This window comes from Argiope bruennichi, chromosome X1, assembly GCF_947563725.1.
Source record: "Argiope bruennichi chromosome X1, qqArgBrue1.1, whole genome shotgun sequence".
NCBI lineage: Eukaryota > Metazoa > Arthropoda > Arachnida > Araneae > Araneidae > Argiope > Argiope bruennichi.
The window spans coordinates 90,768,531-90,890,426 of NC_079162.1; the positions used below are offsets into that span (position 1 = coordinate 90,768,531).

Sequence of the window (121,896 nt, forward strand, 5' to 3'; positions counted from 1 at the left end):
TCCTCGTCATTTAACCGGGTTCAAAATTATGTAATTGGCGCCGAGTGATTGTGAAGTTGAGAGAAAAAAAAAGAATATTTCAAGCCTTTATAATATTTATGACAATGGATTATAAATTAAAGACTAAAAAGTAGAAAACAATTTAAATTAAAAAAAAACCCTTCTTTATCCACATATCCACATATTAATGTTTTCTTTAAAAAGTTGTTTTCATTATATAATCTGTAATTTTCTGATTGTTCATGAAAGGTCTTTTTAATATCAAAAAGATCATAATAAATTGATGATGTATAATAATCATGAAGGAAATGTAACACTATGATGAACATTAATTAAAATCTAACTGCATTTTGCATCGTATTTGAAAGACTTTCCTTAGGGTAAGGGGTAAGTCTCAGAAAAAAATATTTTAAAATAATCTGGATTCAGAAGTACTTCGGTACAGCATCAATTCTCGCCGGAAGCCCAGTCTAGGGATTCTAAAACTGCTATTACCCAATGGCGCGCATTCAACCGAAGCAAATTAAGCAATACACTAACTAATAAGGCTATTAATTAGCCTAAAGTCTAAATACCTCTTTGAAAGACTTTTTCTTGGTGTCTTGGAGAATATTTGAAAAAAGGACGCTGAAATTATCTGCATTCAGGCCTATTTCGTAACACCATCTATTCTCATCGGTAGCCAAATCTAGGACACTAAATCTACTGTTTCGCCGTGACGTGCATTCAATCGAAGTAAATTAAGCAGTACTTTAGTAAGCAATTTCTTTACTTATATATACTCCAGTTGAGTGTTTCAGTTTCTTTTCTCCCAAAAACTTTCTAATGAAAAATGGTTCCATAATCTCTGTTAATATGCCCTTTGTTGTGTGAAGGGATAGTAAGGCAACAGATGAAAAAAAATGAGGCAAAACCGGTATCATATGAATCGCACTTTCTTTCGGCATTTCTGAATTTCCAGCCTATCGGAGATCTGATGTACAAAACAAAAATATTACGAAGATACTAAGGAAATGCGCCAACTTTATAACTCTTCCATCGATTCCGTTGATTTCATACAGTAGTGCGTTTCTCATAATATTCTCCTTCCTCAAATCAATTAGGTGAGTTTTCGGAGATGATGTGAAACATAACGTTATTATAGATTTGTGTTTACAAAATTTTTACAAATCAAATCATATTTAATACGTGTACTAAAAATTCAATTAATTTAATAGATTGTAAAACTCAATCAATCAACTATTACCAAAATTATTAAAAATGAATCATTCACTCAAAATATGATTGAAGCATCATTTTCAGTCCTGTTATCGATGATGACTAAAAAGAGGAATAATAGTAAATAATTTGTCAAAGAAAAAAATAAAAGAAAATGACACTTGTAATCGAAATTTGTTTAAAACTTGTTTAAAGTTTGAGAATCTCATATTGAAAGACAAGACCATAAACATAAAAAGGCCAAGGAAAAGAAGAAAAGATAACTTTATACACTTCTAAAATAATCCTCGTAGTGATAATTTCTAAGAAACTTTCCAATTATCAAATCAATCTTTAAACTTTTTCAATAAAATTTATAATCTGAGATCGAGCCTTATCTCTATTTACGCTGCTCTTAGGATGGTTGAATTGCAATGCATCTGGTTCATGCTTTTATAAACAACTTCTGAATGGTTCTTTCAGGTTGGACGTTATGTTTCAAGCTGTAGAAAATTCAGCTATCTCCATTAACAGGAAATTAAGACTGTTGACAGAAGTACCACAACGCCTGAGTAAAGCTGTTGTCCATGCTCTGCGACGCGCGTAATCCCAATAACATCTGAATCGTGACAATCCTTTTCAATAAAACCTGCAAGTTCATTCCATTCTTTCGGATTTTTTTGCACTCTTATAACCATCTACACAGCGATTATTAGTCTTGTTTATGTTTGAATAGAAAGCATGGTATTAAAGACTCTGCGAATATGAGCTGTAACATTTAATAAGATAAAACAACTGTATCATTAAATATTTACTATTCTTTACTGATCGTTTTGATAGTAAATCGTCTGTAATATTTCTTGACAGAAATAAATGCTGTTGCTTAACTCCAGATATAAACTACTGAGACAGAGACTGATGTAAAATTGCCTAATAAATGTGATGTAAAAGTTTAAGAAGATAACAGATTTCATACATCATTTGATGCGACCGTGGAATCATTAAAGTGTGGAATTTTTTTCCCACAAGATAAGCTAAATAGTATTCTTTCAGATTCTTAACATCTTTTGACGATACAATTGTATTTTTTTTCTCTTAAAATATTACAGTCTATTGCAATTTATATCCAAAATTCAATATAGTTCATATTGTGCGTATTTTGAAAAACTTGGTAATACAGGAATTTCAATAAAAAATTACAACTTCTTAGCAAAGAAATAATCAGTTACGGTCAACTAACTTCCCTATTTAGCACTTTATTGATACTGATCTCGTAATTTTGAACAGAAGTCAATTTCTCCAGGATTTCATTTGAACCTTTCTTTTTACTTGATATTTCCACACCAAGCCAGCAGGAAATAGTTTAATTCACGACAAATTTGTCTTTTAAACAGGTGAATATTTAGAAGAAACAGATTGATATCTCGTGATTCAGGCTGATAGTCTACCACCAGGCTACCTAGTCCCCTAAAAAAGAAATAAAAGCAGATGGGCCAATGCACTCTTTCCGGCTCTGGAAAACTTGTTTTTGAAAATATTTCTGGTTCAGGAAATTTAAGAGGCTGAAACTATTGATTTCAGCAGCCACCCATTGTCATAATATAAATGACGTGAAACCATAGGAAGATTGGAAATACTGCATTCTTAATTTTTTCAAATTATTTTGCAGTACTCCGAGATATTTAAACACTTGCACATTTTATTCTGACTAAAGCAAGTAATACCGAATTTTGGATTTTAACTAAATTTATCAACTTAATTAGTTTTCATATATACAAGATAAAGTTTCAAAAATTTCACGAATATTATAAAAAATAAAATGACTTGGATACTCTCAAGGAAAAACTTGCAAAGACAATAATGTACATAGCTTAAAGCGAACCCGACTTCGAATCTTATGTATGCACACTTCAATTGCCCGCTACTCAAAAGCTGAATCTAATCTGTTGACTTAACTCTTTCAAATACAATATGAAATATTCCAGAATGACGTAAATAGATGTTCATATGTTTTGTTTCCAGCTAACAAGCGGTTCTCTGTATCTTTGAACAGCTTGGACCTGCCACACAAGGTCAAATTTTTCAAATTATTTCCTCTTACGAAAAACATGATTACTTTTTCCTCTAGTGACAGATAATTCTTACAACCGTTTGAGAAAATTGAATTATTAAATGGAAATCATTTTATTTGAACAAAAAGTTAATTACTTTCCTTCCTGAATGATGTAGTAATTGAAATTTAACGTGGATTTTCGGTCCCAAAATCATCGCATTCAAGATTCATTCTATGCATTAAATACAATAGACAACAGAAAGGGAAAACAATCCCAACATTTGACCTTTTTCTTTCAGCTCTGCATCTAAACACAATACATAACGGGTTCTTAAGAATAATGGATATTTTAATTAGCTGTTTTTGGTTTGGTTTAAATGTATGAAAAGTTAAAAATTTGTGCTGTAATATTTGCTCTATCAGAAAGTTCAAAAGCATGATGTAAAAAAATATGATTAGCAATCATTCATCTATCTTTGGTCAAGTCTTCAACTAAAATGATTACAAATATTTTACGTTTTAATCTTTAAGAATAAAACAGCTGGTGCATGAAAGAAAAATCGATTGTCTCGAAAAGAGAGCGATTCTCTATCTGAAATTTTGGAAAAATGTTGAATGAAATGTTGCTGAGATATGAATCTTTGGAGATTTTGCTTTGATTATATTGGTGAGCTACATAGCATGATAACCATTAAGTTGGGCATGATTTTATATTTAGGGATCAACGTTAAATGTTTATAAATTCATATCAAATTAATTAGTCTTCACAAAGTGATTAGAGTACGAAGCCTTAAAGTGATCCTTTTTTCAAATTGAGTTTTTAATTATTTACTTCAATTTAAATTAAAAAGAGATGCTAATAGATCTTAATAAATTAATAAAAAATGGACACTAAAAATAAAATTCTTTCATTTAACATTTCAATAACTTAATAGCATCATCAGCATTCAATGCAATAAAAATGAAATATTTTGAACAGCTACGGTTCCAATGCTTGCTTTGTTCTAGCATCAAATAAAACAGGTTCACAAATCGCAAGTATTATTTTTTTTTTCATGTCTTTTACAGAATTTTTTCCTTGCTAATATTGTCTATCTTTGTAATCGATAATTCTCTATATCCCTATCTTTTTGTGGGCTCAAAATTAAAGACGTCTTTTTTTATAAATAAAAGGTGCTTTCAAAATATTTTGGAACTAAAATATAAAATAAAAGATTTCATTAGAATTATGAAATTCAAATAGCATAAACAGTTGTAGTAATTTGAATAAAATTTTAATCTTTTTTGCAATATTAAAATTTTTAATATTATCTTTTCTTTTTCCATTCTCCTTTTTCTACTCATATATTAATGGTGTACAAAATGCATATGCAGCCACCGATTTTCTTTGCACTTTTACATAAGAATTTTTTATTTAAATTTAGACTTGAAAAGATATTTTGTAAGTTTTTTTTTCATTTGTGGCCATAAAATTCGGAGTTTCCTAATTATAATGCACACTAGAAAAAAACACAGAAAATCTCGAAGGAACATCCAAAAACAAAATAATGACATTTAAAAGTTCATTTTAAAAACTATGATATGTTTCGCAAGTAAGAGCAATAAGTGAAAGGAACAAATTAAAAAAAAATACACACACATATATATATATATATATATATATATATATATATATATATATATATATATATATATATATATATGCACTTGTTTTGATAAATATATGGAGGATGAAAATAAAACTCAGTGACACTGCTTCACATGGGGGAAATGGGGGAAAAAAACTCTATAAAAATAACTGCAGCTGAAATCCTGAACATACGTCATACTGTTGGTTTAATGGCCATTTTATTTAAAACTAGTGTCCGAAACAATGGATAATTTCTTTCAACTTTTCCTTAAATACATGATTTATAAATATATTGCAGCCAGCTGTTCAAATTATCATCTGCTTCTAATGATACTTTTACAGTGTTCTCCTGCTTTAAAACCCTTTGGTGCATTTGACGGCTAAGACTCGTCATATGACCGTTCTGCGTAAATTATAGTTGACGAATTTAATTTGAACTTTTTAAACTTTTATCTAATTTTATTCGTATTTTATTTAATATTTGTATTTTATTTAATTTTATTCGTATTTTATTTAATATTTGTATTTTGTTTAATCTTATTTGTATTTTATTTGATATTTGTATTTTATTTAATATTTGTATTTTATTTAATATTTGTATTTTATTTAATTTTATTCGAATTTTATTTAATATTTGTATTTTATTTAATTTTATTCGTATTTCATTTAATATTTGTATTTTATTTAATTTTATTCGTATTTTATTTAATATTCGTATTATATTTAATATTTGTATTTTATTTAATATTTGTCTTTTATTTAATTTTATTCGTATTTTTTTAATATTTGTATTTTATTTAATTTTATTCGTATTTATAATAATAAATTTAATAAAACTTCATTCCTTACTAAACTTTTTATATGTTATTCTCGCATTACCAAATTTAATCTATTTTAAAAGCAAAAATTATTTTTAAAAATTCCGTAATTAAGCTGCTAAGAATGATGATCTATTAAATATTTTGCCAAGCGTCGATTTCACATTTCATTCCTTGATTTCCACATACTCGTCTGCAACAAATTTTAATTTTATGCAGTTATTGTTGTCTGTCATTCCTTTGAACAGACATGGAGTCCACACATGAATGTAATAAAATTTGAAATTATTTAAATATCGGTTTGCATTTCTGTATATCACCTGGATGGAATTGTTCCAAAAGTAATTGTTGTAATTTTTTGCAGTCGTGTTAATTTTGTTTTACCATGCCCTTCATATTTTTATCGCTTTCACATACAGAAGGCGAGGTAAATATAAATGTACCTGCCTTTGACAGGTGATCTTTTGTTTTGATGGCTGAGTTCCAAACAACCTTGCGAAGAATCCTAGTTTGTTTGCCAGGAAAAATACGATGGAAACAAATTTCAAATCAAGAATGCTACTATGAAAACGGAACAGTAAACACACACACCAAAAAATAAATAATCATATCTTAAAAACACACTCTATTTTCAAATTGTATTCAACAGAAATTTTTTATCTGTCTATTATTTAAACTTTATCTAACTGCAATGCACAAACAATGGAGGAAAAATGACCGAATAGATACTCGATTCCATTTTCTTATGATGAATGACTTCTATGTTCCAATTAAAGTTTTGTTATTATTATTAAGTATGTATTTACATTCTCAGAAAATGTAAATGTTTTTACCTTTGAAAAAAGAGCAAATGATGGCATTCATATGAAGATTAAACAGTCTAGCTTAGTGATTTAGCAGTAAGATTTAAAATAGTGGTATGTGAGAACAGTTTTCTCAAATATAATAAATAAAAATTGAAATTAACGAATTTATTTTATATTCTAAACAAGTTATAAAAGCAATTCTTGAAATACAATTTTATGAGTGTATTAAAAAGAATATTATTATTTTTTGGGGTTTTTTTTTAGATTTTAATTTATATTCATTATAAAAAATATTATGAATTTTGAGATAAACTTTTTCTTGGATTCACTGTCAGGTACGGAATAGAAGTTAATTAAATTAATCAATTAATTAACATTGCAGTTCTGAAAATATTTTAATAGTACACTGTCATCAAGAATACACCAGGCAGATTACGAAGCGAGTTAAAATGCAATTACAAAATTAGGTTTTATCTACATGAAACAAGTCAAATAAAATTAAAAAAAATGTCTAAAAAATAATATGATTTTTTTTCCTAACTATTTCCATTTTTTTCATGTAATATCAAAATTTAATTACAATTTTAATGAAAAATATACCTTAATATGTTTAGATTTTCTGATATTTTATTTGAATCTAATCAGAAAAATTCAACCGTTTGAATGTTCATTTTGCATTGTGTTCTGAAAGTCCGTTTACTATCTTTAAAGGTAGAAAAGGGCATACAAAAATATATCGTTTTCGCAATTAGACTTGGAGTCCGGAAAGCACAAAGTAGTCGTTACAGAGGGACATTTATCAATAAATCAATTGTTTACTTCGCTGATTAACAGCCCCTTATTGTGATCGCTCGTTGTGTTTCCTTCACAATGTTATATTGCAAAGATTACTTTTTTTACGTGTGCCTAACTTTTGCTTTAAGTCTCTAAACGACCTTTGGAGACATTTGTAGAGTATTTATTTAGGCTTAAGCAGTTTAGGATGCGAAGAATTTATACCTGTCATCTAAATAAGCAACGTATGAGGATTGATACTTTTCAATTATATTAAATATGTTAAATTTATTTCGTTTGTTGCAATAATTTGAGTTAGGAACGAATTCACACACTGATTCGTGAAGATGACGGTAACTTATGGATTGACGTCAGTAGAATCAACGTTTAAGAAATTGTGAGAAGAAATTTGAAATTGTTCTTCAAGAAACAGAAATAATCAAAACGTAACTACCGGGATTAAGTTTCTGACAATTTTCAAAGAACCCAGTGACCTTCGATTCAATTCTTGTCTTTGTGAATTCATCTTCCCCGTCAAATTTTGACCGGAAATACTTAAATTTGGTAAGAAAGAATAGGAGAGAGCCTTAGCTAGTACGTCTGCTGCTTTCATTTAATTCTATTCAGCCATTGACTGCAAGTTAATCACATGATTTTGATGGGGGTTCAGGGTCGGTCAGGTGAAAGTGGAATCGTAGATGAACAATAACACCATTGTCAATCTGTCAACTCTCTCTCAATGTTCATTATTCTTTTATCATTTTTAATCATCGTAAGATCTTGGAATTGACTCCATGGATATCGTGAATATCTATGAAGCCGGTAAAAGATTCGGTACAATGAATATCACGATCTTGTGATTGCAAACTTTTCCTGCTCTAAAGTCGTTTTCTTTTTTTGGAAAAATTAATAAGATTCATAAAATGAAGTACTATTATAAGGAAATGATTGATGATCAGTTTTAATATTTTCACATGTTAAGACTGACATGATTATTAGCAGTGGCGTAGCGAAAGCGAGGATAAGTAGAGGCCGGGTAAAATGTGATTTTTCGCCTCTGTTCATTATCAGTGGTTTAGCAAGTACAAAGGGCGCTTTGGGAATGGTGTTAAATAACTTGGGACTAATTTTAGTCCCAAGTATTTTTCACATTAAAAACTGACATAAACGTATCAATATTTTGTTCTCGTAGACACCACATGAAATGTTATAAAAAACTTAGAACACCTGATTTTGAAGAAATGGAAAGAAGAGTGCTGCAGATAATGTTCTCTAATTTTATTCTACTCAGAGAACTTTATTTATGAGAACTAAAATTATTGGCATTTTATGGTATGCTGTGTTGATATCTTCTGTCTGACATTTAAAATTGCTGAAAATTTTAATTAAATCTAATTTTTTTAATAGCAAATGATTGTGAGGAATGTGTTTTATCCTTCTTCTTTGCTTTGAAGCAAACTAACCAGAATAATAAAATCTAAAACTTTTTTTTTAATTGATGAGTGGTGTTTTTTAAACATTGATTATGTGGTGTGTTTTTCCGTTCATTTTAAAGTAAAAACAAATCTATAAATAACAAATTTAATTCTACTTCATTGTGAAATCAATCGTTTCGTTTGTGAATTTAGAGAATTTTATTTACCTGGATTGAGTTCAACAAAATAATTTTATTATCAATTTCAATAATTCACATTTGCATTCTAATCTGAATTTTTAATAAATGATTTATAAAAAAAATGTTAATTGCCTTTTACATGAAAAAATAAGTAGCATCAACACATTAGATTGTACATTTACATTAAATCAATTCACATCATGTTATACAAGCTGAAAATGCAAATCCAATTAAACTTTGATACTCACTACTTATTTAGCAGGAGGATAACACAATGCAAGATGATAGATTATAAAGGCAATTAAATTGTCATATGGCTTTTAAGTTCTCGAGAATATACTTTATTGAGTCATAGCGCACAAAAAAAGAAGGAGTGTTTTCCTCTCTACTTTTTCGTATACTTGTACGATATGACTTTGACTTAATCTTCGTGATATGATGAAGAAAGTGAAATTAGCATTTAGGGAAAAATCTTACTTTCTTTCGACGAACTTGGCCCAAAATTTGATAAAACTCAACAATTTTGGTACATATATCAAATTTCATATATCTGACTAGTTCCATTTATAAGCCAACGCTTTCATATGCACTCCGATAGATATATAAGAGGAAGAGTAGACCGAAAGATAATGGACATAATTCAAAAAACGCGTTTTTCGAAATCAGGGAAAGTCATCAAAACCTCGAGATAGAATTTATCGATCGTTAACAATTCATTTTTTTTTTTTTATTCTTCATATGAAAAAAAAGAAGAAAACGCTTACTTTTCAAATAATTGCGAAGAATTACTCTCGCCTTGATACAGAACTCGGGATAAATAGAATGACAGAGCCGCCGCAAATAATAATATTTAGGCTCTGTGATCAGTGCATAATAGATTCTATTACGAGCAGCATAGGCCAACCCCTCATACAGAGATACGAACATTCATCGGCGGTGAAGCCAAAAGAGCATCATCTCCATTATTGTGCCCACAGGGAAGCAAGAACATGCTAACATTTACGACAACTTTTCATCCTCAGATCTGAGGTACTCCCCCCCCCCTCCCGGTTGAACTGATGCGTAATTAAAAATATTATTTAAAATGTCCATTTTTTTGTTGTTCAATTTAAAAGAAAACCATGGGGAGCGGTTTCCCAAAACTTTCTCATATATACCCTAATACATGTTATCCCTCACCTCGTTTGAAAATTGTGGGCTTTAGGCAAGGCTGCAAATGCCAAAAACTTTCAGATGTTTATAATAAAAGAATTTGTGAACAGAGCAAAACGAAATGATAACACAAGCGGCATTCACGTTATTCCTACATCCCGCTAGCCAATCCTCGCTCAGAGCGGCAAGAGTAGCTTGAGTGAGCATTTTGAGCTGCCAAGCATACTGAGGAGACTGAAATTTTGGACTCCCCTTTTGAGTAGATTGAAACTAAAATTCAACACAGAATTGCAAATTTAATAAGACCGAATACCAAATTCATACATATATTCAAATACATTGACGAACAGATGGTTTGCACCAAGGATATTCTTTATTCCGATAAAGCTGAAGATGTGGCCAGGGCTTTTCTGCATGCTTTCGGCCCAATTTAATTGTCCCTCCCCCCTCCCTTATTTTTTATTGCACGTCACACGACAACAACAGACAGTTAACCTGTTGACGGATTTAGCTTAAATGTGAATTGGATCTATACTTTATATGCTAAAACAGCGTGTCTAATTTTATCCATCTCGCTTTTTACGTTTTGTTGTTATTGTATTCACTTGTACTCAGACAGACAGACAAACTTCTTGAGAATAGATTTCATTCAAAATTTGATGCAATTCTATAAATTAGGAGTAAAGACCACGCGCCAAATTCGTTGCTTGCAAAGCTTTTTTAAGATATCATATTCACAGAAAAACAGAATTCCAAAATTGTGTTTCTCGGATTCGTAGAGGTCTAAAGCGTGGAGATTCGTCAAAATCTCGAGGTCGAATTTTTTAACAATTATATATAAGAAAGTAAAATGTATGGGCATTTGATATTATAATCGCGTGTTATGAAATGCAAGGGCAATCGTTTTTCAACAGAATTGATTAAATATTTTCCGTGTTCTCTTTGATCTTCTTTTGTTTGCATTTCCCTCTGTTCAAACTGCAGGAAACTTTATTTTTAATAGTCACGATTATTTTTTTTTATGTAATTGCAATGACGTAAATTAATTTCTTCCGGAATAAGAACTGCTTGACAGATAAACTACAGAAAGACAACTATCTCTTTTAGATATCTCGAATCTCTTTAAAACATTTTTAGTGTCAACACGTGCTTCTTTTTTCTTAGAAACTAATATAAATCTTTCTCGAAATAATCATTTGGTTGTCAAAGTCGTAAATATCAGGAAAAAGTTAAGAAAAAGTGATAATTAAAGTTCTTATTTCTCTAATAGGATGTAAAAATGACAAGGCTGATGTTCTGTGCAATAATGCATGAAAGAATAAAAGCAGGCAAGATTTAATTTTCGTGGCATTCATATGGCAAATCCTGTGACCATTAATTTGATAATTTTTTTTTCATACAGTGCAATCATCTAGAATAATATTCTTGCATTCCAAATGAACATATTGAGGAAGAAAACAATTTGTTAAAATGTTTTGTTTTGATTTCGATTAGTACCGATATCCGATAAATAAGTTCATTCAGATGTATGTTCAAAAGCATATATTGATGTTTTAGTTCAATATAGTATGTTTTCCTTTAGATGTACAGATGTTTATTGTTACGATATACTCTGATGATAATATGTTGAATAACAATGAACAGAAGAATAAAAAATAATTAAAATTTTATTCTCGTGGCATTCACATGGTAAATTCTGCAACGAATAATTTCATAATTTCTTCTTTTTCACACAGTACAATCATCTAGAATAACATTCTTGTATGCCTGTCTAATATATTGAGGAAGAACAAATTTAGTTTTGTTTTGATTTCGATTAGTACCAGTTTGCAATCAATAACTTTATTCAGATGTATGTTCAAAAGCCTATATTGATGTTTTAGCTCAATGTATGCTTTCCTTATGAATGTACAGATGTTTATTATTATGATATACTCTGATGATGGTATGTTGAGTAACAATGAATAGAAGAATAAGAAAGAATTAAGATTTTATTCTTGCGGCATTTACATGGTGAATTCTGCGGAGAGTAATTTCATAATTTTTTTTCGTGAGATAAAATCATCAAGAAAAATATTCTTGTATGCCTAACTAACATATGGAGGAACAAATTTACTTTTGTTTCGATTTCGATTAGTACTATTTTGCGATCAATATATTCATTCAGGTGCGTGTTCAAAAGCATATATAGATGTTTTAATTCAATGCATGATTTCTTTATGCATACATAGATGTTTACTCTAATGATATGCCCTGATGATGGTATATATATTAAATAACAATGGTAACATTCGCACGGTAAATCCTGCGACCAGTAATTTCTAAACTTTTTTTAAACATAAGGTACAATTACCTAGAAAAATATTTTTGCTTGGTAGGTTTTTTTTTATTTTTTTTAATGTGTATTAAAATTATCAAGAAAAAAGCTACACATTTAGATGTTATACTTATTTATATTACATTGAAAACATAAATTTTTCATTTATGCTTATATTACAATCTAGAAAAAAAAATAGTCCTGCATGCTAGGCTAATATGCAAGAGAGTATAATAGAACTAAATCGGCCAAAGTTAGATTTCCGTGACATTGAGTATCCTTACATAATTAGTAGGTATGTTCAAAAGCAAGAATTAACACTTTAGTTCAATACATATAAACATATTTTAACAGTTGCGTGACCAAATAGAAGATACTTTTGAAAATTTGATTTATTTCACTACGGGAGGCTATTATGTATAAGGAAGAAGCAACGGGATACATCGCAATACAAGAGCAAAAGAGACCGAAATTTTCCCTTCTATGGTTTTTACAATGAGATTTTTATAGGGATTTCTTTGATTTGTGTCAGTTTAAGATAGGGAAATTTAAGTATCTTTAAAAGAATGTTGAAAGCATTAAGGATTTTTATCCCTTCACTTGGAGCATGAGAACCTGCTAAATTAGCAGTTTTACAGAAGGCGTGCATAATTAATTAAATAAAAAAGTGTAATTGCGTCAGGAATTAAGAGACCATTTTAGAGTGAAATTAACATGAGCTAAATTAAGACTAAAATTTTGGAAATGAATTAATATTTCAATTAGATTTAAAAATATCATTACACACACACATATTACATTCATTTAGGAAACGTTCAAATTAATCCAGTAAGATATTGGAAACATCTTGCAAACCATTCATTTAGTTTCAAATAGTTAAATGTCCAAATATTTTAATCTGCAATGTAATTTGGCATTCTCGCAAGGCATTTTTCAGAATGCCATTGAAAATTTTTCGCAGGTAGCACGGTTAACGACTGTCCAAGAAACTTGATAACCTTTCTGCTGAAAAATGTCTCATCGTAAGCGAGAAAATCAAAGTAAACAGGAAAAAGGGTTTTATTTCCATTCGTCGTTGCAAACATCCTTGAAACCGGATAGAGCAACCACAAGACCACATTTTTTCATTGACGTGTTTTCCAGAAGAGTTTTCGTAATTTTTTTTTGTCAGTAATGTATCATATTTAAAAATAAAATTAATTTTCAAAACAATTTATTTATTTGGAATTCATTTAAATCTCCAGCTGCCACTATTTCCTCTTACCTTTTTGCGGTTGCTATTTATTTACGTTAATATGAAATAATTTAAAAACGCGTTAGGCTAGGTAATCTTTTTTGGGAAAATGTGTGGTGATTCCAGTCCAGTAAAGGTCATTTAGAATTCTGGGATTTCGCAATTTGCGACATTCCTCCCTTCAATCAAATTGTTCTATTTTGATTGAAAATATCAGTGGGGAAAAAAACTGTCGGGATTTTAAATATTTTATTTAATTTGCAAAACAAATGTTGCAAATAAGTTTTTGTTTTTTATTAACTTTCACTCTGTCTTAAGTAACCGCACATTTGAGGTGAATAATTAATTTTTTGAGATTAAATAATGTTCATTTTTTGTTTTTATACACTTTTATTAAGCTTGTCTTGTTTTTTGTTTGTAAAGCTGAAAATTAGTAATCGCTTTTACTCTCACTTCTTCATGTGCTAGAGTTTTGAAAATTTGCAATTTAGCGTTTGCCTGATGATTATACACTATTTTAATACTTTCGGAACTTAATTATCAGTTAATCGATTAGTATAATAAATTTTGATTTCATACCAGTGGTGCCACTTAATAGTGAATTTCAGAAAAAAATATTTTAAAGATACTGTACTAATTATAATAATGCATTACAAATTAAGGACTGACTGTTAGAAAATAATTAAAATATTTAAAAAAATCTTTATTTTTAAACTTGAAATTCATAAAAGCGTACTTTCTAAAAATTGTTTATACACATTTTTTTTCCTCTTAAAAGATATTTAAACCGAGAAAGTTTAAAATATCTTGAACTAGAAAATATATTCCACACTTCAAAATAATTCACCTACTTTTGGTGTCTCTTTAGAAACACAAAACATGCATCAATGACGCTTATTCCGAAAAGTGCTCTCGTGTGAGTTTTATGCATTAAACAAAGCGAATTCTATTCTACAGTTCTTTCGAGTTTTCAGCGAAAACGTGTGTTTCTTTTTCTGTGCTATTTTTAGAATCAAACATTAAATCCCTTTTGACGTAAACTCTGTTGGAGGCACGAGATATAAGCATTTCCACCCCCAAGTGGGGGATGAAAGCAATCTCACCGTGAAAAAGGATTTTAGTTTCCAAATTTTCCGGAAGAAAACTCAAGCTGTTTTCGGTATTTCAAACAAAATCTATTTCAAGTATCTCTTCAGCTGACGAAGAGCTTAAGTTTAAAGCGAAGAATGAATAGGAATGAAAAATGGAGCCTTCAAGTTTCTTTTGGTGTTTTTCATTTCTTTTTTTTTTCTTTCTTCTCCTTTCTTTCTTGCCTCCTTTCTAATCTTTTCATTCAATAAAATAGAAAAAAAATTTGAAGCCTCTTTGAATCGATTACTGAATAAAGTAGTAAAATTTCTTAATCGTTCTAAATAATTAAATAGCAAAAAAAAAAAAAAAAAGCTCCATTGTCCTGATTATTTAACGTGGTTTTTCAGAGAATAGGTCAAGGATGTAAATCCTTGTCCTGGTATTAAACTTTAAGCATGCTTGAAGTTATCTAAAATCAGTTTTATCTTCGAATTTTTCTAAGTTCGAATTAGTTTTATCTTTCGAATTTAAAAAAAAAAAATCTTGTATTCAAATCTTCTTCGTTAGATTCGACATATTCGGAATTATCATAGAATTATTAGTTGTTAATTAAATTTATTTTTAACTCTTTGCGATCAGTGCCGCCGCAGTTGGCGACATTCTCATATTGTCTTAAAAGTCGGCCTGCCATAAAATTTGTGTTCAAATTATAAGAAAAAAAAAGATAGTGTATATTTCAAAAATGGATTATACTGTTTATTTCTTAAATTTTGAACACAAATTTTATGATATGCTGATTTTTCCGACTGCATGAAAACTATGGGTTAAATTACTAGGGTTAAATCGCAAATGTTTTACAGTACTATTCCGAATTTGTGTTATTGTCTTTTACAACTATATACTGTCTGGGCCTTTGGAAAATGTAAAAGAGAAGTAATTCTGTATGTATGAAATAATAAAATTAAAACTGAAATACTAATTATTGACATACATATACATAAATGACGAATCTAAACATTTGTGATATGAACAACTGTTAAAATTTTTAAAAAAAGGATTTTTACTTCGTAGAAGCAAAAACGAAGAATTTTCATTTTTATGATCTAACACTCCACGACTTATTTCAAACCTCTTAATGAATTCGAAATTATCCCCAAATTTATATAAACACTGGAAATTGCTGCTTCATTTATTGAAAGTTGGTGAAAATGTAGAAAAAAAAATGACTAAACATTCTACCTCATGTTAGATTGAAAATTGATGAATCTGTCAAAAAGAAAGGCAGCTGAATTTTTATAATTTGTGTAGCATATGTTTAACATTTGGTCAGCTGTTAGACAGAAAATTGATGAAAATATCGAGAAAAAAAGCACCTGATTTCTTAGCATATGAGTAGCTGACAATTAACCGTTCTATAGTTTGTTTGATTGAAAATTATAATTAAGCGCTCTACAGCTTGGTAGATCGGAAATTTGTAAAAGTGTCTACAATAAAGGCAACTGATTCCTTAGCAAATAAGTAATATAAGAATGACTTCACTCTGTACATTGTGTTAGATGAAAAATGCTCTTTAGAGACATTCTTTACTTCTTCATTGTGTTTGAGTTGTGAGAGATGTAGGAGGAACTGGGCTAGAAAAAAGACCAGAACCCTGACCGAATTTCTAACCAGGCTTGGATGTAACTGACATTGTTGGATCCCAGTTACAGTTTTTAATATCTGCACCTTGGATAGGTTCCAGAAATTAGACGAAATCTTTTTATGAAACAAGTTATGCAATTTACAATTGTAGACAAAAATAATGTCTATACATTGCACTTTTCTCAGGCTATAAATATAGAATAAAAGCAATTTTTATGTTTTAAAGAGTTTTATTTTTATAAGTTTTACTACATTCAGAAATTTAAAAAAAAAGTTTAAAAAAATAATAATAGCAGACCAGGCTTGGACTGGTATTTTTATGCTATTTAAAATTCAGACAAAATTTCTGAAAATGAAAATGTTTTAGGTTATTATTGTTGAAATTTTTTGTTCTTGGTCTACGGCAATCATCGAAAATCAGTCTTTTTCAGATTGATGTATTGCTATGTCCAAAAATCGCTATACTGATATCACAAAAGAATTCAAACACTAAGCTAACAATCAGTCTTTTCTATGTTCTAATTTTAATCAAGAAGTTTTCTTCTAGGATTAAATAAATCAAAATAATCAAAGGTTGTTCTCCCTTCGTCTTTTTCGTATAACCTGACAATATAGTGAGCCTTATATTTAACTTCGTTCAACATTGAGGAAAGTCAAATACGCACTTTTGGTCTTCTTTTTGTAGTCTTATTCGGCCTAAGGTTTGATATAAAATTATACAATTTAATGAGAAGACGACATGCTAAAATTTATCCCTTGTCCTTGGTAGGACATTGAGGTATCGCGTTCACTTATATGTGAATAATACGTTAAAATGAAATTTAAATTATTGACAATATTAGCGTTAATACTTTATCAAAGATTTCATCTACCAGTTCCTCAACCTCATTTTCGTAGTTTTTTTTCCCTGGATTTCAAAAACACTTTACAATAAATTTCAGTCGTTCTTCATGCCTCTAAAAGCGCTGGTTCTATGTTGTTGTTGAACAACTGATGTATGAGGAGTGAATTGAATGATTAATCTGATTATCGATTACTTTAATTATATGATCAATCAAATTTGATTTTCAAGCTTCATTTATTTACCTGATGCTTTACTGCATGTCAAATGTTGTCCATATATCATTTTTATTTCTTGAGCCATCGAGTTTATAAACACACGGATAGACAGATAAATGAACACATTTCATTTTATTTATTTATTTATTTGGAAGAGAGGAGGTGTCAGTGAGATCTAAATCTTGGTGACACATCACACGCTAGAGAGATCGCACTACTTTATCTATGATTGCTTCGCTAACTACAAAGCAAAAATACTGAAACCCTGTAATTATCTTTATGCTATGAAACAAAAAGAATGTTTTAGATGAGGCTTAACGCATCTATAGTATTTTTTTCCTAGCTGATATGCCGCTTGGGTAGCTAGCTTCTCATAATTGTTCTGTAGACTATAACCTGCAGAATGCCTTCCTCAATTTACATATCCTTTCAAAATCTTAGACAAAACATTCTTAAAACAGAAATCGAAGCATGACGTTTCAAAATTTTTAATTCTCTCTTTCATTCTTTTTTGTTTACAAAGCGAGACTAGTGTTTCTAGGAAAGAGGTAGAGAGCTGCTCTATTAAGAAAATGTGATGCGTGTCGTTATTCAATGTATATTCTTTCGAATTCAAATGACTAGAACAGAAAAAAGTACATTTCCTTTAAATAAAGGAATTGTTTCTGAGCTAACTATTTGACTTTTTACAAGAGTTAATTTGCACGCTCCGCAACACATAATGAAAAGCATGCGGATTCAAATTTTGTCCTTTAATTAAGTTCTGTCTGAAACGAAGCCATTCGCGTTGGTAATTTAGTTCTAACGCACCAAACAGCAGAGTGAAGGGCCTTAAGGTCTATTTTAGGCCTGAAAAAAGACTGCAGTGACGTCTGAGAATTCGTAATCTTTTGAGCTACAGGAGAAACTCTTGATAATAAGCAACCCTCAACAGATCCTTAACCTCCTTGTTCTGTTAAAGCAAGATGATGTTATTAATCTTTAATGTCTTCATAAATTCACTGATATAAATATTATAAGGTGTAAATTTATGTATTAAGTAATATATAAATTAAATATGCATTATGAAGATTTTTCTATGCTAGATTTATGTATTACGGTAATAGTGAACGCCGCTTGTAGCGATCATTTTGGCTCCAAGCCAAAGTAAATACTGCATTCAAATGATTAGTACATCCAAAATGCTTTAAAATGATACAATTCCATAAATATACAAGAACAGTAGAAAAACCACACAATATCATTTGTATTAATTAGAAAGCAGAAAAATACAAATACAATATTTACATGTATTAAATTTTTTAAACTTTCTTAAAAAGTTATAGAGAATATTGAGTTGTTAAGCATTGATTGCATAAATATTTCATATGAATAAGGTTAAGCAAAAAATTCAATTCGGTATTGGACTGATTTTCTTAAGATTTGACATGCTTGCAGAGTTTCGTGGACTGATGGTGGTTTCTCTTTTGGCTCTGTTTCATCGTCATTGTCCTCATGCTGTATGCCAAATTCTCTTCGATTCCTTCGAGCAAGACAAATTATTCCTTCTGTAAATGTTTAACTGTCACCCAATTTGCGTCAACGAGGCTTCGTAATTTTCTCCGGAAAGGTCTGCTTATTTTTCAGTGAATCAGGGTTATTCTCTTGTATGGTCCAAATGAAACCTCCATGATGAAAAGCTTGGGCATGGAAGTTAATCACTATAAGAGAATTGTTGATCACTAGACTTAATGAAATTTCTATGTATTTAGATAGGGAGATTCGCTCCTCCCAATTTTGATCAGCCCAACATCCAACGGATTGATGCTCATAAGTATATTCCAAACTCACTAAATATAACAACGAAAGAAGAAACATGTAAAATACGATTTGTGGTAAAACTCCAAGGTCTAATGTTATAGTCGCTTTATTTTAGAACTATCAGAAAATTATTTTTATATATAGGAAGGATTATTTTCATAATGGATAGATAAATTAATCATGTGAATTCAAATCTGAAGACCAATAAGGATGGACAATTACGCGCGTTTGTTTCGGGGACCAGAAATTACTACATTCATTCGGATCAATACAGAAGGGTGTATTTATTCCTATGAGATCTTCTATACAATATACCCCTCGAAATTCAATAAAAAACTTTACAAACTTTTTAATATTTTTTTCAGTGTCACCAAATTCAAAGGCCTTGTGGTAAAATATTTATCATCTTCCTTTAAAGGATTCCGGATTCGTGACCCGATGATATCAAATATCCGCCATGTATATTGGCCTCGAGTCAATATCGAGAGTCAAACGTCTTTCCACTGGTGTGATGCGGAAGATTGGAGAGAGAGTGCCATCTCAGGTGCTGAACTTCTTCATCTCACCACGACTCAAAACTCCGAGGTCTATCCCAAAATCTACCAAGTTACTTAAAATGGGATGTTAATATAGCTAAATTAAACTGTACTCCAATATTTAATATCTAGTAATCTTTTGAAATGTGCCTTGGTAAATTATTATTAATAATCACGAATCTTGATGGCTAAAAAAATTTTTTGAACATCTTTTCATCCAGAGTTGAAAATTTATGCTATTAAAAATTTTATCGCTTAAAAATGCAAATAGATTCTTATAGAATCCTTCACTTATGTTACATTTTATTACTGTAGATGACATTTCATTATCTTTCTATGAGAAACAAAGCTTTCCTCTTGACTTCTGTCGTATTTGTCAAAAAATAATTTTCAATGAATGGTGTTAAAAGCTATATCACCAATATTCTATTTAACATGATTATGAGCAGAATTTTGATGAGCCGCAGAACCAGATAGACGATCTATTAAACCTAATTTATACAAGTGCCATGGATGTGCAACACTTTTAATATGCAGAATTCTGACCTAACTGAAATTTTTAAAGTGCAAAGAAAAGCTTTCTTGCTTAAAAAAGGAAATAGCTCCTTACAATATGAGCCATTTTTGTCGAAATTTTACTATTACAAATAATGTTTTATTACTTTTTCATCGGTGGCAAAAATTCTCTTTTGAATTTTGTTTCACTTTGGAGGAGCAGTATGAAAAAGATTATCACATATATTCTATTTAACATGTTAATGTACAGTAAACAGCCCGGTGGCGTAGTGAACGCCGAGGTTCGATCCTCGGGCTGGGCAAGATAGACTAAGCCTTTCATCCCTTCAGTGGGTCGATAAACTGAGGACCAAGCATGCTTGGGAACTAAGACCTGGGGGTTCCGCGTTAAGTCGATCATCTAACCGGGACATATGCCATGCACCCCAGGGCCCTCGTTCAAGAAAGCAGATATGGGTACTGTAGCCTTGGCTCACATTGGGCTGCCGTGCCACTGAGTTTAATTTGGTTTTGTACAGTAAACATATTGAAGAGCTGCGAAAACAGATAGAAAATTTATTAAATTTGTTGGATTTAAATGGTATGGAAGTACTACACTTTTAATTTACACAACATTCTCTCTAACTTATATTTTTAAATACGCGAATAAAAAACAAAAGAAGATGAAAATAGACAATAGATTAGCCGACTTCTTTTAAATGCATAATAAATATTAAAAAAATCAAAGGTTTTATGAGAAACAGACGCATGAAAGTGTCGCTGGTAAATTTAAATAATGTCGGCTGTATCACAGTGAAAAGGAATACTTATCATTTACATTCGCAACAATGGCAATAAAGTGACGGATTTTCTGAACTAAAATCCGAGACGCTTTAATACACAATCGCTTATTCGGAGACTCTGAGTGAGAACTGAATGGAACGTATTGAATAAAACTCTGAAAAATAAATAAATAAAACAAAATAAATCCGAAACAATGAACAAGTTATTTATTAATATTTTTTTTAAAAGAAAGAGATAAAGAAGAAAAAATAATACTATCATCTTTACTGTTTCTCTTTCAAATTTCTGATTCACAGCATATTCTGGTTCTAAGCCTAATTATGCTAGGATGACATATGCTATATATATTAAATTCAGAATATCATTTGGATACTAACATACACTAAAATAAATTTTGGAGGCTAGCTTAATTTATAATATCAATTTAAAAAGTCATTCTATGTAATCTGTTTTTTGATGTGACCTGTTTATTTATAACATTAAGATAGGGAAAATCTAGGACAAAAATAAATAAATATTGGAGAGTATACGAGAAAGTTTCGGGAAGACTTTTCTCTCTGATTAAAGATTGTTATCAAACATTTCAAGTACACTTTCCCAACTTATTTACAAACAAGTAGCACTACTAAAGCCATCTGTTAGAAATGGACGGAGTCATATTTATATACCTAATAAAGCTATTAGGACTATGCATGTGTCAGTTTTACTATTCCGAACGAAAATGGTCAAAGTACTAGCCAACTAGGACTCTAGTAGGCAGTTTAAAATTGCTACTAATATAAATTAACGATTAACGACTGTGATTAATTAAGTTCAAATATGAGATAATGGTTGATATAAGCATACAGAAATTACAATTAAAAGTTGGTGTTAAAATGATGTGAGAGAATGGCTAATGTAAGTTTATAGAAATAATAATAAATTGTTGGTATTAAATTTAGTTTTTACTCGAGAAATTGTTCCGATTATGAATATGTCAACTTCACTATTCCGGATGAGAATCATCAGAGCATTAGTCAAATACGAGACTGGCAGACAATATACTAGAGCATCAACCCTGGGATTTCTGTGAACCCTTGAAAGTTTAACGAATGATTACTCAACTGAGCAGTGATTTATTTGAGAATCAGTGAACCCTGATCCGTTTACAGCCACTTAATAAACAACAGCGAACGAAAAAAAAAAGCGAGAAACTGAATTTTAAGCACAATATTTATTTGCTCTGTAGAAACTGTGCTTAAATGCGCAGCCAGCTCGACTAGAGTTCGCTGGATCACCAGTCACAAAATTCACGCATGTGTGTGACAGTCTCCATTCTGCAGAAAAAGAAAGCGCTGATTTGTAACGCATTACCTAGAAACACATTGTGCTGTCAACCAGCAGGTCAGCAGACTAAGCTGGCCAGAATGAATATCAAACACGAGTTGCCTGAATAAATGTTCGTTTTTGAGTTGAAAATTATTTCCAAGTTCGCAGAACATGCATCACCAACTGACAAATAGATTGACTGTTCTGAACAAAGGCTGGTTAAGAAAGACTGAACTTATTGGCGTGAATTAAACCATAATGTAGTAATAAATGTGACGGGAATGACACTTATTATGAATGAAATGTAGGTGACTCGATAGACCGAAACTGATGTGTAGAAATAGGGAGATTCTGGCCACTAAAATCCAATAGTAATGAGATATTGACTTGCTCTTTGTTGCTTGTATATTGCTCGACTTACAAAGACAAATTAAGTGAAGTTGATTCAAAAACTGGGCGAAATATTCGAATTCGTGAAACAAGTTTCGGAACGAAAACTTGAGTGACCAGATTTTTGAATTTCGCTTTGGAACGCTCTAAATATTTTTGAGGGAGACGAGACTTTTGAAAAGGGAGAATGGGGTCATTTCGGGTGTAAAAAGTTAGATTGTCCTATCTAATTTGGAACATTTGATAACTTTATTTCTAATATAAGACAGTACGATCTTATCCGATTAGCACAAGATTTTGTACGATATCTCCTCGATATATTTTATGATATTCTTATTACCGAACAGTATCGTGAGGAATCGTAAAAATGCTGTAATAATCAGATCGTTGAAATGATTAAATCTAAAAAAGCATATAATAGTTACTCCGATTTATCCTGATTCATTCGATGCATCTGAAAGACTATGCCTTCACTAATATCAACACTGATACTATGGCCAGCTACAAAATGATCAGCAACTTATGCCCCTACCCCTCTCATAGGAGGTATGTCCAGTCATTGGGGATGAGTTACACTACCACTGCTGTGCCCTCCAGTAAAGCGTGAATCTGCTTACTAATCTGGCACTCATTCTCATATTTCAGATGCCCCTTTTAGAGAGATTATCCGAAGGAAATACAACACTGAACTCCCGTTTAAATTAACTTACGGTGGCTATTGTAATTAAAAGTAAGGAAAGAGAATTTTTCTGAAATATTCTTTTCAAAAATAAAATTTAGTTAATATTTCATATGTAATTTAGTATGAATTTACAGTTAGAAAATTGAACAGCTCAGAACAAAGCGTCAAAACTTCCAGTAGATTCGGGATTTCTAATCACTTTATGAATAACTATATATACACAAAAAATGTAAAATTGATTATTGTCCTATTAATGATATAAAAAAGTTTATTAAAGTACATGAAACTATTGTTTTTTTCAAAATCTCGAGCCTAGCATTTTTCGACGATTTTATTCCTCCAAGTAGTGATACGTAATAAGATGAGCACATTTCCAGGATTCTTTGTTAGGTCCTGACCTTGATTTCGTCTCATAAGACGCGTTTTCTTTCACATCACCTCTATTTTTCCGAAATAAACGCATTTTGGCGCATGCGCAAAAGTTTCCATATCTGAAAATTGTCAGTATATAACTTATTTTCGAATACATAATATACGTGATTGTTATACATTAATTAGAAGTACCTATCTACGAACAATTAAGTGGAACAATATGCTATAATGTACGTGGTGTCCACTGGAATTGTAGTTCAGTAACTAATTTCTAAACCGATAGAGATAGGTATATTCTTCCAGCTAGAAAAATGTTTTAAATGATGTAGATAATTACATTTTATGTTGTTTGGGTTAATATTTGCAATGCTGAAAAATCAAAAATCTTATTAAAGACTAAGTTTCTAAATGTAAGTTTTTTTTCTTCTTATCGAAACCCAGTTTTTGGTGTTTTACATTCATTTTCATGTGTTTTATTACTTTTACAAAATAAATAAATAAATATAAGAAATAATTAATTTCGGACTTGTATTTTTCATCATCTGTTTCCTTCTCCCACTCTTTGCAAAAATTCTCGAAATATTTCTTTTTATTATAAATATGTCTTTTTATAAAATTGAGCATGTATTGGCTATCTTTTTAAAAGTTATTTTGCATATTTATTCAATTTGCATTAGCAAGTTTCCTTAACATTGATTTTCCTCCATATTAATCAAGGTGACCTGCAATTGTTTATAGCCGAGATACATGGATATTCTCAGCTATCCTGCTTCTTTTTAAAAACGATTCATATCGATCACGCTGAAAAGTTCTTTATGACAGTTTTAGTTAAGGAAATACAAGAGAAGGTATTTCAAAGTATATTTTTTTCCTTTCGTAATCAATTAAAATAAGATATTTGAGTGAGTAGACTTTAACTTTTTAACAATGAAATGAATTTTCTCGTTGTTAAAGGATAAGCATTAGATCGCCTGGAACCACCCGAAATGTCATTATATAGTTAAATCTGATCAATATTTTCAAAAAGGAAGAATTAACTTATAAGTAAGATTGGCTTCAAGAAATACTTCTAATGTACAATTAATATATAAAAATAAATATGTTTTCTGAAAGAATAATGTTATTATTGGTCTTAGTCAATAATGTACATATAAAAATCAACATTTATTTTAACATTTCTGTTGAATTAGCACGAAAAGAAAAATAAATAAGATCTGCCGTATACGCAAACTTGCTGTATGCTAAATCAAATGGTCAAACATTGTTCCGATGATATGCTACGGAAACTGAGAGATGAAGATGCCAGATCCTTTGTCGACCTCGTCACATGTTCATTGTTTGGAATTCAAAGATCCACCCTTAAATAGACATCGCGTAACTATAAAAAAAACGCTAATTTCAAAAAAAAAAAAAAAAATGAAGCTACAGTAATAAAAAAAAATTACTGGTCAAAACAATTATAATTTGCCCTTCGCTTTTTGTTTTATGTGATGGTTTCAATCTGTTAATCCGTATATAAAATATGATCTAAATTAAAGATGGGTATTCAGATTTAAGAATTAAAAAATTAATTCACACTCGAAACAAAATTTGAATGACCAATTCAACAAATGAGGACACAAAGATCCTAAAAGGGGGAAAAAAAAAAAAATGTTAACTTTACTACAATCAACAGAATTTTGAAAGAACCGTCCGTATTATCCCCTGAAACCTTATATCGACTAAAAGAATATTTTCTATAACAAATATCAACTACGAATCTAATATTTCCTCCTCTTTCCTCCTTTTCAAATTTCATCCTTTGAGCTACTTTGGCCATAGCGTGGCCAACGAATCCTTACTTAGATAACAATGATTGAAAATTGTTTATCGAAAGTGGGAGATGGTTTGGTGTTTTTCACGAATTTCTTCTGGAAAATAAAAATTGATCGTTTCTTCTTATTATCTCAACACGTGCCCAAATGGAACGGAAAGAGAAAGAATAACCGATGTTGTTTACAATAAACTTGGGAAAAACTAATTTTTCATCTGACAAAACTGTCAACAAAAATGAATACTGGTGTCTCATGTAAGCGTGCTTGTCATTTTTTCCGATTTCGATAAATATTTCACGGACAGTTTACAAATTAGTACGTACAAACAATAATTTATTTCCAGTTTAATGTGTATCAAAACATATTTTAGGTGATAAATTGTTTAGTATTTGAAATATGGTATATTTCTATTGTTTAATTATAATTATTTATTTTTAAATTTGCAGTAGAAAAGCGTGGAAAATGGTTCTAAGAAGAGGAATTATTTATTAGTTTTATGATTTTCTTCATTTTTTCTCATAAAGGTTTCGGTATATGTCCAATTATTAAACTAAACATTCTATATGCATTTTAACTTACACTAGCTCAATTGTTACCTGTTTTTAAATGCTTTTACTTTATATTACATATTTCATGCTTGTAAAGATAGCATTTTTTAATCGATTTTTCACACGTTTCTTCATGTACTAGAGTTCTGAAATTTAATACAGTTATTGATTCCGAATGATAATAAAATATTTTTACAATTTTAGAGTTTTTATTGTAAGTTAATATACTTATTTATTTATTAATATTTTATTGCGTACGGATGCGCCAACTGTTATTCAATTTAAATATTTTCAGATTTTAAATTCGGTATATATTTATAATCGTGAATTGCGAAATATATTGAAGACTAAAAACTCGAAAATAAAAAATATTTTTTAAATATTTTTAATTAATAAATTAGAAAATAATATTTTTTTTATCGAAAATCAAATAATATTATGAAGAAATTAAGATATAATGTAATCGTAACAAAGAAAATTTTGGATATTTCTTGAAAGTTAAAGTATATTAAAAATGTAATTAAAATTCTAGTTTACTTAAAGTATATCAATTAGAATATCACACTTTTATGGTTTTGTTTTCACAATGTTTTTGATCACCTAAATCTGCTATTGTTTTGGAGCTTGATTCGTCCGGATGAGTTGATCAAATATCACATTCTTTACCCAATAATCTTTACATTAAACAGTTTACAGGAAGAATGACAGCCTAAAAACCTTATTAGGTTCATGGAAGTAAAAATAAAATTCTGCTCAAGAATAAATGTCTAAAGAAAGCAATTTCCTTATCTTAACAGAAACAATGACAAAAATACATGCCAATGAACGATTTAAAGAAACAGTAAAATTGATTTGAATTCCCATATGCCATTAGAAATCATTGCAATAAATTGTACCTAACTTATTTAAAAAAAATTGTTGTGATTACAGAAAAATTGTACTGAAATCAAATTGGGGTCACTAAAACATGATTTTTTTTCCAAACAAACGAATAATTTTAAATTCATTTTTGACTAATTAAAAATAAATTAAAATTTTGAAAATCTTTTTCTAAATCTTCCTTTTTTTAAAAATTCGTAGTTACTACACTATGCCATAAAATTGTAGCTCTTAGTTCAGCTGTCTGGCCTGCAGAATTTTGTATTTTATGTATTGCGATTCTTATATCGTGTTTTTATAGAAAGTAAGCCACATAAAACATTATTAGGTTAATAGTTTTCTATTATCTTTTTTATGAACGAAAAAATCTCCTAGCAGCAAACAGCGGGGTCTGGCCGGAAACACCTACATTCCAGAGAGAAGGCTCTGAATAATAGGATAATAAAACAGCATGGGGAAATTAATTATATTGTGTCGTTTTATTAAACAAGATTCCACGCATTGTTAACATAGGTATGGGCAGATAATGAATTCACATAAATTTACTCCATTTCATTAGAGAATATTAGAGAAATTATATATTAATGAATTCACATAAATTTACTCCATTTCATTAGAGAATATTAGAGAAATTATATATTAATGAATTCACATAAATTTTCTCCATTTCATTAGAGAATACTAAAAGAATTATATATTATTAATTATTAAGGGAATAATATATAATTTTACTTAATAGTTTTTAACAATTCTTTTTTATTAGACCAAGTTCAAGGTACATTTTTTTTATCAAAATAATATCTTTTTAAGCCGAAAAACAGCAATTACTTGATTTTAAAAATCCAGTATAAATATTTTATAACCGGCTACTTTTGAGAAACATTAAAAAAATTAATTATGCGACAGAATTTCGATTTTCATTAATGTTTGAATTGCATTTTTCTGCGAAAAGAAATCATCAAATAATTTTAAAATGGTAATTTTGACTTTCTTAGATTGTTTACTCGTGCCATTTCGAAGATATTAAAAACTTATCGTCAGTTGAGACAAGTCTATTTTTGAGAACTATAGCGAAAACCAGACGTTGACAGGATTAGTTCCAAGTTCCCCGGGAGAACAGTGATCGCAAATAGGTTTTATCAAAAACAGAACATCATGAGAGAGCAGGGTACTGTGCAGAGGCAGCGTAAAGGTTTACAACTAGTAATTTAAGAGCAGCTCCCAAAGGTGATTACATTTTGCACATAACATAGCTATTCAACTTTTCAGTCGCATTTATACTTTTATTTATGATATAGATGACAATTTTGGTTTTCTCAAATTTGTCATTTTTGCTGTCTCTTGGCAGTTACCATCTTCAAGTGGTCACCATTTGTGACAAATACGTTTTTGAGAACTGATAGGAAATTATCACATGTTAACAGCATTAGATCCAAGTCCTACCGGAGAATAGTGATCGGAAATAGGTTTTTGACAAAAATTGGACACGTGGAGGGAAAACGTTTCTGCGTATAGAAAAGAGTTTTAAGTTTGCAATTGGAAATTTTAGGAGTAATTCCCAAAGATGATAACTTTTTGCATATAATGTGGTTACTCAATGAATTTTCCATCATTTGTACATTTAGAAGATGATATAGATAACAATTCCGCATTTCTCAATCTGGTTACAAGGGCTATCACGTAAAAAATACCATCTTTAAAGGGTCGGCAATTGTGACAAATCTATTTTTGAGAACTGAAAGGGAAATCTTAGATGTTAAGATGTTAACAAGACACGATCCCCTGTTAGAAAAAAGATTCGGAAAATTAAAAAGTAAATCATCCTTTCATTTTTTCATTTTCCAATATATATATATATATATATATATATATATATATATACATATACACACACACACATAACATCTGCAGAGAATCAGTGTTTAAAATTTGCACATGCAAACATAAAGAGAATCTTTCAAAGATAATTACTCATTGTATAAAATAGTGTTACTTAACGGATTAATTGGCCTTGTACACTTATTTCTCACAAAAATGGGAACCAAAATAAATATTTAAGATACTTATTCTTACCCATTATTTTTTCAAATCTGAATTGTCAAAATAAAGAACTTGAATTTTTTAAAAACTACTGCGTGAAGACGATTAGTTGAAAGAATGTATATAACGGATTCATTGAGGTTATGCAACTGGTCCGTCATATGGAAGTTGAATTATGAATCTGAGGAATTGAGGAAACGATTCCATATCATTTCAAATTTCTCAATACTCAAGTAATTAAAGCAATCATCTTGGCTCATAGCATTTTAATAAAATATGCTGAAATATTATTTTAAATAAAATTACTTTATTTTTTTATCATTTTGATTAACTATCTTATCATTTTGTTTAATGTTCCATTTTCGTATCTGTTTTCCGATTTGGGAATTGTGTCAAAATTTTCAGACAGAAAACGAGGTCGCTACATTTTTTTCTCGCATGCTAAGAGGGGAAAAAATTCAAAAACTGTTGCAGATACAGAATGTTTTAAAATTCTCTTTGCAAATAAAAAAGAGAGACAAAACGCATCTATATGAGTTCAAATCACGCAATTCAAGCGGTGAAGTATTAGTTTTGTTTTCCAGTCGAAAAGCGACCACTATGTCATAGTGTAAAACTTGCCTCAACAATGATGACTACAATTTTATGATTTGATCCATAAAACTTGTATTTTAAATTTATCGATTTCCTTTCTTTCATTCTGTGTCATTCATTATTTCAAGACATAGCAACTATCGTCCCTAATGCTTCACCGCTTGAATTACGGCCATGTATGTTTTTATTTAAAGAAAAAGAAACAACACATAACCAGAAAAAAAAATCAAGTTACAGAGTCCATGACACAAAATGAGTCACCAAAGAGATGAAGAACAAAAGCGGTAACCACACTAAACACATATTAAGAATATAAAAATTGTTTATATCGAACCTAAAAAGCAGCGAAAAAAACACATTTAGAATTTAAAATCTGTAAACACCAAAAACTTTAAATGACATGTTAAGAATTTAAAAGTTGTAAACACCGGAACTTAAAAATAAAAAAAAATATTAGAAATTTAAAAGTTTTAAATACTTAATCTCAAAACTTTAAAGGGTGAATTAAAAATATCAAACTCTTCTGAATCAAATTCTATTAAATATTCTATTAAATTTATATAACGAAAAATTATATATTTATGGTTAAATTTGATAAAAATATTTTCAAAATAAAAATTATTTCTAAAAGATCTGACTAGCACAGAAAAATAAATGTAGCCAAGTATGTCAACACTATCAATTCTATAATTGTTGTCTATTAAAAAATAACACGTAAGAAAGTTCTCATGGGGATTACAAACTAGGATACGCGGATGAAATGAAGATAAATGTTAAAGACAGAAATTTTACCTATGAAAAATAAATAAAATAAAAATTTAGTTTCAGCTTGTCTAGAATTTTGATTTTATAGCAATATGTATTTACCTAGATATGTTTATATTCTCGTATTTGGGCTTTTCTAGATACGTTTTAGCTGCATAAATTTCGTACTGAGAGTTTCTAAACACCATATAGAATTTCTAAATCGTAAAATAAACTGATTGGTTCAGAAGAAGTACAAATTTGTTTTCTAGTTTGTTGTGCTTTCAATAGTTTGCCAGAACAGGACAGTAGATTACTAATGAAAATAACATACTATTGAAATTCCAATTAATCTGAATAAAATTAAAATATCAAGATCTCTTTTATCCAAGCATTACATTTTTTGCAACGGACGTTCACTGAAACAAAGATTATTCTGGCGAAATAAATACATCACAAAAGTTATTACGCAACTACATGCAACTACGCCTACTTACTGTAGTTCATCACTCAAATGACCTATAATATGATCTCATGCTCCCCAAGAGCGGAGGGGGAAAAACAAATGAGTTATCGGAGAAATCAAAACAAAAATTTTCAATAGTTATTCCAAGATCTGTTACCAATTAAACATCTTAAAAAATAATGATTTTTTCAATTGTGCATTTTACTTTCTAAGTCGCGGTTATCTATTTTTAATATGTAGAAATTCTTTTCGTTTAAAAGAATAATTTTGTTGTGCATATATAGTAGGTGACCGATTAATAAACAACTTGGACTAAGAACACTTCTGATAAGGATTTTGATGTATGGTCTACAAGAAAGTCTCATAGAATAAGCAAAAGAAAAAGGGGTGTTTGTGTGATTATGTATAGTCTACAAGAAAGTCTCATAGAATAAACAAAAGAAAAAGGACTGTTTGTGTGATTATGTATGGTCTACAAGAAAGTCTCATAGAATAAACAAAAGTAAAAGGCTGTTTGTGTGATTATGTATAGTCTACAAAAAAGTTTAATAGAATAAACAAAAGAAAAAGGCTTGTTTGTGTGACTTGTTGATGCCGCTGTGAACGAAACGAACAGACTGAAGTGAGATACCAAAGATTTTCCAGAGCAGCAGCAGATGTTGAATTTGAATCATTTTGCCAATACATATGTTCAAATATATTGCAATCTGATACCATATCCATCCAAAATAAAGAGAACATATCAACTCTAAGTATTGATTCATTATCACGCAGACTTCCAACATCGCAATATGTTGTGGAATTTATTTTTCTTCCTTTTCTTAGAGCAGAACAAGATAATTTGTATTCTCTAATTTCCACGTGCCAATTTAAAAGAACTTAATGAAAATTATAGTTATCGTTCACTTAACTATGCGTAATTTTTTCTGGTTTTAACCATGTCCTTCTTACTCTCAAGAATAGTGGTTCTTTTCTTCTTTTTTTAAATGTTTGATAGCTTAGTAAACAAGTTCGTATTTTGAATCAAATTTAATAACGGATTATATAGAACAAGCGAGAAGTTTCAGAAGGTCAACAAAGTTGTTTTCACGAATAGGACATGCTTGATCAGCCACACAGAGAAGTTTCTTACCCAGCAACATAATAAAACTAATTATAAAAGCTTTATAAACGGAACAGAACTGTCTTCAAAATATTTCTTTTTCTTTTTAGAAATAAGTTGAATCTATTGTTGTTTTATAGTAAATAATAATAATAATAAAGTGTAAGAACTTCCATCCCTTCCCTCCGCTACAACTTTTTGTAAAATTACGCCATCGATAATCAATACACAGCAGAGTTTCTTGAACCCATTGGGTAGATATACAATGGGTTCGAACAGAATACCTATAAGGTCGAGAAAACTTTCAACTTTCTTATTTTAAATTCCTCGACATCTGCCAGCAAAAATAGTTAATAAAATAATGTTAATTAAACTATTTTAATGAAATATTCTAAATAAATATTTTGCATTTAATTCTTAGGAAACTTCCAAATTCCACAAACATCTGTAAGTAAAAATAATTAATAAAATAATGCTAATAAAATTATTTAACTAAATAGTTTTGAATAAATTTCCTTTATTTAATTCTTTGAAGAGATTCAAATCGTTTCAAATTCCATCAAACATCTGTTCACAAAAATTATTAAAATATTCTAAAGAAATATTTTATATTTTATTTCGTTTAAGTTTCATGTTTTATTTATTTCCGAATTTTTATGTTGCAACATTATATTTTTTAAGTGCAAATGCGGCTTTTAAAATTGCGATATTTTTTCGATCAGTTAAATTTAACTAAATCAGTGCCCTTTTTTGAAGCTACATGAGGACTCCTTTGAGACGGAACTCATGATTTTGAGTACAAACGATAAGGATGACACGAGTCAGCAGCCCCTCGCCACACATTCGTATTATATTAATAAAAGAATGTTTGATTTTCAGGACGAAAATTTCATGTACATCAGGCCCACACACAGCGGGTGTTCAGTTGGAACCCATGGTCCTCCAATTCTGAAGCTTATGCCACCACGACCTTGTTTTTGGCAGAAAGGAAAAAAAACATAAACTATTCTGGTATAAATCATATTGTTTACAAAATGAAGCTCCATAAGCAATGATTAGGATATATATTTTAGAACACATGAAGTAAATTCCCGATTATCCTCGCAAATTGCTGGTACGACTAAAACAGATAACTGAGTTTTCTAGATAAACAGTAAAATAGTCGAAAAAGGACGCAGATCTGCACGAAAATGCTTATATATATATATATATATATATATATATATATATATATATATATATATATATATATATATATATATATTTACATTAAAAGACTTGCATGTACAATTATGGCAATACACAGTAGATTTCTTTATCTACAAGTTGCTGGTTTACATCTTTACCAAACCAGCGGTAGTAGCGTTTTTCTCATATATTCTCTAATCAATGAATGTACTTGTGTATTACTAACTTTCTAGATAAATTATTTCTTAGAAATTTTGTGTATTATTTCTTTCTTTCTAACGTGCAATAGTTAGGAAAGAGTTTATCAGAATGCTATCTTTGGTGGGTTTTTTTTCTTTCTTCCTTTTACTATTAGTTTCTGGGATGCAGTTAATGCACAAGTATCAGGATACCAAAATAATCCTATATTTAAAATATTACGTTTTTTATTTATCGCGTTTACATGCTTGTGAAAATACAGACCAGCGAACGGTCAACCAATTGATAGATTTGGTTCCAAATTGGACAAGTATCTGCACTTTTGAATGTAAAATCTGTGTACAAAATTTTATCCATCTAGCTCCCTTCATTTTGCAGTTATCGTGTTAATTTATATTTGGACAACCAGTCAGATAGTCCTCCTTTGAATGGATTTCATCAAAAATTTGACAGAAATCTACAAATTTGGTATAAACACTATATGCTAGATTTCATCCTTGATGGAAGCCTTTTTGGGTCATCATGTTCACCGGTAGATATAATTCCAAAAATGTGTTTTTCTGACTCTGGAAAGTTTGAAATGTAGAGATTCGTCGAAATCTCTCTACTCCGAATCTTTTGGCGATTACAATACTTTTTCTCTTTGTATACGAAAAAAAGTAAAAATCGTTCAAACGTTTTTGTCTTTTTCACCTCTTTTTTGTTTATAAATAGTCGACTTTGGCTACTAGCTTGTTCTTCTGGAATATAGGCTATGTTTTATTTAAATTAAATCTCTTATGAATAAATTGACTATCCCAATTCTTTCAATAAAAGAGGGATTTGTTTAATGAAGTCAAGTCTAAAAATATCATAGTATACAATTAAAAAATTAACAGTTTTGGTAATATGTTTCAATTTGGAAGTTGTCTTTTGCGGTAACACTATTTCATATTTACATGTAACCATTCTCATGTATACTCATGTATACTCATACTATACTCATGTAACAATAGATAGCTACTTCAATCCGCCTAAAGGCACACCGAAAGATCTGAATGACTAGACGCCGCTACAGCATCGGCGGGACTAAGGCCGAGTCCTAAGAACCATCACCGATGACAGTACAACCCTTCCCAAAGGATGCACTCTATCATTGCTAGGGATAGTAATTCCTTATGTATACAGTTCAGATTATAGTCAGAATCTTTTTTCCTTATCTTTCAATAACGCAAGAGAATCAAAATAATGAAAACTGTTCATTTCAGTACAATAATAAAAGCAATTATTGAAAATCATGCGAAAAATATTTTTGAAAAATTTTATAACCCAGAAAATTTTTTGTGGTAATTAAATTACTATGATTAAAAAGGCATTTTTTTTAAAATTTAAAATGATGTAAAATTTAAGATTATTCTCTAATACTTTCGGTTCTTATGAATGATACACACTATTTAATTCATTCAAATTCTAATTAAAATGAAAAAGAATTTCTTCGAGGTGCTCATTCTCTCTTCCTAAAGTATATTTGTGCGGAATTTAATAGATATAAATTTAATAAGCAAGTCCTGCAAAGTGTCAACACACACATGACCAATCCTTTTTTTTTTATAAGTATGAAATATTTTTTTTATCAGTATTGCCTAATTAAAAATCATGGAGTTATTTACAGAGGTAATTTTATTTCTACTAAAAATATGCAAAGTTCTGGTAATAAAATTCATTAATAAAACTAAAGAATTTTAAACTTTTTCGAAAATGTAAGCATGATTCATTCTATCTTGACATTCAATAAGGAATCGCACCACGTGATTACTTCTTAAGAATGAATGACTTCCGTTCCTTTCTTCTCATTTTATTTCATCCTCAATGCTTGGGAATTGGTTTATTCACCAATTACAAGCCACAGAAGGGAAATTTCTGTCATTTAATTACGGATATAGTATGGCAGAGCTCCAATTAATTGCGAAGTTATCCGCAAGGTGTCTCTACAAAGTTCATTTGCTGTGAGCAATGTAAAGAAGAAAATACATTTTCAGTCATTAGAGCGATTTAATGAGGCCATTTAAAAGAAATCCATGAAAAAATAAAACTGTGGTCGGGTCGGTGATAAGGCATTTTACAATTTTATTCTTATTCACTTTTAAAAGCGTGATCAGCCAGAATAACCTTAGCATATCACCTTCATGGAAAACATTTTTCGCAATTCTATTCTTATATTCAAAAATAAAACAAGCTGAAGAAAAAGGGGGTGGCGACAGTAAATGTCTCATTTAAAGGCTATTAAATTATTGCTCGTTTATCGATGTTTTGAATTTTAAATAAGTGAAATGTTAGTATAAATTTCTTATGACAGAGTTTTTCAAACCTTCAAAACATGTCCAATAGTGGGGAGAAAAATTAAAGAGGGTGAATATACGTGATAATAGGGGTGATACAGACGATATAATGGGGGTGAAATAGACGACAAAAAATGTGAAAACATTAATTATTGAAACTGAAACAAAAGATGCCTTCTTTTCATTTCTTGTTGAACAAATTTATTTAACTTCCTAACTAGAGCTGGACGATGATGGCACTTCATCATCGCGGCATATCGTCCAACACATATCGATATTTTTCGATATATCGTGATATCTTTATCTATTTATAGTTATTATAAGTTCTAAATAGTATCTCTTAACATACTGACTGATCAGAACGATTCCAAAAAAAAAAAAGGATTGGTTTGGTTATATTAACATCCCGTTTGAAGCAACACTAGGGTTATTTTGGGACGGACCTCGTAATTTTGAATCGCGGTCAGATGACGAGGACGACACCTGAGATGGCACCCCCCTCTCCACACCACATCACACCAGTGGGAGGACGTTTGGTCATGACGGATTTAACGTGCAACTGACCCCCTTACACGACGGTTCATCGGTTTAATCTAGTCACGAACCTGAAACCCTCCAGTTCCGAAGCCGAGACCTTACCACCAGGCCACCGCGGCCCTCCAAATAAAAGGAAGTTTCTATTTATATAATAAAAATGTTTGTTTTCTTTTGAATAAAAATAGTTAGAAAATAATTTTGTTAAAACAACTTTAATAAAGTGTGTCAATGTCTAAGGAATGTCTGCATGTTACAATTTATAACACTGCGTTTAAAACAAGTATTTCTATACATTAGAATATGACAGTATTTATAGAAATATTAACAAAAATTCTGCATGAAGGACAATAATAATGAAGCGCGACAAAAATAAACACTAAACGGTGACCAAAACGAAATCGAAAACGTAAATTAATTGTGAATATCGATTTATTGTATCACGATTTACGTGAGCCGCTAGGCGAAAGCGGAAGCAAACGGTTTTTTTTTTTTTTATATACAAGTACGATTAAGTGTGAAAATGCGAGCTGCGAATAAAATTGTGAATTTAATCTGAATGAATCCTTTTTGCTTTTATTTCTGAAGATAAATATTTAGCGATTAAACAAAAAACAACCTACAACCTTTTGATAACTACAATTATTTTTCCATAATGATATCATTCAGTTAGGGAACAGAAAACAGTTTATTCCAAAATGACATGCTTAAAACAAGTACTTTTATATATTAGAACATGACAATATTTATAGAAATATTAACAAAAATTCTGTATGAAGGTGAAAAAGAATGAAGAGCAACAAAAATAAACACTAACCGATAATCAAAAGGAAATCGAAAACGCAAATTAATTGTGAATATCAATTTATGGTATCGCGATTTATCTTGAATTCATGATCATAATTTCGATAAATCGATATTTTTCGAAAACTGTCATCGAAAAATCGTTTTTTTTTTTTTTTTTTTTTTTTTTTTAATATTGATTTTTATTTTTTTATAAATCGAAAATCGACACACCCTTAACTTTAACTTGATAACACATCTTATTTAATATATTTATAATTAATTCAATCTATATAAGATTGAAAATGTCAAATCAAACTATTAAGCGAATTCAAGAAATTTTTGAGTTTTAAATTAATTAGTATTTTAATTTAATTACACATTTAAATTTTTTAAAAATCTGCAGTTCAATACAAGAGTAACACAAAACGTTGCATGCGAAGGGGTTAGCTCCAGAATAAAATAATGTCCTTTAAAACTAGTACATGCGAACATAAATAAAAAAGATATTTTGATCTTAATTATTTAAATTCAAAAACTCATTGAGAAGGGAAAAAATCATTAACACTTTCAACACTACCGACGAGATATCTCGTCTTTCAGATACTTCCAATTACAGGTTTCTGTGGGCTAAAATTTGTCTCTTATGCCAGTTTAGATAGGTTGAACTTTTTAATACATATCTGAAGAATATCTTTACTTTTTTTCATAACAAATTTTAGCCCACAGAAACCTGTAATTGGAAGTATCTGAAAGACAAGATATCTCGTCGTTAGCGTTGAAAGGGTTAAGAATCATTGGAAAGGGATGTAATTAAAACTGATATGTAAATTGGGTCCCAAATCTTAAACAACTGAGATCAATTTAATTGTATTAGCGTCCCCTTTTGAAGTATTTTATGGTCTGTGTAATTCGTTTCAGAAAATAAATATTACTTTTCATTCCAGGAAAAATGGATATTTTTCCCCGGCCTGTTTTTGTTTACAACTGCAAAATCAATACCCTACACATACTGTCTTACATCTGTAGGTTATCCACCACTGGTTAGTTAATATACAATATAATAGTTAATATGCAATATATAAGATAATCATACATGGCTGTCGTTAAACAAAAGTCAGAATTATTACGTTCTGAAGTTTCCGGCTGTAGTAACATTAATAAGGGAAACAAACAGTAACATTTTTCATTCGGAAAGAGGAGATATGGTCCACTTCTTTTATTTACAAGTGAATTGAATAAAAATGTCAGTTATGCTCTTTTAACATTTTCTTTATTTAATGTACACGCAAAAACTGATTTCATGACTTTCCAATGTTAAGTGGAATGTCCTTTTTAAAATTAGACTTTCTCACATCCTGAAAGTTACGTCATGTGAATGAGTAGTGCTTCCTGAAATTGAGATTGAATTAAAGAACAAATGCATGTTATATAATAATCACTAAAGGCTTACACTTTTTAGAAATGATGCACTGGAAATATTTTGGGACAAGAATTGAATTTGTATTTTAGAAATGTTTTATCTACATAATTTTTGTAACGAAATTCTAGAGCGTTAAGAGGGCTCTTAGACTAGATTACTTGCCCCTCTCCCGAAAAAGGAAATGATTTTCCATCTTTGTAATGTTAAAAAACTGTACATTTTGCATTATTTTAATGATTAACTTTTCCAATGCTTTTTGTCAAACTATTTTACATTTTTTCCTTCTGCTTCTTTGAACACAACCACAAATTTTCTGTATATGAATTTACAGTTATTCTGTATATGAATTTACAGTTATTATATATATGAATTTACAGTTATATGAGAAACCACATTTTTCGATTGTTTGACAAACGTATCATAACTGTATGGAAAATGCGATTTTAATAATAACGTTCACATTGAATATTGTGCGAATTTTCAGTGAAAATGAGCCTTCCTTTGTGTTAAAATTTGTTAAAATTTAACTTGAATTTGGTGGGGGAAACAGCATTTTCTTCCTTTTCATATTGGAGCATCAAACCAAATTCCGAACAATCCTACTCAGTACGGTTAATCATGTTTTGAAAAACAATAAAGTCACCAAGAACAGCCTTGGGAAGAAACGTTCTTCTGGTGATTACTGAAGACCAGATGTTCATTATTGCGGACCTATTTTCTACGAAGTTATTCTTGGAACGCTATTACCTAATTTAAGAATGTTTAACACAGAAATATGACTTTTACTGAAAGGATAATTGTATTAATGGCTTCTTTCCAATAGCTACCAGCTATAATTCATTTTCACTAGAAGATGAGCGCGTCTAGATGGATTTTTATCATGTTAACAATATATCGATATGATTCTCACAGATCAACAAACATAAGTCATAGTAGAAAATCTCATGCACATTTTCAGAGTGCCTAAAAAATAAAATATTAATAACAATTGGTTATTTGTAGTATACTTTAGATGTAAATATACAGCAACATTAAATTGTTTCCTTGCAATGGGATCTTTATCCATGATGTTCACAAACGTACACATCAAAACAAATAACTAAAATTGGTTTAAAACAAATGGGGACTTATTAACAAAATAAAATGCAATACCAAATGCCAAATAAAAACCATGCTGAAAGAAAATGTTGCCAAAAACCTCCAATCGAAGTGAAAATATTGTGAATCAGCATAAATGTAAAATTAAAAAGAAATGCAGATGTCAGTTCGTTCAATACAAAGCAGCATAAAAAATGTAAATAAAATATGAAGTTTACGACTTCGTAATTAATTTTTATTCATGTTTAGCCTTATTAGCACTCCAATAAATTAGACAATTTAAACATAAAAAAAAAGAATATCTTAATAGCTAGACGACAAAACAGAAGGAATTTCGCATTTGATAATGACGTAGACTAAAAGGGCGGTGTTATTTTTATTTTCACCCAGAGTTACAGACTTCTGTGGACTATCATATATACAGATTAATATTCTTCGAAGTGCTTTTTGAAATAGTGGCGTCTATACCTTGCTAAAGTGGATATAATAATCTTGAGTCACTGACTGTCTTGAGATTTTTATTTCCGTCTGGCATATCTTTTCTAATCGCAGATTACTTTTTTCAAGTATTAATAACTTTTTCGTAGTTCTCAACAAATCTATCAGAATCCAAAACGTTTTTGGTTCTTTAATTCGAAAACTCTTATTTAAATAAGGCAACTAATCAGGGTATCACAAAATATTGTTTACAAAATTTAAGGGTAGACCAGGCCCATAAAAACAATTCGCTCTTGTAATATATCATGAGGTAAGAAACGCAAATGGGGGGGGGGGGTGCTATGTGGGACTCTTAGTCAGTGAAGAATATACCAGGTAAAATGTACACTAAATGTTTAAAGAATATATATTTACAATAACACAGCAACTTTGTTGTTTTGTTGTATGAATAACAACATGCGGAACGTATATCGTTTCAGATGGCAAGGAACTCTGTCGCAAGCTTTGTAAAGATTATCAATCGCCTTTCCTTCTGAAATCCTCGATACTTGACAAGCCTTGATTGTCTTGTTTTCATAAATATTGTGGCTGTGATGAAGTCATTCTTAATTACTAATTGATCTGTGGCCATTTCTGCTGAAATTTCGAGCTGAATTTTTTTCTGTTCACATTTTTCCAATGTTCTTTTGTTTATATCCTTCTTCTTTGTCTTCTGTCAATTCCTCTTCCCCTGCACTTCCATGTCACTATCCATCCCATCACACACATCTTCTATATGCAAAGTTGAAATATCTTATTCGACAATTCTACCAAGAAAGTGAATTTGTCTGTTCTTGTCATGAATTTGTGGCCCTTGGAAATCTTATCCGTAGTCAAAGTTGACTGATCTAACTGCACAATCCGTGAGAAGCCGAGTGACGTGCAGTCTTAAGAAATATACATTTCCCAGACATGCTATCACCCAATGGAGACTTGAAATTAGCGGGAATCAGTGGCTGATTAATTTGGCTTTAAAGTGTCACCAAGTTTGAAATCCTACGGTTATCTCAAATGCTTATTTTATCAACTTTAAATTAAAAGTGTCAATAATTGATGAAATATCAATAATTTGTGCCTTTACCCTAATCGCAATTCATATTCTGTTTTAAAGCAGCACGATAAGTATTTTGAGATGCATCATGTCAAATGACGATATGCAAAATCAAACTAGGTACTTAATCAAATGATGAGGACAGTAATCGAGTCGATATTTATTCTTCACACTTTCACACATCAGCCGGTCAACATTTGAGCCTGTTGAATTAAACACATGCAAAGTCCGTAGATACAGTAGAACATTGAGGGCAAGTGGTTCTCGAACACGCAGCTTTTCGGCGACAAATTCGAAACTGTGCTACGAGACAGAGCATCGCAGTCTGATTTACTTAAAATGACATAATTGTATCCTAATCATATTTTGGAAATCAGTTTTATAATTTCAAAATTTAAAATTTTGATGTAAATGCTATATAATAAAAAAATAAGAGCAGAATGTTTTTCTTTTCTGACCTGAAACAATTATTATTATTTCTTCTATCATTCCTATAAATCAATTAGTTACTTCAAAAGCTTCACAAGTTACTATTTTTTGGTAACTGACCATTTTGGGGTAACTGATCTTTAGAGGTAGAAGCATAATATGAAGTAGAAATCTCTTAATTCAGATTAGATCAATTGTTGAATACTTTACTGATAATTTAATAACAAAAACGTTCCAATTCAAAAACAATAGAAGTGAAGTTATTAATCTCCCTTGTGCATCGGCTACCCAGTGATTTTTTGCAATAAACAAAAACAAAATAGATTACACTGACATTCTGTTTAATCACATTCTAGATTTTTTTTTTTTTTTTTTACAAAAGTATCATTAACTGGTGAAGCGAGATCATCGGTTTTCTAGTTCATGAATAAACAAAGGAATAAATAAAATAAAGTATTGATACTTGATAACTTTATTTTGTTCTTAAAAATATTATTAAAATATAATAATTTTTGAATCTAAATCATTGTTTCACTATAGTTTCATTCTAACAAAGACATTTTTATTTAGTAAGGCGCAGATACCCCATAATTCAAGGTAATTTAACGATTAAAAATAATTAAATAGTGGATATGTGACATCTGGAAAGATTTGTGAAATAACCAATTCAAATATTAAGTCTTTAACTTCTAAACGCTAATCAGATGTTTAATATTAATTACAGGAATATAAATTCATACAATTATTGCAGTGATTTTAAATAAAGGATAACAATTAATTATTGCATATAACAATTAATCTTCGCGATTATTTTCTCTTATCTGCATTTATTGCCATCACAACATTTCCTAATGCTTTAAATTTATTACAAATTCCAAAATGATACATTTTAACGTGCAGCAAGTCAGACTTGCCATCGGCTAGCAATCATATTTGAACAGCTTCACTGACTCATTTTTGTAGTTTAAAAAGTGAAAGGATAGACATTTCTCATGGAAGCAATTTTACGTCAGATTTTCCAGAAATAGAGGTTATTGAGTAAAAGATCTTGAAGCTCACTTCCCGAGGTCTCGCTAAATGTTGTGTGCTTTTTTAAACTTACGGGTCGATATCCGGCAATGCAAAAACGATAACGAAGTGACGCGTGTTGATCCGATGTCCTCTGACGCACGACATTTCGCCAGAATAAATTGAGGAAAGGAAGACAAGAATCCGATCTGATTCACGCGGTGTTGTTTCGTTCGAAAAATTGCCCTTCGGACAAATAAAATTCTATCTTTCGGCTCAATTCGCAATACCGCCACCGAAGTCCAAGGCCGACATCGTATGACGTAGAAAGTAGAGAACACCTGCGATGTCATCACTTAAAATGGCCTTTACTGCACCGTCCTTCTTTGGCTCTTGGAATGAAAATCAGAAAAGAATTAACACCTGGAGGTGCAGCCTTTCCGCAGAGTTTCTTTCACTTCGGCCTTGCTTGTGGTTCAACGATCGAGACATCCTGGAACTCGCGTGGTGTTAGCTAGAAACAGTTTTGCTCAACGCTGTTTCCTTACAATGAAAGGCCGCTATCATAAATAATTTAAGGCCGTTGTTCCAAGGGAAATAAGATAGGTCTTTGTCCTGCATATCGAAGCTTATATTTCGCTTGGTGAAATATGACACGTGTTTTTTTGCACGTATGTCTATCAGAGTAGAAAATATTTCACATAGTTTTATGGGAAACGACACAAGAACACGAAATGAAAACGAATCATTTTATTTCAGTCTGATACAAATTTAATACTGATTACCGACTTTTAGAAATGGTACTTTATTATCTAATATATAATTTAATTATTTAGATTTACTTGCTAATTTGATACAATGCAATTAACAAATGAGCAAGGAAGCAATAATATCTTCAACATTCACTATGGAATATTTTTTCAATATTAAATATCAATATCGAGTAGAAGAATACTTATGAACATTATCAGAGACGGATTTAGGCATTTTGTGGATCTTGGCCATGCGCATAATGAGGTTCTTCTTTTAATAAATAATCAATTTAATACTACATTTCAACACATTTTTCTAATTAATCCACATGTTAATGGTTTATTTTTTTATTTTAGTAACTTATGAAAATATATGTTTTAATTTATTTTAAAGTTATTTTAAAATTATTTATGTAAAAAATAAAGCAATAAAATTCTAGAAAAAATTGACCATCATTATTAATTAATTATTTCCTTACTACTAAATATAAGTGTTTAATTATTATGAATAAATATAAACAAATAACGCATTTCAAACAAATGCAATATTAAAAATTATTATGTCAAGTGAGAAATAACATAACTAATTTATGAATAATTAGTATTCCCAATATGTTTTATAAAAGTAATTATTTATACTTTCATTTATTCAATAATAATTTAAATAATTCAATATAAGCACAGATTGTAAGCGTAAAACTTCATGATTCATGAAATTTGTATTTTTTTTATAAATTTATTTATGTGATAACTAAATTAAAAACATTTTTAATTGACTTGTTACTGTCACTTCCCCTTTATTCAAGCGGCCCTAGGCATTGCTTAATCGGAAATTTAATATGCTTTAAATTCAAGAAAACGGCAATTTTCATGAAATTTTGGCAGAAAACCCAATTTTCTTCACTTGCCTTGACAATCTTAGCTCGCTTTAAATCAACACCGCTATTTTCCCTCCAGAAATACTTAATATCATTTCTAGTAACCCTTTTTATGTAATCCTATAACGATTCTGATCTATTATAAACAATACAGCTAGTGCCCTATTTCTGTTTAAATATTTTTAAAAAATTTAAACAAAGCTAGTGTCATATTTCTGCCTAAATATTTTTAAAAAAATTTAATAATTCACTACAAAAAGTATCGCTTTTAAAATTTCAAAACAAACTCTCAGAACAAAACTAATCAATTGATACTGAATATATTCATAACTACTCCACTATCAGGATGACCAATTGCTGGTATCTCATCAATCGAGATAATCGAACATTACTATTATAAGAGCTCATAATCGAGTTCTAATAACACTGAATTTTAAAAATTTCAAAGATGAACTGAATAATGCGTTGATTTTAGGATCCATTTTAGTTTTTATTCAAGGCTATGGAAATTTCAATTAATTTTCTATATTGAAGTGAATGTTTTATGCATTTGTTACTAAAATTTTCAGTTCTTATGGCGGTTAGACAAGATTGTATGTGCTATTTTGTTTCTGGATCTTTCTTTGAGAATTAATCCAACACTTTTATTCTATCAAAGATTCTAGATTCCATGTAGAAGATTCTGTCATGTGATTCAACTTGTAAAGAAGCTGACACAATAACACCTACATGCAAAATAAATGTATGAAGTGAATCACGCTCATTGCTGCCGAAAATAGTTATTCAAGTTTTCACAAAATTTTCTGTCAGTAAATTATTTACAAACGGGCTCTCTTAATAGCTTGGTACGTAAGTTTATTATTATTAATTTTATTTATTGGAAAGATTATTATAATAAAGTTTTTAATTTGCTGTGATTAGACACTGTTTGAGATTAAAGATAAGCTTAATGCATTTTCAATGGCGTTAAGGATGCTTGGTTTAAGTTTCTCTATGATAAGTACGTAAGCTGCCTGCAGTTATTAAAAAAGTGCATCAGTATAATATACATTAAATCTAATAATATAATATACATTATAATATACAATAAATCTTAATCATTGATATTTGAATGGATTGTTAGAGCTATGTTATCGCATTGCAAAAAATATAGTGTATTGCTTTATATCGACTTCTTGCACATATTTATAGTTGATGCAGTTTTATTGGTTCCAAAACATCTTTTTGTATATTAATGATCAAAACTTTGGATTACGCACTTCGTTTTCATGCAACGTTTCTCCTGTAAAAATGTTTCAAAACTTTAAGCTACTTGGCAGTAACTCAAAGGTAAAAACTAAGTTAATGCTTTAGAGAAGACAGACGCAACCAACTCGTCTTCTAAGAAATTAGTCTACAGGTTGTTTTCACTTCCACTTCTGGAAACTGTGTATGCATTATTCTTTAAATGAATTCTAATTTTATATTCAAGTTGTATGTCTTGTCTGCAGTAATGTGAAAAATGAAAGCTTGATAGCATTGCAAATCCCTTCTATTTACCATCTTTAAACAAGTGAAGTATGCAGTACGCTGTCACCGTACGCTAATGGATTTGGATTTCAAAAACCACGATCCTGATTCCAAACAGAAGTGTTAACAATCTAAGATATATATATTTTTTCTTTTTGTTCTCGATCTACTCCAACTTACTAAATGGGAAGGCATAGAACAGCTTTTAATTTCCTGGTCAGATTCAATTGGAATAACACTAATAAAATTCTTGCATGTCATTCAGATGCAACTGAATTGCATCACTCATTCTATTCGATGTCTTTTCCCCCCTATTTGGTACCAAAATGCATTAAATGCGAGTGGAAAATTTTCCTGCCGAAAATTAGGATTATGAAGTTTTCTTACAAATACTTTTGTTTGCAACTCTTTTAAAGTGAAATGACAGAGGAGTCGAAGTTTTGAAGTCTATTAATGTACTTATAAAATTCCAGTTGCAATTCTTGTCTCGAATAGTGTAATAAGATCCAGACAAGTAGACTTGTTTTGCACTCATTGCTTTAAACGGTTTTATTCGAATTATTTACTAGTTCATCAGCTTAATCGAACCGAGATTGGTGTAACATTATCTAATTATCTCAATTCAATTTATGAAAAAAAAAAAAAAAAACTGCAATCGTTTATTCGATAGCGAAGATCCATTAAGTAAATTTTTAAAAAGCTGAAATATTTAAATTCTTTTCTTAATTTTACTACCCATCACCTGTTAAAAATTATGTAACAATATGAAGGCAGGTGAGGCACAATGCCAATGCCCTACTCCAGAGGTCTAGGAGCTTGTATAAAGATCTTATTTTACAAAAATAGCTTAAAAGCTTTCTATAAATTCGAAATAGAAAAATCTTCTGTGTTTGCTGTTCTACTAATTATCAAAAATTTTGAAAGTTTTCCAAAGATTTCATGCTGCTTGCTTTGATTTTTACCATTCTTGTTACTAGCAATTACTGTTAAGTTCATTTTTAAAATTAAATCATGCTTGTAGAATAAAAAAGGTTCCGTAATCTTCTGTCAAACGAAGATCCTTTGGTCCAAAAGCTGGATTTTGGAAATTTTCCTGAAGTGAAAGCTAGAAATATATTTTAAAATCATAAAATAAGTTGTTTTAAAGAATGTAAATAAAATTAAATTATTTGCTGACTTCCAAATTATTTTCCTCTAAAGTCAACTAATAATATTTGACTTAATAATATGCTACTTTAATAATATTAATATTCTAAATCATTATTTATTATAAAGTGGTATTATAAGAGATGAATTTAACCCTTTATTTACCGAATTATTTTACCATCAATTTTTCAGATTTATTTTTGAACCATCAAGTTTTAGTACAGAATAAACCCAGGAATTTTAATTGAAATAATTAAAACTAAAAATATTTCATTATTAATTTATTTTTAGCTGATATCTACTGCTTTCAATTGGAAATATGTTCTTCGTGTTCCTTCAAATGCTGTTAGAAAAAAGTCATTGTAAAGATTGCCCTATAAACAAAAGGTTAATATAAGGGTTCCACTTAAGCATTTTCTGGATACTCCCATATTAGCTACTTGCGACACAGCCGTTCGAGATAACAGATGATGTTGGGGGTGCGGTGCTTAGTTGAAATATTTTATATATGATGAAAGCGGCGACTTGTATGTTAAAGATACGGGTGCTTAACTTCTAGCTTTTAACAATTTATTGTTCTTACTGAATCAAAAATAAACGGAGTTCGATTTTTTAGTTACCTTGATGTAATACTGGATATAGAGCAAACAAACTTTGGATACCACAACATTTTTTTTATCTGAAATTTTTGAAAGAAAACTTTCCCAGAACAGTTTTTTTTTTTTTTAACTTGAATTCGAGAACTCGAATTTTTGTTTTATATATTCAGCATGTTATTGTACGTTCCCAGAATCTTTTAATACGAATTAAATCTCGTTTTTTTTTTTCTATAGGTATGAAACCAATCTTGGTTTTTTTGATCACCATGTTAATCGCGGATGCTTTCTGTCAACAGTTGGAAGCTTATATGGCCATAAAAGGTATACATAAATTCTCACGCATCAAAAAGAAGCTTAAAGATAAGAAATTTGTATTGTACGGATTAGGAGCTGCTGTTAGTTCCGTCAAAGGTGCCGTTGCCGGCGTTGTGAGCAAACCGCTGAAGCTCATTGGAGTTGTCCTAGGCCCACTGGGCACTCCTTTCAAAGTAGCAGGAAAAGCACTAAAGGCCAAATCTGTTGCAGAAAAAGCGAAATCTCTAGCCTTAACAGTGAAAAAATTATCTAGAGATTCTGTCCGTTACGGATAAAATATTGCTTCATGCATCTGCCAAGAGAATCTCAAGATGTCATTACCAAGTTTGTTACTCACTTTTTTTTGCCGACAATTTGTTTGAAATCTAGTCTGGTAAATTCGACTCTAAACATTCATGACTCTGAGCTTCGTATAAAATTTTCAAATTTAAGTTCTGCAAATATTAATTTTCAAAAGATACAATCCTGAAAACTTGAATAGAGTTATGGTTTTCTATTTTTGTTTCTACCAATTTTTATAATGTTCCAAATGAAATTTTAATGTTGTACTAGCTGTTTTTATAATAAAACATTATTTACTTGGATATCTTTATTGGTTTTCTTGCATCGCATATAAACTTATTTTGTAAAAGAAGGCATGGGAAACGAATAACATTCTCAACTTAAGCACCAACCGTGCATCCGTTTAAATTGCACAAAAACGGTGTTATACAACTGTACAACTATATTTCGTTTAATTTAAATTAATATTCCAAATTTATAAAACTTGATTATTGAAAATGATCCCCGAAATTGACTACTTATCTCTACATTTTATTTTCTCTCCACGGGGATTTCTTGACACGTGTTGATTCTTGAAGCATTTCCAGTTGAATATTTATCCGATTTTTAACTACGAAGGAAACGAGCAATGCATGCGATATAAAATGTGCTTGGCGTAGCATTCTCGAATTTGGGTTCAATCTTCCTATCTCCAGAGGTAAAGGTTCAAGATAAGAAATGACGAAAGACTAGTTTCAACCACCTCTATCAATAAATTGCCATCTGTGTTTAACAAAATTTTAAACGAACTAACATTTCTTAGAATGCAACTGTATTTCACTGAAAATTCTAAAATCAATGCGCTATCATGTGAAATCACATATTCGAAAGATATTTTGGACTGATATTTCAGTTATGTTTAAATATTTTGTTATAATGAAATATTCGCCCGCCTTATTTTCCTAGTTTTGGTGTACCGTAATACATCAAATTTGGATCGAATCGCTGCATAACGTATTTAAAAAATTGGCATCTTTAGAATTCTTATAAAAGTTATGTTTCATTTTCTGTAACTGATGGCATTTATCTTAGCATCCATACTTTAACCACTTGTGGTAGAAAGAAAAATTTTATGAATATCGAAATGCTTTTGTCACAGAAATAAAAATGTTTGTGACAAGTTGACTGAGACTGTTGACCGAAACATACTTTACAGGTGCAGAATCTTGGGTCAAAAATTTATTCATGATAAAAATCTTTTTCCGATTTTTATAAAGTATCGGGCATTTTGTGTAGTTTCGCTGCGAGTTACAGTAGACTGTTTTGGCACGCGCACCTGTGAATTTCTTGCCACTGCAAGTGGTTGAATGCAAAACTACAAATTTGGTAAGGCATCCCTTTTTTAAATCACATTTAACATCCAACAATAATATTCTTGTCCCTTATTAGTAACTGAAAATCTCGAAGTATTTAAACCCATTTTGAGAAGTTGCTAGTTATACTTTGACGTTTTGTCTGATACATATTCTATTTGAATCTCTAAGTCGATCTGTAATGCCCTTTTACACTGTTTTTTAAGTAACACTTGAAATTTGTTTTATGTCATTACAATATTAGAAGCTAGTGGAGAGTCTAGTGCTGATGTTGAATATGCTAGATTTGTTGCTGCTATGATATGAACAAATATTAAAGTGTTATTATGGAATTTAACAAGTTAAATTATTTGATCCTATTTAAGTTTAGGAGAAAAAGGAAAACGGTTTGCATTTCAGAATTTGCAAAATCTTTTCTAATGAAATAAAGGATAACTATATTTCGAAACATTAATTTTATAAGAAAATGCTTGTAAAATAATAAATTGAAGATGAATTTTTGAGATTTCTATTTCGGTCGACAAGGAAGGAAACAAAAAATGAAGCAAAGAATTAAAGCATGATTTGAAATCCAGATAATTTAGACATCCATGTAAAATAAAAATTGCATGCTACATAGTTCCAAGCAGTAGGATTCTTAAACTAGCCTTGATGTCTATCTAGGCACTGTTAAACTGTCAACACAATGTATCGAACCTCAACTCAAACTGTAGAACCAATGTTTAAGTTAAATGATTCGTCAATTACAAAACTAAGTGTTCCTCTTACACAGTGTCGTGAACGTTTGATCCAAGTAATCTTGAGCCAATATTTAACAATTTGAGTAGGCTATCTGATGGCGGAAAATTGCTGTTTTTGCTGCCGTAATGATTGGTATAGAATTGTTGCAATTTATTAATTCCAAAATTGAGGAGTAAAAAATAATTTTATACAGATCAATGGAGGCAAAATGACTCTTGCCATGTAACCATGCTCACAAAAATGATTGCCTTCCTGCACATTTTTCCACATTTCCCTCGATTAGGATATAAATGACAGAAAATCATGCAAGATCTTCCAAAACGAATGGTTGTCGCTTGACTTTGGAAGCTCGTTGGTCAAAGTCCCGTCACATAGTCTCCAAACTGTCTATCATTCATTGTTGGAAGGTGTACGTAAAATCGTGTCGCACCCTCTTTATAGGAAGTTTCCTGAAAAATCTCATTTGAATGTCGGAACTAAATATGTAAAGCCATCGATTGCAGAGCCTCATCGGCGTTTATCTTAAGAATACTGAAAATGATTTCGATTTAACAATATCAAGATTTCTTTTGTACTTGCCCTAGAAAGCCAAAATAATTAGAGAATAGGATTGTTTTCTAATATCATGAAAGGTTAGACAAAATAATCCAACAGAACTTATTTGTCAATTCAAATTATTTGCCACTATTCAAAGATTGTTATATAATCCCTGCAATTAATTTCTTGAGAGTTAACTTGTCATGGGACGTGGCCTTCCATTAACCCTAAGAATGGAGATCAAAATTATATATTTATTCTTCAAAACGTTAAGAGATTCATAAATTTGCACTTTTTTTTCAACGAAGCAATTTTTTTTTTTTTTTTTCATTTCATTCATTTTATTCTTTACTTGTAGCCCCGATTGTGATTCTACATTTTCTAAAGAGTTTTTGTATTTTAAGTGAAGCAAGACAGAAAGAATTATTACCATAAATTATTCCTTTGAAAAGATGACAAATATTTAAAGACAATTAAGACATAGTGTGAGGATAAATGGCATGCGTAGGATAGTATTTTAATCCCATCCTTGTCATATTTGATCTAAATTAATGAAAGAATGAATGGAATAGCAACTGGGAGACAGGGTGAGGGGTAAAAAAGCTCCTGGCATCTTTCGGCATACCTTAGGACAAAACATTAATACGGTTTTTAAAATCAAATGCAATAAGGAGGTATATATATATATATAATATACACCTGGAGTGCGATTTATCCTTTCTACGTCACCGCGAAAAATTTATATTTTGTCTTCGGGATGTCCTGTAGACTGGCTCTTGGATCCTCAATATCTTTTTGGCCGACCCCACGCTATGCTATTAGGAATAATCCTGATCAATTTGTGGAAATGCACTTGAACCTAGAACTCTGGAAGGAAGAAATAAGACTGAATGAAATTGGCAATGAAAAAATATTTTTAGCATCGTGTGACAATAGTAATTATAAAAATATATTAAATAACTCATTGAGATTCTACGAAAGAGAAATTTTTCGCCAACCGGGATGTTTCCCAACTTACATCAAGATCAATCTTGTTTCAGCTCTTCGCTCATTGCTTCCAGTTATGCTATAATTACAAACAAATCGGAAATATTGTCTTTTAATAATATTTTTAAAGACATTTCTGAAAATACCAGAATTATTTTGTTACGTCAATGGATGTTAATTTCTTTTTTACTAAGAAAATATGCCATTAAGCTTCTTTTCAAATGTAAGGTTTAAGGCCACTGATATGAATTATTAAGACATTATCAATTAAATCTACTTTATACGTCACGTTTTAAGGAAAATAAATCCAGATAAATAAAAAAAAATGATTGCATCATAATTTTTTTCCTCTTCTTCGAGGTCCTCCACCTTATACCCAAATTATTCCAAGAATTCATTAAACTTATAGAGATAAAAAGAGAACAGGAATACATTTTCAATTATCAAAACTACCTGCTGAATATTTAAGAGCAGAAAGAATTTCTCTATGTCCAAGGCCATCTTATCCTATGCACTAACTGGACTGTAGCCCAAAGGCGTCATTGATCCAAGAAAAATTTATTATATTGATTTTATTTTAATTCTGGATCGAAAAAGTATTTAATTATAAATTTAAATATGGAAAGGTGCCGATTTTCCAAATTGTAAGGAGTTAATCAGAAAAAAAGGTGCGATTTGTTTTTTATCCTTGATTATTTTATTGGGTAAGAATTTTTCTTGGGTTCTCAAATTCTAATTTATGGTTCTAATGGAACTCTAAATTACTCTAATCCAGGGCGGCACTCTCCGTTTTTAAGACGGTCCTGTCTATGAATTAATCGGTTGATTTTTTTTTACAGGAATGATACAAAATATTTTAATTTTTATAGCTCAATTCGCATTTTTCACTGTGCTGAGATAATAAAAAAAAAAGGTGAAAATATTCTTGTTGTTATATATTTAACATTTAAAAGTTATTTAATTCAACATGGAAATTAAGTACACCGAGCAAAAGAGATAAAAAGGCAAAACAGAAATAAATGGAATGTGCACAACTCCTCATGAACACTGGGTATATAAGTAAATTTGGGATCGTGTAATTACTGAAAATTTGTCAAGCATAAAATGGGTTTGCACTTAGCTAGTTATAAAATTCCAGTAAAATCCTGCATGCGCTAAAAGATTGGACATTAGCAAGTGTTTGTCTCGATGGGACAAGTACTTGCTGCTGTACAGTTTTTGCGCATGCGCGTTCTTACCGGATTGAATGGAGCTGGCTGAATGTAAACCCCGGAGTGCGTAGGAAGAATGATTTAATTGTACAAGGCCGTATTAAGCCCTCTAAGAGTCCTTGGCAATGCAAGTCCCGGGCCCCTTTTTCCCACACTAGATATTTTAAAAATGTATTTTAATTCTCTATATAAGCAATTTCGTGTAGCGTGTTCTGATAAAATGACAAAACATTTAAATATGGGTCCCTGTCGAAAGAATTTTTTTCAGCATTTCGCTCATAAAAAAAAAATCACGATTCAATTTTAAAACAAATAGTTAAAAGGAAGAAAAAAAATTAACATAATTTAGAGCGACCTTCAAAAATTAATATACAAAATTTAAATAGGAGTCCGCTTTCAAACTTTATTCCTAAAGATCATTAAATATTTTCCTTTCTCTTCCATTTGTTTTAAACAAATGAAAGTTGAAAACCATGATACAAAAATTACTACGTAGGAAAATCGGAATTTAAAACTTTTATTTGAGACCCACTAGCAGCAAAATAGGCTGGAAATTGTAAAACGGTTAGTAAAAGCGATAGTGCTGACATCTATGGATAAGAATATAAATTTTATTGAGGTGTTGAAAAAAAACCTACATTTCATAGTTTTGTATGGAAACTCTTAAATTAATTTTTTTCCACGGGTACATTTATTTCAGAAAAATACAAGGAGATTTATGTTATTGCAAATAAGTTTTTCTAATAGTGCACCAACATCCTTCAAAAATTTCGTTCCATTCTCATTCCCTTTTTTTTCCCAATCTCATTTAACAAGCATGTGTCAATGTGAAAATTTATTAAATTTTTCTCCTCTTTTATTTACGACCTAATTAAATATCTAATAATAATTAGAATGTAATATATTCTCGAAAGTCAGTCAGTTGGAATAAAGTTGCCATTTTAGGTTGTTGATTTACTTTATTTTACAAATCAGATGTCCTTTTTTTTCGCTGATGGAATAAAAGTTCAAGCACTATTTTAAAGTTTTTAACTATCCTATAAAACCGAATTAGTCATTCCTGGTAATTTCACATTTTTGTTATACTTGCATACATCCACCTACATCATCAAAATTATTTCTTAAACTACATATAAAATAGAAAATAAAAATTAAGGATAAAAATATCATTTGAAACTAATAAAGGGTGAATTTAAAGACCATGTTTGCAATATTTATGTTATGTAGATAACATTAATATTGCAAATATAAAATATTGTAGATAAAATTTCTATGACGTCTTTGAATAAAAATAGGAAGGTGAATGATTTAGGAACTTGGTCTGAATAAGCCTTATAGGGGCAATTCCCAGTTTCCGATCTTCTCAGTTTCTACAACCAGACTTTTATTGTAGTAATTTAAAATTTACATAATCAATTTTTAAGTAACGAATATTTCGAAGAATTAAAATCACACACCTCACTGTGGATCGTCTTCAAGATAGCGGATTTTAGTATCTCATGTATAAAAAAAATGTGTAATTCAAAATTATTTAACAACAAAGAAAAATTTAAAGCTGCTTTTTTTAACATAATTTTGAAAAATACTGCAGTGCTAAATTTATTAAAATTGCAGAGCTACTAATGTGTAATAAGTCCGGCAGCTGAAGTAAAAAAAGAGCCACATTAATCTTCTGCAAGTGAATTTGAAGAGATAAAAGAAATCTTCAGAATAATATTAGCAATATTTAATTTGAACAATTTCGGTTACATTGCCCTCATGAATAAACGAATGCACGAAAATAGAGAGGGGGGGGGGGAATCGATACCCTCAAAGTTGCGCAGGACTTTGAATGTTTTATTTAGAAGAATAAATTTCAAATAAGAAATTTCTTACGGTACAAAGCATTCTCACGTCAATTTTTTAAAATAAAAAATATCCTTCTCGCTAAATGTTTTTCTGCTCACCGAAAAAGTATTTAATGCCATCACAAACTGAAAATTAATGTAAATTGAAACATGCAATAAAACGAACATGGAAAAGAAAAATAATTTAGATAATTAAGTCTATACTAAAACTAAAGGTAGCAAAATTGGCCACTGTACTTTTGAATCGTGATCAGATATCGAAAGTGATATCTAAGCTACCACTCCATTCAAAAATTTTGTTTCTTCCATATTATGTGCTACGATTTTTCATATATATGACTTTACACATTTTTTTAGATAAATTTGATAGAAAACATAGGATGGCCAGAATCCACCTATAAGTGATTTGTTTGAGCCAGTTGTAAATCAAAAATACTACATCAAAAAATATGAAATGAAACTCTTAAAAATTATTAAATCTCGAAAGCAATTGCATAATACAATAAAACAACACTATTGAGGAAAACTAATGAAGTTTGCATTACTCACATTTAACATTTAAAAAGGTCTCTTCCTGCGTTTCGCTCTGTGTTACATTAGAATAATCTAATGCCGTTTAAAAGAAAGAGAGAAAAAACAAATAGTTCGCTGCATTTTCTTGAGAATTGACTTTTTTAATAAGTGACAGCATATAAAATCGCACATCGTAACTGTAGTGCCACCAGTAACAAAGTACAATTCTATTTATTCTAAATTACTCGAATGCATTCATCGAATGAAAATTAATTTCATAGTGCTTAATATTTATTACTTATTATGCCTTTACTATTAATTATCGCAAAACTGATTAAAGACTTTTTAGAACTAATTTAAACAGCTATTAAAAACATTTGAAATTCAAAGGGGTCAGATATGGTTTTAATACGCTGCATGCCATGTCAGCCATATTTGGATGACAGTAAAAGTTATCATTCAATGTGGGATTTGATGTGAGTAGAAAATGCCTATGTTTAGTTCATATATCCTTTTTTTTATCCTGTTGTTCACCATGTGATTCACGCCTACTATCTAATTATTTTTTCTATCTACTGAAATTAAGAGACAGTAAAGAAGTAAGCAACTTATTAGATACTGGTCCGAATCACAGGCATGATTCATGACAACGAACGTGTTAAAAAACAACTTGAAGGCTTCCAATTACAATAAAATTTGAGATGATAAACAGTAATAATAATAATTTATTTATTTATTCTTATCTATTTTTAAAACTGAATGTCGAATAAAATAAACAATTTTTTAAATGGAAATCATTAGATAGGTGTTTCATTTAAAACTGGTAACATCTGTATGGATTAGAGAAACTTTACTTGTATAGATAGAATATTTTGCTGTCTAATGTACAAACTTCATTTTAAACAGAAAAGATACAAGATGAAACAAGTTTTATAAGAGTATATATTTTTTATACCTCTAAGGCAACTCTATGAATAAACTAATTTCATTTTTCTATATCACAACATCAAATTAGAACAATTTACTAAAATTTTTAAGAAAATATTCTTTAAGATAAGAATCTCGCACAAATATAAAAATATTTTTTATTATACTTCTAAATGTAAAATTTACAAATAGTGTTCATAACATTGAGAATAAATAGTTTAAAATAACTTTTACAATTGGGCAATTTCAAATATACAGATGTACAAAGAATGCAATTAACTGCATCACATAGTAATGTCTCCAGTTACAATATGATTAATATAAGATTTCATACAAAAAAATGATTGCATTACAATTCAAATAAATTAAACTTAAGTTAATTCTAATGGTGAATCAGAAGTTAATTTCAATTCTCGGATTGTTAGTACAGGATTCACTTAGAAAAACTTCATGCATCTATTACAGTAACTTTTTCTACATTAAATTTTAGAAAAGGTATGTCTTTTTCATACACTAGTTATTTTAAAACTACATCATTACTTTTATATATAAATAATAAAAAAATTAGAAACATAGATAATTAAAGTAAACTAAATAAGAATGCTCAATAAATGGAGTTCCAAAATAACGAAATTATATTGGGAGAATGAAGGAAAAAAAAAAAAGTCTACAGTAGTTTAACAACCAACTACAATGATAATATAAAAATAAAACTGGCAGTTGAGGTACATAAATTGGAGGAATTTGTGTTCAAGCAGTTCTTACTAATTTAAATTACCAAAAAGAATTTCTTTCATATATGATTCTACAAAAAAGCAAAAATTAATTTTCAAACCGAACGAAAATGTGTTTCAGGATCATAAAAAAAATGTACTCATTCTTAAATCATTAAAAAAGTGACTTATTTCAAATAACACAAGAATATTGGAAGCAAGAAACAATTTGCTTTGTACACATGAAAAAATAAATTCATAAAAGCTGACAAATACCAGGAACTGCAAATACAATTTTGGAAGCATAAAAATGCCAATCTTATATCCACTGACTAAAATCTTAAATAAATCAAGATTTTATAGATAATTAACCACATTCACTGTATAAAAACGTATGAATGACATAGAAAAAAATAAGCAAACTCTTTTATTGTCGAAACTTTAACAAAAATCGATTATCAATTAAACATACTAAAATAATTTTAGACAATGATATATTTCTTTGCGATGCAGCAGTAATTCAATTGGCACTTTACATAAATAGTACTGTATGTTATTGTATATTTTTAAGGAACACAGTACAAGATTAAGATTTACTGATATCAGTCTTCGGGCAAGTGTATAGACTGTATCGAAAAAATCTCTTAGATTGCAAAATGTTTACATTTCACTTAATTTGTATAAAAATAGATGTTTGATTTCCTTTTTTAACTTCAAAACGGCCGTTTACTTTTAATAATATTGTTGGCAAACTACAGAGTCAGCCTTAAATGACAAGATATCTACAAAGAAAGCATTCGCTTCCAGTAATAAATTATTTTCAGTATCTTATTACTGTGATGTGTTTTGAATGCTTATTACATTATTTGAAATATTCACTTACAACAGAAATAGAGGATAGACAGGTATTTATCAGAATGATGTTTCTTTGTCCACTATTGACTTCTTTGTTGCAGAATATATTACCAACCTGTACTAGTAAACAGCTATTTACACATTTGCAAAATGCTAAAATTACGTTTAGGAACAGCAAAACAAATATTTATACTTTTGGAAGACATTAAAACAAAATGAAATGATATACTTAAAAAAAAAAAAAAAAGCTTCAATAAAAGAGAAATTTAAAAAAAATAATAAAACCATTCTTATGCAATAAAATCCTTATACGAAACTGATAAAACAAAACTTTGGTCCTTTATTTCACAAGCAAGTCAACGAACTTGGTAACTTATCGTTTCTTGCACAAATTTATTTCATTCCGAATTAACTATAATGTTTTTCTTTAATTTAGTGAGAAAACTTCAAGAACTAAAAAAAATTCAGTCAGATTTTTATTTTTAAACTTTTCTATTCACGTCTTCACTATACATGTCTACATATACGTCAATACTTGTAAATTTTTAATCAATTTAAAACATATTTACTTGATTTATGAAAACTCCAATAAATGCAATAAAAAAATTCCTAATTCCTTTTACATATATTGGCGAATACAGAAAGAGAGCATCTTTTACATTACATAAAATGAAAATAATAGTATCCGAACAAATTACATTTGCATCTAATGAAAGTCCATCCTGCATACTAGTAGAAAAGTGGACAGGAGAGTGATCTAAAATCTTGAAAATTTCACAAGCCAACTAAGACATGCAGTTTACATGGGAGGAGGAGAGGGCAAACAATTTCCTCCAAATTCTTTAATCAGATAGTAAAAAGAAACTCCTGAATTAAAATTTTTGAACGTTCAGGTAATATAGTAAATTACAAAAAGAACAAGCTTCCAATGGAATTAACTTCATGTAGTTCTTCATTGCTACATAAATGAAAACTGAATGGAACGTAATTAATAAAATTAGTAAAACTGATTATTTAGAAGCTTATCCAAACACTTATTCAACTACGACTTTTGAATTCCAAGAGGCATCTAATGTGAACAAATTTTAATGTAGATCAGTAAAAATTCATCAAAACTATATTACAAGTTAAATGTAATGAGGAGAAAAAAATAAAAAAATTAAATAATTGTGTCAACAAGGTAAATAGTAATAGCTTTATAATAATTTTTTTTTTTTTTTTTTACTTGCAAATCAAATATCTTTTCAGCACAGTAAAACAGAGTCATGCAAATCAATAATTAAATATATTTTCTGTCTTTCATGTATGCATAATTATACCATTTCATTATCAAAATACTTCGATACAAAAGGTAAAATAAACCTTTCAATAAATTAACTCTATGTCAAGTGTTCTTAACTAAAAGAAATTGCACTAAACATCTATGTAAGTAGACTGATGCTCAATTTCATCTATTCTTACATAAGCTTTCTTTCGTTTTTCTTTTTTTAGAAAATAGCCCTTTAATGTTTTGATTTTATAAGTTCAATACTTACATTAAAATCAAGGAAAGAGTAAAACATTTAAATGATCTGCATATTATTACAAATTTAATAAGAAATTTAAAAAAAGAACAAAAATGATGCAATCAAAACGAATAAAAACACTAATATTCGTATATTTAAAGAAAGAAAACAATTCAGCCTATGCTGTTTAACTGGTATTTCACAAAGTAGAATTAAAAAATACTAAGTTGTATTTAAAAATGCAAATACACCATACTTTTTCATTTAACAAGCGTAAATCACTATTCAATTCCTTGAGGCACATGATTTTAAAGAGAATAAAAACCTTAGTTGTACAGAATTTTGTTTATAAAAAGTAAAAACATTCATTTCAATAATTTAAAACAAAACATTACTCAAAATAAGGGGGGGGGGTGCTATTTCAATACGTCCCTTTTTACAAGGTGGGACATATATAATCCCAACACTTCACAACTTTAAAATTAATATAAAACCACAAATAACATCTCTTTTTTTATTATAAAATAATATTAACTCATAATAAAAAAACACATATTATGAACGACAGAAAAATCATTGCATCACACAATGCACCGACCTTAATCACAGCAGTAAACATAATTTACTGATGCTTTTGATTCGTATAAATTTTATAAAATTCATTTACGTATTTCCTATTGGTGCATAGCATTGCTAACTGAATGAAAAACTTTAAATAAAATATTAAATTCTATGGCTATAAGTAACTTCAATTTTTCGAGGTGGTTTAAAGATAGTATATTCCAACATGCATAAAAGTTAAGCAAAAGATGGGTCAGTTTTTAACCCAACCAGCCCCAAAGGGTTAAACCTTATAGCTCATTAATTAATCAGTTCCATTCAGAAAATTAATCTACAATCTATCAAATGTAGTAACCCACATCATTTTTGAAGACTGCCTTTAAATCTACTGTTTTCTAAAATGGAACTGTGTTGTGGTTCACGATTTCCTAAACTCTCAAAGTATGGGTCTAATCGCATACGTTAGCAATGAAACAAAACAAATACTCTTCTCTTCAACATTATGATTAGAATAGTATTATCACCAATCACATCCTTCACGTGAGAATGTTATTTTACTATTACATTTTTTTACTGTTTAAAGTTTTTACCAGGATTTTAGTAATTAACAAGTATAAAAAATAGAAATCACATTCTCACGAAGTTACTTTAACAACATATTTGGAAGTAAAGCCAGATTTCACTCAGTAAGACTTTATGATAAGGTATTGCATAGCTGCTACATAATTACAACAAAAATTGGACAAGTGCATGAGTAAGCCTACATAGGAAAATGCAAAGCAAAATGTCAAAGCAAGCATATTCTAGAACTAGTTTACCAAGAAGCAAGTGAGGAATATTGAAGTTTAGAATTCGCATAGGTTAGGAAAAGATTTATGTTCTAAATTATTTCATTCTAGTTAATCATTCAGTTTCAACAATAAGCATTTTAAGGGTATCAAAATACTACATTTCATACAAAAACAGTTTATTCCATAAAATGAGATTTAATAAAAAATATATGTATCGGAAACAACTAGAGGTATAATCTTCTGGTTGCCAAATTTATGAAACTACTTTTATTTTATTTAAAAATAAAATTAATACTCTCTAAATACTTTATTGCATTTATGATTAATGAAATCAAGGAATGAAAATGTTTAGTTGCATTCATACTATTTGTACGAATAAGAGCCTAACAATTATAAGGTCCCAAAGCAGCTTAAAGAAAAATTATTTTCAGAAATAACAATATAAAGATTTTATAAAACAATTATATGCTCCAAAAAGAGTATGACGGAATATTTAAGATACTAATAAAATACTATATTTCCTTAATGCCACAGTATTCCAATGAAGTCCATAATAAACGATTGATACGGAAATATATTTTAATATACTACTTAATTTACTCTAATAAAGTTATTACGAACAACAAAATAATTTTAATTCTAAAACTGCAGAATGAAATTTCAGTTATACCAATTCTTGATGAGCACATTTAAAATTCTTTTTACATGCAAAAAAGACGAGGGAAAAAAATTAAGCTTATCACAATAAAAGAAAATGTATTGATTCAAGAATAATTTTTAGTACAACATAAAATAAGTATATGCTATAATTTATTTTTAAAAATATGGCTTTTTTGTATTCTTGTACGATTAAAAGTATAAAAATTTTCATTGCTTTTATCTTGTATGTGCTGACATGAAAACAACAATATTTTTATTTACTAGGTAGCACATACTTTAATTCATTGACACAATAAATATTTTACTTCTTAAACCTGTATCTAATGAAATTTTTCTTTTGACATACACTTTATTGTAGTATAATAATTCTTTTAAAATATTTGACTTTCTTATTATTCACTGATGAGGAAAAATTATAATTCATCTTTTAAATAATTGTAAATACATACAGACTTACATTGTCAGTTTAACCTAAGAAAAAAAATGCAGAAAAAATTTCAGGTAATCAACAAATATAAGTTTAATAAGTCATATGTTATATAAAAGCAAACTGCATTAACTAGCAACTACAAGCAAGAGAATGGGGATTAAATATTTATAGGAAGATCACTTTCTTTTTTATATATATTACTGATAAGGACATACGAAAATTGTATATATTTTGTAGTAGCTTGAAAATCATTCAAATAAACTTTAAATATATGGAACAATATTTTGAAACAATTAATCAAAAAAAAAAATCTCTCCTTGAAAGAAAAAAAGTTCTAATCATACATTTGGTATAAATAAAGAGAATTTAGTACTGATTTGAAACCGAATATTCTCAAAATATTTGTCAAACAGATTTGAAGGGTTTAATGACAGCATCATTTATGACGATATCCCTTCTGTACAGCACACGTGACAAGACCTTTTTTAAACCGCATTTTAATTTATTGCAAATAGGGACTTATCCTCAATTTAAAGAACGTTCCATATGAATATCTTGCAATATATTCATACGGATCGTTATATAATAATGCATTATACGTTATAATATAACAAAAATGACAACTAAGAATCTGACAAAACGTTCCCTCTTATTTTAAGCAGATATTTGAATGCAGTTTCGATTGAAAGAGTCGCAAGCTTCAGTTCACTAAACTTTTTAACGCTAAAAGCTTCTTATCCTAATATTTACAAAACATTACATTTCCCTGAAAGCACGGTGCGACTAAAAAGGGGGTGAAAATAAAATTAAATGAGGAAAAAACAAAACATGAAAAATATTTTTCATGATACTTATGTTTACAGCTAATGGTGAAAGAGGCAACTTATAACAATTAAATTATCATTTTCATTAAAATAACGTTAAATGCAGAACTCCGATTTTTGCTTTCTTTTATACATGCCAAAATGTAAGTCTTAATTTATCACATAGGCATTCAATACAAAAATAGTTCCCTTCTTATGGAATATTTCCTCAGAAGAATATTATGTGAACACAAGCTAGTGATTATCATTGACCAACATTGTCAATAAATTAAAAATGCAACTTCTTAAAGTATTAATAATACTTCATGAAACATCCTTGTTCATTCACATTTTGTAAAATTTTAATAGGAATAATCTTCAAATTCTAAATTAAAAGATTTCAGATTTAATCTTTTAGATAATCATTACAGAATCAAATACATTTTCTAGATTGCTTAGTTCCAAAACTTACAATTTTTCACTATTCTTAATCATTTAAATAAATAAATTATTTATGTCTATTATAATTATTAATTATGAGAGATTAATAATTATTAAAGACATAAGAGAGACATCAATATATAGGATATACTCTAAATGATGCAATAAAGTTGGAAGTTTCAAGAAGTTCGTTTTTTATTGTTAGATGTTAAAATTATTTAACACCAGGATATGCTGACCCCATATGACTATTTTTAAATTCAAATTTACAGTTCCACTACAGATAATAAATAAAAACATTTAAATTTTTGACAAAGGATAGCGTTTTTGCAACAATTAAAATTTATTAATAAAATAAAAGGAAATAAAGTGGAATGAATAGTGTTTAAAGCACAGTCTAAAGATACTTATTTCTGAGAGACAAATTTAAAAATCCTGCTTTAACATATTGAAAATATCAATGAAATTAAATTTGTGACAATTTTAAATTATCTTCTGTACTGAATTAAGTTAATAATAAATATAATTGAGAATTATAATGGAAAATTATTTGTTTTAAATAAATAAAGATAAAATTGCAAGAATTCTGCACCATACTGGTAATTCATTCAGCTACAAAAATGGTTTTTGAATAAACACAAAATAGAAACTGAAGTATGATATTTTGTTTTTATTTCATAAAAGTGAATTTTTTTAAAAATATACACCTATGGTAAAAGTTTTGTTTGATATTTGCTGAAGCATGCACTTTAAAATACAATATGCAATTTTCTGTATTTTACAAGGACAAACAGTAATCATGAATATATAAAAATATAATACATTGTAGCTAACTTGATTAATAAGTTTTAGTTTGGAACCTGATTTAGAAATTTCAACCCATTCTTTGACCTTTCCAAGAAGGAAGGAAAGGATGCAAAACTTAGCATTTTAAATAGAATATGTTGGGATTCCAACTCGCAACATTTACATGAAATTCTGCAAGAAATATTAAAATAGAAAAACAATTCAGGTCATTGAATGGGTTGAAACAGCATATATATATACAGATCAATAAACATCCAAATTGAAACATTACATGCAAGAACTGATTTTCATAACGATTAGAGTAATTATAACACATTCTTAAATGATAACTAAATCTGCAACTCAGTGAATTAAATACATTTCTTTGGAAAACTACAAATTCATATATAAAACATGACTATAAATTCATTTTTAATCACATATTCCCATGCCTAGAAACAAAAGCAAAGAGATTTTAAGTTATTTATAAGAAGTAACAAACAACAAATGAAACCTATTTACATATAAAATATCTCTTAAATAAAGGAACTTCATAAATGACTACAAGTTCTACACAATCTAAACAATCAGATCCAGTTTTAAAAAGTTTGCTTTCATCATGTGAATGGAACAAAATATTCTTGTCACAAAACTAAATATCCAATTCTAAAGCAATTATAGATAATACACAACAAATATTAGCTCCGGTAGCAAAATAAAAAGTTCATAATGAGAGTGATTGTTACTGGCATGAAGCAGAATGTACACTTATAACAGTACATTCTCAGTACAAGTTAGTACAAAATAAAATCCCTTTCTAAGTAATATTTCAATGCATGGTTGAGTTCATTTAGTTTTAACTGGGATTGAGATAACATGTATGTATGTGGCCACACCTTAATTCAGGTACTAGAATCAGTTCACAGCGAGCATCACAGAAAAACAAAAATGCAGATGTATGCACAGGAAAATTCCTTCAGTCTACGTGATCTTGGAATATAAGCCTAGCATAACCTGGAGACCCATTCAAAGGTGTAGCACAGAAGGGGCAAGCAGCATGAAAACCATTTGTTCCATGGGGAATTGGAACAGAGGCCCAGTACCTAAAATATTAACAAGCATGAAATGCATTACTTTTAAAATTATGTTAAAAAAAAGTTACCTCTATACTTGTATTTCTTCTAAAGAGAAGCTTATAAATTTTGGAATGTTTTACCTTTAAAAAAGTTACATATTATTATTATTATTACAAATTATATATACTAGTTTTCAAAAGAGAACAGACTTATGATAGGAAAAATAAATTATGCACTTTTAGTAAATTTTACAAAAATTACAGAAAAAGCATAATTGACTACATGCTATGATAATGCTCCACAGATATTTATATCAAACTACATTTTTTTTTTACTATAGAGAAGAGTGAGGAAAAATCAAAAATTTCAAAATAATAAAATTAATTAGGGTTATGTTCATGTAATTGGGTCTAATTAATATACATTCAATCAAACTGAGAAATTGCATGAAAGTTCATAAATTAAATAAAAATCTTATTTCATAAGAGAAAGAACATCACTGTAAATTTTAGGAATTTGTAATTTTTATATTACAATTCTCATATAATTTAGGACATAAAAAAATATTAAATTACCCACAAGGCTAATCTCAATTCAAAAACTTACTTCACAGTTTTTTCTGTTGCCATGTGGCCACAAGGGTTGAAGGCAAAATTTGGTGGCCCACAATCAACATAAAATGATGGCTCAATACCCATGGTTAGTTTCACAATGGGTCCGACCTGTGAAAATTAATAATGTTTAATATTTGCTAATCTACAAAGTAAGGTTAAATTAGCATCAGAAATGTAGAAATGGCCAATGCATTGGCAGGTCATTCGTTTGTATTCAAGTGAATAATGTGAAAATGTTTCTGATGTGATTATGGCCACAAGGAAAAACGTAGAATAGTAGTTGGAGCTAGAAAAATGGGACATTGCATTTTGGATATCGTTAGAGGCTTAAACATTCCACGATCCACAGTGTCAAGAGTGCCGAGAATACTTAATTTAAGGCATACCCTCTCACCAAGGTCAGCGCAGTGACCGACCGCCTGCACTTAATGACCAAGGTCAATGACATGTGCGTAGAATTAATTATCAGTATTCACAGACATGTCCGCAAGGGCAGTGCGGCGAAATTTGGTTTTAAAAGCTTATGACAGCAGAAGACCGACTCGAGTACCTTTAGTAACAACACGACATCGCCTGCAATGCCTCTCCTGGACTCCTGACCAATTTTTTTGACCTTAGATGACTGGAAAATCGTGGCCTGGTCAGACGAGTTACGATTTCAGTTGGTAAGAGCTGATGGTAGGGTTCGAGTGTGGTGCAGACCCCATGAAGATATGAACTAAAGTTGTTAACAAGGCACTGTGAAAGCTGGTAGTGTTTCCATAATAAACAACATAATTAAGGTCAACCTTAAATTATTTTTAGGTTAATATTTATTTTCACATTTCGATTCTAAAAATATCTGCTTTCTAACTATTAAAGAAATCCTTGATTAAAATTCCACTGCCTTCACAGCCGCTGATTTATATTTTAATGTTTTAAAGAATATATCATTTCTAGATTCTGCCAGAGCACTCGTGAATATTTCCTTTGTCCATCATACTCTATGGGAATCTCAAAGTTCGTCCCGAAGCTTTTTATTTATTTCGAGTTATATTATGATGCCATCTGGTTGCAGGGTTGATATAATCTGATTAGTAATTGATACATTTGCTAGCATTCTTTAAAATAATAAGACAAACTTATAACATTATTAAAATCTGATTTTTCATATTTTTAAAATAAATTATTCACCAATATAGAAAGAATCATATATATACTTTCTCATCGCTCGGGAAATGCAGGTCCGTAGGGCACAGACCTGGCGGTAGTTTTGGAACTGCATCTTTAAAAATTAATCTGCTGGGATTTTTCCCCCGTAAGTTTCTTATAAAAACTCCATGATCTATTTAGATATGCAGATTTTTTTTTTTTTTTTTTAATTTAGCTTTTAAACGGTCACTGATAGGTTAAGGTTAATATGGTGTTTTATGCTCCACATGGGATTTTTTATCGCCTCCTTTTGCTTGGCAGATTAGGTCAAAATCACTCAGTTAAAGCTCAGGCAATATTGTCAAACTTGAATTCAATGGTACTTATTTTTCTGGTCCATATTGGAATAAAAAACATCAGTACCGCAAATACGTATAAACAGTCACAAAAGAATTAATCAGTCATATAATAAGGTTTCTTACTGCAAATTTGAAATTGATAAAAATTTCCAAATATAATGAACAACTACCAACCTTCAAAGCAACCTCAATGCCATGCCAATACCCATATCACATGTATTACAGAACCTCGAGTCCAAGAACTCTGTGACAAATCTTGCATATTGGCAAAACAAGAAGCTACGATCTAACTTGATGCATAAACATTTCTCATGTTCAAAACCAATGTCAAAATAATTTGGAAAAATTGCACTCATCACTAATCAAAAACGAAGATGTTTAACAAATCTTTTTGTACTTACTAAACAAACAAATGCACTAAAAATAAAAAATAATTCAGTATAATGTATTGTAAATATTCCATGAACTGCCAATAAGAATATAAAAAATACCAGAAAGAAGTGGGGAGAAATGGGCTGTGTTATAAATATCTACTATAATAAGTAATCCACAAGTATATAATTATATCTGAGAAGAGCTAGGTACAATTTTTTCTGCCCAAAAATAATTTTAAAGAGAATAAGACCAGCACTGTTAGTGTAATATTATAAATTATCAAGTATTAACTTTAAATTTGTATATAAAATTTAAAAAAAATGTAATTACAATATTCTATGAGTAAATTGAATCAGAAATATAGTGATAACAAGAATGGCTTAGGAAAACACTTAAATGCATATCAATAAATGTTACTCATTGTTTTAAATTAATCTTTTCGAATATAATGAGGTGTCATAATTGTGCCCCAAATAAAGAAATTTTTGATATTTAAATCTATATTTAAGTGAAAGATGCAACTAATTTAAATAACAAAAATCACCGTAACATATCAGTATCTTAAATATCCTTAACGAATATCCCAAGCAGGATGTCTAAATCTAAACTGTTTTAGTAGATTAAGTAAATTATGGATAAAAGGGTTAAAAATAATTCTATTAGTATACATTAACATTATAGCATTTAATCACCAATTACAAGACTAAAAAACCTGGCATATTTTTAATAAAGAAAAAAAAATGTAAAAAGTGTTACATTCAACAATAATTGATATAATGTTACCTTGAGGCACATAGGACAAGTACGAGCATTTGATTCTTTGTCTTGACCCCAGTCATGAAGACCTTGGACATGACCACAAATGAGGTACACATATGGTTGTTTATCACTTGACATTAATGTAGATTTTCTTGGTATCACAAGAGTGTTTAAACCAACAGGACATTGAGGACGACCAGCATTAAGTTCATCAATCTTTTCTTCTAGCAAATGTTTTGTCTGCACAGAATAATAACATTTACAAAAATAAATAAATACACATTAAAAAACATTTCATTATAAAACCCATATCCTAAAAGAGTGATGGTGAGTACAATTTAAAAAAATATTCTGAAAACTAGCATGGTAAACAAAATATTTTTGAATAAGAACTTTTAAAACTTGATATTCACATTTATTCATATTGTGATTTAACATTCAAAAATAGCCAAGAACTGGAATAGCTTAAAATTTCATCTAATATGTTTAATTTAATACTTTTAATTTTAAAAAATTCCAAATTTACAATGAAGACTTATCTGGAGGAATACAGTCCTTTTAAGAAGATTAATTCCCATTACATTTCATGTATGCAGAAAATCCAATCTAATTGTGGACCAATAACCAAATTCTAAACCATCAAGAAAAGGCAAAATGTCAATCAAAAATAAAATCGCTTAAAATGATGCAAAGATATTCTTATGTTATTTGAGTCAATAAATGTTATAGTCAAATGTCATTTAACAAGCAAAAGAAAAAAGATTCCTTTAACGAGCGACGAGGAGATACCCTGACATTATATTTCAGAATCCTGCCTGTTTCTCTTGATCTGTTTAGAGCTTGTTTGTTGATATTTTCATTTATTATTTATCTTTTCAAATTAGAAAAAGAGCGATAAAATATAAACATTTTGGAAAGGGTCTCGTAGAGCAACACTGAAATGAGGAAAAAAATAATTTTCAATAATAAACGTGCATAAATACATGTGAATTAATACTGGGAATTACAACATTGCGATTTAAATAGACAAGAAAAAAAATTGCATTCAAAGGCACAATCTGGCAAGCTACCAGAGATATTTACATATTGACACCAATAGTCCTCGTTTAGCTTGCATCTCATTAATGCTTCTAAAAACTGTATGCAGACACATTGCTGTACAATTCTTTAGTGAAAACTTTAAGCATGTTGACACATTTGTCCCAAAAGAAAATATCAAAAGATGACGAAGTTAAAAGAAGAAAAGAAAAAGGAAAAAACGCTATAGAAATCAAATTCCAAATCACGGCGAAGCGAGGACGAGGGTGGCGAACTTAACATGCACATACAGTCAATTTACAAAAGATTTAGAAGATTGATACTTTAAAGTGAGCCAACAGTATTTCTATGCAAAGACCACACATTCTACACAATATTAATTCTTACACGGATCAAGAAGCAAATACAAGGTGATATTAATGAAAACACCATTTATGATAAAGCGAAACTAATTATTGCCGATATTAGTACGGCAGGAGAATAGTATAAGAATCATTAACGGATGAAGAATTTAAGGCAAGCAATGGGTTCATCCAAAAGAATCAACACCCACAGCATTGTCAGACTGGAAGAAACAGAAAGCTCGGATAAAAAGGCAGCTAAAAGTTTCATTCATCCATATATTCATAAAACTTGTGAAAACTGAATTATCTGGTGCAGCAGGTTTTTAATTGGAATGAGACGGGCCTCTCCTGAAAAAAGATGCAGAAGAGAAATTATAATGCAGTAGAAGAGATAGCATTGCCGGATCACAAACCAATAAAAAAATAGTCTTATATTGTTGTTTTGTACAGTCTTACATTGCTGTTGTTTCAACTTAAATGGACATTAGTAATAGACAATATTACTTTGCATTTTAGACGATATAAAAACTGCCTTAATACATACAGGTGATTTGCTCAATCCTTCTGCAGAACGCCATAATAATGTTGCTCCACAGAGATCAATCAATGTGCCATCCTGAAGAATATTTGTATCATCTTCAATCTGTCAAGAAAAAGTATTAAGAGACTCTATTTAAAAATAACTGTGTTTTCAACTAACACAAGAATAAATTTTAAAATACTTTAAAAATCTTTCCAGAAATAATGCTAATAATTAAATATAATAAAAATGCAACAAGTAATCAGGTAAGAAACGTTCAGCAATTAATAAGTTGTGTTCTAGAACATGAAAATCTTGCCAGATATGGTTGAGAAATTTACAATAAGTATAAAATTTGTACCCCAATGGAATTAAGAATTATGATACATTTACAAAAATTTTGCTGGTTAAAAAAAACACATTTTTTTTCACATTACAACATATTATAGGATGCAAAGCTTTAATCTTACCTCTAGATTGTGCCTAATAAATTCCAGTAAATAATAATTTATTTTTTTGAGTAAACAGTTACGAATTATAAGTAATTGAAAATTTGAATTCCTAAAGTTATATGAGAGTTCCCACTTTTGCAATATATTTCAAGATGTAATGAATCTGACAATAATTATTATTATAATTATTAGGCATTAATACTTAATAGAATAATTATTAGACATTAATAATTATTATATTCAATAAAAAGATAAAAGTCATGCACTGTTACAAATATGAAAAAAAATTTACATTTTTAAATTCACATGTCAGAAGTTTTTCCCATAGAAACTCACAAAAAATTTGCGAATTGAAAGAGCAAGACCTAACACATCACTGCACCAAATTTCATTGTCTCTCATCCAAAAGTTTTAAAGATATGTAGCAATAACTTAATGAATTTAAAACATGATTTTTGCAAAGGGTGGTGGGGCATCTCAACCTTGGAAAAAAATTCACTAGCAAGAATAAAAAATTATAAAAATGGAATGGAAAAAAAAAGCATGTCTTCCAACGTTAATTTATTACTTTTAAAAATAACTGATATGGCTTGGGGAGGGGATCAGTTCATGCAATAGATTCTATTTCAATTACATTTTCAGCAAAATTTTATTTCAGCCAAACAGGTTTCAATTACAGCAGTAGAAATGATTTGCGAGATCTATACTTAAAGAAAAAAAAAAAAAAAAAGGCCTCTTTGGTGTACCTACCACTTTTTTATTCAATTTTTTCATTAATTTAGTCAGTATAACTTATATCCAACAAAATGTTCCACCCTACCCAAGATCATTCCATTCTTCAAACCAAGAAAAACTAGAAGCGCATGTGAATGAAATTATAAGATTAAGAACAGCACATTGCAGCATCAGTTCTAGGAATTTTCCAAAATTAGGAGAGAATAATAACTTGAAACTCAAACTCTGTATAGCATATTGCTTCATCCTTGATAAAGAAAAAATGAATCTTTGCATAAATTAGGGAAAAAATTCAACAACTGAATCACCTTAAAAATAATTTATCAAATGTAACATTTTTCCATGGCCACAAACATGAGGTTTCGGTTCAAAAATAACTTTTCCCATCCAAAGAAAATACATATACATCAATTTGTATTCTTCAATGGAATGTTTCAAAATAAATAGATTAACACAAATAAAAATTAACTAAATTTAGAAACTAAAAAATGTTATAAAAATGAAGACCACAATGAAATATTTAATTAGATAACAATATCAATTAATTATTCATAAAGAAGCAAATAAAAACAACACACTTTTTTGAGAGAACTTTTCTGTCAGCCCTTTAACACAATTTTTGGCAGATGGTTGAACTCGCATACTGCATGTATACAGGATATTTATAAAATCATTGAACACATTTTAAGACAGGTCAGGCAAACAAAAATGAGTCCATTTAATAAAACTTCACACAACATAAGTCCCTGGTGATCATGCCATTCAGGGAAGTGAAGTGAAAGTTTGGATGCAGGAATTTTGAAGTATGCATGCAAGAATGAAGTGAGAAAGAGAGTTCAGCTTCCACAACTATGATTGCAGTAACAAAAATTAAAATGGCAATACAATTTTTTTCTTCTTTTAAACTGGAATGTAATCTTCAAAATTAAGTAAAATAAAAATTCCAAATAACATCAGAATGAAACCTGTCACAAGGCAAATATCACTAAGCAAATACTTTTTTTTTTAAAGGTGAAGATAAATCATATGAACAAAGAGATAACAGAAAAACATTTAATAATGATTCAGAGTTCCACAAGTCAAAGTATATCATGAATAGATCTTATAAACATTGTTTATTTTTATAATCACTAACAAGAGCCACCTTGTAGTAAAAAACACCTGTTTGTGTTTCTTTTGAAAAAATGGCTTTTTTCTATATGCCTAACCTACACTTAAAATTTGTCCCATGAATTTTTAAATATCCTATATATGTGATGTTCTAAGTACAAACAAATAAATTTGGTAACTAAACAAGTGTCATAAAAAAAACTTACATGATTAACACTAAAACCACTTTTGAAATAGATATAGTTTAATTTCATTAAAGTCCCGTTTTAAAGCAACACTAGGGCTATTTTGGAACGGACCTCGTAATTTTGAACCGCGGTCAGATGACGAGAATGACACGAGCTGGTACCCACTCTCCAAACTTCCGTACTCCACCAGGGGGGGGGGAATATTTGTCCCCGACGAATTTATCGCGCACCAGACCTGCTATACGAAGGTTCTTCGGTGCAATCGGGTTACGAACCTAGAACCCTCCGGTTATAAAGATGAAACCTTACCATCAAGCTACCGCGATCAACTTTTGAAATAAAATCTTTTAATTAAAAATTTCCAATAATAAATTTAGAATCGGGTGAAAAATCATAACCAACAATGCATAACTTTTCCTATTAATAAAATCGCTAATAACAAATTACTATCAATGCTACAAATAGTAGAAAAGGGAGGAGAAAAAAAATTTTTTCCAAATTCAACTATAATTAAAATAAAATATTTCCAATTTACCTTTAAGCCTTTCTGAGGTGCTGAACGACTTTCTCTTAATGCATATACTCCTCCACCTACAGACACCTCTCTCCAAATACCAGGCTCAGACATGCCACCACAAAAAGAATTTCGTGGGTGCATGATTAAAATGCCATTAGTAGTTAATCCATCAATTTCGCCATTTTGTTGCCATTTGGTAGCTTTCTCCTATATCAAAAATATTATTTACTTATAAAAAAGGAATGTATAAATGATATTTTAACCATACACATAAAATAGATTGTAATCATTTTAAAAATATAACATGGGGTGAAATACTTACACCTAAAAAAATATTCCTTGAAGAATCAAAGCCAGCAGCATATACTCTGGCTGTGTAGTTTGGATTTCTATGGATAAGTATTCGACAAGCAAAACGAGATATTGTGCTTTGTGTAACTTTTCCTTCACCGTTTTTATCACCGGGAACTGTGTCCATGACAACAAAATCTATAGGACTTTCTGATGATCGTCCAATCTACAATTTAAAAAAAATTTAAAAATTACAATTTTAAACAAACAATATTTGAGATAACATACCAATCTAGAGCAACCTCTTATAATACAAAGATTAACAGAACTGATATTCTTTCAATGCAGCGAGATAAGAACAAATACAAATGCAATTATAATTGCACACAACTTAAAGATTAAATAGAAAAATCCAGCTTATATCACAATTCTAAACAACTGGTATTTTTAAAACATTTAAGTAAAATAGCAGATTAATGAATTCTCAGAAAATATCACAAATAAAAATTTGCTTTGCAGTATTCTTGTAAATATCTATACAAGATAGTGACATGTACTGCATTTCTTAATAATTTTCATTATGCAGTTAATTCAGAATTCCTTCCTATTTTCTTAAATACAACAGTGTTATATGAATTTATATACAACAGCAGATATATAATGTAATGTCCAACTATGTCAAAAAAAAAAAAATGAAGTGATATGTATAACAAACAGTATTGTTAACCTTATATCAGCATGAACCAGTTTAGTTTTTGTGATATTAACTCCATTATGTGAACGTGAATTTCTCATTTTCAAAAAAGAATAAAAGAAAGTGATAATTGCCAATAAGATAGGGTCCTCCAAGTCCAAAAACTATTTTTCCCTTCTTAAATCAAAACTGAAATATGACAGTTGTTTTATTACATTTAAGCCATTATTTGCAATCTAAATTAGCACCAAAAACAGAAATCAATTTCATTTAAATGACTTGATTTCTCCAAAAGCTGAGGAAAGAAATTTCAAATTTTACTCTTTATTTAAAATAGCAGAAAAACTTTTTAAAAAGTTCCAATTTATAAAAAAATATCATATTAGAAAACAAATTTTATACGAGTTTCCTTCTATATCAAGTTAATTTCTATTCTTTTCTTTATATTTTATGTTATATAAAATTGATCCCAGGCCTGCAAATACAAGGGAAATGCAAAAAAAATGGTTTACAAATTATAAAAATATTAACTGCACTCTTAAATGTTAATCAGGATAAGAAGAAAATATTAAAATTTTTATTTTAATGTTCTCACTTTTTCACATCAATCACCAAAAGCTGTGCAAAAGCAATCTTATATTAAGTAGCAAAAGAGGAAAAAGTCACTTATATTAAGAGATACTGTAATAACAAGTATAAAATTAATAACTTTTTTTTCTTTCAGATCTTACATTTTGTGATTTCTTCCATAGGAGTCACATTAAAAGCAATATGCTTGAGTTACAATTGTCAACTATGTTGAATGAACATCAGAGCCATATTACTTATATCATAATTCTTTTATGAGCATGACAATGATATATTCTAATGTCTTGGAGGATAATTTGACTCTCAAACAAATACATACTGCATGATGAGCAATAAACATACAAAACTTATATAATATTCAGAAATAAAAAAAAAATTAAAATGCTCCCTCTTTTTTAAAATGAGAAATTGTTCATTTTTATAGTTGTAATATTTAAAAAAATATAATGAATTAAAATCTCATGATTATTTTGGAATTAGCCTGCAAGATAATCATGAGATTTACCTGCAAAACACTAATTCAAATATATGGAAATGCAACAAATAAAAATGAATTAAAAGATATATGTTTCTTTTCTATATAAGTTTCTTAGTAGATGAACAATTCAAATAAAGAAAACATTTTCCACACTTTTGAAGCTAAATCTGTTTCAAAAAATTTCGTTCTAAATTTATTTTTTGCAGTAAATGGTTTTGAATACATAAACACTTACCAGAAAAACAGGGGGAAAATATTTGACTTTTTCCAGAATATTGTCTTTTTTTATGACATAGTTGAAATTTTATAGTCGAAATTTACAGCCAATTAGAGCAGGGTGGAAAATTGAATAATAATTAAGAAATAATATCAATCAGGAATAAGCTAAAGGAAATGTGAGGCATGTATGAGAACATACAAAAAAATTTTAAATGGAAAATCGATTTTTTTTTCTTGCAGATATAATTTTGTTGAAGTTGCATGAATGTTATTAACTTTTCATAAGTTTAGTTTATTTAAATTAAGTTTAAAGTATTTAATATCTTAATTTCAAACTATACAGGAAGTACTTTTTAGAGCAGGCATATCAATCCATGGACAGATGATGAAACAAATACCTGAACCAACACCTTATTCTCCCAACTAACATGCTCCTTACATGACGGCATTTGAACCATGAGAATACATTTAATATTCATTATGTCCAAACACGCAACAAATCTGCATTGCTCAAATCTGCAATCTTTGACTCCTTGGTTCTATGACTAATCTTTTTTGCCACCATCCGTTTCTTCATAGATGATAGAGGTACTGTAAAAACACATTCTTGACTTCAGAACAAAAACTAGTGCAATACTTGTATAATACTCGTTTCTCTTTAACCATATAGCCAACAAATAACAACCTGTGTGTGATAAATATGCTTATTGCTTAATAGGTTACACAAGAATTAATAGCCTCACAGTTGGCTAAAAGAGAAGAAATCTTGTTGTAGAATGACTTGAAAAGACTTAAATCTTAAAAATAAAGACAACACCCCAAAAGGATTTCTAAATTTCAAATTGGAATTTTCATTAGTATTTAACTTACATGTTAAGATTTATTGAATTTTTTTCAGAGATGAATAAAGTCTGCAAGAAAAAAATCACTGCTAATATTTAATAACTTATCAAACTTAATTATTTAATACAGAAAATTGCTTTTTAATACTATTTCTATAATACTGAAAAGGAAATCACATTGTTAATTTAGACGAAAATTGGTTTTAAGTCTCTTGTTTATTTCAAAATTTTGAATTTGTATACCAGCAACACGCATTCAATTTTATTTTACAATAAAACATAAAAGTATTCCTCTAAAGAGTGACAAATGTAACATAAAATTTAAGTTACAAAATGGAATTGAAGTTTAGGCGACTTAATTTTTTCAACCATTTCAGCTTTAAAATTACTTTTAACAACTTAATTTCAAATTATAATATGGATCTCATAAAATGTCATTTAATGCATTTGAAATTTTCAAACTACATAAAGATCTAACTAACAGTATATTGTGTTCGCAAAAGTTGGATATCAGATCTAAACCTATTTTTTGCCATTCTCCCAGAACTTAAAACTTCCAAATGTAATTTATCATTTATGATGTAGAGAAAAATATGTAGGAGAAAATTCATTTATTTGAAATTTATTTAAATGAAGCAACACAGTTCATTATTATGTCCATTAAAGATGTTTTGTAGAACTAAGCCCTAATTTAATGAATAGTTTTCCTATAAAGTATGTCTCTCAAATGCAAAATATATTTGACTTTTCTATTTAACTAAGCATTAAAAAAAGAAGAGAAGTACTTAATTGGAGAATAATTTCATCAAATTTTCTGGGGGGGGGGGGGAGATGATAATGCAGCAATGTAATTTTCTGTGCTTTTCTCATCCTTTCTACAGTATGCTACTGCACTTAGTAATTTTTTAAAAAAATACAAAATAAAAACATACAATACCTGAAACATATCTGTTTCATCATCTGGCATATACTCTACAATAACAGCTTGGTTTCGTGATAACGTGTATGATATTGAATGCTGTGTACTATCCAAAATTGCTTTGGATGATTGTGGTGTTTTAACAACATAGTGTTGCGATTTCTTAACACCATTTGAAACTGGTCTCTTGCAAAGAACAAATTTGCTTCGTCGCCTCCCTTTTTCACCTTGAGGCAGACTACCATTATATCTGTAAGAGAACATTTCATAAGACATTAATATATATATATATATATTCCATAGGAAAAAAACCTATTAAGCCTAACACGTTATATAATAATAAAAAGTTAAAATCAAAAGCAAAAAAAAACCAAGTCTCAATATTCAGCTGCATGTAAAAAAAAAAAAAAAAAAAAAAAAAAACATAATTCAGGGTTCCAACTCTTATTAAAGAAAAAAAAAAATCAATTTTTCAAAGACATTTTTTAAACAATTCAAAGATAATAAAATTGCATATTTTAGATATAGAAATACAAACAATAAATTTAAATAAAATAATTTTTATACGATGATTACTTCCTTGCTTGCTACCTTCTAAACGCTTAATAGAAGAGCACTGAGGAAACTTGTGCATCACATTTAGTTAACAAGTAAAACTTACAGCTTAAAGTGATTTTTGAGATCACAATGCAAGCACCTTTACCATTAGCCATTGCACATCTACTGCTAGGAGCTAGTTTCAAACCAACTACTAACGGATGCGGACTGCACAAACATACTCACAATTTAGTTGAAACAAAATTCCTTAAAATTGTTAATTCCATAAAAATTTACTAAACATACTTTTGATCAGTGCTTGGCAAAATGATGAGGAAATGACAGAGATAGACACAAATTAAGAATCTTTATTTACATTTAAAACAAATGAAATTGTTAAGGCTTCAATTCCTAAAGCCATTTGATTTATGTATAGAAAATCTCTTATCTGCTGCCTTTTCAACTAATATGTTTCCAGATTTCTGCAGTTAAAAAAAACACCTCTTCAATTTTCACCATTTTTTTAGTTTAAACCATTTAGTTTATCTGTTGTGCATTTTCCTTTTCTTATTGTTATGAATTTACCATAAGTTTAAACTGGTTCATTTTAATTTTTTAATAAGTGGATTGTATTCTTATTTAAAATCAAACGACAATTCGAAAGCCAACTTTTTATTTCACTGTGGTTCAGCGACCCCGCAACGACTCTCTACAAAACTGTTTTTGAAAGCTGATCCCATGTCAGTAGGGTTACAATAATTTTATCGCTGAAGCCAAGTCTGCATATGTTTGCTACATTCTTTACAAAAAGCGCCAACGAAGCGGTAACACTTATGCTTCCAATCATCTTGAGATTGTAATATCTAATTGTTCATTTTTTTTTTTTCCCCAACAGACATTTTCTTGACTACACAAGTTCTTTTGTAGTTTGAAAATTCTCTGCTACACCGCAATTTCAATTCAGATGAAACCATAAGCTTTAGAACATATATTTTCTCCTTTAAAATTTCCAACCTCAATATTTTTATTTAAAGAAAATAGGCTTTCAACTATGGTTTAGTCATGGGATTATATCATCTGAATCTCAATTATTTCCCAAATTTCTGATAAAACTTTTGACCCTTTCAATATTTTATTGAAAACTTCAATTTGATTTTTGGATTTTTCAAACTCCTCAAATTCTAGTGCATGGCAAACCACATCATTCAAAAAAGTTGTTCATTTCTATTAAAATGGAATCGCATTTTTACCGGTAGATGCTTTAAATTCACAAAAACAAAAAGAATGCCTTTCATCTTGTTATAGCAGGGCTTGTTTGGCTATCTTATTTTTGAACATATAGTTCAGAAGGAAACTATCCAAAACATTTAAAGGAAAATACACACTAAATTCTGACATTCATGTTTCTGATCTATTGGCTGTTTTTCCAGAAAAGTTTCTCTGAATAATAAGATATTTTAGGATTTTGTTTCTAAAAAAATCAAGTAGTAATTCAGCAAAGTACAAATCCCATAAATGCTATTTACAGTTTTTAGACCTTCAAGAACATTAATTTTCATGACACACACACACACACACACAGTGTTTAAAAATGAGCAGTCTATAAAAAGGATGTAGAAAATGATAAGATAATTTAAAGCAATTATGAGAAAAAGCCTTTCCCTGACATATGGGATATTCATTGAATTTAGATTTGGTGTTATAAATTAACCTTTCTGGCATATACTATCAAATCGTTCCTCATTTCGAGTGCTTGATCAATAGCAGCTATATTTTCTGAAAACCTGGTTCTTCGAAGAATCTTAGTAAGCTTCTGGTTCTTTAAAAATTTAAAGTGTAATGTTATCTTTTGGCTGGCAAACTTTTATAAAAATACACATTAGATAATGAGAGGTTCAAAATCTCATGCAGGCTACAATTACACGCATTTATTTAAAAAGTTGAGAACTCTTTTTCATCATTCAATAAATCAAAAATATGGAATTTACTGATGGACAATAATTTCATGTTTGTGGAATGGCCCTTAAAGTTGAAGCTACATATCCAGTTTCGATATCCTTATTTATTTTTTCATTCTAAAACATAGTGCAAATTCAGTTGCCATGTTTCAAGGTTTGGTTAAATAATCATCCAGCATTAGACTATATACATTATGATCAACCAGACTTGAATTACCTGAATGTAGAGAATTATGTTAAATATAAATGCATTCTTACATAAACTATACAACAAATAAATCTCTAAAATTTCAGTTCAATATCTAAGGGGTAATAATATTATCTCCAGCTGTTAGGCCTTTGAAAATTCCTTCTTGTCTAGTAATCCTATTAGCTGGAAGTCCTTTCCCCTTCCTTCAAATTACACGAAGAGAAAACATTGAGATTGATAACTCTCTTGTAACAACAACCCTTTTGTGTTGGTGGAATTTTCAAGGAAAAACCAATAATCCCATCCAATTATTATGAAAAGTGTTAAAATATGTAAAAAATACAAAAGAGACGTTTTATTGGTTTATGTTATTGATTAGGCTTTTGAAAATTGCTTACACTTGAATATGTTACCAGATTAGGGGTGGAGTGGAAGAATTGAACTTTGAATTTTCACCTTTAAATGAAAGGCTATTCATTTGAAAAAAAAAAAAAATTTATTGAAAAGCTATAGATACTAAAAGCATTAAAAAATAATGCTCTGAAAGATAATAGATGTTGAAAAATGTGTTCAGATTTAACAATTGGGACAAAATGTTAATTTCACATTTAATTCTCAATTTTTTTCAGTCTGTAGATTGAAAAACATTATTGCAATTTTCATTTATTTTCACAGACTAAACAAACCAACTTTTTAACGACCTGGAGTACAATAAAATAAAATTCTAGGAGTTTACAATTATAGGGGTTGACCATCAGAACCCTGTAATTGTACAAATGAAAAAATCACAGAATATTTAATTACTATTATTATTTTCTCGTAATTAAATCACTTATGACACTTTATAGCGTTAATGAAATTCATTACTTCTGAACAGCTTTTTATGACAATTCATTTTATTAAATAAAGAATAATAATACAAAGCAGAGCTGACTGCAGATTTTAAAAGAACAAAAAGGTAAAAATTTTCATACAGAAAATTTATTTATATTAAAAAATATTGCAAATGCCAATAACTAAATTTATATAAAAAATTTTTAAAAAATGCATACTCAAATAATTCATTTCCTCTCTTTATTTCATGCAAGTTATCCTTGACACAATACAGTTTAGTGAATTTGTCATGAAATATGCTTTGCCATTAATAAATATCAACTTAAAGTATTTATACACATATCATATAGAATTTATATGGAATATTCGTATAAAATTCTGTATTGAACAAATTTAGTTCACAGAAAGACATTCCTTTTAATCTGTAAAATTCATTCGTATATGACTAAAAATTTTAATCCTGCAAAACTCTAAAAGAATGGAACAAATAATATATAGCTTTCATTTATTTACCCTAAAATAACTAATTCTCCATATGTCAACAAAGGTTCCTTTTTCAATAATGGGTTAACTTCATTTCTGCTATGTTCAGCATCATGATGAGGTGTAGAAGGACCTGAACTACCACTTGATTTATCAAGAGACGAACTTCCATGAACCTTCGATTGATTAGGAATGATGTTTTCAGTTCTAATCAGAAATAAAAAAATATACCAGTTGGATTACAGTGAAAATAAAGAATATGATCAAAAACAACAGTGATCATTAAATTGCAAACATTAACAACTGAGATATATAATCTTAACATTTACATTAAGCGTGACTCCGAAAATCCTATTATAACAAGTATGTTATTTTAAGTTAGTATGTATTACATGTACTACAATATTTTCAGAATATCCTTCTACAGAGAAAAACATCACTCTAGTAAAATAAAATATTCCATTTTCTTTCACTGATAAATTTAGTGCATTAATGGTTCAAGAGATGGAAAATTTCATTAATCTGATAAAATGGAAGACAAAGGTATTATGAATCGCTTTAAGTCAGTTATCAATATACTTAACTGAAAATTATAAAACATCTCTCAGGGGACAGCATATCATCTAGTTATTAGCTATAATATTGGGCATAACTTAGGCAAGATAAATTACTAAAGGTCTATACTAAATTTATATAATCTAATAGATTGTTTTCATTGTTACAGACATAACTATAGTCTGTGCAATTTCTGTAGGCATTTCAAGGAGACTCGTTTTCCCTACTCTTCACTCTTTCTCCGTTGCCATGGTTTCGACAAAGCTTGTTTTCCCCCACACCACTATGTTTCGGGAATACCTTAACAGCTGTGTAAAAAAGAGAGGGAGAGAGAAAAGAGTGGCATTGTTATCTGCCTCAGCATTACGAGGCAGACAACCGTTACAAGGTAAAAAATGTGACCTTGAACCACCTACAGAAAATACAGACTATAATTATTGCAAAGTGCACATGACATAATAGAACTGCCTACAAAATTTTTGGAGCAGAATTCAACCCTAACAAAACAAAACAAAACAAAAGCTTATCTATTCTTGTATAACCAAATATATTATGGAACAACACTATAACACTTAAGAAAATAAATTTTACAATGCATTTCAATATATGGAAATATAATCAAGGAAGCAACAAATAAATCATTATAAATGGAAATAATGAAAAGCCCCATAAGAAAACATACCAATAAGATCAAGTTGTAAGTAGATGGCACACCTTTTAGAATAGAATTTTAATATTTGTACCAATTATCAAAAATTAAAAGCCTGTTACTGAATTTCTAACATTACACTACCTTTATCCAGTATTCATATCTGTTTATTTTCATTTATATCATCATTTTTTTTAGAAATGCATATTTCCAAATAGAGACTTAAATGTTAAATAGTCCCTTTTCAGTTGGCAAAATATAACTAACAAAAAATTTTGATTGAATTTTTGCTGTAGTTCTTCATTAGCAACCAACAATCTGCTAACATTTTGCATTTGTTTCATTTTCAACTCTTTATTAAAAAATTTTCAGAACTGCAGCATAAGATTTCTTAGTCATAGTTTTAGAAGAACAAAAGCTTGCTTGTTTTTGCAAGTATGTACTTCTTTTTGCTTTTGAGTATTTCAAGGCAATTCCTGCTTTATTACATGCAAGAAGAGACAAGGTTGACAGAAAAGCTAATTATTTCAATGGAAGGCCAAAAATTTCTTTTTCTTGAAACTGCAGAAAATTTATTAGGTTTTTAATTGAGAAAGCTTTCACCACCTCTTTCAAGACTGAAAGAAACATCTTTCGCAAAATTTATACTACAATCTATTTTTCTACTTCAGTTTAGTTGAATAGACATAGTCCATAACCTTAGAAAAATATTAATTGCATTTTAAGGAAATTCTCTGACCACTTGATTTAAAGAAAAACAGTTTTTGAGAAATTCTGTAATCGTCTCTCCTCAAACTATTTAGTAAATTTCTCGTATGATCTATACAGTATTTCATTCAAGATTAAAGAACGTATTTTGCATCCACCCAGATTTGGTGACAGCGTATAGTTCATCAGGTGCCTAGTTTCTATCCACATCTCATATAAATATGAACTCTTAAAGAATGTAAAAGGGGGACATCTAATTCTCAAAACAGAAACTTCTAAAGTAATAAACATTATCTTGGAATATTCCAATAGCAAAGCCTAACATTATGATCACTTTATGTCTCTTTACTTAAATTGATTTAAAATAAATAAAATAAAAATGAAATCTCAGCTAAGCATAGAAATATATTTATCTCCACTGTTAATAAAGATGAATGTGTATGTGCATCTACGTTAGCTCTCTATGAGACAAGTCATTTGATCAAAATGTGCAGCTAGATTGATTTTTCAAAATTTTTTAATAATAATTTGAAATAATTTAGGCAGTTTTACCAAAATAGCTTCCAAAAACACTACATTCCAAAAATGATTTTCACATCTGAAAATTCAAAAAATTATCTTTCAACTGATACTAATATTTTTACTGCATAATTTTTTATTTTTATTTTAAAAGAATTTTTTAAAATTAAGATTATACTTCATAAATAAGCAATAATAAAAATTTTTAAAATATGCCTAATTTTAAACACTGCTTTTCTTTTCTGTGAAACAAGTAGATATATAGAGATATAGACAGAGAATTAAAGAAATGAATAGTATGAAGAACTGAAAAATGTCAGACTTTTAAAACTATTTCAATTGTAAGTCTATCAAATTATGCAGTTTAAAAACATTCTGTCGACAGAAGCATTAAGACGAAGTTATCCTAAATATTTGATTGGAATTTTTGGCAACCAAACAGATAAAAGCAATTATAGCAAATTATGTATCATGAAATTCATACATTCTACTTCTCTGCTCATAAGAAAGGGACGGCTCCACGGGGTGGATTAAAAGTGAAAAACTACTATAAAAATAAAGAACTTCTAGCACTTTTTAAGCACCATAGACAAAAAATCAAGCACTGTTGTACATGTATACCTACATAAACTTGCATATTTTCTAAATATAGTTTTGTTCCCGTTTTATAATAATGCAAGCTTTTAAGGAAATAATAATAATTTTAAATGAGAATTCTAATATTTATTTATGTATTTGTATAATGTCTTCTAATGCAAACAAATTATGTCTTTTGGACTTTGACATAACTATCAATACCAAAAAATTAATTAAACTTTTATAAGATTAAAAACAAAGATCTGTGATCTTTTTTCACATTTTTCAGAACTAACAAATTACCAGTTTATTTAGATGGACTCATCAATGTTGAAAATGTCAATAGTGATGTAGAAGCACTCCACGAGCAAAAATTTTACATTTAATTTTTATATATAAAACAACAAATAAGGTTTGGCATGGCTCAGATGGAAAATATAAATTTCTTCCAGCACTAACTCACGATTTATAGTAATTTTATTTGCAGTCTAAAGAATTCCGGAATGACTACTGCCATAAGATTGGCAAAACTGCTTTGAAATTGAAGACAGAACAATGAAATGTTCTAAATTAATTTTTAAGTCATTTTTAATAGAAAAAAAAATATAGCAGCATTCTGAAATGGACAGACTATAAAAAAAATGTCTTACTATTTCTGAGTTCCAAAGTTTAGTAAATGCCTTTTTTGAACATTTAATATTCTGAAAATTTAATAAAAACATACTTTTAAACCAATATGAAAAAAAAAAATCTTATTTTAATTTTTAAAAAATTACAGAAAAATGTGATTATATTTATGAAGAAATGCCTTAACAAATCCTTGTTTTCATAAACAATGAAAACTAATTCATGAAGTTATAAAAACAGCTCTATAATTAGAAGAAAAATGAAAATAATGCCAGGTGAAGCATTTTTTTAAACCAGTGAGAGACAATGTATTGCATTGCTTCAAAATTTAGCAAAATTCATTCAATGAAGAATTGGATGAATTTTGGACAAGAATTTATCAGACTTATTCAATGAATAGCTTAGGTATTTTTTTGAAGTTTAAATTAATGCAAAGAAAGCATTTTTTTTCTTTTATCATGATTTTAACAGTAATAAAATAACATGATTCAACAAACAGAAGAAACAATGATATTGTAATGAATTTCATTATAATGAAATCAAATACAAAACAATTGTTACTGTTACAAATTGTGTTAAAAACCAATTTTTTAGAAATTACTAAAATTTTTTAAAAATACATTTCTCCAAATAAAATAAGAATAATTGAAAACCTATTTTTTATAAACTTTAAAAAGGAGTAAATATAATTCTTGTGTAATAATAAACTTTGATGTTAAGAGAAAAAAAACATTGAAATTCTGTCAATTTTTTTTATTAAACTTCAAATTAAAATTTTGAAAATGCCATTCTTAGTGGGCCTCTAATATCCAAAAAATAACTCCCTAAATTTCATGCTGCTAATTTCAATGATTTATGCTACATGCTGCTCTGTCAATCAGAGTAAAACTTTATATGTAAAGAGGGATTTCATCAGGGAAAAAATTCTATAAGAGTTATAAAAAGAAAAAATTATTATGAAATGATAGAATACAAACCCTAAAAAATAAGTTTTGAAAAAAAAAAATTGTTCTTTAATTTTAAATATTAGATCCAGTATATCCCCCCCCCCTTTTAAAAACAAAATTTTAGTGGGGTTGGTCCAACAAATAATTTTCAAATAGGAAAAACACTACAAACAGGGAAAGAAATTAAATCTATTAAAAATTCATGGCTTTCTGATAAAATCTCATACTAGATTTTATGCGATTGACTAGCATAATTATATACCGGAATTAATTTTAAAATTCAGTATCGCACAGTAAAATCCCTTTAGCAAGTCATTCAAGAAATTGCTCCAAAATGAAATGCGAATGAGAACGATGATCAAATATGTAACATACTAAAAAGAGGCTTCACTGTATTTTTAAAGCAGTTTCTTCTATGCTCGATATAGCTCTTCTGTACTCCAAATTTATCCTGCTGCATTATTAGCTTTTGCTCATCAGACCAATCTGCATATTTTTTCTTATATATATATATTCTTATATTGTTCTTAAAAATATTCTTACCAGGCATAGTTTTAAAAAAAAATTCTTCAACATCTAAAACACTAAAATTGAAGTTCGAATATTTTTTGCACTGTAACAAATACGGCCCAGTAGGTATTTCGTACTGCCCCTTCCAGATAACCATTCCAGTATTTCAATAAACAGCAGTGTACATTGCTGAAGAAAGACAGAATGGGGAAAAAGGCTCATCAAACATTGAATACCTGTTCGAATCTCGTCTGTTCCACCCTGGATTCCTTCTCCAAATTCTTTTATTTTATTGGTTTTCATTCTTATTATATCTGGTAAGCAAGCCTTTATGACTATGCTTTTGAATTATCATATTCAATATGTGGGGGAAATAAAACAAAAAGTGTTTTTTGCATTTCTCAAGAAAATTAAGCACTTTAAAGGTGCTAAAAACTGGTTTTCAAGCACTTTTCATCCCGCTATGCACCTGTTCCATATTATTTTTGTACATGAAAAATTACTCTGGGTTTTGGGGAACTGGAATTCTTGCACTAACTGGCTTCATGATTCTAAAAACAGAGTTAAGTAAAAATGTTACCAGGATAAACTAAAAGAATACTGTTGACTAAAAAAACGTAACTAAAATTTGCTGGCAATGCAAATTATCTAAAAAAAATCAGCAAGACAAAACAAATTACACAATTATTATTAGTTTTATGTAAAAAGTTCATTTTACTCCATTTGATCTAATGAGAGGTACCTCAAATATAGAGATGAGAAGTTTCGTATAAGTAAGCAAGTTCATACTTCCTCTGTGGGTACAATAATTGTGCAGGATCCAGTTATCTCTAATCTGATGATGGACCATGCCTCTTATGTGGAAGGTGAAATTGTGGGCTGCATTGTAATGAGGGCTACTTAGTGTCCTATTTCAGGGTCCAGTTAAATGTTACAGCAAACGGTCATATCATTTACCCTGGATACTATGGCATGGCTGCAATGACCATTACCATCTGAGCTAATCCAGTACTATAAAACTTTAATCATTAACTGAACCCGATTTTAAATAATTTTTATTCTATCACTAAAAACAACTACAACACATAGTTTAACAATATAAACCTTGATATAAGTTAACTTTGCATGCATGCACACATACATACAGATTTTATATATAATGATTTCTTTAGAATGAATCTTTTATTAGGTAACTGATCTATCAAAAACTGTAAATAAAAAATACAAAATTGAGTATGGCTGCAAATTTTACATAAATTTTAGTTTTGGTTGAAAATTAATTAAATGATGGAGCTATAGTTAAAATGCTATAGTAAATACCCTTTAAATTTTACTAAAAACAAAAGTTTAACACAAGTGTAAATGGAATGCTACACATTATAAAGAAACAGAGAAATATAAATTTTATAGTTTAGATTTTATTAATGGTGATATTTCTATCTTTTTCCAACTTTTTAATGATGCCTTTTTTATTAAGAAAAATTCTTTAGATCAGTGTATTACTTTGAACTTAATATCTCAGATAAAGACCTAGTCATTCAAAGCAGCACAAGACAAAATAATGCTCTAAAAATAAAGTATAATTGTTTGTGCTCCTTCAGACCAACGACAGACTTTCAAAATTTTGAATTACTGCCTGACAGAAGACGATGAAATTTCATAAACAACCCATTCTCCAAACTTCAACACCAGTGCAAGATGATTCGAATTTCATATAATTTTAAGTTGATTTCCTTCAAGATATTAACCTGTGAATTCTACAGATATATATTTTCTTTCATCACATTAAATGTCAAAATGATACATCAATAAGAATGATGCCTCGAGAGCAGAGGGTGAAAATAGACAAGGTCTGCATGTCAAATAAATCTTCACTAGAAATAAAACCTCAACTAGCGTGATCTCTTTGTCACACAATAAAATTGTTAGAATAGTTTGAAAGTATTTCTTTTTTTTAAAAAAATGAGGCTTTATTTCTATATAATTTTTTTAATGGAAACTTGAATTATTAATGAATATTTAAATGTATTATTTAATAAAACTTCAAATTTTAAAATGGTAGGAAGACTTTTAAAGAGAATTTCTATTTATTTTGTTTTGCATATAAATGAATTACTTTTATTAGCTTTATATTTTTAATCAACTTTTTTTTTTCTTCTCATTTTTAATCAACTTCCATTTAAAGAAATTCTTCTTATTTTCAGAAAGGTGAATGGTGCATTTTTTCCCCCCAGTAAACCAATGAAATACCAGTGACCGCCACAAGAAAAATGTTTCAGATTTTTTTTTTTTTTGTCTTGTTACATTGTTTACTTCTAATTTCTGCAGACTCCTTATTTTCAGCTGATCAGTGAAGCTGCCACTTTCCAGTTTCCACAGTTAGTGCAGCCTTATAATTATTTTTTTTTTTTAATTTAAAGGACACTATAACTGCTCTTCATATATTTTACTTGCAAAAGGGTAATATGCAGTGAATAAAAACTGTTAGATACATTTCCCTTTTAGCTAATTCTGTACTAAGTTAATTTTCATTTTCTTCTTGAATACTATTTTGTTCAAATTAAAATATGTAAAAAGTTTCTAGATATTGCTTTTTAAAGAAATTAACTTTTCCTTCCTCCATTTTTTATTTTTCCCTTATTAAGATGAAATCAATATTGATTGTATACGAGTAATACTGTAAAAAGTTTCTGTATCAAAAAACAAACAGTATTTTATATTATACTTTTTCTAAATGCCATGATATTTATTCTCTTAAATGTATTCTTTTATAGATACTTTCACTATCAAAATGAATAAACTACTTACCTTAATTGCAAGAAACAGTCATATCTATCAGATATGAGAAATGAGATTTTAAAATGAAACAAACCAATAAACCATGCTTTTTGACATGTGAAAACATTTTTGAAATCTGAAGAATTTTTTCACCAATTGGAGTTATACATTAGTTTCCTTTCCTTTGTAGATAATAAAATATAATTAGAATAATCGCAGAAAAACTTCTTGAAAAATTATTTACGGATTATTAATCAGCTTTTCTGCAAAAGCAGTATTTAAATAATACAATGAAAGGAAAAGACGAAATCAAGAACAAACTAGAACATCAATATCTATAACACTTAAATTAAATAAAATACATTAGAAAGCATACATTTATAATTTTTACAATAGTTAAAATACAGAATGCATTAGCCAAGTTTTACATTAAACTATATAGAACAGAAAAAATTGTTTGATTAAGTTATAAATACTATTATTTTACTGTTTTTATTATAATTATTATTATTCCTGATGAGTTATTAGGATATCATTAATAAAAAAGTCAAAGTAAAAAAAAAGTCACCAATACAAATATTTTTAAACATTATATTCGTTAAAATTTCTAAAAATTTATTACAAGTACTTGTTTTATATTTTGAGAAAAACAGCATATTTAAAAGCAAAATATCCTTTAAATATGTTTCAAATGATAAAGTACCAAAAATTAACTTTTTAAAGCCAGAAGCTGATAAGAAATTTTAATCAAAATTTTTTTATAATACTGTAAATAATTTTTAATAGCAGTTGAATAATCAGCATATGTATAAGATATATCAATGTATAATACAAAACAAAGAGTGTGTATTACACTATCTACAGTAATGGAATAATTCTTACAAATTATTTATCACAAGGCATTTTGATAGGAATTTATATAATTTGAGGTAGACTAATATCTTGTAAGTAGATGAAAAGATCAATCTTTAAAACCTTATCATGAAAAAAAATGAATAATAAAAAAAAATATAAGCAAACAAGCCTATATTTATACCATATTATTGTTTAACAAATTTATCTGACACATTGTAGAAGTTTTGCTATTGAGTTGTTACACTTTGAAATAAAATATTAAAAATAAAAGACACTGAATTAAAATATTGATTATTAACAAAAAACATCTCATTAAAAGCCCTCAATAATTATATAAAAATCATATTTGATTAATTCATGGTTAACCAGAAATTTTCTCCGTTTTTGATATAAATGCAAACATCTCACCAGTAAATAACAATTTTGTTTATTTCATTTTTCATAAGTACTAACTATACCACAAACAGGTAGTTTATATTTTAAAGTTTTTTATAAGCATTTAAATATATTTTGAGAAATATAGAAGAACTAAAATAAATTAAAATTAGCATATAAGGTTATCTCAAAAATTCAGTACACACATAATATAATCCCTCATTGCTTGGAAAAGTTTTCTTCCTCTTATAAGATTATTCAATATAATTACAGAAGAAATTTACTAAGGACCTTGCTAAACTTTTTACAAGAAGGTTAAGAACAGCAAGACGGAACTATTCTAAAAATTCCAGTTAATTTAGGATACATTAGAGTTTAAAGAAACGAGTCTTCTTAATGTACACAGCATAAAAATAAATCAAATTTCATAATTCACTTCTTTACCAGCAACAAAACTGAAAGTATACATTCAATTTACATACATTTTGACATATCATTAAAATGAGCGCATCTCACAAAATAAAAAAAAGTTTGACTTTGTTACAACCAATTAAATACCAGCAACTAATGAAAACAAATCATATATCCTATAAATCTCTTAATGAGCAACAAATTTCACATAAAACTTATAAAGGAAGTTTTAAAAGGGAGGAGGGAAAGATAAACAATAAATCATAATGACAGATGTCAAATATTCAATCATCTAATTACAAGTCGTTCTAGCAGTTTTAATTATTTCTTCAACTTAAAATTAGCAAACATGTATCTAATAAATACAAAGGAAGGAAAAAAAAAAAAGTGCAATTTTAAGGGGAAGAAACTATACCTAATATACACATGCTGAACTTCCATAAAGCATAAGAAGTTAATAAAAAGTAAACGACATAATATTGTAAATGTTTTGCAAAATGAAATATTAACGTACAATAAATACATTCGCTTTGATGACTGTTTAGAATTTGGAACAATGGTTCCCTGGTACAACAAAACAATACAATTACTTACAATTCCTTAATACTTCGTTCGAAAATTATAATGCAGAAATTTCAAATTTCACGTTTGTCAAAAAAAAAAAAAAAAAAAAAAAACACTTCAATAATCTGCACAACAGGAGATATCTATCGATACCTAAACCGAAACTAAAATTTTTCAGATAGCATTTTTTAAAAATATTTTTATAGAAGACTGGATTCTTACCAGAACTATTGATTGTGAACTTTTCTGCGTATATTATTACCTATTCTTTGTTTTAATCTTCTGAAAATTCAATGTATCTCAAATACTTACTGCTTTTCGTTATCGGGCATTCTCAGCTTACATCCAGCTCACTTGATCCAATACAATAACAAAGTTTTTTTGCATTGTGAAGAGCAGAAATTTTAAATAGAAAATACTATTTTTCCTAAGTACAGTATTTGAGGATGAAAGTTTACACCATTTAAAAGTAAATAAAACTGCATCAACTGTATTATTTCCAAAAAATTATCTACGGCTTAAAATGTAAAGGACCATTATTTATGTCACATCGTTGTCCGATACCGTTAGAAACCAAAATAATAAGTCTGGTTTACTCAAGAACATTAAAAAGAGATCCACAGAATTGAAATTGCTCGAATAGATTCAAGGAAACATACAACTGCAATATTTACGTTCTAGAAAATGAAATAATGAATCCTGTCTCAAAAAGTATTTAACATTGAAATTCGTAGAATAGTAGCTACAAAAGAAACATATTCCCCACGACGTTTTAGATAGATAATGTCAGTAGAGAGACAATCCACCACTGCTGCGCAGGCTAGGAAAAGTTATCAGAGATTCTGAATTAATACATTATTCATCTTTCGGCTTAAAATAATAAATAAGAAAACAGGTAGAATTTAATATAAATAGTAATGCGGAGAAATCAAGGGAATAGTGTTTTATACAAAGAAAATTAATTTAAAGTTGAAAGCTTGAAAAATTCATCCTTCCTTTAGAAATGTTCTTGAAACATCCAAATCCCTCAAATAATTTCTTACACTTAAAAAAAGAAAGAAATTGATTCCTCAATATTATTAAATAATTGAAAAATGAAGATTTTAAAACCTTAACCTTACGTATTTATCTTCTACAGATTTGATTTTGAGGCTCTAGCGCGATACATATTGTACATATTAAAAAAACAGAAAGTTCTTTTAATGCCTCTAATCCTTTTTGAATCACTACTAACTTAGTTTGTTTAGTTAAAATATCTAATTCATTCTGCAAATTTAGTTTCATAATAAACTTCTATGTCAAGAGTAATCTCGAAGACTTTACGTCCACTCCCCTCGTTTTATTTCGATTCATATAATTGAAGCAAAAGAAATAAGTTAATATCTATTTTTAAATTCTTATTTAAAGAAATAAATTTAAAAATTCTGAAATATAAATTTTAAAAAAAACTTAGCAGCTCTTTCATTGGTCGGTGTAAAAATATCCCAATTATAAGAAACAGAAAGGAGAGAAAACATGTCCAGTGTGTTGTTAGTAAACATCGGAAAAATTCTTGGTTGGTCTTGCGAACGCAATTTAGATAGTTTTCTTCCCTTTGAAATTTTTTTTAACTATTTAAAAGTAAAAATGTATTTAATATCGGAATACAGTACGCTTTACCTGAGTTTTTTTAATCTTTTGATTGTGTCAGGTTTATCAGTCTATCGAAAGCGAACTGCCAACTTTAGCACGTGGGGTACTGTCAGTGATTACAACATTGAGACAGTAATGAGAAACTCGCATTTCAGCTATGGCTAATATACACTGTCAGTTACTTTTTGCTACAATTTTGTACGGTTTAGTGTTTGTGGGTAGTATTATAGTAATTTCTTCTTTAGCTTATGCAAAGGTAAGATTCTAAACCTGATTATTTTATGTTTACTGAAAGGGGGCGTTTACAGTTCTTGTGTTTTTGTTTGCCTTCTAATCATGTTGTATTTTTCTGAATTTATTCGATATTCAGTTTTTTCTAACTCTCCACTAAATTAATAAAACATAAAGAATACAGAAGACGAATTTTAAATTATCTTTATACAAATGTTATGTATTAAGTAATTCATAATGAACTATTCAATCAAATCAGATCTGTAAAAATGAGTTGGCCTGTGACAATTTGCTGTCTTTTTGGACTGTAACAATAATGGAAAATATTAAAATTTTATTTGGAGCAGTTTTATTTCGATATCATTTTGAAAAATAATGGCACAGGGCATGTTTAAATTATGTCATAAAATGACTTTTATTTATGTGACATGTACAGGCATTTTAAATTGTCATTGATCGGCGAATTGCGGCATTTTTTTTTTTTTCATTTTGAGCAGATTACCTTTTTTTTTTTTTATTACTATTTAATAAGTATGGGTAGGATTTAAAAAAATGCTGTTGGTCTATACTGAGCTATATATAAACAATTTTTCTTACAAATTGTGTAAAAAAAAAAAAATTTTAAACTCATTAAAACTTCTGCTTAAAAATTTGTAAATCATATCACTTTTATCTGGGGGATGGTAATCACTTATCTTAAAAATAAATGGTTTTCTTATTTATGAAACATACTATTCTTTTGTATCGGCATGTTTTTTTCCTAAGTTAGAATTCTATTAAAAAGTAATACATATTATTGTATAGGATTTTAAAAAATCTGTTGTATTTAAAAAAATTGAATATTTTAGATACATTTTATTTCAGCTATGGGAAAAAAATGTAATTTTTTCAATTTAATTGTGGTTTGATATATGATCATGTTGAATATTTTGCAACTTTTTAAAATTAGTATTTGAACTATTATCTTTTAAAATAAAAGAAAGTTTCAATTTATTTTTTAAATTACATATAACTAGATTTTAATACTGTAATTATTTTATGTTTATTCAGTATTTAAATTTCTTTGTGGTTTTTTTAAAATGAGACTAAGAACACTTTACCACCACAAACTACCGATTTAAAATGCTTTTTTTTAATGCTTACTTTCTCTTTGCTTTTCAACAGTTTACTATAAGAAGGATTGAATTTTATATTTAAGCTAACATCTTTTTGAAGATTCGTGTATTGTTGTTTTAGGAGAGAGAAAGTTTGTGTATTTTGGAGAAGTTGAAATTTGATATGGATACACAGTTATTTGAGTATTCAAGTATAATATAGAATTTTCCTCTTAATCATCAGAAAAGTTGATATGAGGAATGTTGAAATCTATGGTTCAAAACTGAACATCAAATGATTAATGGGGTAACTTCCCTTCCCACAAAACAACCTCGTATTGTGAATAAGACATCTTGTGGACACTACTCTTGCAGTAATATTGTTTTCAGCTCCTGGGTGGTTCCTAAAGAAAAGTGATGGGCTCGAATTGATCCAAAAGCATCAAGTGTGTAAATCTGGCTCGTATTTAACACTTATATAAAGCATTTTTTTAATATCCTCATCTATAAAACCTTTTGTAGATGAGCATTATTTATCCAAAAATGAAAATACAATTTATTGAATTCTTGAAAAGTCAAATAAAATAAAATGTCTCAATCAAATCTGCAATATTTAACTCCTATACATATAAGCAAACAAAGAGGTCTGCCAAACATGCAAATAGATGTACAGCCATCTAATATGGTTTCCTTCATTTAGGTTCTCATCAAACGAAGGTATATCAAGAATCAGTACATGGATAAATTCCAAGAAGTCTTTGAAAAATGTTATCCCAAGAAATCTTGTTTAGCACTAAGTTATCTGGTTTATCCATATTGTTTAGCTAGTCGCATACCTGTCTATGTATTTGATAGGCTTCCTTGTTGATCAAAAGTGATTTGATAGACTTCTTTCAGTTGTTCAGGACTACTGTTAACTTTCAATTCATTTTTCGATAACTCTGCCCATCTACATAAGGCTGTTCTAGGCAAAGTGTGCCTTGAATAAAAGAATATTTATCAGATGGATTAGCTGTCTAATTATTAAGACTTAAACTTTACTGAATATTTCTGGAAAGGATAATTCAGCTCCCAATCCTCTGAAAGCCATTGAGGAAGTGAAAAATGCTTTATTTTAGGTGCGATAGTAATTGCCAGAACAACTCGTCAGCTCTCTTGTTATTGGTATGTTGTTCTTTCAGAAGATATCTTACCCTTAGTCAAATTATGTTGAATATTGCAACTTAAGGTGTAGATACTTTTGCCTTTATTAGCTCTACTGTTGTTAATGATTGTTTATTATAATTATTGCATAGTATAAATTTATCTATCAATGAATAAAGGCCAGATATCATTAAAATGTGTCCAGAATTTGTAGTTTTTGTAATATATTTTTACAGAAATTAATCAAAATGTGCAAATTCTCTTAATTTTAACACCATTCCGTAAAGTGAAGGAAGATAGTATTTTATTCTGAGTAATTGTGCATGTTGAGAAATATTGAAGTACCTGGTTTATTTTGTTTGTTTTGAAATTTACTTTTTAATCTACCTATCGTATAGTTACGTGTGGTGACAAACATTTGCATCTTATTCATCTAATAGTTAAGATTTAAATTATAACTTTTTAAACATATGTTAAGCATTTAGCCTACTTCATTTCCACCTTTCTTCTTTCTAATAATTTCTCAAACGGAATATGTAATCCAGAATATAGTTTATTTAGTTCTATGGAAATAGATTTTTATTCTTCTAAAATTTCGTTTGAATTTTACTTTTTTTCCTAGACAGTTTAATAAATGGAATTAATGTATAGTAATTCAGCTCAGTTCAGTAATATTAACGTCCCGTTTTAAAGAAACACTAGGGCTCTTGTGGGACGAACCTCGTAATTTTGAACCGCGATCAGATGACGAGGATGACAATTGTGCAGGTATCCCCCTCCCTTAACTTCCACATCACACCAGCGCGAGAACGTTTGGCTCCGATGAATTTAACGTGGTTAATATACATAAAACTGATTTTATAATCTTTCCAAGATAATAATAAAAACGTCCTAAAAAAAAACGGTTGCCTTAAAAAATGTATTGTTGAATATCTAGACAAAAATCTTGGCAAACATTTTAAATACAAGCTGATTTTTTTTTTTTTTTTTTTTTGTGATAAACCTGTGGCATAGCAAAAGAAAAAAAAATCCATTGGTTTTTCTATTTAAAGCATTTATATAAATTGGAATAATGAAAATTTAGAGCGAGGTTCACTCTTGAATATATCGCCAAGTAGCGAGTCCCATAGTTAATTTCATTGAAAGTTCCATAACAAAGTCAGCTTTATAAATGCTGATAATCTTATGCAAGAATTTCTTTGGCACTTCACATTTGTTTATTATTATGACCTTGATTCGTGATTATTTATAATACTATTTTACATTATGTTTAGTTTAATTGAATATATTCACAAAATATTAAATGAAATAAAAGCAAACTTCTTTAAAAGTGGTTTGAGTTTCCATTCTTTCCTGAAATTCATGACCTTCGAAATTGTCATTCTAAATAGAATTTGTTTCAAATGGAGTACTTTAAATAGATTAAAAAAAAAAAAAGCTGAGTTTAAGATTTCGCGGGTTGGAGATCGTGATCAAATTCCGGGAGAAAACAAATTTTGAAAACTGCAAAACTTTAATTTCAAATGCTTAATAGACATATGCAGTAGTTAAGTTGCGTTTAATAATTGGATTTACACTCAACTACACAACAATCTGTGAGCGAGCACAATTCCCCACAAATGTATAGCCCAGTCAAGACCTAAAAAGGTCGAAATGTTTGACGATGATTGGGCAGTTGCGCTGCATGGAAGTTTCTCCCGTCTCCCCACCGTACGCACCGCGCATAAATACAGATGTATATCGGCTCATTAAACGAAATGCAAGCTGTAACTTTAATGATTTTAAAATAATATCGTTTATAAAAAATACAGTGGAAAATTAAAAAATTTGAAAGCAAAACCAAATAAACCTTTTTATGATTATTCTAAATTTATTTAAAAAAATTATTTGGTTTAATGTAATTATGTAGGAAACCAATTTTGTACTCCGTTTAATAACAAACAAAACGAGGAAAATGAACTTGTCCGATCATTAGATATTAAGATAATGGCTGTTTTGCAAGTAGTAGTGTTTTGAGGGGAAACTCCGAAGGAATTTTAGGGACTTTCGCAAAAATATTGCTTTATTAGTGGTCTAGGCGTAGGGTAAAATTTAACTTTTCGCTAATCCTCCCCCCCCCTCTCCGTTCTAAACCTTTGATTCGGCTATGTGGAGAATTGCGCCCTTTCACAAACTGTTGAAAAAGATGAAGCAAATTAAAGTTAATTTTTTTTAAAAAAAGGCTTTTTCTTTAAAAATACCTATTCTTGGTGAAATAGATATTGCGCGAAGGCACATTTTCTTGAATTGGGCTTCTGCTCTATGCCATGTACAGGGATGCTACTAAATGCTGATCATTTTTATCTCTGTAAAAATCCGTCAGTTCAAAGATAATAAGACTTCGGCCAAACTATCTGTGTAGCACTAAACTGTGATTGTGTGCCCTGATTACAACACTGAACAAATGTCGTTATGTCTCCAAAATAAGATTTTTACGACTTCCCTTTTATGGATCTGGTACAACATATTCTTAGCAAGTGCTATTTAACCAGGAAGAATAAATTAAGGTAATTAAATGAGATAGTAAACAGTTTGATAAGCAAAAGTGATATGCCTTCACAGCTAGAGGGATGTATTTTTAAAGGAAAGAGAAAGCATGAAAATAATTTTTTACTACTGATTAGGTCAGTTTCACTGCTAATTAGATTTGGTACCACCCCCTTTTTAAAAAAATTAAATAGACTAATTCGTCAACTGCATAGGGGTCTCATAATTTCGGAGGACTCCAAGATCTTGAGAATTTTTTTGGGATGACGTATATTTAAGGTTATTTAATTTTGTGCTTTCATTTCTTTATGGTTACATATTTGAACATATTCCAATTAAAATATCGTTTAAATTTTAGAACATTATTTTTGAGATTTTTTTTTCTTCCTGTTTTTAATGTCACTTGCAGATTAGTGGAGGTTTTTTGCAGTTGGTCAACTGATTAATGTCAATAGCCCTGGTAAATTTTGTTTTAAAATGCTTGGAATACGTTAACTTTTTTTTTTTTTTATCTTTTATAATTTTGCTTTAAAAAATTAATTTTGAAACGTTTTCAATTCTTCTACTCCATTAACGCTCTGAAAGGTGCCCTCAATTAAATGTTTTGTTTCTTTCAGTTTGTCATAATGTGTATTGCTTAGAAGCTGTTGGCATTGAATGAATTAAAAATGCATGATTTTTAAAAATTTGTTTGGGAAAATTTGGCCTCCGAATTTTGTATTGCCTAAGGCGTCTCTTGTCATGGGATTGTGTTGTATTCATTCAATTAATAAACCTTAGGATACTCGAAATATTTTTGGATTACTTGCCATTTTTTAATCGAATTGTAAAATATGTGAATGATTTACTTTTTGCTTAAAAGTTTTAAAAATATAATTCAATTGACTTATAATGTATACACACCGCAGTTAATTAGCTGAAGTTCCGTAAATGATGGTAATTGTGAGTAATGTGTTATTTTAGAAATTATTTCTCACGAAAATTTTTTAAATTGTTTTAAGATTCAATACAAGATAAAAAGATATGTCCCCATTATCATATTCTATGATACTTTTTTTTTCCCCCTTTAGGTTTGATTCGAATGGCATGTCAATTATTTCTTATCAGATAGAACCTAGGCTCTTTTTTTTTTCTTCACTTTTTTTTTTTTTTAATGATTTTTATTCTATCAAGTGTTTCAGAGAATACAATATTTCAAATGCCAATTTTTATGAAATCTTTATACAGTTATTTGATTTTCACCGAGATAATGCATTTCAAACTAGTCTATGAATAAAAATTCTTTCTGTTTACCTAAAAATGAAAAACAGCCTGAATCTCTGATCCAAAGGATTCCCCCCCCCCCTCTTCTATTGTCATATCGAAAGCCACTACATAAGCCAAAATTGCGGTGTTGGCGGAAGAAACGAATGGCATGAATAGATGGAAAAATTTATGACGCTTAGATTTTGCATAGTATAATTCTTAAAATATTTTACTAGAATTTTTTTCCTCGTATGACCTCTACTCAAAATGTACGAAATAAAGAAAAAAGAAATTGTAACGCTAACGCCCCCAATTTTTTTTATTTTTTTATTCTCATGGTTTTAATTTTATAACACTGCACGCAGGCCTACGATATATTCGAAATAGAACTGGATTAAGCTCTAAAGGGACCCTTTCGCATTACAAGATTCAGGGGGTTGTACTTCTTCTTTCTAGCTCGTGCAGGTGAAATTTGTGAGTGTGTGTGTGAAATATATTATTAGGAATTATGTTTAAAATATTTTTTTTAAAAAAATTAGTTAAAAATAATTATTGCGTTAAATAAATCGTAAGATCATGAAAAAATCATTTTTGTACTGTTATATTTTTCAAAATTATTAAACGACAAAAAAAAAATTGTTTGATTTTTTAATTAAGTCTTATTAATTTTTTAAAAAAAGCACACCGAGGTGCACATTTCTACACTCCAAAATATATATGTACCATCTGCATTATCCACTTACGCTCTGATCGCATCCATAGACTTTCCATTCATCCATACAATTACACTCTGATCGCATCCATATTACGCATTAATAATATATTTACGCTTAAGTGGTTGCTGTGTGTCAAACGATCTAATCTTTAGAGCGTCAACACACACAAACGCACACATTCATTTTTATTATAAGTAAATATATGTTCAAATACATAACCATAGGAAGGCACAAATTAGCCAACTCTAAAAATATACCAAATGGTATATAATATAAAGGTCTTGGGAACCTATCAATGTTAAATAACTCCTAGTTCAGTTGCCTACTTAATAATTCGAGCCTGACTAAAAAGAGGAAAATGAAATACCATTTAACTATTTGAAATTCGCATTTGTAAGTACTTAGGTATATAAGTATACAATTAGGTTATATAATTGGCTACTAAATATTAGATGCCTCTTTTTATATAGGGGCTCGATAGTCTGGTAGCACAATATTGATGTCAGTATCATGGATTCAAGATTCCATCACCCTATCATATGTGACCTTGGTGAATATTAAATTTGCATCATGGATCTGTCGTTCTTAAGCAGATGTAGTGTTGAATTCATTCGTTGTTCATTCATTCGTTCTCCTCATCTGCCCATTGTTAGAAACAATGAAGGTTGCTATAAGATTTTTCCTCGTGTAGCTTTAAATATTAATCTAACTAAATTGAGGCTTCCTTGAATACCAATATCCTTTGCACTGACGTTAACAACAAACAATTGAACATCTGTATAACTCGAGTATTTATCATTGCATCTTCACAAAGCAGGTATCAATGGAAATGATTCCAAAAAACAAATTTATTCAAATTGATTAACAGATTAATTTTTAATTCTCTCTAGTTAACAGTTATAGGTAATTAGAAACAGCAATTAATTTTTAATTATCTCTAACAGAATTAGAAACTTGGTTAATTGTTTCCAATTAATTGTTAATTAACTGCTCTCTCGGAGTTTTTCCCCGTTACGGAAACCGAGATTTTTTCAATAATTCTATTCGGCATGCCTTTTTCTATATGCATTTCGAGTTTCATTCCAAAATTTGCAGTAGTTTTTAATAATTGCATAAAACTTTGCCTGAAAAGAGCTCGCTTACCAAGGATCGTATATTAAATAGTTCTCAATCCTTTAAAAGAAGAAAGAGAGAGAAAAAAAAATTACTGGTATTTCGAAAAATTAATCTAATAGATTGTTTTTTAATATAAACATTCTTTTTCAGGTTCTAAATGATTTACGATTTTTTTAAATTAAAAATTTGATCATTAGTATTTTATTTGATTATTTATTTTATTATTATCAAAATATAATCGATCCACTAAATATGGTTCCGCCTTAAGGGCTTCAATTACACCAAAAAATTTTGCGAATAAAATGCACTGAATGCACATTTTAGTAATGCTCTAAAATTTTTATTGCGATTGAATTATACTATTTTAAATGAAATTCTACCTGATTGTTAAGAAATTTTAGCTCATTGTTATTCCCATAACCGCATTTTAAGTTGATGATTTTATGAAGTTTTATTAAAAGGAGAAAAGGGTTTTAACTTCAAGCTGAAACTATTGTTCATCAAATAGGGAATTAAACTGTGTAGCACCAGAACTGTAATGCGTCACCGGATGGGATGACAGATCTCTGCCTTAAGCGAACATTCTGGCAACCCCTGACACCGGAAACAGAGTATTTCCGGAGTTTTTCTTCAGTCTGTGTGCGGTTCCCTTGCTTACATGTGAGGAACCTATGTTTACTTAAAGAATGTAAGTTTTGTAGAATTAGTTAATTAAAATTTCTTTTAAATTATTACGTGACTAATACCTATAACTAGATTTTTTTTTGTTAACTATAAAGATATTACTACATTTGTTTTAAAATAGACTTCGATTATATTTTAATTAGATCAACAGAATATATAAGTGTTTAAGGATTTTTATATTAAAATATTGATTTAAAATGATGAACAAAAGGTTAATTTCCAGAATAAAATTCAACTGGCGTTTTCTGTTAGAAGGAATTATATACGAGTAATATGCATGATGTTGAAACAATATTTAAAGTAAACATCTTAAAAAAAAATTGCTGGATATATGAAGTTTACAAGATAAACCTTTGTAATCATCAAATAATTTGCCTTCAGGACCTTAGTGATTCTTGACGTTTTAGTTTTCACTTTGTTTTTAAAAACCATTTTTGAAATTATATCCACTTGTTTCACTTTTAGCATATGTGTTCGCAGACAAGTTAGAGGATTGAAATTTGGCATGCTATCGTTACGTCAAAAGGATAAGCTTGTGTCAAATTTCAGAATACTACTAATCAACAAAGCTAGATGGATGTAATTTTGTATAAATCATCATACTTGTAAACAGTTAAGTAAAATATCAATGTTATAGTTGAAGAAACAATCAAGATAAAAATCAAATGTCATTTGCATACTAGCCTCGGCGTATTTGAGCTTTCCATTCGAAGTGAGCATTTGTCTGAAATGCCTCAGATGTGAACTAAAAATAATATATCGTCTTTCTTTTTTTAAGAATACTTCTGTTAAGATTGTAACATTTGCCATTTTCAAATATAATTTAATTTTCTTTTTGCATTAAGGGTTTCTGATAAAAACAACAGATTTATTGTCTAATACGAATAGGAATGTCATTGATAGACATTTTATTATTTTTATTTGAAATTAGTCAGTCACCCCGTTACCATGGAACTAAGCCGTATAAGCAGGGATTATTGTGACTGGCTGTTATGCTCATTAACTATTCAATTTTTTGCATAGGAAAAAAACAACGGCCAATTAAAGTTCAAAGAATCTCCAAACTATTGGTAAAAGAATAGAAATATTTTCCGTCGTTTCTTTTAATATTTTTAAATTTCCAGGTATTGTAATATTGTGTTAAAATTACTATAATGAGTCTAATTTCTTTGAGTTCGACATACTCTGTTATGTAGTGCTGGACTGAGCCTATTTCCCCACATATACATGTGTTGTCTTGCATCCCTCCGAGTCTGTTGAAGTATTCAGGAAATCTTCCATGCCCGATATAATTTGCACTATTATTGGGTGAAATATTCTTTTTATAATTTTTGGTTCCTATATGAATTCATGTGTTATGCGTCCTGTCATTGATAGACAATCGGGTAATTCTTTTATAAGGCTCTCTGTTTTGTTATTCGGATTGTTACAATAAAATAAAATCATTATTTCAGTCCACAAATTTGTGAAGAAATTCAACTTTCATTACAAATCGGGTTTTCTTGAACTTTGATAACCACAAAATTGGAATTCAAAATTACTATGATAAAATTACTTATTTAAGTCGCTCTAAAATTAAAGAGTATTCATTTGGAAATATTTTCTTGTATACGAAATATATAAACAAAGTATTGTAATCGACAAAGAATTTGTACTCGAGATTTTGATGAATTTCCACGTTTCAGACTTCACTTAGAACGAAAAAGCACATTTTTGTAAGTCTATGAACGCGATAACTCAAAAATGCTTTGAGTTTAATTAAGAAAAATCGTATATGGACTTAACATCAAATTTGTGGATTTCTATCAATTTTGGAATGAAATCCATTCAGAAGTCTGTCTGTCCGAATATAAGTTAAATCTATAACCACGGAATGAAGAATGTTAGATAAAATTTGGTACGCCGATTTAGCATCTTCAGAACCTGTCAAATTTGCAACGAAATCCATCATAGGATTGACCTGTCTATCGGTCTTTTCTTTCATAAGCATGCAAACGCTATAACTCAGAATCGCAGTAACTTACATATATGAAATTTGATATGTGATTATGCGATTTCATTTGTAGCTCTATGTTAAATTTTGGTTTCTATCGATTGGCGGAAATTATAAATCTGTTCATTCCAACGGTTAATTGCCAAAGATCGCACACTAATAGACTCTTTCGTAACGATGCAATTAATAATACTCTGCTGCATTTATTAGAGAGTGTGCGAGAAAGTTTCTGAGAGACCATTCTCACTTTACTAAAGATAATATAAGACGATGAAATTAATTATAAGATGATGCATTAAATATATAAAACAAATTAAATCAAATGTGAAACTAGAGATATTCTAAATTATTTTCAAAAAAAAATTGTAATACATCTTTGATTTTTTTATTTGTATAAAGGGTAGTGTTCCGCGACTTTATTTGAAATGTCAAACAAAATTTCAAATATATTTAAATTGTCTGATTTATAAGATCTTAATTTCATAAATATGCATCATTTGCACAAATATCTTGGCTAACAGAGTTGAGGAGCGAAAGAAAAGGAAGATACTAAAATGTAAATTATTTGTAAAAAATTGCATTTTATCCTTGCTTCTAATAAGAAATTCTACTTGATGAATTACAAAACATTTTATATCTTGCAAGATATATAGATATATTTTAAAGAGAAAGAAAAAATTTGTTTTATTGGTATCATTTTCTGATTTGAAAATGAAACTGATATCTATATGACCACAATTTTATAATGAACGTTAAGCGCAAGCCTTACGAAAAGTAAATAGATAAATAAAGATAACATAGTTCTCAAAAAGTGAGAATTATAGGGGTTGACTGTGGGAATTTTTCATTTCAAAAATTAAGCGGATATGCACATTTTTAAGATTCCGACATTTTAGCGTCTCAACATTATTCTTATTTAAAAATTGTGCTATCTTACTTTTTTTTTTTTTTTTTTTCCATAGCCGTGTAAAAAATTTTTTATTTATAAATTATTTTGTGTAGCAAGATTATATTCTTTTAGTGAGTACAAATATATTTAAAAAAATGTTCCCAAAATACCTTTAAAAGATCACATAACTCGTATAGAATTAGAAGTTTTATTTTTACCAAAACTTATTATTCTCGATATTTTCAATAGAACTGCATAAAAATATATTTTGTGGATTAATTTCATGATGTGAAATCGATTCAACGAAAGAAAATTGAGGGGTATTATGGTAAAATTTTGGAATTTTCCTATCTGAATAAACTTATTGAGTCTTTTCCATTTACCAGTTTAAATAGATGTTTTAACTCAATTGGAAAGAAGAGAGGTTAGCTGAGTCAAAGCAAAATGAGGAAATTGGTTTTATATAATAGAAAGAGATAGCGTGGATATTTTCAACGACTATAGTCTTTTATTTTAGCTTTAAACATGTTTTATTAAATTTCCACGTGATGTTTAAAGATAAAAAGGATATGGGCTTACATTTTTTAAATTAAGATTTAGATTATTCTAGTCCATCACCATTTTACAATATTGTGCGCGAAGCTGCTCGTTTTAACATTGAGTGCCACATTGTGCAAAGAACACGTCAAATTAGTGGCGTGGTCTTTTATAATTTCATTTAAAGAACATCCTTCATTTCGAATACAAGAAGTAGAAATAATTAGTTCAGCATTTTGTAGCGACATGCATAACTCGTTGGAAACCTTAAAACATTCTTGAAAGTTTGTTACTTTAGTTTCACTTTGGAAGGCGTAGTTAAAAATAATTTATTACATTTGCATATTTATATCTCGAACACTGTCATCTTTATCAAAGAAATGGGAAAGAAAGAACATGGTCTTAATGATCTTAGAAAGTGGACTTGATGTTCTGTTAAAAATATGCAGTATTTGAAATTATTATTCAGGACACGTTCTATGCTTTGGGGTAAAGAAAAAAAAATAATACATGTGTAAATTATTCTGTTCCGGTAAAATAAATAAATAAATGAATAAGTAAATCGACATAGTGTTTAATACCTCCTAGTACTAACATATGCTTTTGTTATTTGATATACAGGGTTCCCATAAATTAATTAATTATATAATTTTATAACTATTTGTAAGGAATTGATATATATAAATGCGATTTGTGACAAAGTTATTCTCGTAAAGGATTATTTTTTATAAATAAAAAGCAAGAAGTTCAAGTTTTGTCGAAAAAAGGCTCTATATGAAAAAAAATAAAAAATGCAAATCTGAATCTTAGAAAATGCAAGGTGTATGATTAATAGCTCATTTCTGATTGTTTCTGTTACTTGCGTTCGCATGAGATTTTCATTTTAATGGTGACATCCAGTTCATTCAAGACGGAATCGCATTCAAAATGGAGGCGTTCATGAGAACTTTTTATTGAAGAATAATTAATCAGGCCACTTTACAATTGGTCCTTCACTCGCCGAACTTAACACCTGTTGATTTGGGGCTCTTGGGCTGCATTAAGTCCCGAGTGTACAGGAATAGCCTATTTTCTTCAGTGCAACTGACGTTATTCACCGCGAACTATTTTGCATCTATCTAGTGGTGACTTTCCAACAAGACAATTGTCCAGGGTTGCTAAGCAGAGGAGGAGCTACAAGGTTGTCAATTCAAGAGTTTTATTTATCTTGTTGCCAGATAAATAAGTTTATAAAGGCACAATTTCTATGAATTACAAAATTTTAGGATAATATTAATGCTTTATAATGCGTAATTGGTCAGGTAATACTACTATGTTGTTTCATGACATTCACTTAGTTATTAGAATATTTATAAACAGCGAAAGTCTGTCTCAGTACTATTGTACGCAAACATGGATGCCGGGCAGTCCAGAGTCATAATAGATAAATAAATAAAAACAATTGCATTTTCGCAAAGTTAATAAAATAAAAAAGTTTCATCTAAAATAAAAAAAATGTGGAATTAAATTGACCAATTTATTTAAAATTTGCCTCTAGTGCATTGACTAGGGCCGCAGAATACCCAAATCCATCTCTCCATCCATTCGAATTTGCTGCATGCTGCAATCTACCGTGTTGTCACTCATTTTCAAACTGCTGTATATAATGTGGTCATATCAAGTAAATACTCTGATGTTGCGATATACTTGTAAACATTTGCCTACATGCAAAGGATTACATGATTTGCTTGCGTAGAGTGTCTTCTATTGACAAAAGTGTAAACTTTTTCCTTCTCTTCGTTTCTTTACATAAGATAATTCTATCTTTTTGACAACAAATTTGTTACAAACCCTATTCAAGTATATCGATTCTTTCTAGTTTTGTAAATTGTATATCTTATATTTTAAACATTTAAAGTTGTGTGATTACCTACTGTGTCAACCGCGTTTGTTGAGATAGCAAAGTGAACGTTACCAAAAATTTGTTTTCGTTCAGATTTGTTTCCTAAATTCTCAATGATGCCTGGATCGCTTGTGAGAAAAGGACTAATTGGTTTGTATAAAAACATTAAATCATTAGGAGCTCTACAGAAATTTTAAAAAATTGATTACTACAATCTGCTGTTGTTATATAAATATTCTTTCACATTTAATTACTACAATAACTAGGCAATTTAACAGGTTATGAAGCATTGCTCTCAGGATTTCGAGATGAATCCTAAAATATCGTTTCTAAGTTGACGGCATTGTTTTTAATACTTTTAGAGAATTCGCTGTAATGAGCATGCTTATTTAAATATTCCTCAGAAAAAAACCTTGATCATTTTTTGTTGGTAGTATTTATTACATTTATTAAAAGATATTAGTTTAGTTTTAGAAATTACAGAATGATTTATAACACAGTATTCAACGATATTTATTATTTATAATGGAGAATTCGATTCCGTTAAAAAATGTTGATTAATTGAGAAATATGAAGGGAAAAAAATTGATTGCAAACGTTTTTTTTTTTTTTTTTTTTCTGCATTTCTTAAACTACATATTTCTTCTGGCGAGAAATAATAAGAAAAGTTATATTTATAGAAGCTGTAGTAATTAGAAATGAGAACTCTACAAAATAAAAAAAGCGCTGGCCTAAGGGAAAATTTAAACTACCGGAATTTGAAATTATATCATATTCTACTGAAGTAAATACAGTTGGAGATAATAAAGTTCAAAAACTTAATATATTCGCTGTGAAGATGTAAAATTTCATGATCTTATTTTAACTGTTTTTGTTATCACTTGGAAAATTAATTTGAATTACCTACCTGTAAACAGTTTCAAGTTGTTATTTTTTTTTTATTTTGATATTTGAAAACAGTCACTCGAGCTATCTGTTTATGAAATAAAGTAACATAAAATTTTTCTTATAGTGCCTTTATTTTTGTCTTTTTCCGGATACTAAAGGCTTTAAAATCTTGGAGTTGACATCTTTATAAGAGAATATTTTTACTTTATTTATTTAATAATAGAATTAAATTTAAGAGTCCAAATTCAAAATCCTCGTGCCCTACAACCGTTTCTTTAAAAGAACTTATTTATTGATGGCTCAATTTAATCCCTAAAATTTTGAGAAGAAAATCAAGAATTTAGCAGCTGAAATTATTGAACTGTAAGATAGCTCTTGAACCAGAAAAGAACAATCAATCATTTTCTCCATTCTTTATTCTGTGATGCTTATATTTAAAAAACCCATCTAAAGACATATCCTTCTACATATCATTTTAAAAACATATCCTTCTACATATCATTTTAAAAACATATCCTTCTTTGGTCCTGTCCTTGAAATAAGATACTAGTCTTCAAACAGTCATTACACTCTGTGTTTTAGCTGCAAAAAAAAAAAAAAAAAAAAAAAATAGCAACATAATATCTAAAAAGAACCATTTTATAGTATCGGTTTCTCCATATCTACTTTCCTTTTATTAATTTCTTTGTTTAAAAATTTTTTCTTTAACCCTTTGTTGTGCACGTTTGCTCGGAAGTAACGTGTTTTCGTTGGCTTTTATGGGAGATCTATAACTCCAAGTGCTTTGCATTGGTAATTTAACAGATTTCTGCTCACAGATTTGCGGGCAATGATTAAAATAAGTTTGTTAAATACGTAAATATACTACACATATCCTACTTACTTGTGCCGCCCCCCTTCGACAATTTTTTTACTGTAATTTTTCACCATTTGCTAATTAAAAAATTGAGTGATGAGTTAATGCACTTCTTTTCTATAGTAAATATGTAATTGCTTCGTCGTAAAAACAAAGAATTTTATTAAATAAGGGAGAGGAATTACTTTGGTTAAATTTTTGAAAGGAAGAATTTCGTCTTTATGGCTTGAATTTGTACACAGAAACTCAACCATTGAAGCTAAATTAATACGAGAACGAAAACAAACACCAGCTGTTTCTTGCCTTTTGTATTGTAAGTGTACTTAAAAACTGATAATTGGATGCCTTATCTATTGGCTACATTTCAAATTTAAAACCATTCATTTCTTATCAGCTTTAGAGAAAAGTGGCTGAAAGAGTGAAAAGACAGATGTTTACAAACATCTTATATTTCATTAGAATTAATAATGCTCGAATGCATTGGTATTCAGAATTAAGCTTACAATCAATAAATATCGGAATCATAGGAATGTGGCTAATTTATTTTAATAAAATGATGACAGATACTTTATACTGTGAGACAAACAAAATGAAAAAGGAATTAATTACCTTATATACTGTTTTTAATATATTTTTGCAATATGTAAATGAAGCCCAAAACATGATTCTTCATACCTGCAAAATTGTCAGCCTAATATGAAGTATGTCGTATCTATCTAATTTTACAAGCCACACAACAGCCATAACAGTAAATGAGATTTTTTTGTTGATCATAGTTTGTAGCAAATATTCCATTCTTCTAGAAGCCTGGGTTTTAATACCAGTAAGGTGCTGAGAAGGGACTTGTCGATTATGGCGTTTACTTCATTATGTCAAATGGGCTTTATTGAATTTTATTCGAGAAATTTGCTAATCATATCATACACTGAATATCTTCTTCCTTCAGAAAATTATTGAATCTGTATCTTCTGAGAATAAAACCCATAAGAAAAGTTTTTTTCGAAAGTTGTTCACAAAAGTAACACGCAAATTGTAGGAATCTCATCACTGTGCGCACTAAATTCGCATCAATGTGCAGTGATGAACAGATATCTAACCTTATGCATCACCTCGCATGAATTTTATTCCCAAAAAAGCCTTCGATTTTCAACAAGAGAGCGAAGCATATGCTCCTTCCAGGTAAAAATTCGTCGTAAATTATTTAAGATATTGCATCTTATCTCTAAAGAAGATGCGACTCCAGATTTGTGGATTTATGTGTCTTAACGAAAAGCGGGATTTTATCCTGTGAATTGTTGTTGATCCTGTGTTCTGTGAATTGTTTTATCCTGTGACATCAATGGTCACCTTGCACTAATGACATGTTCTTCTGTACCATCTCGTTTTGAATTTGAGACTTGGTTTTCCCATTAAATAAATCAGTAAATTTAACAAATTTCAATTTATTTTAGAAGTAGAGGACAAAAGTAGAATATTTATCATAAAATTTTATTTTCTGTTTTCCAAAGTGGGAACTAAGGAAAAGATATCAAGTGCTTAGTAAAATAAGTATTATGATATTCCAAAGAATAGAAATATCGGCATATAACAAAAATTGCGTAAAAGATATCTGTATCCTTTGATATACATATATTATTAGTATGATGATGATATATATATATTATTATATAGATATGTGTATTATTATATTTGTGCGTAAGAATTTGTTGTGACCACAAAACTGTAGAAAATATCTAATTTTATTAGTACAGCCGAAAAGGTTTTGAAAACAAGAAGCAAAGTATTAAATTTGATCATAGAAATTAATCAGATCATTTGAGAAATCAATGCAACACAGTCGCTAATTTATTCTTGGAGCTTAAATCTCTCCAGAGCCTCTGGCCCTTATGATTTTCAGAAACATATTAGGGAATTCTTCGAATCGGAAAGCATACGGAAAGAAAGAAAAAATTGTCTAATCGAATTGCATTTTGACCTGGAAGAAAAACATTCTTTACAGCAATTTTATTGGTCTAAATTGTTGAGGTGTCCATTCAAAACAATCCATTATATTCGTTTCCAAATTTTGGGCCGGATAAGAAAGAGTAGAGGTAAAAATGTGACTTCGCTTTTTCGCATTTAAATAAAAGGCTATTAATCTGAAAGGAAAATTTTAAATATGAAATTTATAGGTATTATGAAGACCTCTACAATCAAACCTGGAATGTTAGTTTAGTTGATCAAACTAAATTTTAGAAAAATTGTAAATTTGGAAAAATATTTTCAATTCGAGGGAATTTTTTGAAATTCTATTTCCATTTGTTACACAGAAGGCAATGCGTAATAAAAAATTTAGTTCGATATCTGCATTATTTTTAGAAAAAAAAATCAGCTTTGTCGAAAAAGCAACCATCGAAAAATATCGTATTTTTATATCTGTCCAAATTTGAGGACTGAAAGAAAATTTTTCTAAAGATGTTCAATTTCAGATCATATTGTAATGGTCGATTTTTCGAAGAAAGTGTTGAAAATTGAATTTGAAATTAACATTTTGTATTAATTATTTTGCCTCAATACGTTTTCCGATGACCGTTACGATGAACGCTACTGCTTAATGTTTTTTGAGAATCAATCGCCACTTAGTAATTTTTTTTTTTTCAAATTTAATTTTTGCCACTTTTTTGATTATCGCTTATTGTAATACCTCCTGAAATCATAAATATTATACTTTTAGAATAGGATTTTTTCCCCTTCCGAATTTAGTGAGATAGAAAAATATTTATAGATATTTTTTGACGTCTTAGTTTCTTTTTTTCTCCCCCGATGGAGCCGAATTAAAAAAAAAAAAAAAAACACTTAACGCAGATATTGATTTGAAATTTTTACCAGGTATTGCCTTTCGTGTAGCATATACTTAGGAGGAATTTAAAAATGTTCGCTCATATTGAAAAAAAAAAAAAATGTAAAACATTTACAATTATTCAAAATTTACTCTTTGCCTTATTAAACTATCTTAACATTTGACAATTCAATTTATAATTTTTTTAGTACCTATATTTTTCCTACTTAACCTTTCCCTCTTAAATTAATAGCTTTTTCTTAAAACGCAGTTTCCAGGTCTGATATCTGGGAGCAAACATAGTAGCTTATTTTGGATGATTAACCTAACAAATTACACCAATAAAATTGCTGATATGTATTTTTTCCACAGTTCGATGCTTTTCATAACAATTCAATTGAATTGAAATAAATCTATTTAGGAACTTAAAGCATTGCTTCAAACTATCGAAAAGAAAAGGGAGGGAAAAAAAGATTATCTAAAAATAGAGAGAGAAAAAATGACCCGAATCTTAGCTTAGATAAACAAACTGTAATCGCAGAATTTGGATTTGAATAGAAAAATAAACTTATCACTCCTCAGTTAACGGCAGATAAATTTTTCTTGTGTAAAAAAAAAAACAAAAAAAAAACGAATACTTAGATATCAAAAAGCTCAACTCCTACATGTATTAATTTCTTTCATTTCGTAATAAAACACATCTTCATGTGACTTTCTTTCGGTCTGTAACTTAAATGTTTAAAAATATGCTCGTAATAACTTTTACTTTTTTAATTGATTGTTATTAATGAGTTAATTTTAGCTTATGACATCAGAAATTCTACAGGTTGGAAAACATTTCTTATACAGGCATTTAATTTGCGAACGGATGTAGCTGCAGTTTTAAGGGATGTCTCTACTTAGGGAAGTGAGTCTACGCTACACAGTGAAAACACTCGAAGAAATGCAGAACTTAGCAATCCTATCGCGAAATTATTTCATTTTGAGAAGAAAGAAGAAGAAAAAAAAAAGACAACAAGAAAGTTATTCAGCGATATCTTTTTAGTAGGAAATGATACATGTGCATGAATAGCCTAAACTGAAAGTGAAAATAGTAAATCTGTGCGATTAGCGTTATATCAGCGCCAAGAACGAATCATATTAGCTTTACATGTTCAATCCTCTGCTGTGAAATCTTCTTTATTGACAGGAATAGCACACATTTAAATTCGCTGTTTTCGGGTTAGATGATTCATGCGCATGGAATGTCATTTCCTTCGAAATCGACGATGCTGAACAACTTCATTCTATTTGACCTTTTCACATATTTCCAGTAATTTTTTTAAAAAAATAGCTAAATTCCTCTTTTTTTTTTTTTGCCCGGGACACTGTGAGTGATCTCATTGTGTAACATGTACTCACTTTATTATATGTAGGAACAATATCTGTTTCTACTCACAGTTTAAATTGCTGTACATTTTATGCTCTTTCCACCTTGTGTAATCCGATTCTTTAGTTATGTGTTTTATTTTATACTGAAGATAATTGACTCAATTTTTAATTAAAATTTAAATTAATCTCCATTTAAATATACATAGGTACGCGCCATCTTGCTGAATTTTAAAAATAGTTGGCACGATTCTCTTATTTTAATTATTCTCGTAAATTCTTAATTTTTATTAATTCAGTGTGAATATGGGCAGCGTACATCAAGGATTAATTAATCGCACTAATGAAAGTCCCTGTAAGTGAATTATTCCTTTAATTATTGATTAAAATTTTTATAATTGAATTTAATCAAATTATTACAAACATTTGTTATGACAATAAGCTACCAATCACCGAGGCTCATACATTTTATTTAAACTTTTAACTAGTTTTATTAGGGGCACCGATCTAGTTAACCCTTTCGGCCCTAATGCTCATATACGTCTCGGATATCAGACTTCATTCGCTATCGGGTAAATAAATCCTACATTTACATGGGTTATTGTAGAAAGAACCATTTTTACATGGAATTTAAAATTTTAATTATACAAGAATCGGGTCGAAAAGGTTAAAATGACAGATTCTAAATCTCCAAAATCCTATCCCGAATTAAATCCTACCCTGCTTTCTTTAAAGTATTATTCCTTTTGTAACTATATTCATCTATCAATTTTTCAATTGTAAAAGGTGATCTTTTCAAGTCAGAAACCTTTGCTTTTTGCCAATGGCTTTTCAATCAAACAATCAGAAAATATGTGTGTTGAGCTTTAAAAAGTAGCTTTAATGGTGATATGAATTTCCATGTGCTTCTCTGCTTGTACTTTAAAAAATATTGTTTCAAATAAATTTCTGTCAGTGAGCATGTCCTTAGCACAAGGCCTGTCCCTGTTTCTATATTTAGGGATACAGATGTTGCTGACAAAAAGCAGGAGTATTGATATAAATTAATTGTTCCTGAGCAACCCATGAAAGAAGTGTAATAGCATAACAGCAGGATTAAGATGCTATTAATCCTTAATCGTTAGTTATGTTTTTTGTCTTGTCTTATCCTAAAAACTAAAAAAGAAAAAAATTTATTTCCCTTTGTAAATTATTAAAAATAGGCTAACTTCTGATGTATTTTTAAAATTATTTGTAGAATATAGTTTACCGCACCTTATTAATTAATGGTTAATAAAAAGATGGGTAGTGGTCCCTAAATTTTCTCACATACTGTCCAATAAATGTCTTCCTACGCATAAAAATGTGGGGCTTGGGTAAGGCAACGAATTGTAAAGTCGTCTATCATGTACCTTTGCATGGTATGGGTGAACAATAGTTACGAAAGATATATGTTTGGTTTGAATCTAGCATTTTTACTGCGTCTATCGTAAAAATATGTATTTTTGATACCTTTTTGCCGACCAGTTGACACCAAAATTTGACCCAAAATTACAGTTGTAATCACAAAGTAGCATTTTGAATTTCATTTATGAGTTATGAATTTAAGTCATTTAATGAATTTAAGTCATAAGTGCTTATGAAAGAACAGTCCGACAGACGGTCAACCCCATGAAAAATCCTGTTCCAAATTTGATCTGTATCTGCAGTTAAGATACTAAATCTGTGTACCAAATTTTATGAGTCTAGAAATCTTTATTCTATAGTTACTATGTTAACTTATATTCATACAGACTTTCTCTGAATGGATTTCGTTCAAAATTTGATAGAAATCTAGAAATTTGGTGTTAAAGACCGTATACTAAATTTCATCTGTTTAGCTCAAAGCGTTTTTGAGTTATCGTGTTCACAGAGAGACATAAAGCCAAAATGGAGATCTGAAACTTGAAGATTCGTTAAAGTCTTGAGTTTGAATTTTCTGATGAATACAATAATTCCTCTATACTTCGTATATGAAAAAATAAAAACTGTTTTCTTTCGGTTTCGCCGATTTTGATGATTTTGGAGTTAGTCTACTGAATTCGACCTTAATTTTTATTAACTTTGACTCTGTTTTTAATGAAATAAGATTTTTTATTTCCAACCAACATTTTGATAAAAAAAATCGGTAATTTTTAATACAAAATGGGCAGCTGATATACATTCCGAAAATTGAAAAATGAAATCTTTAATTGATAGTAGGCTTTATTCGACAAGTTCGAATAAATGTGTGTATCAGCTTTATTAAAAATGACTGAATTATTAATTTCTTTTCATGATGTTCATTTGCTAAATTATAAGTCTGTGTGAATGTAATTAATTTAAAATATTAGAGATTTTAAAATTAATTATTTTTCTAACCACTTAAATTCAAACTTAACAAAACTATTATTATTTTAACTTTTGAGTTTATACGGGCTACTGGTTTTCTCCCTTTCCTCAGAGTGTAATTTTTGTAACTCTAATTGTCTCACGTTTAGCTATCGTATCATTTGAAAATCACACGCCTAATAAAAATGATTGATCGGTTATGTTTTGGGAAAATCACCTTCTCAAACTCATATTCACACTCTCTTATTCCGTATTGCTATCGGTGTGGAGAGGATACTGCTCAGGTTCGTGGTCTTGGTTATCTAATAGAACTGTAGGAAATAGAACTGATGGTCAGGTGTCAGCTTCGGAACCGGAAGGTTTCAGGCTCGAAACTCAATTCCACCGAAGAAGCGTCGTTTAAACGGGACTGGTGCACATTTAATCCATCGGGGCCAAATGTCCTCCCGCTGGTGAGGTGTGGAGGGGGATGCCAGCTCAGGTGTCGTTTATATAATTGAACGGAATCCAATCAATAGAACTGTAAAATCATCTTCAGCATGACACTTTTTGCCTGGCATTATAGAAACGAAATGAAGCAGTGTTTTAAAGGACGTTCTCATCATCGCTTAGCCTCCGTTACATATATTTGCAGCTTTGTTTCATTTTTCTTCCACATATTATTTATGCTACGATTTATAATATATTTGTATAACTTTTTTTCCCTTTTAACATATACACTATTTTGTTTTTTTAGTCTTCCAATGACGGTAAATGCTACCTGTATATCAGAAAAGACACCAAAGAACCTTCTGAATTACCATGTTCGATAATCATATATTCATCCGGTGCAGCTACAATGTACGCTCTTGTGATGGCTATTTATCATGGATATGGAACCATTGTTGCTTCAAGGGAAAGTCATATTGGGTAAATTTGGTTGCTTTTCTTTCTTTCTGGATTAAAAGTATGGCAACTGAAAAAAAATTTTATATAATAAATAGAAAGATTTTTTTAATTCTACAAGTAAGAATTCCTCTATGGCTAAAACGAAGGTATGCGCTGAACATATTTTAGGTGAATTTGAAATGAAAAGTTCGATATTTTTTCTTGCGTCTTTAATTATTCATATTTTGAAAAAAAGAAAATTTGAAATTAGTTAGTTCAAATGTCTCAAATATTTATATCTGTTAAGTACAGATGCTAAATTTGTGTTTCTTAAAATATGGGTTTTAATTTCAATTCGGATTTCGTTGCGGGTTGAGTGGATGTTTTGAGAAGTCTTAGATAACTAATAAAATCTTTATTATTTTTTATGCAGATAATTGTGGAAACATTTGGATTATTTTAGCTTTTAAGGTAAAATCGCATCATGTTTAAATTATATAGTACGTCATCATTGTAGTGAGTGATTTGAATAGTAACTAACAAAAATGAATGTCTTAGAAAGGTTGTATATATTTTTTTCATTAATAAAATTGGCGTCATCGAAATAGCAGAAAAGAACTCGTAATTAATTTATTATCTGAATTAATTCATATATTTAAGGCAATGTTGGAAATGTTCCCCTTAGAATATTATTGATTATTTGTCATAAAATTAGACGAAATTTATTTTACTGAACTTTCTTTAAAATATTCATATAGCCTTTTAAATGTAGTGTTGTGTTTTACATATTATACGTCATAGAAAAGACATTTTGTTTCTCGGAAATGTTTTATTCCATTACTAGAAATATCCATTTTGATGTTATTTTAATCAAACTTCAGTTTTTTTCGTTTAAATTGCAGTTTGCATGTAGAATCGGATTTTTAACATAAATTGAAAACTAGACTTTATGGTTTTCTTGCAGACGATTTATGTAAGGAAGTTATATCTGTGTACTTATTTTTAAATAGTTATATTGTTACGGAATGTTGGTCCAGTGAGTGGACGGTAAAAAATCCAAGTAGCTCGATAACGAATAACGACAGTTTATTCTTTAGAAAAATCGAAACGCACGTAGCAATACACTGCTGAAACATTCACAAAGGCAGTACCTGTAGATATCAACAGCACATTAGCATGCCACCAATCACTAATTATATAGCAACTGCGCTGGAAGTAAAATAACTGGAGAACTCGTTCTACGATCATCTACGAAAAGATTTCACTCGATTGACTGGTTTTAGCTCTCTCTCGAGTTTTTATAGCCACCAGAGCAGGCTATCAAATTCTCTTGAAAAATTCCGTATTTTGGCTTTTATCTAAAATATTAAAAAAAAAAAAATCTTGTAAATTTTTGCATTCTAGGACAATTTTTATCGCCAAGACCAGGGGATCATTGACCACATTCGTTCCACAAGAACTAAAATATCTAAAAAACTCTTTCCCTTGCTAAGAGACTGCACAAGGGACAATATTAAGATTCATTACAATATAACATCCTAATATCTAAAAATTTGATTTCAAGAAATTTCTACCCATATAATAAATCCTTGCATCATAAAATATTGATTTAAATATTTTTTTTAAAATTTATTTTAAAAATATCTTCTTAAAGATTACATGCACTAATTTTGAATTCCAATGTTTGCTTTGGCCAAAAATTTAACTACCATTTAATAATATTAATATAAGAGAATGAGAAAAACAATACATATTTTTAATGAAAGATACTATTTTGAAAAGTTTAATTTTTTCCTTTCTTGTTTTTTATGTAGGAGAACTATGTGGGTTATGCCATGGCTGCTTATTAATTCTTTTGCTGTGGTCATGATATTTATTTGTGCCTGTGTATACTCTATTGGATTTCATATAACTTGTTCATTCGATAAAGAATTTGCGTTTACTGGGTATGTATTAATGATTTTAAGAGCAAATTATACTAATTTTAATTCATCATTGTTTAATTTGGTTGCCTTTATGAAAATATTTTGTCATCCTAGCTAATCTTTCTATTTTATTAATGTCTTTTATAGTATTAGTAATTGATTAATATTAATTATTTTAATAAAAATATTATTGTTTGGTGAGAATTAAAATAAATCTAATAATCTATTGCCCAACTAAATACATAAAAAATAAAATATTTTTATAATCATTGTAATGCATCTAAATAACTCCATAAATAAGAAATATAATATTTTTAAAATTGCAGCATCTCCCTAGCCACCATTACTAAAAATATTCATCAATGCAAGTTGTCTTCATATTATTTGTTAGAAATCTGTTGATAATAATTAGAGAGAATTCTGTTAGTTACATTAAGAACCATGAGTTTCATGATTCAAATTTTCACAATCAGTGTGTTTTTTATACTATATGGCTTTAACACTTTCTGCTTGTTACAATTTTAAAAACTTTAACATGAATTATTAACTTAGCTGCTAAGACATTGTTAAATTTAAGGATTTAATATACTAATTTAATATTAATTAATTTAAGCAATAACAAATGTGAAATTGGTTTTTAAAATTATTTTTATAGTTATAATTTTAAATTTATTTATTTATTTACTTATTGGAAACTTATGCAGAAGTATAATTGGTATATAAAGTGTTTTTGTAACTTTTGTTTAAATTACCTTATTTCATAATTGTAAATAAAGAATTCTGTAATTGACTTTTTACATCTTTCTAAAATACTAGACCTCTGAAGTTTTGTTCATGTGTGTATGTTCTTGATGACAATAGATTGCTTTAATATTTTCAGAACTTAATTATCAGTTAATCAAAGAATTTTATGAAATTATGATTTTGTACTTGTTGCACCATTCAAATGTAAATTTAAGGCAAAAATATTATAAGTTATAGACTAAAAAGAGGAAAATAATTCAAAAAGAAAATCCTTCTTTAGCATAATAATGTGTTTTTAAAAGCCATTTTTATTAAATTTGTTGTGTCCAGTTTTTAATCTTCTCTCTCTCTCTCTCTCTCTCTCTCTCTCTCTTTAGCTGTGAAAAATTTCCTGATTATAAGACAAAATTTGTTTGCGAAGTAAGTAGTCTTAATATATTTGTAGTCGGTAGATTCATGGCAAAAAAATTAATTTTAGAATGATAGCTCAATTTATTATTTACTTTCCTTCAAAATAATCATATTCTGGATTTTCTCCTCTTTTCCAAATGTAACACCTATGAAAGTAATTTATATTGAGAATCAGTTCAGACCAGTCTAATGCTTGACATATTTGGAAACTTGACTCGTATAGAGTGGTCTTCTATTATAAAAACAGGTTATAACTGCATAAATTTCTAAAGAGATTGTATGAATTAAAGCGAAGGGATTTAGCATCCCTTTGCCTATTGCAATATATTGCATTAAATTATGTGGTTTAAGCCATTAAGTTTGCAGAAGACAATGGTTTTCATGTGTATGTGTTACATTATTCTGTGAAGAGAAAAAGACACTGAATTAAAAATGATGATTTTTTTAAAAAGTACAAAGGAAGACAATTTATGCATATCAGTTTTTTTATAACAAACCAATATGAATGCAAAGGTGTAAACCAAACTTAAGCTTTGCACATTTACAATTTCAGTTTCAAAAGAATGAATTTCTTTGATTCTATGAAAGATATTACAGATGTTTACGAAAATAACACCTTAATGTAAATTTAATTTACGAAACTTGAAAATTATTGAGAAAAAAACATTGCTTTCATTCTTATGGGTTTTTTTTTTAAAAATAATCAGTTCCTCTATTTTTTTGCTAATTTCCCTAAAAATATCCTTATGTATTTTTGATTATGAGGATTGTATATTATTTTTGGGGGATGTACCTTATAATTTAGTGAAATCTGCTCTAAGTCAATGAAAAAATTCTAAAAGCCTTGGAGTCTACTGCATTAAGTATTGTAAATATTGTACAGTTGATGAATATTTGTACATAAAAAAGAACCTTTTATTTATCTTACCATGGACTACAGTTTTTATTTATGGAATTAACGTTTATTTATTAAAATTCTAAGAATTTGCTACTTCTTTTTTATTTTATGTGTATTGCTGATTCTAAATGCATTAAATGATTTTTAGATTTTAAAAAATAGTTAAATTTACAAATATGTAATATTTGATTTTCATTGTTTGTTTTTATTTTCTTTAATTAGATAAGTGGTTGGATAAATCTCCTTTTATGGAGTTGTCTAGTGGCCATTGAAGGCGTCCGGTTAGCTAGAAATCGACGTGCCAGATCACGGGAAGTTTATGTTGATCCGAGTGCATCAGATGTTGTGAGCATAGGAAATATAGTTCCAACTGCATAACAGTATTTATTTCATTTCTTAAGAAATCTTTAGTTTGGTATTATTTTACTATGTTAACGTCAAACTAGTCAAAAATACTTTTAAACAACTTTCATTCCTCATATCACAGATTATTATACTGCAACGCATATTGGTTATTAATAACTATATTTTTCTATTTCATGTAAATTACTAATTAGTTTGTAGAAATCTGAAATCAATTTATTGTTGATGTTGTATTTATAGTTATATAAATTTTAGAATATTGTTGAAATATAAAATTTAACTATATCCTAAAATTAATACTGTATTAAATAAGTATTATCTTCAAAGTAAATTTATCATTTAAGGTGTCAATAATTGATAAATGACACTACAGTAATATTTTATTATTTGTAAAGTCATTAAATGAATAGTAGTTGTTTCTCATAATAAATGTTGGAAGTTTGTTTTTTAGAATAAAGAAAAAATTAGTATTAAAATCCCAAATATGATTGAATTTCAATATCAGAAGTAAATTAGAGGCAAGAAATGTAATATCATACAACGAGCTTCTTCTCTAATTTGACATAGTTTGCTGTGATATTAGCCAACGAGTTTTTTTGTGCATGCTTTTTTTAATTGTAAAAGGAACTATTTTTCCTGTTACATGTATTTACATTAAAATTAAGGTGCAATGATTTTTATATTATTTATCATATAAAGGGCAAGGCTTTTCTCTTTATATTTTTTTATCACTTGACTATGATATTCTATAGGAAAATTCAAGTAGGTAATATGGTTATATAATTTAGATGAATCACAAAAATATCAAACTTCTATTTACTATTGCATTATATGCTGTCGATGAAAAGTCTGGAATTTTCAGAGAGCATATATAATTTTACGATTTAAATGCATGTTTTATCTAAGTTTTTTTTAAAAAAAGGTTGCAGTATTATGTTCTGCAGACAGTGTTTTATTTAGTGTTTAATGGAATTTTTATAGATGTATGACTTTAAGGGAAACATTCTTAATTTCTTGGAGAACTTGGTGATTTCATTTTTTGATGAGATGTAAAACATTTTTCCGGTGTGTATTAAATATTTTGAAATGCTTAAAATTTTCTTCAGTTGTGTTTTAGTGTACCAAAGATCATTTGTATTTTCATTTACTGATTAATAAAAGTGTATATTCTTCTAACATTTGTTTTCTTCTTTTATTTCTGCAGACTTATACATCGTTTTATATTGCAAGAAGCTTGGTTTTGTGTGTATACACACACGCATTAACTTTGTTCCACATTTCTAATTCTGTAATCAATTTTTTTTCACTCATTTTGTGATTACCTAGTTTTAAAATTTTGTGCATTTGAGTATTCTTGATAACAATAGATTTTATTATTTTCGAAACTTAATTATCATTAACTTGATTAAATAATTAAATTTTGGTTCTCTACTATTGATACTAAATGTAGTAAATTTGGAACTAATTGTTTAAAAAATTCCTTTATATTTATAATAATGAATTATAAATTAATGATTAAAAAGTAGAAAATAATTAAATTAAAAATGGTTTCGGTTTTTCAGCGTATTATAATAAAAGTAGTTTTCAAACTATTTTTTATTATGATTTTTATTATTGAGATAATTAATACTGCTAATACAAAGACTATACAAATGCTTGAATATCTTAGCTCTTTAATGTGAATTTAGCTGGTATTGTTGTCAATTCAAATGCAAAATAACCGGAGCCACACTAACATGAAGGCAAATTAGAATCATGAAAAAAAATTTTTTAATGAAAGTTAAGTGATTCTTAATTAATTCGTGTA

General features: G+C 29.0%; 3 protein-coding genes across 4 annotated transcripts; 2 read left to right on the forward strand and 1 right to left on the reverse strand.

Annotated features, from left to right (window-relative positions):
- The first annotated feature begins 44,570 nt into the window (after window positions 1-44,570).
- On the forward strand, window positions 44,571-48,225 carry LOC129958947 (uncharacterized). Of its 2 annotated transcripts, none has more exons than XR_008783351.1 (2): window positions 44,571-44,923; window positions 47,567-48,225. XR_008783351.1 is itself a non-coding variant. In XM_056071701.1 (2 exons), the coding sequence occupies exons 1-2, from the start codon at window positions 45,039-45,041 to the stop codon at window positions 47,920-47,922; spliced, it is 396 nt and encodes a 131-aa protein (XP_055927676.1). In that variant the 5' UTR covers window positions 44,970-45,038; the 3' UTR covers window positions 47,923-48,225. The 2 variants fall into 2 exon arrangements, 1 of the variants encoding a protein (XP_055927676.1); XM_056071701.1 differs by lacking the exon at window positions 44,571-44,923 and adding an exon at window positions 44,970-45,078.
- A 15,233-nt stretch (window positions 48,226-63,458) lies between these two features.
- Window positions 63,459-91,709, reverse strand: LOC129958857 (protein pellino-like). The gene is made up of 9 exons (XM_056071577.1): window positions 91,227-91,709; window positions 80,871-81,047; window positions 76,857-77,088; window positions 73,130-73,324; window positions 72,826-73,014; window positions 69,830-69,928; window positions 67,928-68,143; window positions 65,272-65,387; window positions 63,459-64,692 (listed from the first exon to the last, which is right to left on the reverse strand). Exons 1-9 carry the CDS (start codon window positions 91,244-91,246, stop codon window positions 64,566-64,568), a joined length of 1,371 nt encoding a protein of 456 aa, XP_055927552.1. The 5' UTR covers window positions 91,247-91,709; the 3' UTR covers window positions 63,459-64,565.
- Window positions 91,710-92,441: 732 nt separating this feature from the next.
- Window positions 92,442-121,265, forward strand: LOC129959110 (uncharacterized). Its single transcript, XM_056071926.1, has 5 exons — window positions 92,442-92,802; window positions 115,618-115,790; window positions 117,563-117,694; window positions 118,795-118,837; window positions 119,949-121,265. Exons 1-5 carry the CDS (start codon window positions 92,704-92,706, stop codon window positions 120,102-120,104), a joined length of 603 nt encoding a protein of 200 aa, XP_055927901.1. The 5' UTR covers window positions 92,442-92,703; the 3' UTR covers window positions 120,105-121,265.
- Window positions 121,266-121,896: the final 631 nt, after the last annotated feature.

Excerpts from the sequence above, each read along its gene's own strand:
- LOC129958947 (XM_056071701.1), top strand. The coding sequence starts at position 45,039 with ATGGCGTTAAGGATGCTTGGTTTAAGTTTCTCTATGATAA. Across the intron at positions 45,079-47,566 it reads TTTAAGTTTCTCTATGATAA|GTATGAAACCAATCTTGGTT; the intron begins GTACGTAAGCTG and ends TTTTTTCTATAG.
- LOC129958857 (XM_056071577.1), bottom strand. The coding sequence starts at position 91,246 with ATGCCCGATAACGAAAAGCA. Across the intron at positions 81,048-91,226 it reads ATGCCCGATAACGAAAAGCA|AACTGAAAACATCATTCCTA; the intron begins GTAAGTATTTGA and ends ATTTCTGATTAG. Across the intron at positions 73,325-76,856 it reads ATGAAACAGATATGTTTCAG|ATTGGACGATCATCAGAAAG; the intron begins GTATTGTATGTT and ends TTTAAATTGTAG.
- LOC129959110 (XM_056071926.1), top strand. The coding sequence starts at position 92,704 with ATGGCTAATATACACTGTCAGTTACTTTTTGCTACAATTTTGTACGGT. Across the intron at positions 115,791-117,562 it reads TCAAGGGAAAGTCATATTGG|GAGAACTATGTGGGTTATGC; the intron begins GTAAATTTGGTT and ends TTTTTTATGTAG. Across the intron at positions 118,838-119,948 it reads AGACAAAATTTGTTTGCGAA|ATAAGTGGTTGGATAAATCT; the intron begins GTAAGTAGTCTT and ends TTCTTTAATTAG.